Raw genomic sequence first — 119,288 nt, 5'->3', positions numbered from 1 at the left:
ATAAACTGCAGGTCAACAGGTAAACCACAGCAAAAATATAAAAACTAATATGTTAAGTATTACATGTATCTCAAATTATTGAGTTTGACTCACTGCAGAAGAAACATTTCTTGAAACGGCAGTGAAGTATTAATATTGATCATTAGAAATACTGTGGATGTTTAGAATATTAACACGTCTGTGAAAACTGCAGTAAACTCTTATCAATGGATGACATGTTTGTTTTATTTGGTTTGTAAGATTCAAAATGACGTTTTGCAGTGTGTTTTTTCTGTTCTGATGTTGCTCTGATGAGAAGAGTGAAATTAACCTAAAAGAGCAAGAAGTTGAGACAGTTCAGAGAACAAGAAGCGACAGAAATGATCCAGAGTTGAGCTGACACACACATGTCGCGTTCACCTGCAGCGTGACGACTTTAGCAGGATTTGTTGTTAGGACTCTTCCTCTTTACGTGCATGTTGGAAAAAAGAAGCCGGTGCCAAAACCTTATTCTGGAATTCTTCAGAAGAACCAACGTCTGTCCGGGTTCACTTTCTAGGAACTGAGCAACAAACAAGAGGTTAAATAAGACGAAATGTCAGCTCGGTTCAGACTCAGCTAAGAGGCTTGGACTCACGGACCCTGTGAATGAACTCGCTCCACAAATCAACAGTTGTAGGATTATGAGTCTGAGGAGCAGGTGGAGGCGGAGGAGCAGCTAGAAGGTAGAGACACCTCCACACTCACATGACCCACCGCTAGGGTTAAGGGTGAGAGGAGGATGTTAGCCAAGCTGACATCGATCATGAACAACCCCTCTCACCCCCTGCAGGAGACGGTGGGGGCTTAAGCAGCTTGTTGTGTGTAAGAAGAAACACATCATCCAACAGCTGTCAGACTGTTTAACTCGAGCATCATTTAACGTAACACTGTGTTGATGCTGTTTCACAACATCCCAAATCGACTGTTTGCACTAATCATATGTCAATATACTGTGCAATAAGCCAAAGACACCGTATTCCTGGCAATAATTTTATACTCTTTGTATATAATGTACGTGTAGTTGATTTTTATTTTGTATCTTTTTTATTGTCTATTTGTTCTGTTTTCTACCTTTAATTTTTATTCTGCTGTTGTAACAGGAGAATTTCCCCAGCGTGGGATCAATAAAGTCTTATCTTATCTTAGACACACTGTCATTTATTATTTTAAGTCTTCCTCTGTGGAAGAAAGCTACAGCCACTTCATGTCAAATTGGAATAAAAAGGTGTACATGTGAACATATAAAGACTGACATGTGAAACCAGGCTGTCACAGATGAAGAAGCATCAAGCGTTTTCTTCACTGTCACATTTTCATGAGTCAGATTTCAAAATATTACGAATGTAAGAGGTTTTCTGCATGTTTGTGACTTGGCTCAGCCCAAACTGAAATATTTCCACAACTACTGGAAGGATTGCCATGAAACTGTGCAGATATTCATGGACCTCAGAGGATGAATCCTACTGAGTTTTCATCAAACGCCACCACGAGGTTGATGTTTGTGGTTTTAGATGAATTATTGGATGATTTGCTTTACACTAATTGTCCCGGAGCACCATCATTATTTTAATTTGTCCAATACTATTTAAAATTTGGGTAAAAAGCACAGGAAAAACAAATGATTTAATTTTTTGCAATTTTGCACTCGAATATTTGCCATCCTCCAGAGCAGAGAGTTAAATTTTACATCCCTACACCCAACCACAGCTTCACATCACATCCTGAATCTCACTCCAACACGAGCGGGAGTAAACCAGTGAGTCGCTGTGGTAAACACGTGTTGCTCTGAGCGGTCCGGGCGGCCGGGCCCGGCATTCCTGGGGGCCCCTTTCACTCTCAGATAATTGCTGCTGCCTTGTGGGAGAGGAGGAAGAGAACAAACAAAAGCAAATAAGCGGATGCAAATTGCCGCTTGAGTGAAAGCGTTCAATCTATGGCTTCAACAGGCTTGCGCAATAATAGTTGGCTGAAATCCAAGTTTGTTTAGAAAAAAAAGGACAAAAAAAATGACCCACTCATTAATCATTAGGACTCTTTTTGAGAAAAACCATGCAGTAACAGTTTTTAAACCTGTTTTTAAGATGTAGGTATAAAAAGCTCACTGTTGCCCATACTTCACGTGCAGCTGCAAACAATAAGAGTCATCCTTCCCATACAAACACAATGCACGCATTCATGGCTGTGGCATGACTGAGTGCACAACCTGCCCATACTCTGAGGAAGTAGACTGTGGACAGACTATTAAAAGAGTCCAGAAAGATTTAATCTGTGCCACATTCTTTAACTCACATAGTAATGGCTGAGCTTTGGTGAAAATAGAGAGAAGCCGAAAGAGTGAAAAGTATTAAGTATTTCCCAAGAAATAAAGCAGAAATTGGAGAAAAACCAGAAAAATTAACAATACATCATTCTTTTTTATCCCTTTGATCCATAGCAGATTTTCATTTTGGGGTTCTGAAGGGTTTTTAATATTCAGATATTAACATATAAATAAAACTTGCGTGCATCCAGCATTGAAACATGTTTTGAATGACAGTAAAAGCTGTAGGAATATAAAATATGTCTTTATGTGAGATTATAATTGGTGATTATTACTCTGCTTACATTTAACACAACTTAAACCATCCTCACACTTGTGTACAACTCCATTGTAGTGAGTTACAAATGATCTATTCAATTTTTTTATGCTCTTTTTAAATGCTAAATATGGGTGGTAGATTAAAGTGCTAACCTTTTCTTTGAGATCTTTTATTCTTGCACCTTCGTGTGAAATGCAAACATTTTGTGCAGGAATCTCCTTTGCTTCAAAATATCAGATTTACAAAATTGTCATGGCCCTTTTTTCGGTAAACCCACCGACATGCAGGTGCACACATCCTTGTGTGACTGCCCTTGTTAGCCATTGTTCATTTTTCCCACTCTGAGGGACATCTGCTATGCTTTTATCATCTCAGCATCCTTGCATTCACCGTAAAACTGCCGCATCCTGCAGAGTCTCACCTGAGCCCGCAGCCTGTGTCCTGACATCCCGTCTCTGAGGCCCGAGACCAAGACAGATCCAAACAGGGAGACAGCCGTCAGTCATACAGCAGGATGAAGGGGTTGGTGTGATGGCAGTGACGTCTCTCCGACCCCGGTGCCATTCCTCCGGATGCTCACGACCACACACATCTCCTGAGGGATGAAGCAGGGAAACCAGAGAGCACTGATGTGCTTTTCAGTCCTGCTCAGTGCTGAAGGCGCGAGAACGTTTCTCTCTCCTTTAATCTGATTATTGGGAAGTGGATTGAAAAAGCTCCAACACACGAAAGGCCTGGAAAGTGCGGAGACACAGTGAATCTGTTGCAGTGGTTGAAGGGCTATTTGTATTCAACTACAAGTAAACCTCTTATAATAGACAAGAATAGAACAAGGAGGAGCACAGAGTGATTTAGTTAAAAGTCCACATAATCCAGTTATTGTCTTTTTTCAACATCTCTCAGACAACAACATAGTAGATAAATCAATTGAATCTAATTGAACCTACTCATTGACGTGTGATCAAGTCAAAAAATAAACGTCATTCACTTGACTGACAATGGATGAATAATATGTCTGTAGTTTAGACCAGATATTAATGCACCTTCATTCCAGGAAATACCTCATGTTCGACCGTCCTTGGTGGATTTTTAAGTATTTGGTGAATTTTCTCCAAAACACGTTGTGTAAGGCTGCAGTTAAAATAAAGTCGTCGTTGGGGAAACCTGCCAAAAATATTCCTGGACTTCTGGGGAAAACAAACACAAGGCTGGATTACCAATCTGGCAAAGCAGAGTCCCAGAGGCAAAGGTTCACTGTGCGTCGATTGGTTTATGGTAAAGTGCCAATTTGTTTGCAGCACTGCATTATTACCTATTCTTGTGGGACTGTAGAGAGACGGCGTGTCTGAATTTATTGACTTTATTTTATTAATTCAGTTTTATTTTGCTCATGCTGTGCAGATTCCTGAATAAAGTTGTTTAATCAAATTACCTGGAGCTGCTGTGTATCTGTATTTAGTGGGACTTTGAGGTTGCCAGGATACAAATACACTGCAATAAAGCTAAATCCTGCTCCAGGACCCTCTAACAGGTTAATCAAAGGGTTGATCATAGAGAGACATCTAATATGTTTTCACTCATTATCACTGTGGATGCCTCATTTCATCATGATACACTGCAGGTTCACTTATATTGTAACTCTACAAGTCCAAACTTCACACGTGAATGTACAGTATGTGGATCTGATACATATGATGTGCCCACTTCAGCCCACTTTTTGGATTTTTATGATGTGCTTGTTGCTCACGTCAACACAAACTGCAGCAGCTGTTTCACAAAAAAAAGCAAAAGTCAATCAATAAATGACTTAATGATATAATTTAAGTTAGTTTTTGTTTTGTTTTGTTTTAGGTGGGACTAATTTAAACTACTTCATATACAGAAGGGTGTCTTAATCTGCAATAATTCATCATAATTAATTTTTTTATTTCTATTTTGCATTAGTAATCTGATTACTTAGAGTATATAGTAACAAATGGTATACAGTAAATGTCGGAAAAATAAATGCAGGAAAAAGTAAAGCAGAAAAAGTACAATACTTCTACTCCAACTGTAGTGGGGTAGAAGTAGCTACAAAGTAGGCTGGCATAAAATTGTGTTTCTAGGTGCTTTGGTAAACTGCTTGTGGTTCTCGAAGACGTTCTGCCTCTCATCCAAAAGGCCGCTTCAGCTCGAGCCGACTGGTGGGAGTCTCAGGTATTTATCCTCTTGCAGGATTGTAGACCCGCCTTGCTATCATGTGAGCCGTTAGGGTCACATGAGCTGTGATGTTCATGGGTCAGTGGGTGTCAATGGGTGAGTCCTGGTGTGAATCAGTGGGTCGATTACATACCCGACCATCACATGAGTCATCAGGGTCCCGAGTCCTGGAGTGAGTGGCTGTTAAGGTGTTTGGGGAGGGATCTGAGGACAGCACTGTAAGTGTCTGAAAAGTGGTGTAGACCACCTCCTCTGTTCAGTGATGGTCTTTCCAGACATGGATGGCTTCTTTCGCTCCACTTTTTAAACCATCAGTCTTCTCTGGCCTAAATATGTACATTATTGTCCTCAAATGAGTGTCTCTTGACCTTCAGATGTAGATGGACTGCTGAGACTGTATTGTGCCGTGTGCCTGTGAAGCAGTTGTTGTGTTTCCCCAATGAACAAGTCTGTGCACTCCTCGTTGCATTGCACTGCAGACACCACACTGCTCTGTTTGTGGCTGGGTGTTTTGTCCTCATGGTGGACAAGTATCTGCCTCGGGGTGTTACATCGCTTGAAGTGCACAGGGACGTGGTGTTTGTTGAAAATCCTCCAGAGGTTTTCAGATACTCCTGCAATGTAAGGTTTGAAGATATTGTTCCCACTGATTCACACCAGGACTCACCCATTGACACACTGAACTGAAGAAACCTCTTGGATTAGAGGTAAAACATCTTCTTCTTCTTGCACTTAGAAGTACCATAACTTGGATTAATGGGGGTCTTCACAAATAGCATAAAATAGAAATATTCAAGTAAAAGTACCTCAAAATTGTATTTATATACAGTAATTGAGACAAAATATTTAGTGACATTTTAACAGCATTACAGATTTATACATTATCATGATCTAAATAGCCTCAGATATTTTATAAATCTACGGATTTCTTCTTTAAATTGTCATTCCCTTCCGGTACTACCCCGTTTTCCCTCCGACGCTTGGAGGAACCTTCCTCTTTGTTCCGGCCTCACTGGAGCAATCATGGCGGCAGAGGGAGACGTCGATTTGGATCTGGAAGCCGAGGAAAACTGCACTGGGAAACCGGCAGAAAAGCCTCGGAAACATGACAGTGGAGCCGCTGATTTGGAGAGAGTCACGGACTACGCGGAGGAGAAGGAAATCTCCAGCTCCGATTTAGAAACGGTGAGAGCTCCCGGCTAACGTTAGCCAGGAAACATGCGGCTTCCGCTGGCTGCACTGCCGAACATCATCACTCATACCAAACCATGTGATTAGTGAGGAAGATTTGTACCGTGTTTCATTTAAGTTGTTGTCTAGCTAGATATTTATAGATAATCATAAGGGAATGTCATCGCTAGATGTTAAAAAACAGTTATTTACTTGGTTATTATCCAGCGAACGATTAACTCGGTGGCTAACAACCTTATAGCAAGTTAGCTAAAGCTGTTCCTCAGTTTGCTTCAGTGAACCAACATGTTAACAAGTCGCAATGTCAGTGAATGTCTTCAGAACAAAGACAGATATATGCAGATATACAAGAACAAGTGACTGTACAAAGATACCAATAATTAGCAGAAATTACCACGTTAATTATAGCTTAAAAGAAAAACGGACTGCAGCTTTTAAAGAATATCATATGGGTTCTTACAGAAAGTTATATAAGGGTCCTCAGCATCACTGTTCTCCAAAACAATCATCATAATAATCATCATTTCCGAGCAGTTTTTCTCTAAAAGAACAGTTGATGTTTGTTTGATCGCAAAACGGCCAAGAACGACAGTCTGATAGGTCTTAGAAATGAGTCAGTTTGAGTTTCAGTCATATTTTTTAAATGCTCCTGCTAATCTTTAGAAGGATTGGGTCATGAAATATGTCTTTTTCAGGTTTTTGGAGCAACTGGGTCAGAGATCAAAGATTGATTTTCTATTATTAGGATGAGTAACATTAGTGTTGCAACTAAAACTTATTTATCATTGATTAATCTGTGGACTATTTGTGATTTACGTATTCATCATTTAGTCTGTGAAGTGTTTAAGTTCTGTGAATCCAGGGTGACTTCTTGTTTTATCTTAACAACAGTCCCAAACCCAAAGATATTCAGTGTAAAATGATCTGTCAGAGACAAGCAGCAGCTCTTTACATATGAGAAACTGGAACCAAGGAATTTTTGCCAGGTTTGCTCATCTGTACAATAAATGGGTCATCAATTATCAGAATTGTTGCCAGTTGATCATCCAGGAGTATTTAAGATGAATAAAAAAATACTTTGTGCAAAAATGTACATGAAAAAATTATGTATCATAATTTGCACTAAAATAACATTACTTGTTTCATGTATTCTGTTAAATTCTCCAGAAAATTATGGAAAGTTGTTCATTAGTAGTGAAATGTATGTATGTATGTATGTGAATGCGCTGACATTATTAGACATTATTTATTGTAACAAATTTGAGTTTTATTTTTTATGACGTAGTGATGATGGCCAAGTGTCACATATATAAGTGCACCTTTCTATTTGTGCTTTATTTTATATTTCAAATTCTTGAAATGAAGAGAAAAAGACCTGAACACTGGTAAAATGTACAATACAAACAAATCCCTTGTTTTATTGTAGTTAAATACACATGTAGGACTTTCCCTGTGTTGGGTTAGGGTTACAGTTGGCTTTCATATTTGAAACTGGGTGATCACATTAATACTAATATTAATACGAACAATGTCTGTTGTTTCAGGCCATGTCAGTGATTGGAGACAGAAGGTCGCGAGAACAGAAAGCTAAACAAGAGAGGTGAGTTCAGTGTTGAGCCTTCCGGCCTTTACATGTGGACAGATGATGTGTAAGAGCAGCATCATTTCTTTCCTGTGGATCGTACGTGGATCCTGTAGTTACCGAGCAATCGCCTGCCACAGAAAGCGAACCCAGATCTGACTAAGAGAAGCAAAGTATTCGTTGTTATCAGCAGGTGGAGTATTTTCTTCAGGTCTTTAATCCCAAACCGTCCAGACATCCAGCCTGAGCTTCTACACAGAACCTGTCGATTGTTCTCACTGTGTGTCGTTTTGCTTTCAGAGAAAAAGAGCTGGCCAAAGTCACCATCAAGAAAGAGGACGTAGAACTAATTGTAAGTTCTTTACTGTTTTTTGCCCATTAATCTGTTAAAGTGATGTTAAAGCTGCGTGTTTGGTTTTGGTACACTACACGGCCAAAAGTATGTGGACACCAGAACGGTACACCCATATGCCATTCCAAAACATGAAGCATCACGTAGCATATCTAATTATTCTCAACAACATGTGATTCTTGTTTTCAACGTTTAAACTTAACCTCTTAATTTTTAACCTTTTTGTTCGCTGTGCTGGATCACCAAGTCAAAGACCTGTGAGAGAGTCTGATGAGCATGAATCTGCTGTTACAGCCTTCACTCATCTAGGGAGGTTTCCCACCAAATTTTATAACCTGGTTTCAAGGATTTGCTCCCATTCAGTCACAAGAGCAGTAATGAGGTGTAACACTGGTGGCGAGTCATCAGGTCTGGCTGGAAGTTGGCGTTCCAGAGCTCCGGCCTGTGCAGGCCAGTCTGGGTCTCCCACACCAAACTGGAAAAACCATTTCTTTATGGACCAGGCTTTGTACGCAGGAGTGTTGACTTGACCACTAAAAACACTGTCTAAATTATTGTATGCTGAAGCTTTAACATTTCCTGTCTCGGGAATCAAGGCCCTCAAACCGTGAACAGCCTCAAAGTACAAACGTATGTGGGTGGGGTGTCCATATATTTTGACTTTAGTCAAGTTACTTAAACTTGTGCATTTTTATAATCAGCTTGTCAGTGTTCCTTTAGTTTGTTAAACGGAACATTTTTGTGTTGCTGTGCAGATGTCGGAGATGGAGATTTCGAGGGCCGTGGCAGAGCGCAGTCTGAGGGAACACATGGGGAACGTGGTGGAGGCTCTGGTGGCTCTGACCAACTGAACAAACAGGATTTTCACACACTGGACTGCTTCACTTTGTGTTTTTTACCAGAGCTCACCAAGACAACAGGGCTGAACTGAAGTCAGCGGTTAAAGTCTTGTGACGTAATCAACCCCCCCCCCCCCTTTTTCTTTTATAAAATAAAAGTTGACCTGCCTCCTTTTGTGCCTGTGATTAAATTCATTTAAATCCTTGTTTTGCTTTCTGTGGAAAAGTTTTAAAAAGAATGAAAATACAAGTTTTATTCACAAACAAACCAAGTTACAATTTCTGTACTTTCACAAATAAGGGAAAAAAAGGTAATGCAGGAAATCAGTACCTGCAAACTTAATGTTGTTAGAAGCTGACTTGTACAAAATTACATCCCAACCCACTGCTTTAAAGCTGAAGGTTATCTGGGTGTGATGACAAATCTTTTGACATTACATCATTAATATTTTCCCTGCAGCTCCTCAAAATGCAGCGATCCTCGAATACAGAAGGAAATGAGCTAAAAAAACATCTGCATTTTTAAGTCGAGTTCGAGGAGCCAACATTAAATTACGTCTTTTAAATGATGGTGCACCTTCCTGGTAGATGAACAGTGGAATCAGTCTGTTTTCCTTCCACAACATGAGGTCCAGGAAAGAGTCCTTGGACTCAGCAGGATGCAGCTCAGTCTCTGGACAGTCTCTAAAGCTGCAGGACATCCTCACACATCTTAAGTCTTCCTCTTCTTCACTGTGGGCCGCTCAAACACGTCCCTCACGCCTGCCGCCTTCTGCTTGAAGAACTTGCTGTTCTGAGCGCTCTCCTGGGCCCAGGCTGAGTCGAACGACGTGGTGTCCTGGTCCACCAGGTGGGTGTACTTGGTACGTCCAGACCGACCAAAGTTTTTGACCTTGTGAGGGGAAATAAATCAGAGGAGGTCAAATCAGAGAGCTGAATGACTTCATTCAAAGGAAAACGGCAAATCCAGCTGGTGAATTTCCGCTGAACACCACTACAATATGAATAACAATTTGCACTCATTTTCTTGGGTTAAAATATTTTACTTATAGAAATAACTAATATAAATAAATTAGTATTAATGAAACAAGCACATACAAAATATCATCCTGGAATCTGATGTGGTTTTCTTTTTTCTGAATTTAAACCAATTTAAAGTGGAAAAATTACATTTAAGAGGTTAATGGCAGGAAAAAATACAATGTTAAGACAGATGTACACACATTTGGTACATGATTCAATGGACTAACATCAATATTTTAGAGGCAAGAAGTCGCCAAATTCATTTCATCTTCTCGTGGAAACTGTTTTGTCCCACGTGTCTCATCATCACATAAACAACATATATATTTTAATTAATTAAAGATTTTAGGACTTACAAGAGATTAGTTGATCACAGGGGAATTATTCTGCTATAACATCCAGTTGACCAGTGCACATGAGTAAACAAGTAAAAGCAGCTGACCTGCATGACTTTGGGCAAGATGGTCTTGTTGAAGTGATCCTCCAGAGTCGGTGCGCTGAAATCTCTCTTGTACACATCGTCCTCCCCATCCTGTAACAGAAATCATGTTTACAGATTCAGACCACGGAGCAACCTGCAGCTGCCTCTGTGGTGTCAGCAGCTGAGGATTTACTGTCTGTAACACTGAATCAAACCAAACTTCATGAGCTCTTTTAGTCATTAAAACACACTGATCGACATTTTACCATTAAACTTGTCCTAACCTGCACAGATACATCTTAGATTTTATGAAAAAATTCTGATCAATCAAGAAGTTCTTCACCTTATTAGAAGCTTAATTCAACTAGAAAACTGCATCACTGCAGCTAAAAATCTATTTTAGATGTGTATCCTGACCAACGGGCATGCTAGAACATACAGGTTGCATGTATCACATACTTATAATGAAATAGAGTAATGAAGGGTTAACAATACAGCTGAGATCAGATCGGAAATGTTGCATTGATAAAATAAAGACCAATCGATTTACCCTGTTATTACACACAAATGGTAGAAATTTAAAGTTCATACACCAGAAACGCAGCCCTGCAGGTGTCGTTGATGTCTCCACTGTCTTTGAAAGAACTAGTACAGATCACTTCAGTCTCCACAGTGAGTTCCTCATGTACCTGAGACAGCTCAGGTAGATGATGTGAGACTGAGCTGCAGTCACAGTCAGAATTCCTCTCTGCAGTGACTTACCATGAAGAAGGCTCCTCTGTGGTAGTACTTCTGGAGGAACTTGTATTTGCCTTTGGTGGCTTTGTTGGTGATGACTTTGCCGCTGTTGCGGAGCTCAGCCCTGCGCTCCTCTTCTGTCAAGTTGTGGAATCTCTCAATTTCAGACTTCTCCCTCTCCATGCTGAGGAAGAACACCATCATTAACATCCCAACAACACCACAGGGCTACTGGAAGCTAATAAATATCTCAAGTTCAGTCATTTCAGGGAGTCAAATCTGTTTACTCACAGTTCTCTGGCCTCTCTGTCCCTCTTGATGCGTTTCAGCTCTCTGACTTTCCAGGCTTCGTATTCTTCCTCCTCGTTCTCTCCGTCAGTGTCCAAAGCCTCCAGAGCAGCCAGTGTGCGCCGGTTCTCCTCAAACTCTTTCTTAGCCTCCTCTTCCACAATCTTGAGGGTGTAGCGCCGTCGCTCCTCTGCCTGCTTCTTGGCCTCGGCCTCCAGCTCTCTTTGCCTCTGCTCCTCCGCTTCACGCTCCGCCACCGTGACTCTGTCCTTTCTGTGGTGCAAACAGACAGAGGAGATACACACTAAGCCTATGAAATGAAAATTAAGTGTTGTTACACCATTAAGCAGCATGCTGGTTATAGCTCGCTCTCTGTCACTCGCTACAGTAGATTCAAGAACAGATGAGGAAAGAGAGACCGGAGATGATGCATGTAGCAAGCCATTACTTCCACATGACCCCAACAAAGAACATTTAAGGGTTAATGTACATTTGTTTTTAGAAACATCTCTGCAGATGTTTCAGTTCATACTTGCGAATGAAGACAGGTTTGAGCCGTGGCTCTGCTTCATCCTCGCTGTCTGTGTATTCTTCATATTCAGACTCTGACTCTGACTCCTCCCCGGACTTCCCTTCCTCCTCCACCTCCATGACCTCCATCTCCTCATTCTTTCGTTCAACGGCTCGCTGCCTCATCATTGCTCGTCTCCTCTCAATTTCCTGCGCAGAAAGTCCACATTAATACCTTTTCTTGATGACAAACACCGACAGGTATTCTGACTACAAGAAGCAAGCTCAAGACATTTAGTTAAAATTAAACAGCACAGATGGCAACCTCATCATCCACTTCTTCTTCCTCCTCCTCTTCTTCTTCACTACTCTCCTCCCGCTCTGGGTGCCAGGTGCCTTCATCAGAGTCCTCGCTGCTCTCAGCCACCACTTCAGGCTCTGCAATCTGTCTGTGTCTCGCAAGCCTGAGGATAAAGAAACAGGAAGCAATGTGGATCAAAGTAGCCTTTCTGCTTTACAAAATGTAATGATCACATAAGTAAACTCAATAAAATCTTCACAGCTGTTTGATACCTCTCCTCCACATCCTCAGAGACACGGTTGAGCAGACGTTTGAGACGTGGGTCAGAGACCTCCTCTTCCTCCAGCTCCACCTCTGGCTCCATTTCCTTTCCCTTCTTCACAAACTGGAAGTCCTCTTCTTCCTCATCTGATGACTCCATTGGTGCATAGTCAGGACGTTTACCTGACACGTACCTCTTCACCTTCACCTTCTCCATGGAGAGCTCGCCTGGGATAAGCAGAGACAATAATGAGCGTTCAGACCCCTGGTGCTGAGTCAGAAATGTGATGATTCATTATTATTAATTTCATCTTGCTTTTTTGGATGTACTATTAAGGTTTATGACGCTGACAGAAAAACCCAATACAGCTGAATCTATATAACTATAATCATCAGAAAATGTTCTAACAATTTTGATCGTAAATTAATCGGTTGTCACACATAATGTCTGTAAGAATTGCTGCTTCAAGGCAGGCTGCAAACTGACAGTTATTTTGACCGTTGACTAATCTGTTGTTTAACTTCATAACTAATTAATTGTTTGTTTGGGCAATAAAATATCAGAAACGAGAGAGAGTGGATTGAACCCCATGGTCTCTTTTGATGCTGTAGTCAGTGCGGTTATACTGGATCCTATGGGGTTTATCGAAGCACTATTCTTATAGTGTGGCTCTTCCACCCACACTATAAGGCCATAAGTATGTGGACACCAAAACATTTCGTTCTTGATGCATGAGCTTGAACATGCTCCTGCAGCCTGAAAAAAAATTGCTGCCACTAATGTGCGTGGATAAGTTTTAATAAATCCGGAAAAATTAGTAACTGGACCCTACTCGTCATTTCAGACAGTTATTTGTGTTAAAACGCTGAGGTTATGCTATGCTAGCTGGCTAGCTTAGCACGCCGCTAGCTGCCTGCTAGCTACCCGCTATGTCTCACCTTTTTCATTCCGGACCGGCACGGCTCCGGCCGTGGACTGGATCGGAGGGAGCTTCATGTTGAGAGCCTCGCGACTAGACATGACTGCCTGGTCGATGGTCTTAACGGAATTAAAGTACAAATTAGTATTTTACTTGAGCAAAATGAGCTCGTCTTCCTTTCAATCAAACGGAAGTTTGAGCTACTGAAGAGCGAGCGGACCGGAAGTTGATTTGTTCCGTGAGATAATTTCGCCCTTCAAGAAACACACACTGCTCAACCTTAAATCTTTTTTGACCACCGATGAACTGCAGTTTACTGGTTACTATGAGTGAATTCTATTTCAGAAATAAACATCCGATAGATAGATAGATCGTGCAAATAGGCAAAAAAAAAAAAAAAAGAAATTTTAAAAATGAAAAAACAATAAGGTATCCTATGTACAGTGAATGCAAGAAAAATACCTTCTAATGCAAGAAGAAACCATTGATGTTTACAATCACAGAGGAGGTGGATGTGGTTGATAAAGTGACATTGATTCCAAATATAAGCAGATATGTTATTGCACATAATAACTATACGATAGATAGATAGATAGATAGATAGATAGATAGATTCTGCACATATATTAAGTATTAATATCATGCGCTGTATCACATACCGTTAAATCCTGCTGATTACAGTGAAAGAGTGACTGACCCAGCATGTGTGTCCTTACAAGTTACAGGTAGCAAACCTAGAAGTATCACATCCACTAGCTGATAACTAATACAACAGTAATACTCATTCAAATGCTAATAAAGACACTACATTTCACTACACCAAACTCTCAGCATAACCTGAATTTAACTGTACAACCAAATATGAACAAAGAAATTAGGGACCACACATGTATAAGAAATATGATTTATTTGTATAATTTAGAAATGAAAACGTATTTGATTTGTCATTTGGATATTCTATTCTCCACCGTGTTGCGGCTGTGTTGTCAGAGCTGGACTCCTCTCTGTCTGAACAGCTCCTCCAGCTTCTCCTCCAGAGCTGAACTGGTCCCTCTCAGGCCTTTCACCACCTCACAGGCCCACACAAAATACTCCTGGACCCGCTCGGCTGTCCAACCTGCCAAACACACACACATTAATAAAAAATAAACAAAAAAATGAAAGCATGAATAAAACTGCTCTGAAGTAAAATGATGAGAAAACAAAATCTAGGAAATCAAGGGAAAAGAAAAGATGAGCAAAAATCTCTCTATTATGCTACCAAATGTAGCAGCTCAATGCTGAATGATCTAATTATTTAGTTTGGGTTATTTACTGTGTCTTCTTATCTCTAGTTTCAATAAAAATTGCAGGGGTGTTGTATTGCTTTTCGCTCGTTATAGACAATACACATGCTGAATTCACAATAGAGACACGGTGTACCAACACTGTAAAACGTATCTTTTTCTCTCTAACTTTTCCATTCCTTATCACATTCTGCTCTAGCCATATAATTCTTAAAAGTTTCAAATTGAAATGTGTATTCACTGCACATCAAACTATACAATTTACATAAATGTTTAAGACTATTTGTTTTAAACACAATAAAGGATAAAAACATAGATAACTGGAATGAAAAAAAACCCTCCTCAGTTACAGTAAACAAGCAGCGACAGTGAGAGAAAGGTGCTGACCGACAGGTGTGCAGCGGTTCAGGTCCCTCAGATTGTAGAGTTTATCAGCCAGTTTGACCAGTTTGGCTTGGTGGCTGCAATGCGGCGCATGTTCCACCTGCTGACGCTTCCTCTCCTGTTTGGGCAGGCTTTTATCATCCGTCACCTCCTGAACGATACGAGCAACGATCGGTCCAAACTTTGCTTCAAGCTCTGCGGGAGAGGTGTCCGTGTCCTCCACCGTGTCATGAAGCAGAGCGGCCTGCAGCACAAACACCACACACAGCCTGGGTAACACGACAAACGCCGGACTTCACAGTGTTGCTTGACAGTACATAACTGATAACATACTTGCAAAACCGCGATGTCTGCGACGCCTCCTTCATGGCTGAGGATTCTCGCTACTCCTGAGAAGTACACACACAGAGCTGTGAGTATCAGAGAGGAAAATCAACAAGAGGTCTCACTGTTTTCAGCTGCTGCCACAAATATCAGGATTATATACTGAGTGGACATGAACCATTCAACCAAGCCATGAACACAATGAGGGAAGTCCCATAAGACACTCAGATATAATAAACTCAGCTGTCTACTCTATTATGTTGTAAGCGCAATTTTTTTTTAGTAAATTTGAAATGCTTTGCAATATTGCTAACTAATATATAAATATGATTTTTAAAGCCCAACCAGTAATGCATTTATGAAGGCAGTACATTAATATTTCAGAGTTTTAAAAATTTCAAATCTTGATACGGAGGTTTGAGATTTTTATTATATTTTTAAAGAGTTCTGACCAAATTACACACTGAGCAACATTTTACAGCTGAAAGTTAAACTTATCAAGGCTCTCTGGTGGATAAACTATATAAAGGGAGTTTCTAAACGAAATCGAACCTAGTTTGGCAATTATGTACTGCAATTTCTTTATGCTCTTAATTTCTTTGCCATTTCTATACACCAATATATCTGCAATAATATCAGCCGATATATCGGCCTGGCCAGTTTATCAGTCTAGTTCTACTAATCACTATTAAATTAACTAATATCCAAAATGGATTTTATTCTCTTTAATTCCAACGTCACATCTCTTGATATCAAAAGTTAAGCATTAAAATAGTCTTTTTTGCTTATTTTATTGCCATTTTGCCGTTTGAAATGACCCGGAAGTGGCAGCCAAGCTACATGCTCAGGAAAGGTGCTTCAGTGCTTCCTTTCCTCTCTCCTTTAGCATAGGGAACACTGTGCCTTCCCTTGTGAAAGGAAAGGAGATAATGCTGTCCCAACTGTGGGACGCACCATTCGGCCTTTCACGAAAACAAACGTCACACACCCACAGCCGGTACCAGAGTACAAAACGTCAAGGTGTTGTGTTAATGTTAATCAGATCATGATCAGCATATTAACCATAACACGGTCTGTCTTTAAAGAAGAAGGGGATATGAGAGGTTGTCAGCCAGATGCTGTTTTCAAATCAACTTGGTTTAAACGTCGTGACTTAGTGATATGTCCAGCAGTAGATTTGTAAGCCTATCTTGCATTTATTTAACAAACAGCTTTCATTCTAATTTGAGACGGTTTTTAAACTACAACAGACAGCAAACTTTAACGCCAACAACCTGTTACTTATCTCGGACTTCTCAAGTGTTAGAAGATTTACGAGCAGCACATGAACGCATCACAACAAAGTAAAAAGGCTCCTACCTACCAATGGGGTGATTAATGTACGGAGTTTGTTCTGTATCTTTACGTCGTTGGTTGCGATGTTTCTCTGCGGCAAAATTAACAGTCTCTAGCAACAAAACTGCGTCTGAATTCATGGTGTAAAGCAATGTGTAGTGAGAGAAAAACTGCGTCAGATGATTTAGACTCCAACGTCGCTGCCCATGAAGTGTTTCATTCCGCTCTTTATGGTGTCCGGGTGGAAACAGCTGACGAGGAGATGATTTACATTTATTTAGCTACGGAAGCAGGCAGTTTCAAATGTCGCGTAAACGCATTTTTGCTCATGTTTTGACAGATCGTCACTGATTAATTTTTCCTCTGGAATATTTTTGTGAAATTATTTTTATTTCAGTGTCAACATTTTAAGGCTAATCGCAGTCTTAAAATCGTGTCATGTGAAGGGTGTGTTTTTAGCCAACAAGCTAACCTAGCCAGCAGAACACAGCAGAGATTCTTGCCTCTCCTGTGTGTCTGTTGGTTGAAGCCTCTCTGGCGTTACACAGTCTGTTCCTGGCGTAGTGACATTATATGAGGGTTTTTTTTTATTTGGTTTTTGAGTGATTATTGTCTTGTCGCCGTTGTGGCCCAGTATGGCTCACAGTGCCAGGAGAGATTCTCCGGAGCTCCCTGACTTCTCTCTGCTCAAGAGGCTGGCCAGAGATCAGCTCATCTACCTGCTGGAACAGGTAAGATCAAGCCACAGTGTGTACTTAATTTGCTTGGCTGGCTGCCACCCGGCTCCTACTGCAAACATGCCACCAGTAATATGACTGGCAGGTATAAATGGCTGATGTTAGTGTTTTTATTGTAGGGGATCAACTGAGCACACAACTGACAGTGAGCCTTACCAAAGCAGAGAACTGAAGGATGCTTTTACTCTAAATGTGTTTGAGGGGACTGTGTGCAATTACCAAACAGCTGTTACACTTTTGACCACACCCCATCTGTGATGTCACAGCAGGTGTAGGTCAGAGGTCAAATGATTTGCTTTATCATTTTCAAAAATGTAAAGTTTAAGTCTCGATATTCTCTATTTATTTATTATCAACAACTCACAAAAATATGTGATATCCTTATATTCTATGTATACAGGATATGTATTGCCTGTTAAATGTCACATCACTTGATACCAAAAGTAAAGCATGAGAAACTATTTAAAATCCCACATCTGCTCAGTCCAGAGGCGCTGTGGTTGAATAGTCTTTTGATCTGAGAAAGAGTGAAATGACCTGCTGTTATCTGGCAGCCATGATAAGAGCTGTTTGAATTCTCTAAATGCAAAGGACAGGTGCTTTCATGCCTCCTTTCTTAGCTCTCGCACAGGATACACAGGACCAACCTGTACAAAAGGAAAGGAGATAACGCTGTCCCACAATCCCTTGCAGCAGCAACATTTACCTCACTACCTAATGATGTTTTCCATCAAGGTCAAGGAAAGGTTTTTAGGAAAAGAACACAGGATGTAATTTGACTGTTTGACAGAAGCCTTAGTCTTTGTTGACAGGAAGGAAAATGTAACATTGACAAAACAACAACATGTACACAAGTATTAAATGATTCTAGCGCAGAATTAGTAAAAAAAATTAATTTGTGCTTTTCCCCAGCACTTGGTTGGAAATAAATGTTTTTTCTCTGCAATGTTACCAAATAGGTCATTTTAATGAGCAGAAATCCTGTTGTGTGTGTTTGTTGGTGATAGATTGTCCTGCATTCTGCCTTCACTCTTCTACCTTCTTCTCTTTGTTGCACAGCTCCCGGGGAAGAAGGACCTCTTCATCGAGGCGGACTTGATGAGCCCGTTAGATCGTATTGCTAATGTGTCAACACTGAAGGTGAACCTCATCAGCTGTTACTCTTCTGACTCTTGAGACTGAGAAAAACATCAGTTCCAGTTTCATTTTCAAATATTTTGCATGTTTTTTTTACAGCAACATGAAGTCGACAAACTCTACAAAGTGGAATACAAACCTATTATCAGCACCTCAGATCAGTGAGCCCTGCACCCTCCACACACACACACACACACACACACACACACACACACACACGTACAGACACACCTGATGTGTGTGTGCCTGACAATGTGGCGTTACTCTCTTATAGGCTCTGTTTTCTGATCCGGCCAAGAATACAAACTGTGAAATGGATATGTGGTAAGTAGAGTTCGACATTTTTTCTTTTTTTTTGGTGAAGGCTCTTTGATAGTTTAACATTATCAGTAATAATCTTTTCATAATCTTTAAGTGAAATTAAATGAAACTGAAACAATATGTATAGAGAGTATAGATTAGACACAGTTCATCAGATGATACCAGCTGAAAAGTCTCAGCTGCACTGAGTTATGAACTGACACTGAATGTGTCGGATTCCCTCGTATTGTCTTCCCATCTACTATATAATATGCAAACACTTGAAAATGGGTCAAAATTGACCCGAAGACAATAGGAGGGTTAATGATATTTGCTTATTCTTTGATCACACTGTTTTTGATTTAAATCAAAATGATGCAGTTTTATTTGGGAAAAATAATATTATTAGTATATTTCTCAAATGAAGGCATATATTGTTTTGGTATTAAACTCTGGTATCTTATTGGCATTAAGAATTTCCCAATACAGGCAGCCAGACATACATGCAGTGACTTAGTTATAAGATCCTGCATTCCTTGAATCCTGCACAATGAGTCTATTAAATCATTTCATTTCATGCGATGCTCCTTCTGGTTCCAGATGTGGCCAATGCAGACAAGGCAGCAGGAAGATTTAGAAGATACAAGATCATCTTTACCCCTCAGAAGGTATTTCCACCCTGCTGTTGTTTGCTTTGGTTCGTTTTGGGTGAAGTTCTGGATGTTTACCTGCTGACCCTCTTGTGTCCTCCAGTTCTACGCGTGTGAGGCGGTGCTGGAGGAGCAGGGGATCTTTGGTGGTGCGTGAGCATCCTTTCTTTCTTCACTCTGTGGTTTAGTAGCGGCGATCAGTGCTGGTAATAGAAAGTGCTGACCTTTGCCTTCTCACAGACGTGACCACGGACGAGTGGGCTTTCTACCTTCTCCCACTTGACGATGACATCATCAGTCTGGAGCTGCCAGAATTCTTCAGAGACAACTTCCTGGTGAATAACGTGCACTGCAGCTGCAATAGAGCTGAAATGATCAGTTGACAAATTATGTAGTTTATTAATATAATAATAATAATATTTCTGATCACACTTGGTGATTAATTAGGTTAAGTTCCATAAAATGAATTGGCTTCAACTTCTATCTTAGTCTTCTAGTTCAGTGAACTGAAAAGCTTGAGTTTTGGACTGTTGGTCAGATAAACAAGCAGTTTAAATATGTTTGGGCTCTGAGAATTTGAAGTCTGTTCTCAAACATCGTTGCTGCTGCACGCTTCACACTCTGACTGTGAATGCCCCCCTGTAATAAGAATCCTGCTGCACATTGTGATGCAAATTAGGGCTGCGACTAACGATTATCATCACCTTGAAGATTGTCTAAAATATGAGAAACTGATTAATCTTTGCAGAGCTAATGGCAGTTTGAATCAGCGTATAAGCAGGTAGAATGTAATTGTCGCACCAAAGTACCAGCACAGGTGCATCAGGTTGTGTTCTGTCTCACAGGCGGGGGACCAGCGGTGGGTGAGGACAGCCGGCAACGCTCTGCGCCTCCTTCACTCCCTCTACGGCCCCTTCTCAAAGGTCTACGGGATTGGACGATGTTCCAAGGTGCAGTAAAAGCTGTCGTGTCATCTAGTTTGACTTTCAGAGCAACTGTCATGTGTTTTGGGTGGTTTGGGGTTGAGATGCTCATGATGGCGGACTGACTGTTCGGTAATTGTGTCTGGCACCAGATGGCGTACGAGTCGTGGAGGGAGCAGGTCGAAGAGGGAGAGCAAAGAGCTCGTCAGGCTGAAATAGGAAAGGTTTTTCTCATCGACAGAGGTAAGAAGCTGCGTATCCTTCTGTGAGTGGATGACATGCTGAGCTGTGCTGTCTTTCCTCGCTAACGTTGTGTTTGTCTTTGCAGATGTGGACTTTGTCACTCCTCTGTGCTCACAAGTTGTCTATGAAGGACTCGTAGATGATATATTTCGAATCAAATGTGGTGAGTATCAAAGCAGCCTGTGGAGACTCAACTGTGGACGGACAGACACGGTCACGATTTTCTGATCGCAGGCGTTTGCTAATTTTATAGATTCTGTGGTGTTAATATACTAAAATCTGTATATTTGTCTGGATTTTTGTGAGATGAAGAGGTTTTAAGACATTACTGGGGACCATGATGGTTGTGATTTTGACATTGTGAAGCATCACATGGAATCAGTGAATGAAGTGCTAATACTCACATCTCCAGCTCAGACTGCGCTGTTTGTCAAGATGCTCTGGTTGCAGATTTTTCTGTACCTGCTTGTGTCGATGTGTCGTCTCATCACAGCATCTCTTGTGCAGGATGTGTGGAGTTTGGACCAGATGTGACCTCCTCGGACAAAAGTGTCAAAGTCATGCTGAACTCACAGGATAAGGTGGGTCAGTGGCGGCGTCACAGGGGAACCGTCTGCTGCAGATCTCTCGTCGTCATGGTTTGAAGTTAAACTCTCGCATGTCTCACAGGTGTTCAATGAAATCAGAAACGAGCATTTCTCCAACGTCTTTGGTTTTCTCAGTCAGAAAGCCAGGAATCTCCAGACTGCATATGATGTGAGTAAATGTTAATAACCCTCATCAGTCACTGTAACCACGTAGCTGACGTAGCTGATGCTGTTTCCTTTACTGATCCTGCAGAAGCGTCGCGGGATGGACATAAAGCAGATGAAGACGTTCGTATCAGAGGAACTGAAAGGGTTAAAACAGGAACATCGGCTTCTCAGCCTGCGTGAGTGCTGCAGCTGTTCACCGTGTGTCACATTGAATTTCACATCATTTTAGCAAAGCTGCGTTGCTGAGGAGCACCGTCTCTTTCAGACATCGGTGCCAGTGAATCGATAATGAAGAAGAAAACAAAGCAGGATTTTCAGGAGCTGCTGAAGACTGAACACTGTAAGAATACTCTGCTCTGTCCTTGTGCTCCGTCATCTCCAGGTTTCAGCTCAGCGAACTGATTTAAATCTGTTTTCTGTTCCAGCTTTACTTGAAGGATTTGAAATCCGTGAATGCATTTCGTTCATAGAAGAGCACATCAACAGACAGGTGAATAAACACAGTCTGATGGAAGGTCAGGTGGAATAATAGATATAATAACGCTGGAAACGTTTTTCTTTCTTTTTTTCATAGGTCTCCATGATAGAAAGTCTGAGGCTGCTTTGTCTTCTGTCTATCACAGAAAATGGTGGGTTGTCTTCATATAATTTCTTCATAAAAAATGTCTAAAATGCTGTTTTAAAAACAGTTTTTGGTGTTTCTTTCACAGGACTTCTGCCTAAGGATTACCGGTCATTAAAAGCACAGTATCTACAGGTGAGGGTTAACATGTGTCTGAGAAGGAGATTGTCTCATTTCACTTAGAGTATGTTTTTACTCTTTTGTAACGTGTTCATGTTGAAGTATGAGGCGCTCGCACTAAAGGCGGGATCATAAGAGCAGAGAGTGACTTGTGCGATGAAAACACTCACTTCCTGCATGTTTCTAGCACCGTTGTAGGACCGTTGACCTCCACTCAGACGTCCTTGCTTGCAGTTGCATATTGCCTTTGTGAATGAGACAACAGGAGAAGCTCTCAGTGTCTCGGCTCTCACACTTTGGAAAAAAATTTAAAGATAATGACTGCTGTTTCTTTTTTAGCCTTTTTAGTGGTGCACATACTATCTTCCTCTTTTTGTGTGTATTGCAATGCTCCTGAGCAAGCATGGTAGCAAATGAATTCAGGTGACTACTGTACTGTAAATACTCGCTTGATGACGAAATGTAAATTAATTTGGAGTTGAAAATAGTTCCTAGTAAATACTCAGTACCCAGCTGTTCAGGGACATTAGAGACCTGTTTTCAAAGGTTTTTCGTCTTCAGTAGGATTAAATGGGCTTGAGGTTGAGTGCTGCAGACAGGCCTGTGAAGTCAGGGAGTCCTGAAAAGTTCAACAAACTCGCCTTGGTTTTGGTCTTTTTGTGGTATTTGTTGATAATGAGAAGAACGTAGAATATCTCGCCCTTTAAACCCGGAGGTCTAATGTGTGACATTTTCTCTGTTTGACGGCATCAGAGCTACGGAGTGGACCACCTGCTCACGTTTGCCAACCTGAGGCAGCTGGGGCTGCTGGTGGAGCAGCAGCCGGGGGAAACACTGACGGTTATGGAGAGCAAAGTAGGCAAACTGGTCAACGACAGAACTGCAGGTGAAACAGGCTTCGTTTTGCATCTCTGTGTCCCTCCATACATGCAAACCTGACGAATACAGATTCCACTGTCATCGTCATCCTTATTGCTTTTTTTATTCTTTGTGTTTTTTTCCAGGAAAGCTGACTGATGCCTTCTCTTCTCTTGCAAAGAAGAGCAATTTCAGAGCCCTGAGCAGAAAACTCAGCCTGGTAAATTATGATCATCTTTTCTATTTTGCTCCAAAATAAATTCCCATTATCGTCACAGAAAACCATTCAGCATGTTTTTTTTGGCCTAACCACTCTGAAAATGCTGTATCATCATATTTTGTGTAAAGGTGCCAAAGTCGGGTGAAGAATACGACCTGCGTGTCCCACGAGACATGGCTTACATCTTCAGCGGTGCCTACGTCCCTCTGAGCTGCAAACTCATCGAGCAGGTGAGCATTCATTATTCCACAGGATCTGACTCTGCCCTGTTCTCTGTGTGTCAAATCAACGCGAGGCCGTTGTTGTCGTGGTGAAACTGTCTTTTACATTTCTCCTCGTTTGCTCATCTGTAGGTGCTTGAGCGAGACAGCTGGGCGGGGCTTGAAGAAGTCACCAGGCTGCTGAATGGGCATGAATTTGCTGTTACAGGTTAGATCACCTGGATGTGTTAATGTAAAGTTGTTTTTAATGGGCTGTTGAGTTCAGTGAATGTTTACATGCACTAAACCGGGTTATTTTTGGCTTCATGCACTTGTCTGATTTCTTACATGAACCTGATTTTTGTGGATTAGAGAAGACGAGAGAAACCTGATCTCCTCAGACAGATTTCCATTCAGATGATCACGTAAAAGCATAACTGTGTTTCTAATAGGCTTCTTCTACGGGGAAACGCTGAGTCAGCAGATCGGCGGGATGAAAGGAAAGATCCTTACATACTCAAAATAATTTAATTCAAAGTCTGACTAAATTCTGAAACTAACACAAAATCACATCTAGAAGTCTGAGTTAGCTGGTTTCCAGCACTTTTAGTCAAAGTCAGCTAAATTTGGGTTGTAAACTTCTTTTGCTCCAAATGCTCTGATGAAGAAAAGCACTCAGGAAGTCATAGCTTGCATCAGTACGAAACAGTTAAAATAAGTAAGATGTGGTCCCAAAGTAAGGTTGGGTTAAGGGAGGAATCTGATGACTGACCTACTACATGTATAAAGGATTTACAGTAACCAGGTTGCTATAGAGCAAGTGAATGTGTTGTCTGATTTGCTGGCAGGTGTAACCTGATTTCTGAGAGTAACCTTGTTTCTTTAGTGGGGGGAAACATACCGACTGTTTGAACAGAACAAGTCGAGCCACTCTGAATGTTTTGAACTGATGAATGCTGAAGGGCTTTTTTTCTCTCACCAGGCAGCAACGGAGGTGATTTAAGAGCGAAGAACGATGCTCAGCGCATCATTCTCGTCATGTTCCTCGGCGGCTGCACCTTTTCTGAGATTTCGGCCCTACGTTTCCTCGGCAGGGAGAGAGGTAATCAAGGCCTGAATGCTGATGTTGCAGGAGGGTGCTTGTGGGTTTTTCAAGTGTGTGCAATCATCTAGCTCCTCTATGGCCTTCATTATTCCTGTTAGTGTTGCTGCTGTTTGGAGTTTAGTGGCACTTCTGATGCCCTGACTGTTAATCTAGCAGACAGAAGCCTCATTGTATTCTGAACTGCTCCTGATTAAGACACAAATTTGGAAGATATTCATATGGAGGAGTAGTCTTTTGGTGCCATCCTGGCAATCACCTGACATCCACAGAAGAAACTGGATTTTCTTCCAGAAATGAATCCCTCAGGAACATGTTCATATTCAGCAGTATTAGTTAATTGAAAACTAGATTTTTTTGTTTCTTTTTTTATTATATAAAGATAAATAAACCTACTTAGATTATTTTAGCTGCCAGACATGAGCATTAATGCTTTATAGTATTAGTCTGTGATTTCCCAATAAAAGCAAATGTAAGCTATATTTCAAATAAATATGAATTCACTATTATACTTTTCTGTGGATAAATGTCACATTTTTGCATGTTCAGCTGATTTGCTGTTCCTCCTACAGCAGGTGACACTAACATTTAACTGGATTTTATTAACTGGAGATGTACCAAATCCATTATATCCTTTCCATGAAAGTAATTGAAAATTATTTGAAAATTACAGACCCGTTAAAGAAAGCCTTGTGGAGAACTTTACTGAAAGAGGGTTGAAATGACATGATAAACATTACTGCTTTCTGTTTCCAGGTTATAAATTCATTGTGGTAGCAACTGCGATAACAAACAGCTCAAGGCTGATCGAGGCGTTGCTGGACAACCATGTATGAAGCCTGCAGACATGACGGACGGAAACTGAGACATTCCTGCAGCCGCTGTCATGCTTTCCCTCCAGCACTGCCGTTACAGATGAACATATGTACAAATGGTCTGTGTCTTACAAGGAAAGAACTGCAAAGATGTATAAAATGAATAAATGTTTTAATACCTTTGTTGCTTGTTTTATTTCACTTTATTTGAGGGCTGCGCTGTTGTCAGTTTTTCAGTCTAAAATTAACAACAGCCTCATTGTTGCATGAAGTGTCAAACTGCTGCTAAGCTACATCACCACACCCTCCATGACACCGGTGTGTTTGTTTTTGTTCATGAGTTGTTCGGCGATGGGCGGGTCTCCCTGTAGGACGACAGGCGGGGCTGAACGCTCAAGTCCACGAAGTCCAGCGGCCGACGCTGATTTGACACAGCACGCGCAACTGCAGAATGAGCCAATCAGAGAGCAGAACGCCGGTATGAGCGTATTTTGAACTGTGTACAAACGGACTGAACTGAGAGCTGCCAGAGAGGCGACGCTCCGCTTGTCTAACAAGTTTTGATCGTTTATACTTTTATACCAACACACGCAACAGAGTCTGGACATCAACGATGAGAAGGAGGTAAGGTCAAAACATTTTCCACCAGGGAGTCGGGTTGTAAAACGCAAAATAATGTTTGTTAATGATGTAAAATAGATGCGATAGCAAGTGGCTGATCCACTTAGCGTTAACTAACTAACTAACATTAGCTAAACTAACGCTAACGTCTGTTAGCTAGATCAGACGAGTGAGTTCTCTGTGTGTTTTCTTTGGTTTACATGTTTTCAGTGACTTTGTTGTTTGATTAATGAGTTGACCGTGTCTCTCGCTGGCTGTCCGTCTTCGCAGCGAGGTGCTCGCAGCCGAGTCGGTGTCGTGCCTGAATAAAGCGCTGTGCCATCTGAAGGACATTTGGGAGGAAATCGGAATCCCAGAGGACCAGAGACTACAGCGAACTAATGTTGTCAAGGACCACATCAAGGTGAGACCGGGTGTACCACACGGACATGATGATGGCTGTAAACATGTGATGAATCCTGCGGTAAACCTGCTGTTTCCTCGGTTCAGATAATGCCTCTTGGCCTGTGAACAGGTTTCAGCAGAGGACGGGGGTGGTGAGGGGGGGCTTTCACAGCAACACAACAATCGTGAGTGAAACCACACTGAGCTGCAGACGCCTGCTCATTGGCCAACAAAGCGGAAGTTTTAGTTTTGGGTTGCAGCTATTGACATTCACTAGATCCTGACTGATACTTTAAGGGTCATATTGACATTCAAGAGTCTAAAACATCTGCTAATTAACAATTAGGAACAAGATGTACTGATTAGGGCATTTTCACAGTGGGAAAAATATACTTGTAATGCTTTTCCAGATGACCATAATATGTATTCACCACATCTGCACTGTGATTTCCTACTTATCATCTGTCACATATGCTGGATGGACTGATTTTACCATTGATCTATCTCAGGAATGTTGACAGAGATAAATGTTCATCCCGAGTGACAGAGCTGAAAAATGTTGACAGTTTTGTTGAGTTGTGGTGCTCCATATATCCCCCAGCACCCCCTGTCATTTATCTCATTCATTTGATCTGGACTGATATCAAAGTAATGGCTCATTCATCACAGACGTGCCATGTGGGTGATTCATTCATTTAACTACAATTGCAGCAGGCGATTGATATTTGCATTGTTGCTGTTGCATTTACACACCAATGCTAGAGGAGGAACACTGATATTTAACTTTCTGTGCTTTTTAAAAACCCTTTGTGGTGAATAAAGGCAACAGATTTCCCTTTTTAAAATGTACAAAAACTTGTTTTCCCCTGAAACAACAGTGTCTTACACTGAGCCTTCTAGTATATAAATTGACAAAGGAAAAACATCTGAAAAAAAATCTACTTAAACTAATTAAGTAATTAAAACTAAGACAGATAGTGAGTATTACTAAGCTAGAACAGGTACCAATGAAGGATTGCTTTCTCTATATTTGCACCAGTATTACTGTATAAGAGGTCAGCTTGAAACTGGATTTATGGTGGGATTGAAATGAATAAAAAATATGTGCATCTGTTATATTAGCCGAAATGCCCATTCGAAGTATTGGTTACTGGACAGTGGCAAAAACTTTAATGTTTGCACAAATCCATCTGCATAATGTTGATTTTATTTTGTTGTATTTATCCACCAGAGCTTACTAGATATGATGATCAAAGAAGAGGAATCCCTGAGAAAGAGGCTCATAAACAGCATTCAAACATGCAGGACAGAAATGGAGAAACTCTACCTGGAACTTCAGCTGCCTGTGTTTGAGGTAACGACAACTGGAACATATTCAGTGTTAAAAACACAACATATCTTCTTAACACCACCAGCAGAATAAAGTTGCTGAGTCTAGATTTCATCCAGATATTTCTATTTTTTTTTCTGTTAATTCATAACATTAATCTGCTCACTCAGTATGTTTTTGTTTCGTTTAAAAAAGATTTTTAACCCAAGTTGATACAAAATTGCCTCTGAGCAGTTGTAGTTATTAGTTTGTGTGATAGTTGGCTCGAGAAGCATCTTGTGTTAATGACTTTGTCGTTATCTCCTCTGTGTGCTCAGGAGGAGAACGGTATCAGCATGCTCCAGCAAGAGAAGAACATCCGCACTCAGCTGGAGGCTCTGATGAAGGAGAAGACTCGGCGGATGCAGCAGCTGAAGGCTCTGGTGGACCAGGACCAGGACCTGTGCGACATCCTGTGCTCCATGCCTTACGGCATCTCTCCAGACTCCGTGCCCTCACTGGAGCAGCTGGAGAACTTCTGCCAGCACATCGCTAACCAGAACGCAGAGAAGGTGGGGGCTCGCTTTGTTACATCTGCACCTCAGCTGTTCAGTTATTTTGACTGGTTTGTGATACCCCAACACTCAGCCAGTGAACCCAGCAATGCAGGAATTCTGGCCGGGCCTGTTTTAGATTCAAAAATAGATGTCAAATATTGTCTTGGGTACATTTTTACTGTCATGTAGTAAGAATATGGCTGTTTATTCATGTGTACAGCTATAGTTGGTATTAATAAAGTAGACCTTCTTTATTAATAAAAACCCCTGTTGACACTGTGGATTGGTGAAGTTTCAGCTCAATAATGCATGTATTTTCATGTTATCATCACAATCTTTTGGCCTAACAGAGGAGCGAGCGTTGAAATGTTTCAAAGACAGACTAGGTTGATGAAATTCAAACCCTCTTATGTGGATGAACACTTTTCAAAAGCAGTGACATACGATCAAAATCCATGGTTGGAAATACTGAGACGAGGCTGATTATCTCAGTTGAATGACAGCTGGTATCACTGAGGTATCATTTTTTCACCTGACAAGTGATACTTTAATTGAAAGTCTCATCAAATGGCTTTAAGATCATAGTTGTGTCTTTCTTTCACGGGACATGAGAATTAATGTTAAAGGAAAAATGTTTGTCACTTATCCTGGAGCTGCCACATCCTCTTCTAAATGATAACGTTGAACTGTACTGTACTGTAATCACATTACTCAAGGTAATCTGTTGAGTGTTTATTTGCAACCTGATGCGTCACAATTTGCTGCTACTGAGTGCCGACAGGCTGCAGGATAAAACGTGCAGGCTGGATTCGCCAAAAAAAGCGTCCCTCACACTGGGTTAAAATGTTCTAATGCGCTCCTGAATGCGAGATGCCTCTGAAATTTAAATTTTTAAGAGTTTTAATGCTTTAAACTTTTGTCATAAACACGATTTAATCTGCATTGTCCTGCTCTTTTGTTTTCAGGCCAAGCGGTATGCTGAGTTCATGGACCTCAAGCGGCAGATCATCTTGTACATGGAAGAGCTGGACCACGCCCCCGAGACCAGCTTCGAGAAGGACGTCGTCTGTGAGGACGAGGACTCTTTTTGCCTCTCCAGAGACAATATTACATCACTCAAACTGCTCGTTTGTCAGGTAAGGTTTATTTATGTATTAATTTATGTATTAATTCATTTATTCATTCAAGTCATTTCCCACAAATTCCAAACAGGTCTTGAGAGTTTGCGGCGCCGTTATCGCCTGAATTTAAATCTGTTGGACGGACGTGTTGAAGAGTCACAGTTCCACCAGCCGAGTTGGTAACTGATGCAACTTTGTGTCCTGTTGATCCTGCAGCTGGAGGAACGCAAGGCGGAGAATGAGGCGATATGTGAGAGTCACAGAGAGAAGATCCAGCAGCTGTGGAACAGACTGCAGGTGCCCCAGCAGGAGAGAGAGGCCTTCAACGACCACATGGTCACATCCAAGAAGAGGAACCTGGAAGCGGTGAGAAGATTCCACTTCCTCCTTCATCCATCTTTCTTTTTTCTGTTCATGGTCAGTTAAGACTGTCAGCGCTGTAGCAGTTGTTTTGCTTTTCAGCTGACTCTTTCTTTTTCTTCCACAGCTACAAGCTGAAGTTCAGCGTCTGGAGGAGCTTAAACTGCTAAACATCTGCAACGTCACCGACGCCATCCGCTCTGAGATTGCTGTGTTTTGGGAAAAGTGCTTCTTCAGCACTGACCAGCGGCAGGCGTTCACACCATATTTTAGCGGTGGGTTCTCTTTGTTTGACATTTTAGTCTTAATCAGAAGAAAATTGGAGTTCAGAGAGGTGCTAAGACTCTGATTGTTTTTAGTGGATTTTACTGAAGAGCTGCTGAGTCTGCACGATGCTGAGATCCAGCGCTTGAAGCAGCATTATGAGGATCACAAGGAGCTTTTCGATGGAGTTCACCAATGGGAAGAAAGCTGGAGCCTCTTCCTGGAGCTGGAGGTGAGTCTGAAGGGAAGGAAATGAAGAAGTAGCAACAAAACCTCCCAGCCCAATAATCCGTCTGAAGCTGGTAGAGAAGCTAAACCAGAGCCCATTAGAGCTAACAGATGACCAGCTACAATTTAAAGAAAAAGTATTTTGAAATTGCAAATGAAATTGTCATTCCCAGAAAAAAGCCACAGATCCGACAAGATTCACTAACAGAGGAGGGAATCTTCTGAAAGAGGAGAAACAGAGGTCTGAGCTGCATAAAAGTCTGCCCAAGGTAACACACGGCCACCTATCATCTACTGACCTGAAAATGTCCTTTCGTTCAGCAACTCATCATCATGTGTCTGTTTGTTTTTCCAGCTTGAAAAGCAATTAAAAGCCCAGATTGATGTGTGGGAAGGTGAACAGGGTCGTGAGTTTCTTGTCAACAACCAGAGGTTTCTGCAGTATGTGGAGGAACGATGGGAGCTGCACCGAATAGAGAAAGAGAAGGAGAAGCAAGAAAGGGTAAACAAAGAAACCTGTCGTATTATCGGCCGAGCCTGTTTGATCTCTGGCACATGTGTTGACTTTTCTCTCGACAAACTCCGAACAGCATCTCAAGAAGAGCAAACAGACGGAGGAGGACATGCTGTACGGGACAGCAGTGCGGACGCCCACCAAACGCAGATTCCTCGGCAGCGCTACGCCAAATAAATCCAGAAAGGTGGCAAAAACAGTTTGTGGCTCACGTTTGTGGTCGTGGTGTGAATTCTTAAACTCGGCCTCGTCAGTCTCCTGGCTGTCAGCACTAACCCTCTGCCTCTGTGTCTCATCAGTTTAACGCGACCTCCAGCATTTTTAGCGCCACCTCTAACAGCACCATGCGCTCTGTCTATGGTGGAACTATCTGTCGCTCACCTGTGCCCCGCCCACCTCTCTCAGCGAACAAGGTTGGTGCAATCAAGATGGAAGAAGTGGAAGTTATACGCACATCACAGCAGGTCACGGGGGAATCATCTGAACACTCCCGGCAAGCTTTGTAAAAGACATTTTAACGAGATCTTCATCAGAGACGCCATACGCGTGAATGAAATGTGGACTGATTGTTTCTTTAATTAGTTTATGTAGGTGTCCTCCACCACGTGCTGCTCAGACCATATGGAGAACAACAGCACAGATGGTCACATGACAAATCATGATATACCGTTTCACATTTACAAAAGGAACATTTCAAAGCATGGCACACTCTGACATCAGAATCACAGCCAGGCCAATAAACTTACAGTAATACTGACTTTTTGTGCTCTGTGCTCTTCTTTACACTGAACCGTGTTGAATCACACTGTACCTGAACCACACTGGGACACATACAGGTGCTTTGGGGAATGCATGACCTGTGTTTTCCTTCTCACTCATACAGAGACTTTTCCTTAACGTCTGCTGAATGTGAGCTAGTAAATATGTTATTTCCTGTGCTGTTCTCACTCTCCTGGTGATTGGGGTCATAGGGAGGGGTGCATCGTTCTGCCTTCCTCTATTTATTTCTCTGTCCATTTAACTGATCGCTGTATTGTTCTGTTAAGCAGGATAGCTGACACTTGTCTCCTGCTGTGTGTCCTCCAGACTCCAGCAGCACGGACGCCAGGCAGCGGGAAGCCCCCCCACCCACGGCTGCAGGGCTGTAACAAAGAGAATGAGGCTCAGCTGAAGGGGACTCCCCTGAGTGGTGCGTTGCTGACCCCTGCTAGTCCACAGCGTAACTTCAGCATGGCCTCTGTTGCCAGCACATATTCAGAGTTTGTGGTAATTTACACTTTTGTCTCTAATCTGTTCTCTCTCTTTGTGTCTTTTTCCTCATTTCTGTGCAACAACACATTGACGTGTATTGTAGAGGATGATTGAATGCTAATGATGTAAATTTATATTGTAGAGGGACTTGGTCAACACTGAATCTGTTCAGTCAAGGTGTGTTTGGAATCCTAACAGCTTGTGTAACTTCTGACTAATCCTGTTAACGTTCAGCGATTGCATGGCTCTAATCAAAGAGAGTTACCCTGAAAGAGCAACTCATCATGCTGGTTTAGGTTCAATGTGCACAGCTAGCAGGTATTCAGGCCAAAGTCAGCCCTGCGTGAAAAAACATGGAGGAGGCGTGCTTCTTCAGGTACCGGTGAGACATCCAATACGCTGCAGGAAATCCAGTTTGAGCAACAGAGCTGTGAATTTGTGGGCGCCGCAGACACCATAAAGCTGAGATGTGATTTTACAGCTTTGGAAGCTTTGTGTGTTTGTAGGTTAGTTAGCCTGACATATTTGTGCGTTTGTTCTTTATGGTTTCCATCTTCTGTCTGACTTCTATCCACCTGAATCTAATGTTATTTTCAATCGACACTGGTGCGTCGCCATGCCGACATACTGGTTTTGCTGAGGTGTTATTTAGCAGCGTCTGTCTTGTCTGTAGCAGTCTCCACTGTTTTTACTGCGTCAGTCTCACCCGTGGCACTGATTAGTCCCCCAGCAGCTTTCTCAACCGAGACACCGCTACTTCATGTCCTGATGCCAGACAAATCAGTCAGTTCACTGGACTGAGTGGATTCAAATGTCTGGACCCAGACCCAAGTGTTTTTTCACGCAGGGCTCAGGATGGTCTGAATGTGGCCTCACACCACAACCTCTGACACCCTTCAACGCTCTGACACATCATTACTCCTGCATCTCTCTGTCTTCCTAAACCCTTTTTACACCTGCCACTGTGTTTTCAGTCATTGGTCTCACAGCTTTGTTTTTATTTAATGGAGAAAACGTGCATTTAGTTTTTGTTGTTGCATTTACTTAAACAGCAATTTCAGTCAAACAGTGGTTTGGACTAAGTTAGCGCCTGTTTGCTTCTGAGCATCGTCTCTACCTCATATTGTCACATTACACACGAGGAATCAACCATAACAGTTTCTTCTGTTTCCACAGCGAGACCTGTCCAAGACCTCTAACTCCAAGATCCAGCACGGCATCCTGAACTCCACCACCACCAACCTGTGACCTCTGCACCCTGATGGTAAATGCATCAGCTGTCATACCGAAGTCCTTCCAACAAAGTCCTGATCTCACTACCTTTCTCTGCTCTCTCCTTTTATATGTAAATGAAGGTAATAATATATTAAGTGTTACGTCGGCGATAAACAAGGAATCTGTTGTCAGTTGCTGAGTCTGTCGTCTTCAGCGTTGCTGGAAAAATCTGTAAGAAGAAAAAAAAAGTTTGTACCCTGAGTTAGACTGACACTACGTTGGCTCTACATTTTTGCCAGTTATTGAGATGTAATAAATGTGTGCTGCATCTTGTGCTGCACATTTTTTAAAAGAGAAATAAAAGAAAGTTTAGTTTTCTAAAGTTATGCAATCTGGGGTTACAGGCCAAATGTATTATATGAGTACTTTGCACTTTTTTTTTTTTTTTTTTTTTTTTTTAGAAAATACATAGCAGCACATTGTGTATTTTTACACACACACACATACACTGTTCCATCCAAATCTATTTTTACACATGCGTTATGTATTTGTGTATATATTTCTCTCTCCACTGTTCTCTTCATAGACGGGTCACTGTTTGACAAAGATGCTAGTTGTTTAAACAGGCCGTTTAGACTGTTAGTTAAAGAATGTCATGGACTGGTGCTGCACAGCAGTTTATATATAGCTAAATCACATGAATTTAGCATGCTAGCATGGCTGATTTGGAAAAGCTTGTCAGAATATAATAAATACATTTTCACTTAAAAAAAACCAAGACTGATTGTATTTTTTTAGGATTCACAGTTTTTTTTGTATTTTAGCGTCGAGCTAAATAGTTTAGCTGAATAGTTTGCAAATTTACCACAAACATTTAGCAAATACAGCTGGAATCTATTAGCACATAGCACCGTATCTATAAAGGCATTTTGACCAATTCAGCCTCATGAAGTTTGTCAGGTGTGAGTAAATCCGATTTAACTGTTGACACAACGTTGTAGATTTCACAATCAAACGTTCATTTTACACACAGACTTTTGGCTCCGCTGCAGCCAAGAAGAATCTAATCAATACAAAGTGTGACAATAGCTTGGATTTCAAACTCTTCAGTAGATCAACCTCTGACCGCAGTGTCAGCAGATTCTTGTTTGAAGGTCTTTTGGACTGTGATAAGTCTTGTATACAAGCTGAAGTTGAACGATTAACATCTCAAAATTAAAGCTAAATGCTAACTACAACCCTGATTCCAAGTCTGGACTCTGTGAAATGTAAATAAAAACAGAATTCTATCACTTGCAACCAAACTATTTTTTCTGAACTGTCTCTGAGTCCATGTATTAATCTCGTTTATCCAATTATGTGTTGACAAAGTGTTGAACCTCGCTCCATCCTCACTGTGAAGGACTGAGCCTTTCCAGGATGATTCATACCAAATCATGATACTGTCACCTGTTACCAATCAACCTGTTTACCTGTGGAATGATCCAAACAGGTGTTTTTGGAGCGTTCCACATCTTTCCCAGTCTTTAGCTGCTCCTGTCCCAACTTGTTTGAAACGTGTTGCTGCATCAGATTCAGAATAAGCAGAAATTTACATTACAGCATTACAAGCATTACAAAAACATTAAATATATTTGTTCTGTTTTCAGTTGAGTTTATGTCAAAAAAGGATTTTTTTTTTTTTAATCAGGATTTTAATCGGTGATGGGCTTCAGTGTAATAATGCGAATGAAACTTTGCCACAATCTGAAGTGACAGATAGCTCAAGACCGGTCTGCTGTTCGCTTTTAGTACGCAGGACAGACTAATGATAACATTTAGGTAAACTGTTAATGGAGGCTGCTGAATTGAATTAGTGTTGATTAAACATGAGCAGCTGTTATCTGATTAAGTCTCAGTGGGCTTTGAAACTATGATAGACAAGCAGACTTCTGGCTGCTTTCTTTGTCTTGTTACTTGTCCAACGGGCTACCAGATTAGCTTGTGTTAGCCTTCCATCCACACTGCATTTTTGCATACCTGGCCTTCAGTCATTGGTCTGTCTGAAAAAGCTGGAAGGTTTTCAGTTATCTGGTAGAGTTCCTCATTAATTGAACTGTCACAGCCTCGCTGCTAGACTGGGACAAAAATGGAAGACACATGGGTAAACTAAAAGCAATTTTCTTTCTAACAAAATAATAATAATAATATTGAAAACAAATATATGGGTGTAATCCGCCAACACTGAATCATTTCAAAGTATAACAATCGTCCGTCTGTCCCAGTCCTGCTGGGATATCTCAGGAACACCTTAAGGGAATTTCCTCAAATTGATAAACTGAACTGATGTGGCATTATGTTTTTGGGTTGTCTGTCCATCCACAAGCTGAGTCTCATGAGGTAAATTAGCGATGCTTTATTGCTCAAAGTGGGGTAAGAACATAGGTATAATAGGTTTAAAGCTACATTGAATGATTTTTGAAGAAATAGAAACCACCCTGATATGCAGCACTGTTGCCTCAAAAGGTGTGTATAGTTCACTTGTTAGTAAATTTACTGCCAACTTACACACTGAGCATCAGATCAGTGCAATCTTTGCATTAGAGTTTCTGGCCACCCAATAAATTCCAGTCCAATATTTAGTCTTTTTAACTCTGGTTTGGTCTCTCCACCAACTCTTATCAAACATATCTGGGCCCATGGCTGCTAGCTGCTCAACTTCCTTCAGATTTCTGTAGATCTTTGACAGGGAACTGATCATTCTGTCTAAATCCAATCAGAAGCTCACTTTTTTCTTTAGTAATTGACATTTAAATAATCAACAATTTGTTCTTGATCCTGGACTCTGAGACAGAATCCCATAAAGTCCAAAGAATCTAATCCAGTATACAACTTTCAGAAGCACACAAAAAAACCCCACTTTTTTTTATTTTGATTTTTGTAATGGTAATTGGTTTGTACTCAGGTCCTTCTATTTTTGGTTTATGTCTTCTCTATGTCTTATTTCCATCCACTCTTTTCTTCCTTATGTAGACGCACCTTGTAGGCTAATGTGGTTTGAAAATAAAGATACAGATCTGGTACACAGCACGATGTTTGCTTTGTTGTTTTTTAACATTGGCCATACAAATAATATTCAATAAAACAAATAAATAGAACATGTAACAAATTGATCAATTGAAATATATATTAAAATATTGCCCTAAAAATATCACAAGGAATCCATGGCAAGACAAGTCAGCTTTATTTATTTCTGGCATTTCAGGCACAGCAGCTTTACATGAGCAAAGAAAAGCATTGAAATGAGATTGAACATTAAGAAACAGAATAAAATAGACAAAATTCGATTTAAAAAAAATTAGATGAAATAAAGCAAAATGAAATACACGTGGAATAGACCAGAAATACAATTCGAGTGCAGTGCAGCAATAATAAATAATAAATTGCGCTCAACAACAGATTTTATTTTGAAGGATTTACACCGGAAGTCGTGTTACCGGAACCACCTGCCTGAGGAGGAACTTCACCTATAGAAGAGCACATGCTAACCGGCTAACGGGTCAGACATCAGTGTGGGGGTGAGATACACCGGTCACGGTAACGTAGTATAGCCGATAGAAACTGTTCGACTGTGGGAGCTCAGTTGTTTTTTTTTTTTACATTATTTTCTGAAACTAGCTTAGTCATGTCCGGAGCGTTAGCAAGGCTGCTTTTCTACCCGACGTTAGCCTACAATGTTGTCATGGAGAAGGTGTCGTCGAGACGGTGGTTTGACCGAGTGGACGAGACTGTCATCCTCGGAGCGCTGCCGTTCAGATCCATGACCACGCAGGTCAGACCGCCTCACATTAGCCTCAGGAGCTAACACTGAGCAGCAGGCTCTCTGTCTCTTCTCTCTCCTTCCACCGCCGAGCTCAACTTTACCAGGAGGTTAAAAGTTTTTAGACCGGCTGTGGTGGCCTGCACTGGGGGCGGTGGTGACCTGCCAGCCCTGCTCTCCTGGTGTTGGTTACTTATCAGCCATCAGGGAGACTGAACCGTAAGAGAAACAGGTGTTATCATGGAAGCTCATTTTGATGTGGAAAGCAAACGAAAAACAGTCAGGACTAATACAAACCTTAGAATATAAATTATTTTAAAAGACAATTTATGTTAAAGTCATTTGCCAAGCTCAGATATGAAGATCTGATGCTTTTGATGCTAAATAAAGTGAGTTGAATTCATCTCTCTGGACTTCAAGTTGTGACATAAAGATTGACAGAGAAAATAATGAGATTATTCAGTTATTGTGCAGCTAGTTATCAGCTGCAATTCTAATATTATTATCTCATAAAGACTTTCACTCTTTATTTCACTCTTCAGAATTTTCACCCACCATGAGTATTTGTGTTCTTGTCATTAATGCACTTTTTTTCTTCACCTCGGGGAAGTGGGCGTCTTCATTTCATAAGTAGGTCAGACACAAAATTCTGTTTTTCAGCAACTGTTGTGTCTTTTACAGTATTTGTTCTCTGTCTACAGTTTGTCTAAGCTTCTTTTAGGCTTCAATGTGAGTGAAGACTTAGTTATGAATCCTGTTTTGATTCCCTGAAGTACTGAAATAACAGCTTCAGGCCCAATTCTCTGTAACATATATACATACATGCATGTAACATACATACAAGTTAGGGCCGGTCAATTCAAAAGTAGTTGCTGCTGTTGGCATCTGCTCAGATATTTAAAGTAAATTGGCCATTGTAATAAAAAATGAAATCTTTTGGTCTTAGTTTAGGGTCATCAACTGTGAGAACTGATGTTTGCCGTTTGTTGTGTTGCAGCTGGTAGAAACAGAAAACGTTCGAGGGGTCATCACCATGAACGAGATGTATGAGACCAAATATTTCTGCAACTCCGCTGAAGTGAGTTCACTTCGTCTGTGTTTCCAGCCTGAAACTGAAGATTCAGCTCTGTGTGTGTGTGTGTGTGTGTGTGTGTGTGTGTGTGTGTGTGTGTGTGATCCAGCAGCACTGCAGGAACTACAGTAATTGTGTGCATGTGAACGACTGTGTGAGCTAAATTAGCCATTTCCTCACTTCTTTTGAAATACAACAACATTGACAAAGTAAACGAGAAGGAATAAGTTTTAAAGTGTTTTTATTTTATCAGCCGACATGTCTGCTGTGATTCTCCTCAAGAGAAACAAATTAACGTCCTGTGTTTGAACTATTGGTGACTGGATTATAGCTGAAATGAATAATCAATTAATTGATTAGTCAGTCAACAGAAAATGAATCAACAACCATTTTAATAATCGATTAATTGTTTCAGATATGTTTTCAAGCAGAAAAAAACAAATCTATGCTAGTTCCAGCTTCTTGCATGTGAGGATGAAGCAGCTATAATATGTAACCAGATCGTCACCAGATCTGGAAACCAGACTGTTGAGCACCTCAGGCTGATTTCTAACAGTGTCAGCAGAACCGAGGTTGATTCCTTCCTTTACATATTCATTAGTCGTTAACGACTGATTGATGCATTTGATGCTGGCGGCAGGAGTGGCGGACGGCGGGGGTGGAGCAGCTGAGGCTGAGCACCGTTGACCTCACCGGCGTTCCCAGCCTGGAGAACCTGCACCGAGGCGTGGAGTTCGCCCTGCAGCACCGAGAGCAGGGAACCAGCGTGTACGTCCACTGCAAGGCCGGGCGCTCGCGCAGCGCCACGCTGGCTGCTGCGTACCTCATTCGGGTCAGTGTGTGACTGTGGGAGGTCGCAGCGTCGGCTCTGCGCTCCATCAGCAGTTTTAAGTAGAAGGATAGCACAGAAAAAAAAGAATATTTGATTTAACTAACTCTGATTGTGACTTTCCTGCTGACAGTTACACTGCTGGACTCCAGAGGAGGCCTGCCAGAAGCTGGCGTCCGTTCGGCCGCACGTCCTGGTGCGCTCGGCTCAGCTGGAGATGCTGAGGAAATACCACCAGCAGGTGTGTGGACAGTCCGGCTGAGAGCAGGGCGGGGGCTCACATCTCGTCTTGTTCCCAAAGCAGCTGGAAGTCTCGACTCAGAGCTTTGTGTAAAGCCACGGTGACGCACAGCGGTTTGTTTCAGCCAGTCCTCCATATCATAACATATACCCACAGAAGAAAGAGCCACTGGTTTTTAAATCAAATTCTTATGAGTTTTACTCAGAAATGTTAAGTCTTAGTCGTTCATTGACAACATATCAGTCAGCTCCTGGTGTCCTGCTTGTGGCTGAGACATTTTCATTTTATATCAGGACTTTCTGAAGTTCAGAATTATGTTTAATGAAATTAAAACACTTTTAAATTATCTGAACAGTTTTTTCCTGCATCATCCTGTTTCAGTCAAAAATGCTTTCAGATTCTATAAGCAAGTCGACTGTTTGTGACTGTAATAATAAAAATACTCCACTTAATCGAGCTGTCATGTGCTTGTTTGGACTGCAGTGGCACAACAAGACGAGGACACGTTACTGCATAATGCAGCAATCAAATTATTATTGTGTGTAAAGACTTTATTTCAGTTTATCTTTGTTTGCTATGGTGCCTCATAACTTTGAAATATTGTAATAAAAATATCTGTGTGACAAATGCAGTCTCTTGTTTGCGTTATTTTCAGTATCTAGATGTTACTTGCAAATACATATACTGTGTATGTGTCTGTGTGTGTGCGCACGTGCATGAAAGCAGTTCTAGTGAGTAAAGTCAGTATATACGGGGAATCGTCATCCCGTTTGTTCAGATTTCAGATGGGAATGTTGTTCTACTTACCTATGTTTTGTTTTTTTGGCTACAGCCAACATGATATAAAATCTGATCTTATAAAAATATGGTATATTAGATTTCTCCACCATGGATATATGATCATGTTAAATGCTATCAGTGGTAGAATATAACTAAATTTACTCAAGTATTGTACTTTGGTCAAGTATTTTCACTTTCTGCTGCTTTATAATTTTACTCTAGTGAATTTCAGAGGCAAATATTGTACTTTGTACTCACTACATTTGTTTGACAGCTTTAGTTATTAATATTCAGATCAAAATTTTAAAAACAAAACATGATCAGTATTTAAAAATACTGCTGCATTTGACATTTTAACTTCCCCAAAGTATATAAAACATTTAAACGTGCGTATTATATATACATATTAGCTGTAAAAAAGAAGGTTCATAAGCCTGCACTACTGCCACAGAGACATATTTCCCTGTAGTAATCGAAGTTTAGGATTTAAAGTAATTCTGATTTTGTTGGTAAGGCTGTCAATTAATGTACTCACTGCATTTCACGGACGGCATTTCTCCTCCGGCCCAGCAGGAGGCGACAGACCGCCAACAGTCGTGTGTCTGCCCGAAGAAGAGCGGAACAAACATGGCGGCGTCGTTGGTTCGGTTTGTCCGCGGAGGTCTTGGAAGGAGTTTTAACGGTAAGATGACTAAATACTCGTTTGAGTTTGTAAACGATGGTTGCTGCAGTGATTTGTTGGACTCTGCGTGCCTTTGCTTGCCACTGAAAATTTTCAGCCGTCAAATGTCTCAGGTTTGACCTTCGAGCTAGCTAAGGCTAACTTAGCGTTAGCCTCCACGGATCTGAATAACAGATTGTTTATGTGATGATATTTAGGCAACATAAACAGTTGGACATACTTGTTCTGGGTGCGTTTTTGACAAGTCTTTGCTATATTCTTGCCATGTTGCTCACATTATATCTAAAATCCTGTGCAGACTCAGTTGTTAGCAGCGTGTTTATTCTCCTCTTTGACTCCATCCTCATGCTTTTTTCCAGCTGCGAGGACTTCGTGTCTCCTCCAGCAGCAGACCAGGCTGCAGAGCTCTACCACCGAGACCAGCCGTGAGTACACACTACTGATGCTGGCACTATAAGACTGTTTCCCAGCACTCATAGAGGGTGGCTGGCCCACTGATCTCTCTCTCTTAACACACACAAGCTTGTGCAAGCGCCCTCGAGCCCGAGAGCTACACGACCCCCTAAACTCAAAGGTTACTATGAGTCTGCTGATTTATTCCAATTCATCTAAAATTAATGAGCCATCAAAGCAAACTTTCAGCTACAGGATAAGGTCCTCAAGATGGGTTGTATGTGAGGAAATGGGTGTAAACAGAAGGACTCCCTTATATATGACCTAAAAATTACAACAGTGTTTTTTTTTTTAATTTGTTTTGATTTTATGGGGACAATATAATATTATCACAGTATTACAAAAGTAACAGGATTCTACCTCTTTTCACTCTATTGGAAGTGTAAGGTAACATAAAAACATAAACATAAAAAACAAAACAAAAAAGAACAAAAAAACAAATGTGTAAATTGGGCCCAAAAATGAGATTAAGTGTTTTAGAAGGAGTTACCTGCTGCACAATATAGGTTGATTAGTAAATGTAATGTGATTCATTGTCATAGTTAAACAAAGGGTAGAATTAGGCATCTAAACAGCATTTACTTGGCAGAAAAAAAGTGCAATAGTCAGTGTACCACAGAGCAGTTTCACACATCCAAACTACTACTCCCTGACTGTCCTGCAATATTAAATACGGCAACACTGCTCCAGTCGTTGGGTCTACAATAGATGCTACTAGCCACATTAGCCACATTAGCTGCAGAATGTCCCAATGCAAAATTCAACAGGCTAACCAGTTTTTTTAGTTGTTGTTGTTCTGGGGACATTTCCATCATTTAATCCACTGGGTCTCCACTTCCTCAGATGGTGGGAGTCAATGAAGACTTTTGTTTTGCTTCTTGCAGCCAACAACAGTGAAACTGGTGTGTGTTGCTCCCAATGTTTCCGTCACATCTTTGTTCTTCAGTCGTTGTTATAGCGAGGGAAATGCTCGTCACTGGATGTGACTCCAGTTCTATTCGTATGTGCATAGCCCTCTACCTGTATATTAAGCCACCACAGTAAAGCACATTATTTGCAAACGCTAAAACATTTTTCACAGTAATGACAGTGTTGCAAAATCCATATAGTGGCAGATACTGGTATGCAGCCCACCCCAAGTCCCCCCATAGCAGGTGGATCTGTCTATAACGATCATTACACTCAAGTCACAGAGCTAATCGTCCCTGATGTTCTTAAAAACTCCACAAGGTCTTTTAACTGCACTTGGATAAAAACATATCTATTCTGTCCGCTGCATAACTCATTTCAACATATTTGCTAAATTTATATGACTTTAAGCAAAAGTGGAAAAAGTTGTATCATCAGTTTTTTATTTGTTATGTCCCAATATTTTCTGTTATCGTGCACACCTGCATGTTATTTGTCTTGGGTTGTACAAAACGAGTAATGAGATGTCATGTCTGCCGTCTTTGTCTGTAACAGGAAATGAAGTCACAATTTGGGAAACAGACTAAAATCTGTATTGTGCAGCAGAGACAGTATTTTGATCCCTTTGGAAGAGTCTTTTGAAGAAACATTCAGAACATCAGTCAGTGTTGTTAAGCAACCCAAAGATTTATCCCTCAGAATAATGAAGAGTGGATATTAACTGACATGTCAAAATGTCTGCTAGGAGAGCGCTTGCTGTGTCCTTCCGTCGTTTTAAACTTCTTGTCTCCTCTGTCCTTCATGCAGCCACCGTCAGGCCCAAAGATGCCGTCACTCACAATCAGCTGGCTGCGTTTGGGGAGTACGTGTCTGAGATGATGCCCAAATATGTCCAGCAGGTCCAGGTCAGTTCTCAGCTCCTCCTCCTCTTGTGCTGCTTCCTGCTTGAATGACCAAAGGGACTTTAGTGTGTAGTTTGTGTTAGTGCATTGAAGTTAGCCTAATGTTGGAATCAGCCAAAGTTGTCACATGTATCTACATGTTGTTAGTAAATCAGAGCTGATGCATGAGATGAAGACAGGCAGATTGCAGCCTGATTCACAGTTGATGGGTGCAGTAAAATATCTTGCAGGTGTGGATGGTTGTGACACATAAAGAAACAGGAACATTTGAGTGTGATCTGCAAAACAACAGGCCTGAGTGGACCCTAACCCATGACTGAGGACAGAAAAAGTTTCAGTTTGTCTCTGTAGCCTTTTCAGCTGGTCTTAAATGTTTCTCGTGTGTGTGTGTCTGTGTGTGTGTGTGTGTTTGTCTGTCTGTCTGTCTGTGTGTGTGTGTGTGTGTCTGTGTGTCTTTGTGTGTGTAGGTTACCTGTTACAATGAGCTGGAGGTGATGATCCATCCTGACGGAGTTATCCCTGTGCTGACCTTCCTGAGGGACCACACCAACAGCCAGTTCAGGAACATGATTGACCTGACTGCTGTCGACATCCCAACAAGGCAGAACCGCTTTGAGGTAGCTCACACACACACACACACGCATAAAAATTGTATTTGTGATTTTTTTTTTTTTACATCATTTCCATTCCACATGTCCTCACATCAACTCTGTCTCCATCTAAAGTAAATGCAACAGTCTAACCACTTCAGGTTATGATGAAAGCCCAACTCTGCCTAATAAAACATGACACGTCTGTGTAGTGTAGCAGCAGTGTTGTTCCAGACAGAAGCTGTAATTTTACACCGACCTATAAATCCATCGCTATGTTGATTGTTTGCACGTTGTCCTCACAGCAGCACTTCAACAGAAAGGCATCATTTGTCAACCTTCATGCTCCTCTAGAACTAAATGTTTAATGTTTGGAGTTTAAACGTGGATGCAAAGAGGCCGCCCTGGTAATCTAATACGCGTATCATCTAAACGAGCTGTCTGCATGTATTTATCGTGATAACGTTTGTGCTGCGTTACAGATTGTTTACAGTCTCCTGTCGCTACGCTTCAACTCTCGCATTCGCGTCAAGACGTACGCAGATGAGTTAACACCAGTGGACTCTGCAGTCCCGGTCCACAAGGCTGCCAACTGGTACGAGAGGGAGGTGAGTGCAGCCCCCAGCCAGAGTCATTACAGCGTTTATTCAGTTCCACTTTCTTCACAGTAACACTGGTCAGTGATGCCGCAATCTGGCAATGACACAAACAGCCTGAGAGTTAAAGTGTGTGTGTGTGTGTGATTGTACAGGTGTGGGACATGTATGGTGTATTCTTCGCCAACCACCCGGACCTGAGGCGTATTCTGACAGACTACGGCTTCGAGGGTCACCCCTTCAGGAAGGACTTCCCTCTCTCAGGATACGTGGAGGTGAGTGCTGCCAGAGACACGCGCGCTCAGTGCAGCCGTCAGCTTTATTTGTGTGACTCATTGGCATCCTCCAAATATAAACGAAGTCGTATTGGCAGGGTGTCACTGAGACAGGCAGGATGAAAGCTGTGCCCAGACACTCAAACTCTCCTGTGATTTTTATTTATTCAGCTCGTGATGATAAATTCAGGGTTCCCACAAGCCTTGGAAATCCTTGATAGTTTGTGCAGAGAGAATAATTTATGGTCTAGATCCTCCCTGAGACTGAACTTCCTTGAAAGAATAAATTATTAATATCAAGACAGTACACAAATTCATTTATTTTACTTCCCTCTGTCCGACGATGATCACTTCACACTCCGGGGAAAAGAGATGATACGATCATGATGTCATCACAGGATAAACTTCTCATGTAGTTTAGCTTTTTGTTTTTATATTTTCCAGTTTTCAGTCCTTGAAATGTATCAACACTCATCATAAAAACACTGAAAAAACTCAGAGCATTGAGAACATTAAACCTCCCTGTGCAGGTGCGTTATGATGACGAGGTGAAGCGTGTGGTGGCTGAGCCCGTCGAGCTGTCGCAGGAGTTCAGGAAGTTTGACTTGAACACGCCCTGGGAGGTGTTCCCCGCCCACCGAGAGCCCAAAGAGGCTGCACCCAAACTGGAGGCTGGTGAGGCCCCTGAGAAGAAATGAAGTCCCACTGTGTCATCACCATGTTCTGTCTGTTAGTGTCATTTTGGGATTCCCAGCCGCCCTCAACAAACACACCTGAAATATTTATGTAAATAAAATACTAATAGAACAAACCTGAAGAGACTTTGTGTGGAGCTGTGGTTTTTGCAGAAATACTCTTTATAGCCAAACATGCGTGATACTGAATGTGATCGTTTAACATCTCATTCCGAACTCGTAATCATTAATCTGCTGGTGTCAGCCTTCCCGTCAGATTTTGGGATACAGGGTTTTGCCCCCATTAAGCCACAAGAGCAGAAAATCCAAGTAATGTCCCCTTAATTAGATCTAAGAGGTCCAGAACAAAACAGGAAAATAATCCCAAACCAGTGGTGTCCACATACTTTTGGCCACAATGAGTACCTGTTGATATATTTTATGCTAATTTCAGTGTTTGAACTGACAATTATCACCACACTAATTAATACAATCGTCAACCTGGTTTCTTAAAATTTCTCCACAACATTGCAAATTCATGACTAGATAAAGAAAAAAACACCTTTAGGTATCATTAAATTTATGTTTACCACTCAAAAACTCCAGTCTGCCAATCTTCTTCATCATGACTGTGTCAGTGGGTGTGGTTTGGTTAGATTTGATTGACAGTCACATGGAAACAGCTACAGTTAAACAAAATGCAAATATGCTACATCCTGATTGGTGTCCTCTGATTTAAGAGCCCGTTACCATAGAAGCAATCTGAAGTAGAAAATAGTTTTTCAGGGCCTTTCAATAAATTAGAGCCAAATCTGTTGCTTTAGTTGTAAAAATCTGATCTGTAATAATGCTGATGTGTTGGGTCTCCTCTCTGCCTACATGGCTAACGTCTAAATCCGCCATAATGGAATCGCCCAGCAGGTGGTGCTGCAGCACAGAACATAACACCAAGAATGAAGACGTGCAGCCGTGGAGTCGTCTGAACGCTGTCGCTTTCATCCGAGCTCACCTCATGGATGCAGTCACAGTTCAGGCCATACATTTCTCATGTTTTATTTTGTCAAACATTTTCATTGAAGCATTCATTTTACATGTTAGAAATACTCAAAACATTTCAAAGAGTCAGCCTGAGCCAGACATCTGAAAACGAGACAAGGGTCAGAATGTTTAATCTGCTTTTAGTTATTTTTCCATCATGGTTAATTTGTCCGTTTGGGATGCAACATTTTACCAACTGAACTGAGCAACAAGCAGGAAGTACTGTTAACCACATTTTGACCCATGTCTGCTTGACATAGTTTTTAATACACAATGGTCAGTCTTTCATCAGGATTATCAGAAAGCAAGAAGCACAGACAAGAAACATCCAACATGTTGTCAGTTACTGTACAGATAATTCACTTCATAAAAATCTTTTAATTTCTTTGTGTTTTCAGTTACATGCATGCATCACACAAGTGCTTCTGAGTGCGTCAGATGAGTTACGCTCCAGTCCCTCACACCGTGAGTCCGGTGCAGCAGCCTTCACTCATTTGTCGACAGGTATCGCCTTCGCAGCCTGGTTTCCTGAACTGTGTCAGGTCTGTTTCAAAGAGGCAACCGTCAGTCCACCAACGGTGAGACCGTGGCAGAGCACAGAGGAGAAAATAATTAGCCTGTCATTGTCCAAACTGTCGTCACTTTCTCGTCCGCACAGGACAGGAAATGGTCGAGTGGTGCAGAGAGGCCTGGTGAGAGCGTGAAACCTGAGAGTCGCTGTCCGTTATTAGTTTTCAGAGAAGGCGAGAGACCATTTCCCCGGTGACAAAGAAGTGAACGCTGTTATTACTTGGAAGAAAATTCAGCTTTCCACCGCTCGGACTGCACAGATTTATCTCCATGGTATTTCATTTGACCTTTTTCTTTAGGTTTTTATATTTCATATCATAAGAAATCTAATTCTAATGTTGTGCTTCGCTATAGTGCATCAGGCCGAATGCAGCTCTTTAGATGAAAAAGAATAAACGTCAGTCCACAAGCTTTAATTTTAATGGAAGCAATTTAGCAGGCTTGAGCCCATGTTTCCAAAGTCTGGTCCAGGATCTGCAGGAGTCCTTAGGGAAGTGGTCTCCAACCTTTTTTGGCTTGTGACCATTTGAAATGTCTACTTGTGACCCTTCTCCACAGGTCATGGCCTCGGTGGATGTAAGTGATTATTTCTCTTTTGAAGGATGCAAATCAGAAAAAAAACATAATTTGGTTAAACTGATTGCTTGTTTGTATATGAATCATCCTGTGACCCCTCAGATCTATCACAGGGGGTCCTGGACCCCAGCTCCCTTAGCAATGCCAGGCTGACAGGCTGCACACTGTATATCCATGAGACAACAAACATCCCTTTCTATTGGTTTTGGTTCTATCTTGGTGATCTTGTAGTGACCTGCTGCACTAGGTTTAGCAGCTAGCGGCTAACTGTCTGTCAGGTGGTGACGGCAGGTAACGTAAAGTGGGGTTGACAGAGCTTTGTTTTGTTTTCATTGGAAACGGAGTTGGCGAGAGCAGTCAGAGCGAACCAAATCAGCCAGAATCTGGGCTGTAAATCCAAAACATTGAGCTAAAAGATGCTAAAACGCTCTACAGAGCTGGAAACTGCAGAGTCAGTGACGATTCTTAACACAGAATATTGATTGGTGGAACTCATTTCACTTGTGTTGTATAGACGTGGCAGCAGAAATCAGGTGACGAGGAGGCCCAAAACAAGCCTTTAATACTGTAGTCCAATATATTCTGGTTTGATTTCATGAAAGTGAAAACTGTGCTCTCTGTCTCTGTCTCTCTCTCGCTGAGTCATTTTTTAAAATCAGTTTTTAAAAAGGAAATTGGGCTGCTTGCTGTACACTGCTGTGTTTATATCTCATAAATTCACATCCAGTTAGCTCTAATAAAAAAAATGTTAATGTTCAATCACAGTGAAGTATCACTTCACTCTCCACCAGAGAAGGTGATTTCATAAAGTCAAGGTTCATCACAACTTGAACAGCATCATCTTCCTCCCGGCGGTGTGAAATTAAACAGACATGCATATTACAGCGGCCCGGGAGAAGCAATTCAATTTTCCCCACAGTGGTTTCCCTCTGAAGAAATGAATTAAACGCTGCTAGAATTAGAAATCGCATTATGGTCCAGAGCCCCGCAGGCCCAGAGGTGGCATGTGGTCAACAGTCGGTATTGGATGGATTTGCAGTCTGCACCTCCCCAACACTACGTCAGTTTTGTCCCGTTGTCCTCTGCTCCCACTGTGCCGAGTATCAGGGCGAGAAACACCCCGGAATGATGAAAAGAGAGACTCATTTTGACACAAAACACACTGTTCATATTGTTTTCACATGCCTCTAAAGACAAAAAAGAAAGTGACTTTTTACACACGAGCAGAAACACCAAGTCTTTGACGAGGAGAACGAACGCACTAACAGAAATATTTCACTCCTCCGCCTCACCTTCATGTCAGGCGAAAGCAACGTGCAGGATTACCAATTCCTCCACTTCTGCAGGTAATGCACCTGGCTGCTTCAAAACACAGCAGTAAGTATTTAGTTTGAATTGCACCAGAAGATGTGTGTCAACCTTTTGCACCCACAAGCATTTAAGTATAAAGTACATTAAATCATGTGGATGCTGAGTCGTTTTTCTGAGCTGAGACGTACAGAAGCTAACTCCGTGTGCCTTCTGGCGGTCGCACTAACTTAAAGGAGAGTTCGTCTGACACAGAGGTGAGCAGGTGATGACTGAGTTTTCATTACAGAGTGAAATATTTAATTACAGTTCACATTACTGTCATTCAAGGTTGCACATTAGAGCGCGATGGAGTCACATCCTGGGAGGCCATTAGCTGGAAATTGAAGGGATTTTCATTTAAGCTCCGCCCTCAGTCCTCAGTCCCTGTGATTTTGTGAAGGAATTCATATGAAGAGGAATCTTCAACGACGCCCACGAAGCAACGCTCATCACGAGTATTCTCCACCCAACTCAGACACTGCCCAGCGTCTTTTCTGGACTCTTCCACTTTGCATGAATTCCTCCCACAATGTTCAGTCCCTAGCCTATGTGCTGCAGCTAGGGTTTCTTGTTTACATCTGATTGGCTGGTGGTTTTAGTGGTGGTGGTGGTGGCGGGGAAGTCCGGATAAACCAGGAAGCCGGTGAATGTGATGTACTTGGCGTGGTTGCTGTAAGCCCCAAAGCCGTCTCTCTGGTGGGAGTAGAGCCAGACGGTGTCTCCTGGTTTCAGCGACAGCATCAGGCTCTGACTCTGCAGAGCTTTCTCGCCCTGGCTGTCGTCGTAGATCATCGCCTGCACCTCTAGACGGTTCTTCATCAGCTTGACGGACAGCGTCTTCTGCGGCAGCTTGCCCACGTTGAAGGAGAAGTAGTAGGCCCCGGGGACGCGGCAGGTGAACACCCCCTCCGTCACGTTGAAGTCTTCTCCGATGTTGACGAACGCTGTGTCGAAGCTGACCGGCTGGTGCTGCGGCATGCCCACTTGGTCTACTCCCACGATGCTCTGGGTGCGCCCCACTGAGAAGGCAGATCTCTGGTCATCCTCTTCATCCTCCTCATCCTCCTCCTCCTCTTCCTCCCTACGTTGCAGCTCCTTCTCCTCCTCCGTGTCTCTTGATGCAGACCTGCCATGCTCTGTGGCCTGGTTGCTGTCTAACAGGGGCGTGTTGTCCTGCTGGGGCTGCTGGGAGGCAGGGTGATGCTGGTGGTGGTGTGTCTGGTAGCCGTAGGTATCGGGGTAGACGAGGTAGCCGTTGAAGGTGGTGTAGTGTCCGGTGTTGCTGTAGAGCGCGTAGCGAGGGTCACCATGGAGACGGAGCCAGACGGTGTCACCGAACTCCAGCTGCAGCATGACGCTCTGGCTCTGCACCTGAGGGGTGAAGCAGACTTTATTATCCCGGCCGCCGAGTCACATCCAGCTCTGTTTTACATGACGGCACAGACGCCGAACATAATCCGATCATCTACCTCACGCGGCTCTTCATTCAGGGGAATCTGCTGTGTAATCCCTTCTGTTCTGCTTTCATTCGCCACCCCAACACAAACACACCCTCTGTGATAAGAGCCATATCGCACTGTAAGACACCTGGAGCGCTTTGACATGATAGAAGACCTTTGTAAACATTTTCTTGGAGGGGGAAAAAAATCCTTCCTGGAACAGATTTCAGCCATTATTTGAACCAGAGGCTGACCTGACTGCTCAGAGGAATCCTGCACTTTCACTTTTTTTGGGAAATAAGCGTACGTATAGGCGTAAATACTGACTCTTGCCAGTGAAACAGCAGTGGAGGTGGAGGCAGTTAGCTTAGCTTAGCACAAAGACTGGAAGCAGGGGGAAATAGCTAGCCTGGCTGTCCACAGTTCACCTCTAAAGATAAAGAAAACAGCCTTTTTCTAAAAATGCTGAACTATTTCTTTAGCTTAAGAAATTCTTATACTTCTTTCGTTTAAGGATCATTAGCCTGATATTCAGACTGAATGGCCATTTCTATTTTGCCATTCAGTCTAAAATTACCTTCTTATTCATTTACCATCTAATGACGTCATCATCGTCAATATGTGCTCTCTATATCATTATACAACTACTAAACTAACCCCCAAACCAACAATATGTCAGTCTGACATCCTGACCCTGCTCTTTGCAAATCTTAAAAACAGGTCACAAATATATACCTTTTTCTTCACTAAAAGGCTAAATCATTTCCTAGAACAGCTGCTCACTGTAGATTTTACCAAACATTACTGAAACAGGAGCAAATAGAGCATTTGTTGGGGACTATTTTCGGTGGTGGATTGATCTGCAGTTGGTGGTTTAATGAGTATTTGTGGCAGCAGGATGGTGTCTGTGGGATTGAGTCAAAATACACTACAGTGTGTGTGTTCATGGTAATGAAGGAAGAACAGTGTGGCTCACTGATGAGTTTTTAATCGTTTTTGGACAACGATAGAGCTCAATGGCCCAGAAGAAGAAGCTCTATCAGACTGTGATACACACACAACACTTGTTAGGAGATACATTCATTGTTGGTTTTGGTTTTTATGGGATTTGTTGAACAAAGAATATCAGCAGTGCCAGTCTGATAACTTCGGTTCCACCCACAAATGCTCTGATTGGCTTGGCTGGAGCTCCAAACAGGAAGCCGCCACTCATAAGAACATCACCTGATTCAGAGGCCCGAAACCTACCTTCCTCTCCTCTCCGGCGTTTTCCTCGTACACGATGGCCTGCACCTCGTTCCTGTTCTTCATCAGCATCACAGACAGGTCTTTGTGTGGAAACTTGCCCACTGTGAAGGAGAAGTAGTAGGCCCCGGGGATACGGCAGCGCAGCATGCCAGCCTTGGGATCAAAATCCCCTCCGATGTTGACGTAAACAGTGTCGAAGGTCACAGTCATCTTGGGCCCGCCCTCCATGCTGTTGGTGCGTGCCACAGAGAAAGCCGAGCGCAGCTCCACGTCATCCAGCAGACGGGCAAAACCCCACGCACCCCCCACATGGCTCAGGCACAGCAGGCCAATCAGCAGGCTCGCTGGGAGCAGCATTGTATCTGCGGAAACATTCAAAAAGCAGACTGTCATAATTTTTAGCCACGTGGAAAACCCTCAGATCTTTAAATGGGGCAGGCGAGGCATGGCTGCAGTGTTTAATGTGATATGAAGAAAGCTCAGATCACCTGGCGAAGGTAACTAATGAGCGGTGAGGACGCTGGGAAAACGATGTGCATTGATTTTTCTGTTGAGGTAAGTTGCAGCTCACCTCTCTTCACGCCTCTCGTGATGCCGCAACTTCATGTAACACAACTCTAACAGATCTAACAGACTCGCAGCTCATTGATTGTATCTTTTGTAATCATATCTGTAATAAGTCTCATATTTTCATTCATTTCCAGAATAAATCACATCATTTAAATCAGGAACGATCTGATCAAAGAATCCCTGACCACACGCTGAACACCAGCTTTTTGTTCTCTCCGGTTTTTGATGCTTGGCGCTACAGGCGCATTTTAGACAGTGCCAAAAAAAGCACAGAGGTTCGAAACACAGCCTTAAACACAACACATCACTACTAGAAAAACGCCTCATCTGAGAGAAATGTGGGCATCAGCAAGAGAAAAAAAAAAAACACCTCTTGACTGAAACGAGCTCACAAGCATCAGTGAGGTCTGGAGGTAAAAGACTAAAACCTGACACACAGACAGACAGACAGACAGACAACACTCACACAGAGGAGCCAGCATGCATCTACACATCACAAAACAGGCTTTAATAAATGTGCCTAAAAGACAAAACACGCACACACAAAATCCCTGTGCTGCGTTTGAGGAACTCAAGCAGATCGCTCTCTGTAGAGGAGGTATTAATGCGTCTTTTATTAGCGGAGACAAGTGCTCTCATTGTCTCATGGTCCTCCACTAATGAACCGGCAGGACGCAGACACACTCAGGTGGAGCTGTCAGCGCTCCCAAAGCACCCCGACAACAAAGAGACACGGCGAATCGTGTAGAGAGCAACAGACCCAGAGGAGCTGCCCCACGGTCAGTTTATCAGCCGACATGAGGATAATATGACTGGTTTGAAATGTATGACACAGCATTTACAGATGTTCATCTCCTTAATGACGAAGGCAAGACGTAGGTTGTGTAAAGCAACTAGATTAGCTGTTGTAGTCTTCTCTAATGATGTAAGAGGCTTCAGCGGTTTTATTCACTATGGCAGGAAGTCCAGGTATTGACTGCAAACCTCTTTGCTTGCTCTCATTCCAGTTTATTATGCTTCCTCCCGTCATCACTCGTGCAGCCTGCAGCCTGTGACCCAGAAACTGACTGAGTTCCACCATCATCGAGGATGTTCCAATCACTTAAATGCATCTCAGAGGAGAGAGGAGGCTTTTAAAGGAGCTTAGAGCGATAAACTGCAGGTATGTCCTGTGCAGAGGATTTTACCAGATGGCAAAACCCCTAATCTAATATTAAGATTCATGGTGCACTGATGACATCCAGAACATCCTTTTTTTCATTTGGTTTGTGTTGAGATCAGTTTGGAGACCTGAGTGGAAATGAGATCCTGATGTTGCCTTTAGGAACATTTCTGGCATCAGAAAGCATGCGTGTGTGTCAGACTGTGCTATCTTGTGAGGAGCGATCATGTTATTTGCTGTTACTGGTGTGAATCACTGCTTATCATAAGCTGTTTGCCTCTGGCGGCCTCCTCCTCACCACTGAATGACTGCATCAGCACTGAACGATGACACATCTCAGCCAGTGTCATGATATTTATCGTGAACAAAATCTATTTTCAAAGTCGCAGCGCTTCACTGCGAAGGCCTCGAAGTTATTTACTGTTGAAACTAAACGTTCTTCTTGTATGTTTATACTAAATCGACCTCTTTAAATGGAAACTAATTATAGCAGTTAATTGTACTTAAGGCACCGAGGCACAACTGATCGTTTTTGTCTGATTACTTGTCCCATTGCAGCAGGCGGAGAAATCCATTCTGCAAAAGCAAAAGATGCTGCAGCACCAGCGTGCTGCATTTATTCTAACTTTCCTTTATGAATCCAAGCACACAGTGTTTTTAATAGGAGCCTAAAGTCATAAAAACACACAAAACTGACAATGCAGCAGTCAGCTTGTTCGTGTAATGGCAGCTTGCACTAAGAAATAGTGTTTGTTAGTCTGTGTAATGGCAGCAGTTTTAACCAGTCGTGTCAACAGACTGCACTCCTTAGAGAGTGTGATGCTTCAGGTTCAAACAGCAATGAAAGAATAGATCAAACAAACCTCTTCCGTAATGAGCGCCCATGGGAGTTAAGCACAGAGAGGAGCAACGGAACGGAGCTGAAGAGAATAGACTCCAGCAGAATTAGTCTATGCAAATACCAAAAAGTGCAGCGCCATGCACTTTTTCAAATCGCTTTCTTTTGTCTTACTTCCGTCAATGCACCATTTTAAAGGAGTGTTAGGCCGTTTTAAACATATCTCAATGTATTTGTGTATGCACCATATGACTGACATGTTTGTTATGATATGTTTGATTGGGGTTACAGTTTTACACACACTATTTGTTGGAATAACTGAAAGGCAAAAAGTCATTTTTTATTGTGCAAAACACTGAGTTGATGGTGAGTTGCTACAGTCTAAACTATAGTTGCAAAACTCTGTAGTTCTTCCTCTCAACCCTTTACTGAGAAACAAAAGCATGCCAACATGCTCACAGTGACAATGCTAACACGGTCATGGTCAGCAGATGTGATGTTTATGTGTGTGTTAGCATGCTAACATTGGCTCTTTAGCACCATAAACCGTATAAAACATGGACAAAGTCTCTGTAGCGTCACCCACATTTTTCTGAAGAGCCGTTGTGAAGCCCAGTGACAGTGGCTCATCCAGAAATGAGAGGTGGAGCGTGGGTGGAGCTGAGGTGGGCTGAATGAAGCCCGGTTGCTGAGCCCTGACCTCGTGCTCCGTCAGTCCCTCAGCAGCAGGAGCTGATGGAGGTTGTTGAATGAATGTCCCTGACACTGTGTTTCTGGACGATAACTGCATTATGTTTAAGTATTTAGAGAACACATTCATGTGAGCCTCACCGTGCGACACGGCTTCACTGGAACCTGCACGTGTTAATTATCTCGATGAAAGCTGCTGATGATACTTGTCTCAAGACGACAGTTAATTGTATCTTAATTTTTTCGCTCACAATGGTGATACTTCCTGCTCGTCTGTTTGTGAACCAGCAACCTTCCAGCAAATTATGGTTGATGCAAACTTAATGTGACCACCGGCACTTAATTACGATGGCCAGCTGCCGGCGTAGAGACTAAAGGAAATCATCTGTTCATTTTCAGTAGATAAATACAGTGAGCAGATTATGTTATGAATTTGATTAATGCCATGAATTATGTTATTAATTTCATTTTTTTCTTGATAATTACTGTGCTAATCTCCATCCATCCATCCATCCATCCATCCATCCATCCTTCCATCCAGTTTCTCACCACTGATCTGGGTCTGAGCTAAAATCCCCACAGGATGAGCCTCGCAGCCCAGACAGCCCAGCAGCTCCCTGCAGGTTGTCCTGGGGGATTTGCAGAGACTCGAGCAGACTTAGAGAGCTCTCCCCCAGTGAGTCCTGGATCTGCTCTGGGCTCTCCTCACAGTTCTACTGTAACTGTTACTCAGTGGTCAGACTGTTTAAACTTTAGCAACCTCTGGTAAGGTGGTTGACTTCAATGTGCTGCAGTAAATAAATCCCTTTGTCATCCTCGTTCCACTTACATGTTTGTCTTCAGAGACTGTTTTCTTTCTTACTTTCTTTTTTTTAACAGTTTCAGGGTAATTACACTTCTCCTCAGAATTTGGGCAGAGCTGTGCTAATCTGCAGGAATAATCACACTTTGTCTGCACCCCAGGACAGGCACAATAACAGCCAAAATAAGCAAAGCCACCTGCGTGACTGTACGTGACCTTTAGCGGGATTTGGATGTGTAAACAATATTTTAAAGATGCATTTGTTTTCCACCTGACGCTTCCTTTTTTTTTCGCGGCATTCGTTGTTTACTCATTTTCCTTCCAAAAGAGTTGCAAAATAAATCTGTTCTATGATGTGATGACACTATTACTACTGTTCAGGTGTGATTTGACATGGGTAGAGAGTCAGGGGAAGGGAAATGTTGTGGGTTTGGTTAGAATTCAGTGAGGTTAGAGGACCTTTGGCAATTTAGCTATAATAATAACCACGTGGTCATGCTGATGGAAACAGGAAATGAACAGCAGCCTTCCCCTCGCCTCATCTTCTCACAGACTTTGGCTCTATAGTAACGTCACTCGACATCCTCCTTTGCTCCAGATGGACAAGAGTCATAATGTGGCCAGTCTCGGTTCCACCCACCCTTCAAGGTTTAATTTTACTCAATGTATGCTCAAGTTTTCGCACTATTGCGCCAGCAGCCTGGTTCTTGTACCATCACGGCTGTCCGACAGAAGTGCTGGTTTCCAGCGAGCAAGTAAACAAGCACATGGATGGTGGATTGCAAAACAAATATTAGGGAGTTTGCTGTGAGACACTACTTGATCCAGCAGGTCTGTGATACTGCGTCAGTGTACATTTGCATAAAACCCCTCATGTCACCATCGTGTGGGCTGCAGTGAGGATTGCTTGAACAAAGCTGCTTCAGCGACCAGATGATCGAACCACCCGACTCTCGTCAATTCGAGGCAGCAGCATGCGGACATGGAAACGGACCAACCGAGCAGGAACACACTGGTTCGGTTGCTCGTATCGTGTCTTCTTTCTGCTGCTTGCAGGGACGGAATGGAGATTTGTCTTTGAATCCAGAGCTTTGCTTTTTGGCTCTCGTCTTTTATCTTGAGCAAAGTGTTGTGAAATGTCTGAAATCCTGTAGCTTTTACAGCGACAGTTGATCTGACGGTCCCTTTCGTCACTGTGTGAAATGACTTGAAATGAAACAAATATTTTTAATAGTCATTCCATCTATGAGTTTCATTACAGTCCAACAACAGCATCAATACTGGCTACTGGCAGAAAACCAGGAGGAGTCATTACTCCTTTAACAGAACCACAAACAACACCTCCTGAGGAACCATTAAGAGATATTTGTGCTCTGAAAACCGTGTGGATCCTTGCTCTTCTGTGCCATTATGTGGTTTCAAACATTTTTTTTCTGCCAGTTTAATTTAATTCAGAGGCATTATCCTGAAAGATGAAGTGTTGCACGCCTCAGTGACCCTGGCAGCAGGACTCTGTGGGGGGGGGGGGGGGGGGGGGGGGGGGGGGTCACTCGAGGCAAGTTGGACTCAGGCGAGCAGTCACTGTCTGCATGGACGGGTGACTCCCCGCAGCTGAGTGATGCCTGGAGCAGCAGAATAGGGCCGCTGGTGTGTGTGTTCACCACACATGATGGGAGGAGGGCGGGTCTGGTGCAATGCCTGATGGGCAAAACACAAGGCAGCCCAGTGTCCCGAGGACAACTCTGCACCATGAGATTTACGTCCAGTATCAATAGAGGAAGCAGTGTGTCCTTTATGGAGTGAGGTGGGAAGTGAGGGTGTGGAGTTGGTGGAGTAGCATGTCTGACTTGTTGCAAACCAGAGTTCACACGCTGTCACAAACCTGCAAGTAATGTTTGCATTCTTTCACAAGCTTGCCTCAATCTTAAAGGAATTTTTCATTTTTCAACCTGGTGAATTTCCCATAAATGTTGGCATTGCTAACTTTGCCCCGTAGATCTGTATGCAGGCAGGCACAATGGGCATTTTACTTTCAGTCAGGCTAAGAGACAAGTGTGCACCCCGCCCTGGCTGTGCTGACTGCAAAGTCAGCATGAGCTGTGCCTCAGGAGGAAGAGTGGGTCATCCATTAATCCCAGGGTTGGTGGTTCAATCCTGTCCGTGTGTTTAAGTGTCCTTGAGGAAGATGCTGATCCCCGAGTTGCTCCCGATGGGCAGGCCACCGTCTTGCATGACAGCTCTGCCACCATTGGTGTGTGAGCGTGTGGATGAGTGAGGCAAACTTGTAGTATAAAGAAAGAAAAACTGCGATATAAATGCAGTGGAGCCGCAATGGCCATATTTATGAGAGATACACCAGGCTGAAAAAAGCTAAATTTCCATTAACTGCATCGTTGTTGCTTTGCATAATCATTGCAGAGATTTTAAAAACGCTGGCACTGAATGTAATCTGGGGTTTCGCAGGATCCTCTAATATCGATGTCATAATCCTTCAGTCAGGTATTATATTCTACTCTTTCCCTCATTCGACAGTCACCTCTCCCTCCACAGCTGCATAATTACTTCAGCCAGCAAACGCTGTCACCTGATCCCTCGTATCTACAAAATCTCTGAGACTGTAACAGTGTTTGACATTCAGGGTGAATCATCTTCATGTGTCCTTCTAAGAAAAAGACAGACGGTGCAAGTGAGAGACAGGAGGACCATGTCTCCACACAACAGCAGCTATTTGTGTGTTTTCAAGCCAGCAGACACCTGTCAGCTGAACTCCCTTTGTCTCCAAAAGGTCAACTTATGAAGGATTTCAAAAGCAGCCTTATTTTTAGATTGACCTTCATGCATTTTTGAAATTGAACTGTGGATTGTGTCTCACAGACAATGACCATCGTTTGCAACTCCTGGATCTCTTTTGAATTTAACTCAAAAGGCAAAACTATGTAAAGCGACTGTACATGTGCATATCAGTGTGGTCGACATCGGAGTGAGCGAAACATCCAGCTGAACATCAGCCGGTTCATTACTTTACAGGCTCCCTCTTTATTCAGCTCTTGTATCGCCTCGCCATCATATTAACCACCACCTCACCATCAGCTGCATCTGAGCTTCTACTCCTTCTCTCTGAGGCTGTGGCTCTCCCTGAGATCTTCCCCATGTCTAAAAATAGAGGAAGGAGAAAGGCTGATTTCTCCTCCCTGGAGACAGATCAATAACTGATGATTGAGACGGGGATGAAACGGAGGACAGGAGGAGGGAGAGGAAATGAAAGGCGAAGACGGAGAAGGAGGAGATGATGAGAAGGAGGGCTGAACAAATGTGACAAAATCGCTTGTGTGCGTGGTTTCAGAATAAAATGTGAAGATGTGGGAAGTTGTTCGGTTGTGTGACTGTTATTTGTGTATTTACTGGATGTACAGTAAATGTGTGTGTGGTCAGTATAACTTTGTCGTGGGGGTGGTGATGTGTGTGTTTGTGTAGTCCGAGCTGTGTAGGTTGCTGTTGCTGTACAAATGTGTGACTGTGTGTGTGCTGATTAAAGGCGTGTTTTTGTGCAAATGTGCGTTGTGTGTGCATGTGCCCTGTTTTAATATTGTGAAAAAATGTGTGTGTGTGGTTGTGGGTGCAACAGTGTGTGTTTGTGTGTAGTTTATCCTTTGCTCTTCTGCGTGCACGGTATGTGCGTGCATGCGTGTGTGTGTTCAGCCTTGTGTCGGGTGTGTGCATGCATGATATGCATGTGAGACAGTGCTCTTGTGGTTGTGCATTGAGTGTGTGTTTGTGTGTGTGTGAGTGAATCCTCCTCCATGCTGGGCCATCTGCTCAAGGTGATAACAAACACATAAACCCTCAGACTGAAGCAAAACAACCGTCCTCCGACTCTCACCGGCTGGCTCAGGATTACTAGTTTATATTACCTTTAAGTCTGCTCTGAGAACCTGTTAATATGTTTTCATATTTCCTCGTGCTGCAGAGCACACGCAGCGGCAGCAGCATCTATATGTCTCGGGAGGCCATTTAACCTCAGCTGGGGGCTCCTGAATTTGTCTCAGAACTACTAAGACTGGAGTTAGTTGACGATTCTGCAGTGACTTCAGTTCTTTGCTTATAGCCACATTTATATTTCCTCAGAATCAGCTGACTTCTTGAATAGCGCCGAGGGCTTGCTTGTAGGGTCAAATCCATACAGATTTTTCACTGCAGCTTAATGGAGCTTTTTAGCCTCTTTTAGCTCATTGTTTTGGTTTTATGGCCTGTTTATTGTGTGTTTCACACTCAGTGATCTAATCAGCCTAATTTGAAACAGCTGTTTTTAGCAAACAAGCTCACATCAACCACAGACTGTGTAAAACGAAGCTGTAGCCTCTCTGACGTCGGTCACGGGTTTCTGAAGAGCCATTGTGAAACTCATGTCAGTGACTCCAGTTGTTGCATCTTGCCAATAATTAGGCATAACTTTAAGCCTTAATATAACTTAAACAAGTTATATAAACGTTATAAAAATATAATGGAAATTAGCTATACAGACCAAAACCATTTTTTTTGTACGAGTCTGTAAACATATTTATTTCTGCTGTAAAGTTGCTCATTTTAATATGGGAGTCTATGGGGATTGACTCACTTTTGGAGCCAGCCTCAAGTGGCCATTCGAGGAACTGCAGTTTTTGGCGCTCCCATGTTGGCTGCATTCTTGCTGTTTGCTGCTAACCAAGCTAGCAACTATGCTAGCTATCCGAGGCCAGTGTGTTGCTAATATGACATTCTAAGTCACTGTTTATTACTGTTTGGTGAACTGTTATGTATTTTAGTGTTTTTACTTTTACTCATGTGGACTGTGTTTACTGAATCTATTATTGTTGTACTGTGTTGCTTTATTTTCTAGCATGGGGGACAATGTAATTATTTTGACATCTAGTCCATACTTTTGTGAGTCCTTGTGACTGCACTGTAATTCATTTTCTTTTTCTGATTGGTAATAATACTCTTTGAATTCGTCCACTACTATCTTCACAATTGTTTCTGGGAAAATCCTCAAAAGCCACCCGCAGTCGAGCCAAAGCGAAATCAGGTCTTGGAGTAGCGGTTTCATTATCAGCGTGATCCAAGGCTGAATCCATCTCTCTTCGCTGCCTCCCTGAACATCCACCCTCTCTCTCTGTGCTGCTCGCTCATATCCCCCACCCCTCTCTCATTAGATCAAAGCCACACAGAGACAACTATTGTTCCGCTGTGTAGTCGAGCACGTCTGCACCGAAGCCAAAATAACAAAGAAACACTCATCGCACAGATGCATGGGTGGGCACGCACACACTAGTTATTGTTTCATGCTCCTTCATTAACGTACAAGGAAATTTTATCTTAAAGAAACAGTTCAACATTTTGGGATTGTTGCTTATTTGCTTTCTTTCCAGTAGTTAGATCAGAAGGTTGGTACCAATATCTGTCGGCTAAGCATGGAGCTAGAAGCAGGAGACAATTAGCATAGCCTAGCATCAATATTATAGGCAAGAGGAAACAGCTATGGGGAGTTAAGCACTGTAGTGAGCCGGACAGCCAGACACACTGGCTTCACTCATTCACTGCTCCCTATGGACACTCCGTGGTTTGATCCATAATGAGCAGTAAATTATTTTAGACACTTAGGGATCATCGTCATTTTGCATCATCACCGACGAGTGTCGAGCGGTGTAATCGTATCGCATCTATAAATGGGCCGCTTTGCACTGTGGGATTGTTCTGTCCCTCGTTCACTCATTCACTGCTCCTGATATAACAGGTACTCAGTAGTTTGCTCATCATGATTTGTAAAATGCGGTGCAATGCATTGTGGGATTGTTTTGTATAAAGTAGTAGTAGTAGTGGACAGTAATTTTTTCGTTCCACTGTTGGGAACATTTGTAGAGCGCTATATGCTGCAGACTCAGATACAGTTGACAGTCAACACACAATAGTGCACCGTGTACTGAGGCGAGCTATTTACCCCTGCCTCCAGTCTCTATGCTAAGCTAAGCTAGCCATCCCCTGTCTCCTGAGCTGGAGTCAAATTAGCACAAAGACAGTGGTAAAGCTATATCTTTCTTTTTATCTGTATATGAATAAGAATGTAAAAGTTATGTGATTTTTACTGTATCTGGCAACCTCTGCTACAGCTGGAGGTGCTGCACGTAGGCGAAAGGAGAAATTAGCTCCAACATATGTTGGACAACTGTCCCTGAACCCACAAATTGCTGCTTTAACATTTTTGTTCATGTTTGTTCATTGAACAAACATGATAGATTGTGAAAATGATGCTAAGCTAAGGCTAAACAGCTCTATACTTGTCAATCCTCTCATCTCTGGGTAAGGAAGTAATTTTTGCCTTTTCAAGTTCTGTGCATTTTTCATCAGCAGTAAATTCACGAGTACAAATGTGAAATATGCTTAATTTCACAAGAGTTTTAGTTATAAATCCGACTTTGTGGAGGTCTCACGTTCACAGAATATTCTTCAAACAACCTGCATCGTGTATTGAAGGCGTACGTCCTCGTTTATGCCAATGTTTGCCCACACACGGGATGAAACATCTTTTGCTTCATGATTTCAGACAAACATCCTTTGTGAAGCTCCAGCTCAAGGCCGCCCCCCCTTCATCTCCTCACAACAAAAGGGTGGAGCGGTGGAGGCTGCTGCCTGCTCCTCTCCCACTGCCATGTGAGTAAAAGTGCCTTTGAAAATGACTCACTGCCTTTGACACTTTGTCTTAGCGCGGATGCTCATCGAACCATGTGAACAAGCAGCAACATGACATGCCGAAGGCCACGGAAACTGATTTCCTTATTCATGATAATGGTTTTCCGTCTCTGCTTAATGTCCCCAACAGGGATATTAATGCAGATTTAAGCAAAACTCGTCCTCTTTCGCTGTCACGCAGGACCTCACATTGTGTTGTGAGGTTGAAACACTGACTTTCAGCTCGTGTTCACGTCCACATCGGCAGAGCAGCGTGGCACTTTTTACTTTAAAGCGGCAGCAGTCGATATCTTTACATGAACAAAGCATTAAATGTTAAAGGGGTCGTTAGTATTGACGAACCTTCAGAGAACGATCGCCTGAATCTGCAGCTCCTCACAGCTTCACGGAGCTTTATAGTGAAATTAGCTTGTTGATTAGCTACAGCTTGACTGTTCTGGCTCGCTCTCGTCACTCTGTAAAAACCCACTGTACACAACCTGCTCGGCAGCAAACACCAGACAGACACTTAGAGACCAGCTGGTGAGCAGAGTGGAGCATTCAGCAGCTAAAGAGCCAGATATGTCCTTCAGAAGCTGGTGGAGACCAAAAACAGAGCTAAAAGAGAGAGAATATCAGACTTAAATTCGTCATGACTTCACATGATGATGTTGCCAGATGTGCAAATAGTGACCTGTTTGCTAACGAGTTTCCATATCGACTTAAAAGATGATGATACGTCAGTGCTGTGTCAACAGCTTTTTAATAGTACCCACCAAGAAATCGGCTGTTGCAGGTTTTCAGACGGTTTTAAAAAAGGGCTTCAGTTTCTACATGGTTCATCAGATTCAGCACTTCAACTGCATGACCATTGTTTCATTTCAAATCCAAAGTACTGGAGTACAGAACCAAATGAACCTCTGTACCCTGCACTTTCCCTCAAGCTTCATCCTCCCCTCAGGCTCTTGTGACTATGTACTTTTCCCAAAATGCATTTCAGCAATTTCTTGTCTGACCTTGATCCATATTATACAGTTAAACTGAAACTATTTCAATAGCAGTAAGAGCGAAAGGGATAGAGAAGTTATATCCACACATTGCTGGCACAATGGAGCTGATGATGTTTTAAGCTTCAAACACATGAAATGTGTCCACACATGTGACTTATTTCGTTTTTTCTCTAAAGTTAGAAAATGTAGCAAACTGTTCGGAGAAATATGACGAATCGTGTGAAGTTATTTGAGAAAATGAATGTGAGCTGTAACATTGTTTCCCAAAGTGTTTGTTGTAGACATCCATCACAGGCTACAGACAGACTTTTACTTTAACATCAGATTATTTGTTTATTAAACTCTAGCAGCATGGCTCTAGTGATGGCTGTCTGTCCGTCTGTCCACCACTTTGGTGCAAACTGAAATATCTCAACCATCGTACGGATTGCGTGAAACTTGGTGCAGACGTTAAAGGACATAGGAAGATGAAGCCGGTCGACTTTGGTGACTTTTCCTCGAGTGCCACCAGCAGTTTTTACTCAGCCAGTGATGTATGTCTACATTTACAACATGAGTTTGGCACAAATTTTGTTACAGCAGACATTCACAAGGCATCAGAGGATGGTTGCAAACAGCCAATGGTTTAGCCAGTTGTTGCGCACTGAAAGCACTTCATTTTGAGCACAGCTGAAATAATCCTGCATCACACAGGAGAACTAAGCACAGCAGATCACCAGTTGAACCAGGGAGTCGGTCCCATAAACTGTGATGGATGTTTATAATGGACAGTCTGGGAAATAACACACACCTCACCTTATTGTCTCTTCCAAATAAGCTTGGCCAGCCTGGGAGTTTCTTTAAAACCTGCTCATGTCTTTTACTCCGTCAAGACAGTTAACTCGGTGAGAGCAATGTTAGTGGAAGGACCGAAACAAGACCCGAGGTGCGATGAACCAGAATTATCCTCCAACATGCATCGAAATGTTGGCTGTCATCATTATTCTATCATGACCAATTCTATTCTATCAGACCAAACAGCTACCAGACTGTACCGGAGCACACTTAAACCATCATCATCTACCACAGGCTGGATTTATAAGTCCTATATATAGTTCAGTACACTGTGGGAGACACATAGTAAGAGCACAACCCCCCTGGCAGGTTTCAGTAACCTTTCAAATCTATTGAATGTCGCCAGTTTAAAAAAGAATAAAAATCAATATGTGTTTTACCTGCTTCTTCCAGTGAGCTGAATGACTGATTCCAACCCAAAAAACACCCAGATCTTATCAGCAAGAGCACAAAACCATCTCTGTCCTCCACGTCCTCTCATCACTTTCATGCGAAAACACAAGGAAATGAATATTGATCCCATCTGCATGCACAGAGAAATCCCGGCACATTAAGGTTTCCATGATGATCAATACTGCAGCTCAGTTTTCCATGAAGGCTGGAGGGCTTGACTGATGTTCTGAAGCCGCCTCAGTCAGACTCCTACCTGCTGGGAGGGCCAAATCAAAGCAAAGGCCTCTGAGGGAGGGTGGATATAAAAGTTCACACCTCGGACTAGAAGTCAATATCAAAATGTGCACTTTGACCGTGGATGGACATCAAAGTGATCAGTGTATTGCTCTGCCTATGTCCATTATCGGGAAGGATGTGTAATCTTAAAAGGGGAAATAAAGGTGTGGATGCCCGAAATCACAGGATGGTCCTGAGTGATTATGCTCTCAGGTGTTGTACAGGATCGTCTTTAGAGTAAAGCCCACAGACTTTTCTGTTGCTCAGTTCATATAAACAGGCCTGAGTGCAGACGAAAGCCCAGCGAGAACTGACCACGAGCACCTGGACTCTGAACTAAAATACCTTTAGCGTCCCTCAAACTTTGGATTTATAAATATTTGATGCTTTTTCTTCTCGCTGCCTTTCTTTTTGAAGCTGGTTTTGAAGTGAACTTTCTGATAAAGGCAGCGGCCGTGAGGCTTTATCTGGGACAAATCCGGCTCTGCGTTTCCTGTGCTGACTGAAACTGAAACCCTTAAATAGATTTCGAGGGAGATGACTGGGATTTCAGTCAGGGACCTGGCTTTTCATGAAATCAATGGAGGCTCCATTTTCTGTCCACACATCGCACAGCTGGAGACAATACATGTACACACACCATCACCTCCACCAGCTCATACAATCAGCCCTCCAGCTGTAGGAAGTGTCTGCTCCTCTGTAAACTGTGAGTTCTCCTCGTCTTTAAAAACTGCTTGAACACAACTGAAATAATGTGGATGCACATTTAAAGGCACAAGTTCATTTAAGATGTTGTCTAATCGCAGTGCACAGCGACCCAAATTCTACCAACGTCCAACATGACTTGAGCTAATTCTGCTGTTTGCAGGATAAATGTGTGGCGGTAAGTGAGAGGTAATGAAGGTGCTGGGATCAGATGCATATGTGCTGCATTTATCTGAAGCACTTCAGGATCTGCCTCTCACAGCCGCTCTCACAGTCCCACAGACACCGATGTCAGCGGAGCCAGCATCGGGATCAGTTTGAGGTTCGGTGTCCTGCTCGGACCACCTGCCTGCCTGCTGAGCCACAACCACCACAGCTGCTGGAGTAATGAGGACAATGGAGGAGCATATCTGCGGGTTTTGTTTCAGACAAAAGCGCCTGATCACAGTTTCTGCAGAGCTGACTCCCACATTGACCACCCATTTTACCTCCCCCCAAAAAACAACTTGCGCTGGTATCTTTTCACTTGCTTTACATCCAGCTCACCCCCTGACCTCTGAGGCTCGTGTGCTGATTCAAAGCACCAGACCTGAAAACCACGCAGCTGTTTGAATCCCAGAGCTTTAAGTGACAGAATTGGAAAGATTTGCACCCTGCTGTGCAGCGCCTACAAATAAACAAGAGGCTTCATGGATATTATTACTTACTGCATATTTTTGGGTTAGGATGTCAGGAAGCATCTTCAGCTCCGCAGCAGAACGACAATGTTTATTCATGGCGAGGGGATATATCGGCATACATTAGGTAATGTTACATTAAAATGTAATGTGAAATACATAAAACAATATACTGCAGGATGTGCCAGCATAATTTATATGTTGCACAACAAGAGAATTAATGCTGCTTTTCACGTGTTCAAATGATTCCCTCATATAATCCACATATTTAACGTATATATCTGAATGTAGGACATCAGTCGTGTGGATTAAAGAAAAATCCATATATTCGAATGTGTATTAGATGTATTGAATCATTGTTGCTTTCTGTTTTTTCCACATCATATCTGGTCCAGTCTCTCCCCGTCGCCTCCTCCTGCAGCTCCTCATGTTCAACATGCTGCAGCTGCAGACAAACACAGAGTGTGGAGGATGTTTTCGGGTGGAGAACCTTAATCCTCTAGAATAAACAATCCCGCCCTCCCATCCGTCCTCGTTATTGGATCGTCTCCCGATTCTGCTTTTGGCGAACTCTCCTCTGCTTCTCCTCCTCCTCCCTCTACAAGTGCACAGAGGACAAAAGAAAAAAAAAAGCACGAGTGGCTAATAAGCACTCCTGCCCCCACCTCAGTGGTACGAGCTGCAGATGGAGCGACCTGGTCACTTGGGACAGATATCAAAGCGAGTCGGGGGGCTGTTATCTGGAGGTGCAGTGACAGAGCCCCGCTGTGGCTGCCCCTCTCATTAGTCCATCTTCCTCCCTCCCTCCCTCCACTGCTTCTCATCCTCAACACTTGTCACCATGCTGTCAGCTGCCTGCTCAGCTGTAGACTCAGGACCAGCCTGGGGACGGCGTGGATGGAGAGAAAGACAGAAAAGAAGGAACGCGACAGAAAGGAAGATTTTGAGGCGTAGGCCAGACTTGTCAGCTGAAGCAAACAACAGAGAAGATCCATTTCTACGAGCTCTGATCCATCCTGTGAACGTCTCCTTCCTCCTGCCACAGTCTCAGTACAAAGAAAACCTGGAGCAGAAAGACTCGGTGCTGTCAATTCACCCGACGCGACTGCAGAGACAGAGAGAGGAGAGGCAAAACTACGGCGGCAGCCTGGTGTCGTGCCAGGAAACGCGGCAGGGTTCGATCAAGCGGCGACAGACACGAGCGAGGCAGCAGCCGGCTGCTGCTCGCCATGTGTGTGTGCTAATGACGACCAAACACACAAGTGTCAGTCATGCACGGATCTGCTTTGGGATTACAATGTGAGTGCAGGGTTGTCTGAAAAAAACACTTAAACACCAACAAACATCTATTAGTGAACCGTCTCGCTTTGATTCTGTGTTTTTCTTCTCCTGCTGGGCAACAAGCCAGAATAAATAAATGAAGGAAGACAGAAAACATGTGAATTGTTTCGACGGCGATAACAGGCCTGTTTGTGTGATCTAGAACATCACGCCAGGTTTTGGTGTCAGTTTCTTAGAGTCAAAAAGCTTCTTTTTAGAGCCGCCATTTTACTTTTTCACTGATATTCAGTGATCTTACACCAGAGGAGGAGCAGAGACAGGTTTATCCACCTCGTCATGGTTAATCCACTGAGTGATTTCATCTGTCTTCCTCATATAACTCTCATCTGCACTGTCTCAGTTTCTGGACGTTCAGCTCACGAACAAACACATTTTAAACCCTGAGCGTATCGAACCGCTGGTGTCACTGACTGAATGCATAGCTTTTGCATTAGCATTGAGCTAAATGCTAACGTCAGCATGCTAGCATGCTCACAGTGACAGCTGTAACATGCTGATGTTTAGCAGGTATAATGCTCAACACCTGTGTTAACAGTTTGCAGAATTGGTCAGAAATCAGCAATAAGTGTTGGTGTTTCATCCTCTGGGCACCATGAACGTCTGCACAACACAATCCACTAAGTCGATGGTTTCAACTCAAGGTGGCACTAGAGGAACAGCCAGAATCATCCGCCAGGAACGATAAATGTCTGTTTGATGCCCCCAGTTTACGAGAGAGGGGAAAAACCCTCAAAAACCGTCATCAATCAACACAAGTTCATACTCATTATTTTCTTTGTTTAAAGGTTAAACTCAGGCGCTCTGGTTGCTCACCTGGTAGGGCAGGTACCATCAATCAAGGCTGATCCCTGACCACAGCATCCCGGGTTCAGTTGACCTTAATGCCCTCCCTGTCTCTATCGAGCTGGCATTATCCAAATAAAGCAGAAAGCGAAGCACACACACCTTCCAGAAACCGGAACAACGGAGGCTGAAGATGTGGACTGATAAGATGCAGGTCCAAGGTGAGCACTGAGACGTCGTGTTACTCAAACTTCATGTCGCGTGTTTTATTGATGTTGATTATTTCAGAGTTTTTCTGGGATGAGAAAACAGAGTTTGTAGGACCTCCACGCCGCTCGCTGAGGGTCGCTGGCTTCACGCTTCACATTTCCACTGTTTCTTTAAAATTAGTCCCATTTTCTGTCTGAGCACATCTTTAGAAACAGCATCTAAGAGGGGAAATTCTGGGTCATGCTATCTGTTACAAAGGCCGGTATTATTTGGACTATTCCGCCCCACCCCTCTCAGAGTGGTATGTTCCATCTCCTCACTACAACACATGAAGATGCTTCTCATGAGAGCCCGGCAGCTACTTCCAGCAGCTAGTAGAGTTAAACCAGGGCTGCCCTGCCTTTGTCTGTGCTTTGTGTGCGTCCAGTGAACTGTAAGTACTTTATGTCACAGATTAATAGAGTCTCAGGTATCTTCCGTCTTTTAGTGACGTGACTTGCTCCTTTCTTATTCGCTGCTGCTAGTTCTGCTAATCGGGGCCAGCTCAGTGTTTATGATGTTGGCTTTCACCTGTGCAGAGCTTGTGCTCATGTGTGCTACAGTCATTGTGCCCTTTTCAACCATTTCATACATGAAAGATTGTTGTATTAGTAAATTCACATTTAATCTCAGCACATAGCATGTTGTTTGCATTAGCTACATTTCTAGTTTACCCAAACATTTAATGTTGTGTGTGAGGGTACATCGATGGGATTTATGGTTGAATGCAGCCTAATTTGGTAAATAAGCAGTTGTTTTTATTGTGTTTCCTAATTCCACTTGAAACATTTACAGCCAACTGTTGCATATTTGTTGAAGTTGCATTTATTTCTCCTTCTTACAGAAATCACACACACACACACACACACACACAAACCCTGTAAAGACTGTCCAGGAGTAAAGTTTGGTTGTGATTTCGTCACTTCAGTGTTGTGCTGTGATTTCCTGGAACAGCAGCAGATGAGAGAGGCCGCCGTCGGCACTTTAACTTTCTTTTACTAACTTTTCATTCGCCACCGTTGTAGATATTGTGCATCTTATATCGAGGCAAACAAAACCATCCCGAACCTCTCCGACTTGAATTTGCTGATATTTCAGACACTCGTCTCCTGCGTCTGACCAACAGTAAACACAGACATGAAGCACCTGGACGGCACCTCAGGGACAACTTACTGAAGAACCAAACTAACCAAGATTCTAGCCAGTTCCACCAAGTCACTATGACTTCTTCCACCTTCTACACTTTTATTATTGAGCACTGCAGCAAATTCACACCCTCGACGTTCTCATACTGCTGCATTCTGGGAAAATGTAGATAATAGAAGTACGCAAACTCATCGTCATTAACCGTCTTCAGGACGACACAGAGGAACTTGGACTCGCGGAATCCACTGAAGGATTGTTTCTAATTGGGATTGGATGGAGGTTCAGGTCACATGAAGGCTAACCTTTGGTTCACAGAGTAAAGTGTGTGTGTGTGTGTGTGTGTGTGTGTGTGTGTGTGTGTGTGCTCAGTATATTGCAGGAGACAGATAAGTGCAGCGACAGAGGGATTATCAGATGATGACTCCCTGTTCTTCCTCTGCTGCAGCGCTGTCATGTCTCCCTGCTCAGGGCTTATTTTATGACTTGTTTATAACAGACACTCACAATAATCCAAACCTGGAGGTGCGAAGTCAGTGCTTAAAATAGTCCGCCTGCATCTCTGCTGCTCTTGTAGTTCTCACTTCGTTTTCACACTGCTGTGCTCGCTGCTCCACCACACACTCACCTGCAGTTGGTCAATACTGGCATGTGGCTGGTTGCATTCTGTTTCTGTGTCCTGTGTGGGTGCGTATTGTGGTTTCAAGACTGGCAAGCTCAGAACAAACAGAGCTCCATCTGCTCGGAGTATTCTGGTCGTTGCTTGCAGGGGTGTATTCGGCTAACCTGCCTTTGCAAATGGCCCGCATTCAGTTTTATTAGGAATGTGCAGCCTGGTTCAGATCAATCAACGTCCGACGGTGGCTCATCACGACGTATATGATATGTCTTATCTTTACTCTTCAGGCAGGATATTACATCTGGCTAAGAAACTTCTCCAAAGATAAATTTTATATTTTGCAAAACTCTTCATAACCCTCTCTGCAGCTTAGTAGCATCTCAAAGATCAAACCACTGCTTTCCTCCGCTGACTTATAGAAGGTTGCTCGTGTAATTAGCTGCTCCGGCTTCACTCAGGAGTCTTATTCAGAACACCAGCGAGGCTTCAGCCTGGTGCAAAATGTTGAAATGATCAGTGTAACCGTCCCTGCACTGCATCACTGTTAGAGCTTGAATCCGTTTCAAGGTCTGGTGAGTGAATTTCCCTCAGAAACAAAGTGGAGATGCTATCTTGTGCTGTAATTACGACCTCCCTGTCTCTCATGTACGAGATAAACCACAGAATTACAATATTTTTCTCGTCATTATGAGATATGGATCTCACAATTACGTTGTCATAATTATTAGATACTGCTGTCATGATTATTTATTTTTTCTTTGCTGAATGCTTTAGTGAAACCTTAAAATGGTTTAACCCTGTAGGGCTGCTCCGGTGGCAGCTGCACTGCGCTAAATCATTTCCAGGACCTCCTCAGGAGCTGAGATCTCTGCAGTCTGCAGTCTTTTTGAAAAGAATCACACTGAGGATCATCACTCAGTAATGGCCAAACGCGTTGTTGCACCGAGGCATCAGTAATTCAGAGCATTGCATGAGGCAGGGGGAGACTTTGTGTGTGGTACGTTACTGTGTAGGAGAAGAACGGGCCTTTTATTTCTGCATCCATACTGTTCATGTGTTAGGAGATCTAGAAATGATTGCAGCATGAAACAGAAGAAGTCTGAGGCGTGTTAGTCGCTAAAAAACTTGAATCAACTTGAACTCGGTTCAGCCCTGGAAATCCGCATCAGAAGAGGCACCTCTGGGAAAACACCTGTAACAGTTGCATCAGTGAACAGATCCTCCTCCAAATGACGGCTACTGAAAACCTTCAGCATGTCTTCTTGGCAGGATGTGGGCATGGTGGCCAGAGCGTTTGCTTTTTCTTCTTCTCACATTCTGTCGCCACCACTTTTAAGAAGACTCCAGCAGAAGCGTGCACCGAGTATCAAACACTAACCGCTCACAGAAGTTTGTAGTTTTAAGCTGTTGTTCTTTGTTGTGTGCAGCAGGTTTGCTTGTTTCTTCCCCTGCTTAAATTTCAGCATAAATCAGCAGGACAGACTGTTTCTGATTAAAGTTTTGGTAAAGGAACTCTTCAGGCGTTGCATGATTCTAATCATAGTCTACCTACAAGTTGTCCACTGTGTTTTCCTCTGTATTTACCAGCCGTTGATATGTTCTGATTTCAGACTGTCAAGGCTCAAAACATCTGCATATATTAGTAGAAACAGTCTTTTTATGGGGTGTCATGAACAACAAAAACTGCACAAGTGGCAAATGGAAGCTGAGTATTTAGCTGTACTTGAACATAGACAGCAAAGAAGTTGAGAAGTTTCCATGAATGATTTTCTTTTTTTTTTTCAGTGACTTGTCCATCAAGCTGCTGTAAATCCAGCCTGACCTCAGCTGAAATCCTCCTCCAAGCAGCAAGCTCAAAACGCTACAGGAGGTTAGTTTCAGTGGAGTTCCTTCCCTTGCGATGAAGATGAGGGCCAAAGTAATTCTCTTCTAACTGTTGGTGTCTTTGTTTGCTGTCTCCACATCAGGAGCTGTGATCGGTCGTCAGTAAAAGAGGGCAGATGCGGCTGCAGCGTGCAGGCGCGCAAACACACGCAGATGCTGTAAATAACATGAGCATATGCCGCTTACAATGTGTCATGTGCGCGCACACACTGAGTCAGAGGATGGATCCGTAGCCCGCAGCAGCCGTGCGTTACACTGATGTGGATTCAGATACTGTATCTGCAGACAAAAGGAGTCAACCTCCTCAGATAAGAGAGATCTCATCACCTCAGCCTCATTCACCGCCTCCTGCCGCCACGGGGCTCTCCACCACAGATAATGACAGATAAATAAACCATAGGATATCCATGCACACTGCAGCCTACTGAGGCAAGATGTCACAAACAAGACAAAGCAAGTGTGGCACAGCTGAGCATATAAAAGATGCAGGTTGCTGCTCTCCCCTCACTCAGTACGCTGTTGCGGCGCAGCTTTCACATATGATATTAACGCTGTATACATTCCTCCCACTGCTACTGTTGAGGTATCGCTGTTTCTGGAGATCAGTGCAGATAAATAATGCATGCTGCTCAGACGCGGCACGACTGCTGAAGGCACACACACACACACACAAACACACACACACACACACACACACACACACACACACACACACACACACACACAGAGTACAGCGCTTTTCCAGCGGCGCCCGCACAGCATGCAACACTTAAGGAAAGCATCCATTAATATTACAGCAACACTTACACCCCCGTTTGTGTTGGGAGTTCATCTGGACACTCGCAGCACATTCTGCACTCTTGTTGACATTCATCCCTCAGGACCCCCCCCCAAGCGACGCACCGGCGTTTACGCAGCGCAACGCAGCACTCAAGTTCACTGCTTTCACGCTGCGCTCACCTTCGCAGCTGAGTGCCGGCATCCTATTACAGCACGCGGAAAGGTTTAAAAACCAGCACACGGAGGTGAAGAAGAAGAAGAAGAGGAAGAGGAAGAAGAGGAGGAAGAGGAGTTGTCTCACCTGAGTGTGTGTGCGCGCGGTCGTCTGTCCTGGCTGTGTGTGAAGCGCAGAGCTGAAACTTCTGTATCACCAGCGCTGTTCGATAAACCTTCCCTCCCTCCCTCTCCTCTCTCTCTCTCTCTCTCTCTCCTCTCCCCCTCCCCTCTCTCCTTCAGGCGGCTCTCCCCCGCCCTCCTCGCTCGCCCTCCTTGCCCCCCCCCCCATCACTCGCTGCTTTTTCTCCATCTGCCTCTTTCCCCCTCCTTCAGTGTCTTCCCTCAACCTGCTGCTGTCTTTGAAGCTGCATTAGGCAAAGCCCAAACCATCACCACACACACACGCGCGCGCGCGCACACACACACACACACACACACACACACACACACACACACACATACAGTATATATATGCTGAGGGAGGTTGTGGTGTGATGAGGGGGTTTTGGAGGTGCACTGCGTATCACTGCAGTGGAGCTGCTGGTGAGATGCACTCAGATACGATGCACCGTTAGCCTAAATGTGAGCATGTGTGTGTGCGTGTGTGTGTGTGTGTGTGTGTACACATGTTTGCTGGTGCGTGTGCATGTGTTTGTGTGTTCACAGATAAATAGGAGGGGAGGAGCAGCCGTGCCATAATAACCGTTGGGCTTCACTATGTGGCGACAGCGCTGCCAACTTCCTCCCTCCTGCTCGTTGTAGGGAGTCATTATCTCACCTCTGGGAGGGAGGGGGGAGGGAGGTGGGTGAGGCAGGGGGAGAATACATGTAATGCTCTCAAATTGAAATTCATCCTAGCCCGTCTCCCTTTATAATCTCATTCAAATTCCACAGTCTGTTCCTCGCTCATATTTAAATGAGCACTTGACTAAATCCCTCCTGGTCTTTTGCTTTTCTTGGCCGCCGCTTGGCAGGCCGCCGCGCTCTGTTGCATCAGAGCATCCTGGACGCTTCTCGGCAAACTGGCGCGCTCTTTGTGTTTGGCCAACACGCAGAAATAGACTTAAAAGAGTGGGAAGCAGGGCCGCGTGATGAGGGTAAACAGGTCTAATGGCAGGCTGGCTGCATGCGTCTGCTCTGATGGGGGAAGGTAACGGAGTGCGAAGCCCCCGCAGCTCAGGACATGTCCACACTGACAGAAGCTTCTGTTTACTCTCCTCACTCGTTCTGGTGAAAGTTTGCTGCACGCAGAACCACAAAAACACCAGACAGTTCGTGACGATTGCAAACCATCAGATTGAAAATCAGCGCAGAAATGTTTGTGCTTATCAGGAACCGGTGTCATCGACATTTTCTCATTTGGTTCGCAGGGATTGTTTTCTTAATGTTCCAACATTATGTCAGACATCATCATCACCATGAGAAAACCAGCAGCCTCTGTTGTTTAATGAAAGCAACATGCAGCCGGCAGCCAAAGCCGTTAAGACTCCGTCGTTCTGGAGCAAAGGAAGAAGTTTGGTGACATTATAGAAACATGGAGTCTGACTACACTACAACTGCTCCCAAACCTTAACCAAGTAGTTATTATAGTAACCATGACGACATGGGTCACCCACCGTACCCTTAAGGAGGTACTTTTATTTTCCCTCACCCTCCCCTCGTCATGTTGGAGGACATCACAGCTCAGATTCATGTTTGCAGCAGTGATTCTCGACAGCAGATCAGAAGATGCTTAAACGCATCTTCCTGAAGTCCATTTCCAAACAGCACAGTTTCATCTGAAGGATTTTTTTAGACACGCCTGGTTTTGAACGTGTCCTTTTCCAGTTGCTGCTTGCATGTGCATTTAACCTACAGCCGTTTTTGATGTGTTGGTTTTTATTAGACCTTCTTTCGTGAATGCATTTAGTTTGCACGCTTTTTTAAATTTTCTTTTATTGACCCAAAGAACCAGAAAAGCTCAAACTGATCTGTGCAGACAAGAAAGCTCCCAAAAAGTCTCAACTCCTCACTGCTTTTGTGTCAGAGACATGTTCACATTGACTACAATAATATAGATAATGTTGAGTGATCAGTCGGTGTGAATGTTCGTTATCACGATTCTGTTGATCATTCTGATCCATCCGATGTTCTCGTCTGAACTCTTGTTATTTTCTGCGTGAGAGCTGGTGCAGCATAGAAAGCCTTAAAATCCAGAGAGCTCTTTGTCTTTGAGGAACTGTGTCACTGCTTTCTGCAGCTCGCTGAGATAAAGATGCTTTAAGAGAAGGAACATGCTCATTGTTTCAGTCTGGCTTCAACCTTTATGTTAAAAACAACACATTCGTATTGTCCTTCTGTCAGGTTTTGTATGTTTCGACTAGAAGCCTCCATTCTGTGTGCCGTGCCGTTAACCTTGAAGCTTTGCTTCCTTTTAAGATATTAAAACAGCCTAATATTTGCGTCACCACCACACGTGTGAGTTTGTCAGTCTAAATGTTCCATAGCTGAGAGGTTTTGTCTTCCTTCCTGCTGTGAGGTTGACAAACTTTATATTTCAGCCTTTTAAATGAATAATTAGAAAATAAGGCAGCAGCAATCATCTGCCGTTCCCCCTCACAGGCGTCTATTTCTGGGCTCTTCAGGCTGCCATCTGCCGTCTTCAGCAGGTGTTCCTCATCCTGCACCCTGAGACGAGCATACAGGACAGACTGAGCTAATGACCTGCCCCAGCTATTGGTTAATGATGGGAGAAGACGGCAAATTGGTCCCGATGTCCCCCTAATTTTCTCTTTTCCCACTTGCCATTTTCTCTGCATCTCTACCCTCACTGTCAGTCTGTTACTCGCTCTCTCCTTGCCTCTGCACGGCCATCAATCCCTCTATCCATTTGAGACTAGCCAATTAACCTATAGCCGGTGTAAATGTGCCAAGCAGAAAGATGAATACGGGAAGGGGAGAGCTTGTGTTTCTGTTGATTTTGGTGAGTGAATGTCAGAGTTGTCTTTGCTGGCATTAATTAACAACTGCTCGTCCAAAAGCCTCTTAAAATACAGATTTTAAGAGTAGAGGATGTGGAAAAACAACAAGAGGCAGATATGGGAAGATTTAGTCATAAACACAAACAGCAGAGTTGGATTTTTTATTTTCCCCAGTGCTAAAATTAAGACTTGTCTTCAAATAGAAGGTGACGCGGTGTGTAGGCAGCTCCAGGCAACCTTGTTAATAACAAAGCACATGGATCTCTGCCATGGAAATGGAGATGCGGCGATAAGCCTGCGACATGACATCTTCATCCTCCCTGACATTATGGTTTATTACTGCTCCATGCCACCCAGAGAGACAGATGGATGGAGGGAGAGAAAGGCGGATGCACGGTGATGAGAATGGATAGACAGATATGCAGAAACACTGAGAGTGTGAGGAAGATGGATGAAGGACAATCCTTGTAGGAATTTTGCAGGGAGAGCTGAGGCCAGACATATTTTTAACAACCTCTGTAATCTAGGTCGAACACCGAGCTGGTGCTTGATCAAACTGTGTACGTGGCTGTGAATTATGGGCTCTTTTTTTGATTAACTGCAGTGATTTTTGTTTTTGTAAATCCTCTGACCTCGAAGTCAATAAATTAAACTTGAACTGCATTTGAATTGAGGCCTAAACTATGATGAAGTGCAGCTGTGGTGCATAATTTCAAAGAGGATAAACTGCTTTTCAACATTTGGAAACAGTGTCTCCAGTTGCGTCGTGGAAGAGGTTCTAATGAAGCTAGCTTCTCATTTTTAATGTTAATTTTACACATTTTATTAAATCAAACTGGAATACAAAACGTGTGTTTATGTATTATGGGGATTTGCATTTTGTCCCCTTAAGGAAGGAAAGTGTCCACAATGTGACTGTAAACAGATTCCTGTCCTCACAACACACACACGCACACACACACACACACACACACACACACACACACACACACACACACATTCTCTCCCAAACAGAATACTAAAACTGAGCAGACAAACACACTTTCAAGCACCAAAATTATTGCCATTTCAATTATTTAAACAGAGTACTATGTTTGTTCAATTTTAAATAATAATATAAAATTAATGCTTTTTCAACTTTTATTTATTAGTATTTCTAAAAAATGAAACACATGATCAGTGGTGCCTTGGTGTATTATTCCTGACACTAAAGTGTGGTTCATTAGGATTTTATGAAATCTGAAGCTGGCCAAATTTCTTCATTGGTAATTTCAATTTGGACCAAATAAGTACAAAACAAACAGCGATGACAGCAAAGAATGAAATTTAATTTCAGATTCTTGCTCGTCTTCCTGTGGTCCTCATCGACACAACAAAAAATGCACATTAAAATCAATTTGACAGAAGCGTAAAGATCAGAAACCATGAAATACCTCCACACATCGCAATAACCCATAATACAAACAAAAATCCAGTTTAAATGGCTCGCTGCATCGACCCACCAGCCGGCTCCACCAAATAAGGTCAGAGGTCAAAATAACGACCAAAGGGGTCATTAACAAAAGCAATATCTCGATTTTATTGATATTCCTCAATCAGGCTTTTTGTGCAATTCAGGGAATTTATCAGTTTGGTTCATTCTTTATCTGTTTTTGGAAACAAACTCTTATATAAACTGATTTCTGAGAGGAAATGAATTAAACAGCCTCTCAGCGTGCTGCTGCGGCGATGCCGTGTAGCAGGTGTGTGTGTGTGTGTGTGTGTGTGTGTGTGTGTGTTTGTTGTTTGTCTCTGTGGAAACATGAGTAAATGTGAATAGAAGTCGGTGAGTAAATGAGTATTCCTCCGCGGCAGTGATGTAACTGGCAGGCTTCGTTAAAGGGATCCCCGTTTCCCTCTGGTTAATTATTCATCACAGCGAGCCATGAGCGCTCACTGCCTCGAGACGCCAGCTCAGCCTCCGTGGAGGGAAGTCGTGCCTCCACTTTCCTGAATTTTTTAAATATTTAAATGTGTTGAAGTTGGACTGAGTTGCTTTTGGTTTGTTGGGGGTGATTTGTTGCATTTAATTTTTGATGACTATCTCTCTATCTGGAAGATTTTTAATATTCAAATTGAATTAGTTTATTTTATCTTGGATCCACATCTCGTACTTTATTCCTTGATTTTTAAAACGCAGATGGCAGCCGGGCGTGTCTCGTAGCCCGAGCAGCCGAGGCTCTGTGGCGCTGCGTTTGCCTTCCTGTGGCCATAAATCATCATTCTGTCTCATGTTTCCTCAGATTCGGTTAAGATGAGATCAAGTCTTCATTAATTAGCATTCTGCTTACCAACACACTGTAGAATAATGATTCAGGCGCTTCGTTGACCTTCCGCAGCAGAATTTTTTTTGAAAATTAATTTTGCAGGTTCTTGGGGTTGTTATTAATAACATCAAGGGCTTCAGAGAGTTGCTTCAGGTTGCAGGAGGCTCTGTCACTGTGGGCTGCCCTAGTTTCATCATTAGGTCTGTTTTTGTGGAACAGGCTGGCAAACTAAATATAGCCACGCAGTGGGCTCAGTCGCACGGCGGCGAGAACAAAACCGCCGCTTGATGTTGTTGATGATGATAAACGTCGATAACGCCGTGATGTAAATGCTGCTTTCCTCAACTCCAAGTTACTTCGTCTCAGATGTATTGTTGAGGTCACTCTGCAGGCTGGGACTGCTGTTATGCAACCAATAGGAGTGAGTTCATCGACTTAAGCGGTGGACGGCGCCAATTCTCTCCAGGTCATTTCTGTTGGTGTCATGTCTTAATGTGAGGGAGGTCACACCAGATGTTTGTTCTTCTTCTCTCAGAGCAGAAACAGCTGATCAGTCATGTGAGTTAAATGTCCGCTGTGTTAGAACGTATTCAAAAATCTCTCTTTTTTGCCGTTTCCATCAACTGAATTAAAAACAATTATTACATTGTTACCCGTATCATTGTAGTTATTGCCTCTGTTGCTATGGTAACTAAGCTTGAAACAAGCGATCTTCAGCGTTCGTCTTGAGGAGGAAGTCATCACCGTTCACCTCCTCTTTTGTGTGTGAATGATGGCTGCGACACAACATTTTTCCTTTTCAAATTTTCTGCTGATGAGATCACTGAGATCACTGATCCACTGAGATCTGTAAAGCTTTCCTTTTGTCTGATCAGCGACCAAAATCCAAATATATTCAGTCTGCTGTCAGAGAAGATGAAAGAAAACCCCACAATCATTCGAACTGGAGAAGCTGGAACAAGATCATTTTTGGCATTTCTACTTTTAAAAGAATGACTTGAAAAAAAATGTAAAAAAAAAAAAAAAGAATTGTTGCATATTAATTTTCTGTTGATCAGCTGATCAGTTCTGTGACTAATTGTTCTGACTGTGGAACGAACACAGTGGAAGCTCAGGATCATAACACACAGGCCGTTTATTCAGCAGTCAAGACCGGTTTCCATGTCTTTCCTTGAAACCGGCAGCGTGTCTTAATCACTTCTCATCACTCAGAGCTGTACTGTATACGTTGTGTTTAGTGATTTGATGTTATTTGGAGAAATTTACAGTTCTTTAATAAATTCCTTCGACATGTTCATGCCAATACTATGGAAACAGTTTTTTATGATTTTACTACTGTGCAAAACCTATTTATCTATCTATCTGTGGCCGCAGTAAGAGATCTGAAGTCCTGCAACATCTCCGGGTTGAACTCTGTGTGCTACCATCCGAACTGAGGCAAGTGGCTCGGAGGATAGAGTGAAAGGAGGGTCTTCAGTTCCCAGGAGACCTTCATCGCCGGATGGACAGCTGTGTTACCGTTGTCACAGAGACCTGGCTGGACGACAACATCCCGGACGCAGCGGTGGAGATAGCGGGGCGCTCTCTGTTCCGGGCGGACAGGACTGCAGCTTCAGGTAAGAGCAGAGGCGGAGGCTTGGCGCTGTATGTTCACAATGCCTGGTGTACAGCCACACGCACCGTCAGCACGTTCTGCTCTCCTGATTTGGAATACCTGGCGGTGAAATGCCGACCGTTCAAGCTGGTTAGAGAACTCTCGTCTATTGTTATTGTGGCCGCTTACATCCCACCGCGGGCTAATGCTAAGTTAGCATTAGAGGAGCTGTACTGCCTGATCAGCGGGCAGATGAACGACAACCCGGAGGCGGCCGTGATTGTGGCGGGGGACTTTAATCATGTTGAACTGAAGGCGGTGTTTCCCAAATTTCATAAGTACATAAAGTTTCCTACCAGAGACAGTAACATTTTGGATCAAGTTTACTGCAACATCCCTGCTGCTTACAAGGCTGTAGCAGCTCCACACCTGGGCATGTCAGACCACATCTCCGTGAAACTCATTCCTGCCTACAAGCCTCTGGCCTGCAGAACAAAGCCGACCACCAGGACAGTACAGATATGGACTGAGGAGGCCTCCTCTGCACTTCAGGACTGCTTCGAACTGACAGACTGGACTGTGTTCAGAGAAGAGGCAGACCTTGAGGAGTACACATCATCTGTATTGTCTTATGTTCAGTTCTGCACTGATGCTGTCCTCCCTGTTAAGACCATCACAGTGTTTCCCAACCAGAAACCATGGCTGGACAGCACAGTGCGGTCCCTGCTGAAAGCCCGGGATACTGCCTACAGATCTGGAGACAGGCTGGCTTATAGCAGGGCTCGAGCAGAGCTGAAGAAAGGAATCAAGCAGGCCAAGCTCCAGTACAAAAACAAAATTGAAGATCACTTCAAGAACAACAACCCACAGAGCATGTGGAGAGGCATCAGAACCATAACGGACTACAAGCCGAACACTCAGCTCACCAGCCACGACCTCGCCCTGCCTGACACCTTGAACAGCTTCTTTGCCCGCTTCGACACATCAGGCAGCAGAGAAGTCACACACCTACCCCGGCTGGAGGAGCAGCACCAGCCCCTCGTCCTGCAGCAGCACCAGGTGTCATCCACCCTGAGGAGGATCAACACCCGCAGAGCTGCAGGACCGGATAAGGTGTCAGGCAAGACTTTGAGGACATGCGCTGACCAGCTAGCAGGAGTGTTCCTGGACATTTTCAACCTGTCCCTGCAGCTGTCCACGGTTCCTGAGTGCCTCAAGTCCTCCACCATCATTCCGGTACCGAAGAAGACATCCATCACCTGCCTGAATGACTACCGGCCTGTTGCACTGACCCCGGTAATCATGAAGTGCTTTGAGCGGATTATTCTCAGGTACATCAGAGACTTCATCCCCTTGGACCTAGACAGCCTTCAGTTTGCTTACAGAGGGAATCGGTCCACAGAGGATGCTGTCTCCATCACCCTGCACACAGCCCTGACCCACCTGCAGCAGCCCAACACCTACGTCAGGATGCTATTTGTAGACTTTAGCTCAGCTTTTAACACCGTCATCCCAGACAAGCTGGCGCTGAAGCTACACACGGTGGGTCTGCCTGCGTCTCTGTGCCACTGGATCAGAGACTTTCTCACCAACAGGCCTCAGGTGGTGAGAATAGGGAACATCACATCATCCCCTCTGGTCCTCAGCACGGGCACGCCACAGGGTTGTGTGCTCAGCCCAGCCCTCTTCACCATGTTTACTCACGACTGTGCTGCCATCCACCCCACCAACACAGTCGTGAAGTTTGCGGACGACACTACAGTAGTGGGTCTCATCTCAGATAACAACGAGACCCACTACAGAGAGGAGATACACCAGCTCACCCAGTGGTGTTCAGCCAACAACCTGGTGCTGAACACAGGGAAAACCAAGGAGGTCATTGTGGACTTCAGGAGGTCCAGGAAGACGGATCACGCCCCCCTCCTCATGGACGGAGAAGTGGTGGAGCGTGTGGACAACATCAGGTTCCTGGGCCTCCACATCACATCTGACCTCTCCTGGTCCATGAACACCTCCCGCCTGGTGAAGAAGGCACAACAAAGGCTCTTCTTCCTCAGGAAGCTGAAACGGGCTGGACTCTCCTCTCGGTTGCTCGTCAACTTCTACAGGGCCACAATTGAAAGCATCCTCTGCCTCAGTGTGACAGTGTGGTATGGCAGCTGCACGGCACAGGAGAGGAAACAACTGGCACGGGTGGTTAAAACTGCACAGGGCATCGTGGGCTGCCCCCTCCCTGTCCTAGACTCTATATATGAAGGTCGGGTCAGAAAGAGGGCGAGATCCATCGCCACGGACCCCAGCCACCCGGGCCACAGACTGTTTGTACCGCTTCCATCAGGAAAGCGGTACAGGAACATCCGCACCACCACTAACAGACTGAGGGACAGCTTCTTCCCCAGAGCTGTCAGAGCTATCACCCCCAGCAGCCCCTCACTGCAGTGAGAGACTGTGTGAACTGTGAACACTGCACACCGCACTTTACACCTACACCTCTACCTCCACCTGCACCTTCTGTGTACTTGACTTTTATGTACACACATATACTATAATTATATACATTTTAGTATATCAGCACATTTCAGTTTCATTGGCATATTTTATTCTGTCGGTACATTTCACTGTGTATATTTTATATTTTATTCTGCTTGTATATTTTATTCTGTTTGCACATTTCACTTCCATATTTTATTGTTTATTGTTTAGTATATTTTATTGCCTAAGTATATTTTCATTCTGTTATATTTTTAATTGCTTCACGAATATTTTTTTTTATTGCATGTTGGTTTATTTTATTTTATTGTAGTTATCTTAATTTTATTCACTCTTTCTAGTCTTATCTTTCTTACCATCTAACATGGGGGTTGCAACGAAAATTTCATTGACATGTGCAATGACAATAAAGACTCTTGAATCTTGAATCTTGAATCACGGCCTACATTTTGACTCTTCAGAGGAGGAGTCAGGCCTCACAACCTGGATGCTGCAACTGGCTCAACTAAATGTTGCTCAGATTGTTTGTATGACAAGCCAAGAGGCATGCTGTCAAAATGTCTGTGATACTTTGGTAAAGCAGTCGACACTCTAACAGCAGCTTCATATGAACCACCACCATGTTGCCCAGCTTCTTGCTCGTATCCTCGTGCACCACACTGGGTGGATTTTTAATGTGCAGACAACGTGGTTTGACAGGATGATCGGAGCCGGCGATCTCTTCCCAGATCACCTTTCTCACAGTGCTGATGATGGTTTTCATGGCATCACCAGACGGATCAGGCGACCGATTCTTCTGAATCTGGTTAATCAAATCTGAAGCCACGTTCTGCAGCTTCGGCAGCTCAATCGCTGGCAGCTGGATCTTCAGTGACAGCAGCTGGTGCTGCTTCAAACCGTTCGACGGGTGTCACAGCGTCGGGGTCTGTCACCGAAGGGCCCCCCATAAGTGCTGGCAGACTTACAATTACTCCCTGAATCTGCCTCAGAGAAACACTCACGAGGCCAAGCGAAGCCACTTCCACGTCAGTTTCATAAAATAGTCGACTTCTGTCTGAATCTGGACCAGAAGGTGCAGCCTTCATCCTTTGCCATGTTCATCAGTCAGCTGCTCGCTGATGATGTCTCTGGTTGAGGCAGATCTCATCCGTGTCCTCTCACGTCTCCTGGTCTTCTTCGGGATCATGTTCTCCAGGTTTTGAAGACCCTCAATGAGAAGCTTCAGGGATGCTGTGTCTGTAGTAGCTGAGAAACAGTTCAGTTTCGCCACAAATCTGAGGACCGACTCTTTTGATTTGTGGGCAAAAAGACCAGAATTTTGCTTCCCACCGTTTCCAGGTGTGCCATTGTAACAGGTACCGTAGCAACGGCACCGTGGTTGACAGATAATCTCCTGTAACACTGGGATGCAGGAGAGAAATAAGGAGACGGCTAGTTATGTCCAAGGATCTTGCAGCAATTTATTAAAGTTTCTTTATGACATGTTCAACTTGTTCAGTGTTCAATGTCCTTTAAACATTTCAATAAATTTCAGTGTCCATGTCAATATCCTTCAGTACAAATCCCATAACAAAATAAATCTCTTTATCAAATACATGTTCACTTACTGTTCGGCTTAGTAGTGTTTTTAACTATTTATCACAAATGAAATACATGGACAATGGTAATATTTACCAGCTTAATGTGAAAGTTATTTTTTAACTCCTTATGAAAGTATTTAACTTCGTTTTAAATCAAGACAGTACTGCATATCACCTCCAGAACTGTTAAGTGCTTAAAATAAACCAAATTTCATTTTTAAACAGTCACCTTTTTTCTTCCTGAACTCACTGAGCAATAAAACATTTTAAAACTAATGGTGGGGACCTTACAGACAGCAAAATAAACAGTACACATCAAAATTGTAAGTTTCAAAAGTACTACTGAAGTGTATGTTCATGTGGGAGAAGTGTGTGTGTGTGTGTTAAACTGGCTGATTCCTACTGCCATGCACGCCATGCGTGATCACTGTACTGTTGCTTGGCTAGGTTTTGCCTCTGTGTTTCAAACGTTGTTAAACACTATTATAAAACGTCTCATTCAAAGACTACTTAACTGAAACAGTTCAGTACCATCCCAAATACATTTCAGCATGGCTAGTTTTCATATTTAGAGTGCTTTTGTACATTTACCAACCTGGGATGCAGGAGAGAAATAAGGAGACGGCTAGTTATGTCCAAGGATCTTGCAGCAATGAAGCAAGACGCATAGAAGACGCTAAACCCATCACCCGCCCTCGCCCCCTGCTGGTATGGAGTAAACATTACAGCATACACACAAAATAGAAAACTCAAACCAGTGCACAAGTAAATGTAAAACTCTTGGGGTACTTATTCAAAAATAAAATACAACAATTTGGATCCAAAATAAAAGACAATAATTTATTCTCTTATTCTTGTTTACACAACACAAATGTGACACTTTTGTGGTCGTCACACACTCTCCGACAAAAAGAAATGGGTCCCACCATTTTCTACTCAGCTCTTCTTAACTCAAGTTCTCTTTTTCTCCCTAACAGGTGACAGGAACAGGTAAGATGTATGGGTGTGATGGTAAGGGGTAAGGCATGTATGTAAAGGGAGAATAGGGAGTGGAATAGGGGTTGAAGGGGTATGTTGGTGTTGCATAGGGAATGAGTGGGTGTAGAGGCTGTGTAGTATGAGGTGCAGTGTAAGCAGGTGAGTGTAAGTTTGTGTTTGCCATGTTAACTCTAGCTTGTGTTGTCAGTGTGGGCTGACCAAGTCTCTCATATGTAAAGATCTGTCTAGGTTGTCGGTCCCGGCTTGACCTTCTGACCTCTGTCTGGTGGTCTGGCATGGCATTAACCAGAGGCTGTTCTCCCTGCACATCAGCATATCCATCTTGCTCCTCAGGTTCCATTTCAACAGACTGGACTTCATCCCGTTCAGATTCTACTGTCTCTGCTTCTCTTACAGGTACAGGATCCACTTCAGGTAAGTAGTCTACATTAACTCTCACCTCTTTACGTACAGGTACCGGAACTGGGTGAGTCACGGTGATGGCTGGTTGTTGTTGTGGGGCTACCGTAGGTATCCTCTCAGCTGGTATCCTCAGCCAGTAACAAGGACCATTGGAGTCGGAATCTGAGTCAGAGTCTGAATCTGCTTCTTGCAGTGGGTCTGCACACTCTGGGGTGGTACGTCGAGTTTGATATTTCCTTTTCTGGGTTGTCTTCTCATGGGCGGCCTGGCGTGGAGTCTCTTCGACTGGAAGGTCATTTACGAGTAAAAGCAGATTGCGATGTAGTGTTCTTGTCTTTTTCTGGTCCCCGGACTCGGGATACACTACGTACACTGGGTTATCAGCAAACTGTTCTTTCACGACATAGATGGCCTTCTCCCAGTAGGATCGTAGCTTTCCTGGTCCACCACGCTGGCTCAGGTTCCTGACTAAGACCCGATCGCCAGGCTGTAGCACCACTCCTCTTGCTCGCCTGTCATAGAGCACTTTGCCTTTGGCGCTGGCCTGCTTGCTGTTCTCATTGGCAATCCGATAGGCCTCAGACATCTGCTTTGCCCACTTCTTTGCATATCCCTTTGGCGAGTCAGGCTCTGTGTCTTCAAGCAACCCAAATAGAAGATCAATGGGGAGACGAGGATGACGGCCATAAAGGAGAAAGAAGGGCGAGAAGCCTGTCGACTCGTGTCGAGTACAATTGTACGCATGGACAACTCTCGGGATCTGGTCTTTCCATCGTTCTTTCTCTTTGTCGGTCAACGTTCTCAACATCTGTAGGATCGTCCGATTGAACCGCTCTGCAGGGTTCCCCTGAGGATGATATGGCGATGTTCTTGAATGACGAATGCCTGACAGCTGCTGGAGAGTACGGAACAGTTCATTCTCAAATTCACGGCCTTGATCGTGGTGTAACTTTGAGGGATATCCAAAGCGGAGGACGAAGTCATTAAAGATGCGCTCAGCCGCTGTCTTTCCACTCTTATTCTTCGTCGGGTAGGCCTGAGCGAATCTTGTAAAATGATCAACGACCACTAGAATATACTCATAGCCACCACGGCTGGTCTCCAGATGTAAGTAGTCGATACACACCAACTCTAATGGTGAGCTTGATGTGATACTACCCATTGGGGCGCGAACATGAGTAACTGGCTTCTTTGACTTTATGCATGGACATTTCTTAGTGATGTGGTCCTCAATTTCTCTTGCCATGAATGGCCAATAGAATCTCTCTCTAGCGAGGTTTAGGACCCTTTCTGTGCCAACGTGAGCCATGTCATTGTGAAGTTTCTTCAAGACAAGGTCTTTGTACTTGGTGGGGAGTACCAACTGCTTTCTGCCATTGGCATGCCTGTACAGGAGACCATTTTCCAAGACTAGCTTTCCCCATTCATGGAACAGCCTTTTTGTAGCTCCACTCGCAGCTTTCCGTATCTCATCAGTCAAGGGTGTACCTGCCTCTTTCAACTTGATTATTTCACTGATGGCTTCATCCGCACGTTGCGCTCCTGCAAGCTCATCATGGCTGATTGAATTCAAGTGATCGAGGGGAAGAGACTGGTCGGCTTGGGAGGAGATGTTCAGAGCCGCCACCCAGGCTACGTCTTTCTGTTTGGCTACTTTACTCCCATCCCAGACAGCACGAACCACGTCTTCAGAACAGTCTTTGGTACAAGACTCAGCATATGCTTCAATGTCTAAAGGGAGACGTGACAGGGTGTCAGCATCTATGTTAGACTTGCCTGGTCTGTACTTTATGTCGAATCTGAAATCTGAGAGTTCCCCAACCCACCGATGGCCTACAGCGTTTAGCTTTGCTGTGGTCATTACATAAGTAAGTGGATTGTTGTCTGTATATATTGTGAAGTGAGGTGCATAAAATAGATAATCTCGGAATTTTTCACACACAGCCCACTTCAGGGCAAGGAACTCTAGCTTTCCACTGTGCAGATGGTAGTTTCGTTCAGCTGCAGTTAAAGTCCTGGACCCGTACCCGATAACTCTCAACTTGCCATCCTGGTGTTGGTAAAGGATTGCGCCCAGTCCCTGGTCTGAAGCATCTGTGTGTAATACAAAAGGTGCATTGAAGTTGGGGTACGCCAACACAGGGGGGCTAACAAGGAGAGAAACAAGTCGGTCAAGGGCTTGCTGGTGTTCAGCGCTCCACTCCACGGGTGTTCTGGACGGTAGTTGTGGACCTTTGCCTCTACCACGCTCTACAGTTGCTTGTCCTGGCTTGACTTGTAGTAGCTCATAGATGGGCTTTGCTATCCTTGAAAAGTCCTGGATGTAAGAGCGGTAATAACCCAGGAAGCCAGTGAGCTTTCTCACATCTCCAACTGTCTGTGGCGTCCTGCTGGCTAATGATCGCACTGCATCCAGGTCTTTGGGATCGATTCTCACTCCCTGAGCTGATACAAGGCGACCCACATACCTTACTTCTCGTCGAAACAGCTCACACTTTTCAGGTCTTAGCTTCACCCCGTGTCTCTTCAAGGCTCGAAGTACTTTGCGGACCCCTTCCACATGCTCATCAAAGCTTTTCGCGTAGCAAAGCACATCATCAAGATACGGGAGACAGCAATCATCTCTCAAGGGACCTAGCATCTCTTCCATACTCCGCTGGAAAGCTGCAGGGGCGTTCGAGAGGCCAAACGGGATACGGACCCATTCATACAGCCCCCAGGGTGTAATGAAAGCGGTGAGGTGCTGAGAGTCTTTGGCAACGAAACCTTGATGGTAGGCTTTTCCTTGGTCGAGGATGCTGAACCAGGAATAGCCACCAAGGGTGTCAGTCAAGTCTTGTATCCTAGGTAAAGGATGTCGATCAGGGATTGTTTTCTGATTCAAGAGACGATAATCTATGCAGAGGCGGAGCGTACCATCTTTTTTACGGACACAGACCACTGGTGCAGCATAAGAGGACTTTGACTTGACAACCCAGCCTTTCATCAGCAAGTCTTGTACGTACTCTTTCACCTCTTTAAACAGTGGCTTGGGGACAGAGGAATATGCCCTCTGCACTGGAATCTCGTCCTTGAGGTTGATCGACATCTGCAAACTGGGAATACAGCCAATATCATGACTGTCTCGAGCAAAAGCAGCTGATTCTTCCCACAACATTTTCTTTACTTTGTCTTGTTCTTCTTCACTAAGGTGGCTGAGATCCACGGGAGGTTGCCACAAAGCTGGAGCAGGTTGAGCAGGTGGTGTCGTTGCTGCATTAGCTACTACTCTGGGCATGTACATCTCCTGTGGGTTAGTCTCAATCACCCTAGCAACAGTCTGGACGCTGCCCAGGACGGTCTTCCTCGGTATGATGACAGGATGCTTTGTACTATTTCTTACTGGTATTGTGACATAAGGTCGCTTCGCCGGTTGCATTTCAAGCAGGCCCTCCCCAATCTCCAATTCTGTGAGATGTGCGTTGTTTTCTTCAGGTTCAAACAAGAGAAGGGGGTCCGACTGATCTACAGCCGGCGGGATCTGACACTTGACCCAGGCAACTTGTCCAGCTGGAACTGCAGTGTCATAATTGCCAGTTCTTAGCAGTCCTGGACACATGGATGGTTTGTCTGTCTGAATGAAGTTCACCAACAGCTCCACCTGATCCACAGAGGCAGATATGGAATCAGAGAGGAGTGTGGTGAGGGCTGGAAGAAACTCGGTTGGTCTATCCTGAACTACTTCCTCTAGCACATTGAACCCAAGGATTGGCTGTTCAAGCGTAATGCTACTGATGAGGAAAGGCACCATTATAGACTGGCTAAGAGCAGAATTTCCAGCAAAGCTGACTGCGATGAGGACCCAGCCATCAAAAGGAAGGACTCCTCCGTTCACAGCTTGTATTTCCAGCTCTTCATCATCAAAGATTTCACTGAGGGGCCTCACCGGTGCATCTGGTAGGTACTTATTTTTCCAGTTTCTATCAATCATGCTCACCTGAGCTCCGGTGTCTAATAATGCATCGACTGTCAAGCCATTCAGGTCACATCGTGCAAGGGCCTTGGCGCCTATAAACTTGGCTAGACGCCTGCTTGTCTGAGTGGGTAGGGAAAGGGGAGACTGGGGGTTGTTTTCACTGTTCACTTTCGGTCTTTTATTCACTAAACTCTCCCTTGCAGGACTCTCAGAGCTGAATACATTGCACTTAACACTGTGGGACTGAACTTGAGGCCCGGTCACTGCTTGTCCCGTTGCAGCGACCGGCTCCAGTTTTCCTGACGCTTCGGCTTCTTCAGGCAACCTACTGCTCTGTGACCGTCTTCACCACAGTGAAAACAGTGGGTGCAACCTGGGAGACTCTGTGCGAGGCAATTGGCACAGCTATACGACTTTGGTTTCCTTTGCTCCACTTGAGTTTTGCAGTGATGGCAAGGTTCAGAATTTTTAATCTGCTGTGGCCGCTGCAGTAGCTCAACTTTAGTAATTAACTCTGCTACTTTTTCAGTTAACTGCTGGAGTGCATTAGCCTTTGGCTGTTTATCTGGAGCATCTTTCTTTGCACCACTGCCTTGTGCAGCTGCGACTTCAACCTCCACGAGCTCGGTGCTACGCACACTTACTTGTTTCTGTTTCACGTCTGGCCCCAAACGTCTCTGTCGCTCATTCTCTGTGTTTGTTATCTTCATCATTTGTTTCAGAATTATCTCGTCAGACACACTGCTATCAGAAAGCAACGTTTTAAGTTCCCTGCGTATGTCATTATGTCTATGGCTAAGGCCTTGATATATGGTGTGTAGGAAAATGTCTTGAACTGTGTTCGCATTGTACTTCACTTCTGTGTCGGCGTGTTTTGAAGCAAAAAGGATCTTTTGTTTCAGACCTATGACACGGTACAAGAACTGTTGGGGAGATTCACTGTCATTTTGTCTCGTGCACATCAGCTCTTGGAAGAGCTCTGTGTTGCTTCGCCCACCTAAGTGGGACTGCAGGAAGCCCTTCAGCTCATCTATAGTCAAGTCGTCTTTGTGCATTAGCATGTCTTTAAAGTGGCCTGGTTTGATAATCCTGAGAATGCCTCTCAGTATTTCAGTCTCACTAAACTGGTCTTTTACTCCGTCATCAATTTGTCTGCATATGTTGTTGTAGCTGAGGTCTGAGCTCTGATCACCGATCTGTCCACCTTGAACCTTGAACTCACGTCGCAGCATTGAGAGATCTCGAAAGGGGACGAGTCGGTCATGTCTGTCATGTGCATGTTCAGGTGTGTGTTTGGTGTCAGATAGTGGTGTAGGATGTATTAGTGTAGGTGTTAGAGTGGGTGGTGATGTGGGGTTGTTAATGTACTGTAGAAAACTAGCAAGCATTTTCTGTAACTCGACTGTGTCTGTGTTCTGTGTGGTGACAGTGTGTGTGAGTGGTGGAATGGTGGTTGGTGAGGGAGTAGCTGGGCTAACCTCAGCCGTGTGGGGTGTGTTAGTATTGGAAATCCTAGCTGTGGCATCATCAGTTGTCACATCATCACTAACTACACCTGACTGACCTGTTGTCACATTCTCACTCACTGACATTACATTGTGCGTATCAACATCCTCTACTATCTTAGACTGAGCATTACGAACCTGAATGACATTATTCACAGTATCATTTAACTCCAACAACACTGCCATACCTGAATCCTCAGACTGCATAAGAGTGTCACTTTTCATGAAGGCTAGGATGTGCTCGAAGCAACTTTCTTCCTCACCAACCTGAAGCGTAGATGGATCCTTCCCCAGCACAGGACCAACACTCTGAGCCAGTTGGAAAAGTTCATCGGCCTTCAGAGTGAGCAGACTCTTCTTGATGTCCCACACCAAGCCTTTTCTCCCACCGTCCGCCATGACTGCTTTTCCGTCTTCCTCTCCGTTGGTCTCCCTTCCAGGCAGCTGATTCACATGTGGCTCCAGGTCTGGTCCAGTTGCTTGGCACTGTTGTAGCTTCACAGGCACTAGTGGTGGATGCACAGCCTGTGCATCTGGGATGATGGATTGTTGAGGTAGGTTGTGTCTTCACACACCGCAGGGCAGAGGAGGCGCTGACATTGGATGTAGAACCCTATCTTCCTCCAGGTACATGGGCTGAAGAGTCGTCGGGTCCCGGAACACTTCACACGGTTGATTCTGGTTGTGCTTGTAGCCTGCGCATCTAACGCCGCTCCCCGTACGGGCCACCAAAAATCTGTAACAGGTACCGTAGCAACGGCACCGTGGTTGACAGATAATCTCCTGTAACACTGGGATGCAGGAGAGAAATAAGGAGACGGCTAGTTATGTCCAAGGATCTTGCAGCAATTTATTAAAGTTTCTTTATGACATGTTCAACTTGTTCAGTGTTCAATGTCCTTTAAACATTTCAATAAATTTCAGTGTCCATGTCAATATCCTTCAGTACAAATCCCATAACAAAATAAATCTCTTTATCAAATACATGTTCACTTACTGTTCGGCTTAGTAGTGTTTTTAACTATTTATCACAAATGAAATACATGGACAATGGTAATATTTACCAGCTTAATGTGAAAGTTATTTTTTAACTCCTTATGAAAGTATTTAACTTCGTTTTAAATCAAGACAGTACTGCATATCACCTCCAGAACTGTTAAGTGCTTAAAATAAACCAAATTTCATTTTTAAACAGTCACCTTTTTTCTTCCTGAACTCACTGAGCAATAAAACATTTTAAAACTAATGGTGGGGACCTTACAGACAGCAAAATAAACAGTACACATCAAAATTGTAAGTTTCAAAAGTACTACTGAAGTGTATGTTCATGTGGGAGAAGTGTGTGTGTGTGTGTTAAACTGGCTGATTCCTACTGCCATGCACGCCATGCGTGATCACTGTACTGTTGCTTGGCTAGGTTTTGCCTCTGTGTTTCAAACGTTGTTAAACACTATTATAAAACGTCTCATTCAAAGACTACTTAACTGAAACAGTTCAGTACCATCCCAAATACATTTCAGCATGGCTAGTTTTCATATTTAGAGTGCTTTTGTACATTTACCAACCTGGGATGCAGGAGAGAAATAAGGAGACGGCTAGTTATGTCCAAGGATCTTGCAGCAATGAAGCAAGACGCATAGAAGACGCTAAACCCATCACCCGCCCTCGCCCCCTGCTGGTATGGAGTAAACATTACAGCATACACACAAAATAGAAAACTCAAACCAGTGCACAAGTAAATGTAAAACTCTTGGGGTACTTATTCAAAAATAAAATACAACAATTTGGATCCAAAATAAAAGACAATAATTTATTCTCTTATTCTTGTTTACACAACACAAATGTGACACTTTTGTGGTCGTCACACCATCAATGCCGTCCGATTTACGTTTTTCCACTATCAGCTGTGCAACCTCATCATCATTTATACGTTCATACATTCATGTTTCACCTCATCAGGTTCATCGATTTTTGTTAATTTATACTGATCTTAAGTCTGTGGGCGGTAGCCACATTCAGACTCACCTTCTTGGTTAAAGAAAGGGAGCAGGAGCCTTTCAGAGAGCCTCTAAAGGGTCCAACCACTTTATTCTTCATCTTTAATCAGTTTGTTTCTTTTGTGATTTGATGTAAACACCCACCAGCTGTTTTACATTACACATACACACTTTAATCCAGGTGTTCGCTCTTACTCCCTCTTATTCTTCCTGATCAAACCTTTTCTCAGGACTGTGCGTCTATGGACAGATCGTGTTTGATCGACATCCTTTCTAACTTTAGCTTGGATGCACCTGTTAGAGCACCTGTTAGAGGAACAGGTGGGTGGAGTGGATGGAGTTTGGTGGCTGCAGTCATCCTTCATCCACCTTGAGCAGCGGTCTAATTGGCCAGAATAATTGAAATCTGCTGCGGCTGTGTGCAGGATCTTTCTAGGCTGATGTCATCAGGAAATACTGGAAATATGTTTTGAAAAACCTGATTTCAGTTCAGGTTCAGTTTCCAGTCTGGTCAGATCTGTTGTTCCTCTACCGTCCAAGTCCTGCACACACAAAACTCTTCTCTGGCTTTTTTCTCTTGGTTTCTTTCCATCTACTTTAGCTTTTCTTGCCAATCTTCTGTCAACATTTATGGGCTAAGACACGTATTCAGATCACGTAGGCCTCCCCCCTCCTCACACGCAGTTTCTGATGGACGACAGAGGTGAGACAGGGCGTAGCTGAGGGTGAGGGTCCCAAGTTCTTCAATGTGACTTTGACTTTTTTTCCTTCGTGACAGATTCAGAGCCGTGAGTCCTCACACAGACTCGTGTGGGCTCTATTTTTCCACTCACAGCCATAATCCTGTTAGTACATGTTGATGGCATTTCAGTGGAAAACCCTGTGTGTGTGTGTGTGTGTGTGTGTGTGTGTGTGTGTGTGTGTGTGTGTCACAGTATGAAATAAAATCTCCTTGTGCAAGACTTGAAGATGGTGACGGCAGGCAATCATCACATCATGCACACACACACACATACACACACACACACGCACACGCACGCGCACACACACACGCGCACACACACACACAGGTGGCAGTAATCTCTCGCCACTGACACGACCGTCTCAATCTGTCTTTCTGCCCTGAGGCCTCCATTGCAGAGCTGATTCAATTTGCCTCCATCAAAATGCAATTTCTCTGCTTCACCATCACCGCTCACCTCTCCTCCTCCTCCTCCTCCTCCTCCTCGTCTTCTCCCCGCCGCCCTTCCCTTTCCTCCTTGAACCTCCTTTTTGTCCTCTTATCTGACACCTCTGTCAGGCTGTTCTCTCCCTTTACTTGTCATCTCATCTTTCTCCCCCTCTCTGACGTTTCTTCCTCTCAGGCTGGATCCTGATATTTCCCGGGGGTTCCTTGCCATCTTGTCTCGTGTTGTTTCTCCCTGGATGATCAGGCTGCGATGGGGGAGACGGGAGGCGGTGGCAACTTTATCCCCCCACAGGCTGATAGATGCTCTCACATCACACAGGTTATGGATGTCGGGGTATAAGAAGATTCTGCTGGTAAACGGCTGGAAGCAGCTCCGCACCGACCTGCTGATGGTTTCATAAAAGATGATGATATGCATGTAAAATGGTTAAAAATGGGGCACTTTAAAGGCAGACTACACCACGTTTGTAGATGTTAAATCTCCTGCCACGAGAGATAGAAAGGAATGGGTCTGAATCCCTTGTGAAAAGACAAGAAGTGAATAAAGTATAGTGCGGGAAAATGCCGTCAGCTCTTTATTCAGGACTGTACGGATGTGGTTTACCTTGAGGTGTCAGGCACAGCATGCAGGACAGATACCGTTGTCTTTTCTTAACTGAGCCATGTTTTAACAGCCGTCTTTCTTATCACTTAAGCTGAGAAGACGAATCTGCTGTATTTCATCCTGGTGTATCTTCCATTTACGGCCATCGTGCCTCTAAGGGTCGTGCTACCTTTGCACTTGACGCCTCTGTTGTAGAGATTTGGATACAGCTCATAGTGGGGTGAGCTGAGGCTGGGAACACCCCCTGGCTCTACCATTGGATTTTCAAAGAATACACTGTCCATAGAAAGACAGAGAGCATTTCATACTTTATGGAAACATTTCGTAAACTTAAGAAGGCTTGTACGATGGATTTACGATCATCTTACCCTTTGGCCCTGATCAGTAAGCCAGTTTGACCTTAACAAGGCCCTGGCACTGGAGCATCTAAATGGAACGCAGCCATCATGTTATTAACTACACCTGTTTCACAATCAAATATGCCTGCTGAGAGACAGATCTATGGGTTTGCATTTCTTTGATTTCCATTTCATTTTAGAGACGCTGACACGACTCATGAATAATTCTTGATACATTAATTCGCTGGTGTGATGCAGTGTGACTGTAGCTGTGCCGCTACCTCTAAAAAAATCGTGTTTTCAGATGTAAAATCTTTCTCTTCGACCTGATCCCAAACGTGTGATGCCGTTTGCTTTTTAGCACGCTAATTACTGCTTGCAAATTTGTTAATTGCTTTTGGTAATGGAGGGCAGTCGCTACATTTAGCATGACACCTTCTGCAGCAGCCTGCTCCTTCTGGGGGGAGAAACAGCTGAGGTGTGACAGAAGGGAATTAAGAGCTTTTAATACCTGTTGTTAGCAATGAGCCACCTTGGTGCACCATTTTAACACTCACGGCTGGACTTCGTCAAAACACGCGTATATTTACGGAAACCGCATCTGCAGTAGAAACTTTCTTGCTGTCGAATTCAGCTGTAATGGAACAAAATGTAAGCAAAATTATTTTTTTGTGGCTTGCTTGAAAGCATCACTACGCTCAGTAGCATTGATGCTTTCAAGCAGCTAAAGTCGCTGATTGGAAGAGTGCTGTATATTTCCGAATGGAAGCGACTGAACAACATCAGTTCGACAAAAAGCATTTTATAATAGGTGGTGTGTGCACAAGAGACGTCAAATCCCTCCGCGAGGCTCCTTTAAATCCACATACAGTCATCGGAAACAGATACAGTGAGACTAAACAGAACAGTGTTGATGATTTGTCCCTTGTGAGACAATATGCCCCAACACAGTTAACAGTCAGGCGTCTCTAAGGACTGTGTGAACGATTACCGCTGGCTGCAAGCGATGATGAACACCGCTCATCTCTCTGTGCTAAGAACTGAACGCCGTCGGCGGATGTGACTGTGCACTTCATCACATTTGTTTAAGTCTGAGGACAATGACTGTAGAATCAGTAAGTAGACTGTTGAGTATTGTTCCGAGCTAATGAGATGGATTTCCAATGCGTCAGCTGGCCCCTTTCTAAGGCACACCACCTCCCCCTTAATCTTTAGTCTCAGCCTTCGTCCTTTTGGCTTTCCAAGCACTTTACACAGTTCACATCACGTAGGCAAATTCATCCTTGGTTTTACTCAGGTAGAGAAAAGCAGCTCCTAAACTTTCCTTGGGGATCATAGATGTTGCCAAGGTGAATACTGTCGCAGGCAGGTTTTGTCAGCTGCACCCTCGTAGCTTCTCATACTAACGTAAGCTCTGTGAGATTGTTGGAAAACCTCTAAAGTGTGTTGAATATTAATTTGATGCACTTAGACGACGTGGAAATAAAGGAGCAGCATTGTTCTTGTATTGCAGTACATAGAAGCATAGTTGTGCTTCACAACTCACAGTTCAGTGAACTACATTCATTTTTTCCTTCTTTCTTCCTTTTTTTTCCCAAATGAGCTGCAAAGGCTGCAGATTTCCTGCAACAGAGTCGAGTCATTTATAAAACGCTGTGAGTTTGACTTGGTTGGAGGAACTTTGCGGCTGTTGGCTCGTGGTCTTACCCTTCGTTGAACATTTCTCGTGATCATCGTTCACTTCAGATATTATTCCACACTGGTCAGATGCTTCAACTCGAAGCTGAAGCTCGATTGTTTCAAATTAGCTGCCGAGTGGCTGATGTTCAGCCTGTTTTTTCAGGCCCGACGGGCACTTTTGCTTAAAAATGTGGGACTTTTACTTTTGCATTTGCAGCGATTTGTTCAGAAAACTCCTTAAAATATTCATAGCTGCGTCTGCATCAGTTATCCATGCCAGCATGCTGCGGCGCTGTAAAACACAGCGCGTGAGCGTCGACTCTCCCGGGAGTTAACAACACTCACGTTCATGTTCATTACTTGCACGCGGATACATTCAGCTCGCAGTCACTTCCAAAAACATGAGCATGTTCAATGCATGAATAGCCCTGGATTGTTAGCCTTGGTATTACAGTGCACTATTATAAGAAAACATATGATCAAGCATATTTTCCTTTTTAATGTAACGTTCAGATTTTATTATAGAAATATATAATAAGCCAACATTTACATTTATGCTTTATCGCTCATATTTTCAAAGAATACGTTAAGCTTTGAGGATGGAGACAAACCAATAAATGCTGAGAGAAACTCAGGTAAGTCACCTCTAGCCCCACAAAATACTATGATTAGCTGATGATTTGCTGATTCTTTGGCTCTGAATAAGGCAACACTTTTAAATCAGTTCCTGTTTCCGGTTTTGGAAAGGTGAAACAAGAATCACAAGACCTTTAAAACTCTATTTGGGTGGAGCTCTTCGTCGCTCTTTATCACTCTATATACTGCTTAAGCATGTTGAGAGATCCAGTCCTAAACCAACCGGCCATGCCTGGTGACAGTTGCTAAGCTTAGATTGGACAATGGCTGTTTGGGGGAGGGATTTAGTGACTGGTCAATTCACTGCTGACAAAAATATCCACTTCACTTTCCCATTTTTTGTCATTTTTAGTGATGTTCAAAATAGGCTCCCATGGAGAGGATGTCAGGAGCCTGAGGCTGTTTTAAATGGAAGGAAATCAGTGGAAAATGAAGTCTCCGGGACGTCTTTTGCTCTGCACGAAAGTGTCTCTGCGTGAGAATCACATGGATTCGAGAAGAAAAAGGAGGAGAAAAAATACACACATTTTCTCAAGGTCAGTGGAGTGTGCAGTCCCTGCTGTTATTGAGTAAAGACAGAGCTCCCACGCTGCTCTCCAGAGGCTCTGTGATAGGCTGGCTCACTGCCACCATGTTACCATGTGAATTAATGGTAACAAAGACAGATCGCCTCAAACGCCGCACAACACACGAGTGCTGCTTTACTTTGCCAGACTAGTACAAGAGGAGCACTGCAGATTATATAAACACTGCTAAATACTGCTGTTGGTTTGTTGGCAGCGATGGAAAGAGTCCACTCCAAAATCCATGTTGACCGACTGCGATTATTTTGTCTAATTTTGCAGCAAATATATGCTTTATAGAATAAATTCCCCTAAGTTAAGGTCAATACTTCAACAAACAATTTGGGGAAACTTATATGTTTTCTCATTAGGAGTTTGGTTGAAAGATCAGTTTCATCTCTCTGGAGTCAACACAGAAGAAGCTCGGAATATTTAATGCAGCACAAAGACTGGAAGCTGGGCTACAAACGGCTAAACCCTCACTCCATCAAAGGCCTCATCATGCAAATCATGAGGTGTCTTGTGTTTGAGCTTAATATGCATGAACAAATATTGTCCCTGAACAAGCAGGTAGCATGAATCTAAAGGTGTGTTCAGACCAACAGGACGCAGCCTCATTCAATTCAGTGAGACCACTGCACTGTGCACAGCGGGGGTGCTAACAACAGAGGGGCTGCAGCAAAAGAACAAACTGAACCAGGCTGAACTTTAGCACCAGCACAACCTCATTCAGCAACACACAGCGCTGGCTAATCAAGTCCATGCAATTAAATTTTTTTGAACGATAGTTGCATTGATAACTTTGCAGGGTTGTAACATCTTGTCTTCTTTAAACGTAAGCATTTATTTGAACATGTTGTGCAATGTTTACATGCAGGAATTCACAACAAATGCATGTTTTACACACTCAAAACAGTAGTTGCACGTGATGAAAAATGATCAAGAACAACGATCAAATATAGTTTTTAAAATATCTTCAAAAGAAATCGCTGATTTTAATTTAAAAACCTTGGAAGTTGTCAAATTTGTGAGAAGTAAGAGAGTTTGCAATGTGCAGCAATGTACACGAAAGCCCATCATGTCTCAGTAACAGAAGACGACTTCAGAGCAGTAAAGAAGGTGCTGGATTCCAACACAGGAGGAGTTAACAAAGCGGTTTCAGGTGCAGCTACACCTCAGGTGCCGGGGAAATGAGGACAACCGGCAGCTCAAACCTGCATCATTCATCATCAGAAGAGACGAAAACAGGCTTAAGCAAACTGCTGCTGCAGCGTTTTGGGCTTTGATGCGTCTTAAAACATTGTGGATGTTTTCCTCAAACTGGACTTCCCAGACCATTTCATGTTCTCACCTGTACCTGAAGCAGCATGCAAGTCCCTCCACTTTAAGACACAGAAGTGACAACTCCACTTACTCTGACACCACCCTCTGCTCACTTTCTACTTCTGCTTCACAATGACAACTCATCTGAAGCAAATGTGTGATTTTGGGCAACATACACAACATTTAGTGGCCTGCTCAGGAGGCAGAGCTGCTAACATGGCTGCAGAGTCTTGTTTAAATTTATCACATAACACGATCATGTAGTTTTTTCCGTCCATGGCAGAGCACAACATCAGCTGACATTATCTGAAGATCACACAAACTGAAGGAGACCAGCGATATATGTTGGAGTTGGAGACTTAGCAGAGGCAGATATTGGTTTTCCTGATACTGCAGTAACCCTTGTGGCACATTGCTGTCCTGTTCGCCGGTGTTCTGCTCCATCACCCTGATCAGAGCTGACAGGAGCCTCTAAAGCTGCTGAGCCTCGGCTCCTGGACCGGCAACTATCGACTGGCCGGTCATCAAGACTCTCAGGCATCTAAATTGATCTTCACGCACAAACGCACAAACACAAAACCCACAATTCTTGCAGCGGAATCCTCATTAAAGAGTAAATCAACTCAAAATCAGGCAGTGGAATCGTTGTTGCGCGACACTGCAGGAATATCAAGGTAGGTGTTTTCAATTAGCTGTCAAAAGCAGAGCACCTGCTGTGAAATGAGAGAAAGCTTCATGTCAGGTAACTTTGACAAGGCCTCTTATTAATACCAGCAGTTAAGTCAAGTATTTACAGTTTTTTTATTTTATTCAATTTCCCTCAACCTGCATCGTCTGTATCTGCACCATTTAGTGTGACAGATTGAATAAGGTGCATTTTCATTTATCTGTTGTATTTCTTTCATACCGACTGAGTGTAAGAGTAAATACGAGGCATATTTTATAGTTGAATTTGTGTTGAATTTGGGACGGCCAGCCATAGCTATTTTATTTCGTTAGTATGAAGTTTGTGCATTTTATTGTGAAATCCCAGAGGAAGTAGTCGCTGTATTATAACAGGTGCATTGTGGGTGATCCGTAATAAAATGGTGATCCCAGGATGCGGGTAAGTCACGTGGAGTTGGTCTCTGGTTCGTTCCTGTAGAAATTTAAAATTAAAAGTAATTTATGTTTCACGTGATGCATTACAAAAGCCGGGAATTCACTGTTTATGTTTTATAGCAAGGCTACTAGAATTTGTACATCGCTATTGTACGCTAAAAGCGGCCGTTAAATTAGCGTGTGGAAACGAGATTGGTCTTGGCTAGTTGCTAGGCTACCAGAAGCATCCGAGACTGCTTAAGTACTAACATTGAACTTTGCTTTCTAGTGGATCAAAGTGAACCAGGCCAGCTGCCAGGACTGAATCTTTGTGCTTTGTCCCATTATTTCAGGTATGTTTATGTGTTAAGTTTTATAAGTTGTTTAATTTGTGGTGTGACCTGTTGTTAAAATAGATAAGGTTGTCAACATAGCCCTGTTATTCCCTGTTTCCGCCACAGGGTGGCAGTAAAAGTTGTTATGGATGTATATGGTGAAAATGGAGCTGTAGTTATCTAGGAGACTGGTGTGATATAATTAGTTAATGGAAATGTGATGTGAAAGGTTTGAAATTGTTATTGTTACATCGCTCTAGAATATGTCTATTATTCATTTATATATTTTGTTGCACTTTTTTTGATCGATAATAAAATGGAGATCCCACGATGTGGTGGATCAAAGTGAACCAGGCCGACTGCCAGGACTGAATGCTTGTGCTTTGTCCCCTTATTTCAGTGCGTCTGTTGTGGACCGTTTACATCAGCAGGATCCCTCATTGGTTGTTGGTCTTTCCATCGAGGTGGAGAGAGTGAAAATAGGTTTGAGTTGACAAAATGTGAAGCTGGAAAGAGACTTTTGTCCATATGCTTCTTGTTTGATGTCACTGGGTTCATGCTTTTTGTTGACACTAGAAAACTTCTCACATTCATCACCTCAAGGAAAGTTTTACTGCAAATTCACAAGTGTGAAACTGGAAGTCCGAAGCGTACATACACTGATAATGGAGTAGCAGGCGAAATCTTGTTCAGTAGTTAAACTTCTGAAACAAAGAATACTTCAGTTTCTATGTCATAACATGTGTCTGAAGGGCGTCTTAAAGACAGCAGCAAACAGGAAAAAATGGCCACTTGTAGGCAGCTGAAAACACAACGTTGACACCTGTCAGGTGTGTTTTACACATCAAACATAGAGGAATTAGCAGCAGCATTTACTTTGACTTGTGTTTCTGGCCACTAAATGAACTGAAGTCCGTCATTATTTGAACTTGTAGAAATGTCAGTTTACATCTAGCATCACATGATCAGAGTACGTTTAATGTCAGAAGCTTCGAACAAATTTAGTGCAGGAAAAATACAAAACTATAAAAATACTAAAGTGTAGTTTCCTCTGGAGAAATACTGGTTGGTGATGCCAGGCCAGTTATTGAGGAGTAACAACCTATTCTGTAATAATTCGTTCATATAACGAGCAATGCTTTTATTCTATAAAGTTATTGAACTTTAATAACTTTTTAATATTTGTATGTGTTTGTATACGCTTCAGGGATCATTATGAGTATCTACACTGTATGTCTGTATCACAGTTTGGTCCCATGGTGAGCCTTTTGTCTGTCACCCCCGCCCCTCCAGGTTTTAAAGGGCGCCGTAGAGGAGAAGCTGCTCACATTACCCCCATCTGAGACTCTGCTAGTGACGGCTTCACGGCCAACCACGTAATGAGCTCAAATGAATTGTGCTCTCCTCCATGGCAACAGTCTGCATACCATAACGAAGCATGACTACTGAATACACACACCTCCACCTGCTATTCACACTGAAGCACAATAACGAGCGAAACGGCCACGTGAGTCGAGTTTTAAGCGAAAGGCCGGATGTGATGGAGAGCGAGCTGCTCGGTCTTTAAACACCTGGTGTGTTTGGTTTGTGCCGTGAGCTGCAGCTCTCGATGCGTGAATCCACTCAAACATTAGCATCACGTCATTAGACAGGGACACAGAGTCGAATTTGTTCATAATGCATCAGGTGTGTCGAATGGAACAGAATTGCTAATTAATGTTGGCTTTAGAAATCCAATGCAGATCTGTTAACTTGCAGAATTAAATATTTATGATTGAAATGTTGATTAAGCATCAGATTTGGGACTTTGAGATGCTTTTAAACTCTTTAGGCTCTTTGGTTTAGATTCAAGATTTTACCATATCATCTAATCGAGGAGTTAAATATGTTTTCACATTAACTTTACAAGTGACCCACTATACTGTATGTTTATAGGAGCTAATGCTAATAGAATGAGGGAAACGTTTTCAAAAACAGGAAAACCAAAAGAGAAAAAACAATCACAAATACAATAAATTAAAACAGATTTAAGATAAAAAAAAATCAAAGAGACTTATAAAAGTTATAAAATGTGACCTGATACTGACGGTTGTTGCTTTATGTTGGAGGTAAAATAGTAAAACCACAGTTTGATTTTCTTTTGGTCACTAAAGGTTTTGGTGCAGAATATGATGTTAAAGCCCTTGAAATATCCAGAAGAAGCAGCCAAACTGTATAGAGCTTAAAAAAATAATTCAAACAATCTCATAGAGATGATGTCAGTTCTTAAACTGAAGCCAAAGAACATGATGATATTTAATATTATAAAGTGCCCTGAGATGAAATCTGTTATGATTTGGCGCGATATAAATAAAACTGACTTGGCTTGATTGTTTTCTAGTTCCACAGTCGATTTTAATCATCCAGTTCGATCTGTTGTCGTTCATGAATTGAAATGCTTTAGCTGTTTGGTTTTGTCCAGCCCATCAGCAGCATTGGCACTCCTGAGACTCCGCACGGCTCCTTTTACGGGTGTTTCCCGAACGCTCCCGAGCATTATGCTGCAGTTTTGATTTCGAGCAGATGATCAAGGGAAATCAATGGCCTCTAATAAATGAGCTGTTGTAAATGAAGCCTTGTGAGTGTGTGTCCCTGTGACTGTCCCTGTGTGTAATGCCCCAGAGGAGTGATCTATTGTCCGATATAAAAATGTGTCTGGGAGATAAAACACCCCAGGCCCGAGGCTGATTTGTGTCAAGACATCCCGGGTTGCCTCTGACATGACAGTCGGCCCCGATGCTCTGCTCGCGCTCAGCCAGGACCGTCTTTCTGCTCTCCCCTTTCTTGCTTTGCCGGCGTACTAAACGCAGGCCTACAACAGGGCCAGATATGAGATAGGAACGTTAGCATAGCAATATATGCCATATATCAGCATAATCCAAAGCCTGCGGGCGGATCTCCTCGCTCCTCCGAGTCCAATTATAGAGTGTGTGCTGTGAGAGCCGACAGGCTGTGTTGCATATCAAGCCCCAGATCCAGCCAGCAGCAGCCACCTCCCCTCATACTCGCTCTGACACCCACACACACTCATATACCTGGCAATAGAAACGCATGGCCCCACACACACACACACACACACACACACACACAGGCTAGATGCTTAGTTCAGTTTTAATGAGGCATGCTGTGTCGCCTGCATTGTTGTTTACTGTCACGTTTCCCTCACGTGTGGTTAACAAGGCAGAATTTATCTAATGGTGCGAGCAAACGGAGGAAAAGCACCGCCTCATGCTTCCTTTCTTTCACTTACACATCTGTGCTGCCTCTGCAAAATCGACTTATGAACCGCTAATTTGACTTGCCAGTTGTTGCCTGGATCCCATTCAGTGTGACAGCCAATAAATCAATAAATCCTGCAGTTAAACGGCCTCCCAGAGCGACCCGTATATAAACGCTTTCTGATCTAACGGCCCTGTGGGCAGCACGGGGTCATTTGTTGGTGCCTTTCCGGATCACTGTTAACAAAAATAAATGTTTCTGATCAGCCAATGCTGAGATTCACACGAATTAACAGAAAACAATGTTTCTCTCATGTTTAAGTCCAGTATTTTCAAAAGCTTTCTTGACCTCCTTCTACTGTGGACAGCTGTGGCATAGAAACTACTTTCTGCTAACAATCCCACAATGCAATGCTTCACATTCTTTAGATGTGAAAATGAGCGCCGTGTGGCTCTGCACAGTAGTGACTCAGTGCTGTGAACAAGGGAACAGCCATAACTCCTACAGCCAGAGGTTTCTGTCTAAAGCCAGAGGTTTCTGTCTCATAAAGTGTTGTTTTGGAGCACTGGCTGAAAGGGTGCTGTAATTTTCCTCCAGAGGTATCGAAACGTGCACAGTAGCCCCAAATCCCCATAATCGGAACACGCTAAACACGCTTAGCTAAGGTGTGTTAGCCTTTAGCCCAAAGCGCCGCTCATTTGACGTCTCATTTTGGAAATTGAACCATGAATTACCTTAAAAACACTCCAGCTGTCTGCCTTTGAAATCAAGCATGTCTTTTAGCAGCCAGTTTCTGTGACCTCATTATCAGCAGACAAAAAAAGATGAAGAGGCGAAGGCTGGAAGTTGCAGGCTGGGAAAGAGAACAAAAGTGATGCGCTTTAGTACTTGTGTGATCGTGGCGCGATCGTGGCCGGCTTGGCAGCGTGTGGCCCTGTGGAGTCCGAACAGCCGCTGATCAGAGGCTCCCCGCCTGTAATGACACCCAGTGGGAGAAGGATATTGCTCAGTGCCAGGGAACCTCTTCCTCTCTGAACACATCTGTCTCTCCCTCCCTCCTCAGCCTCCCACCTCGCTTTGATATATCTTTTACATAAACTGACACTCCGTCCTTTACCCTCCATCTCTCACCATCCCGTCCTCGCTAACCTCAGACATCAATTTTCTTCCTGTGAATTAAAAAAGATTTCACAACACAGCGGGTCTCCCAGCAGCTTTAGAAAAACCTGCACATCCAGTGTTTCTCATGCAGGCGTAGAGACGCTCACAGTGCCACACTGTTCTTAAGACACTTATTAAATCAGTACACTTCTCTTTAAAGAAACACACATTGAAATGCAGGTTATTTGTAGAAGGTGTCGATTTGCCTCACATGAAGTGCTTGTTGAATTGTCAAATCGCGCCTGAATCCCTTCAAATTGTTCAGGGTTTGATTTGATGTCTCCAGAGCTGCTGTGACGTAGTGAGCATGGAGTCTGTGGAGAGTGACACTACGCCTCTGTTCAGTTGTAGAGGACTGTTTGCATCCACCTGCACCTCCCTCGCATACACTACTCCAACTTATGAGCTGCAGAGGTATGATCATACCATCACACCATACGTGATGGTAAATGTTAATGCCGAACCTCCAAAACACATTTTATTGGATAAATTATGGAATATTTAGAAAATAGAGGGATTTTGATAAGCCTGCAGCTGCACTTTCTGCAGCTTCGCGATGTTGTACTTAGGCACATTGGTCCTTTGAGCTGAATGCTAACATTAGCATGCTAAACCATCAGGTATGATGTTTACCTATCTTCACCAGTGTAGTTCAGTGTATTAGCATGCTAATATTTACTAAGTAGCACTAAACTCAATGTACAGCCGGGGCTGGTGGAAATGTCATTAGCTTTTCAGGTTTTAGGTCATGCTGTAAAGCATCATACATTTAAGGATTCACCACCCCCTGCATGACACAGTGGGGGCTCTTAGCAGCTCTTTAGTAACAGACTGTTGCATCCACCCTGCAAGAAGGAACGCTACCGCAGGTCCTTCATTCCATCAGCTGTCAGATTATTCAACTCCAGCACCACCTAACATAAGACTGTTTGATGTTGTTTGACAAATTACGCTCATATCCATACATTTTGTGCAATATTACATATTTCCTTTTACATTTTGTGCAATATTACATAGCATTTACTGTTTTGTATATTTTATTCTTCTGTGCAATAGTAGTAACACTATTATTATTTTTAATCTGAGGGCAGCTTACATTGTTCTTTTTTCCCCACAGCTTTTGGGGCAATACACACTTTTTACATATTCTTTATATATACTTTTTCTACATATTTTATTTTTCTTTTATATAGTCAAATTTCATTTTGCTTGTATAATATGTACATATATAGTCTACTTTTTATTTTGTATTTTGTTTTTTTTTTCGAATGTTCTCTACCTCTGCTGATATTTTTCTTCCCGCTGCTACACATGCTGCTGTAATGCCCCAAAATTTCCCCGGCTGAGGATAAATAAGGTTTTATCTTATCTTATCTTATCCTTTCTTATCTTATGAGGAAAAAAGGAATTTTTGTTCTAAGCCATCCAGTAGTTCTTGAGATATTTCAGTCAAAACTGCAAATGTCAGCCTCACACAGCTTGGAACTATAAAGGAAAAGTGAGATCAGATCAGATCAGTCAGTAGGATTCATCCTCCTGGTACCACGAACATCTGAACTAAATTTAATGGCAAGCCATCCAATAGGTGATGAGATATTTCCCCCTGGACCAAAGTGGTGGACTGACCAGCCATCACACCAACAAACCATCTATAAAGTCTGGGATGGAGTAAAAAGGCTGGTTAGCGGATGGATAAACAGGCACTCCCCCCACATCATGAGATGGTTTAACACGGTAAATCTGAAGTATACGTGCACTGTGAAAACAGTTGTGTTGTATTAGTGGCTCTGGAGGATCTTTGTCAAGTCTGAAAATCTGGTCATGAAATTAAAAAACTTCAAATTTGCATTAAAAAGCGTGTGTTACAAACCAGGAACAAGACGTGGATGTTTACCAGGCAGGTTTGTCGTGTTGCATTATGGGAGGTTGAGGGGTCCTTGATCTTGGTCTTGATCAAAACTCTGGTCAAAAACCTCTTCTCTCTCGCTACCTTCACCCCCCCCTCCATCCATCACGTACCCTCTTGACGTCGTCTCTCTCCCGTCCGTCCCAGCACCCCCTCGCCGCCCATGCGTCCAGGCATGCTCGCATCTTTTTCCGGTCCCTCGTGAAGCCAATCCCATTCACACCCCGGAAGAGAGAAACACCTCTGAGAAGTGTGTGCATGAGGGTGTGAGATGGAGAAAGTGAGACAGACGGGGGGGAGAGAGGTGAGGAGGCATCATCAAAGCAAGAAGGTCCAGATTTGGATTTGAGGAGACACAAGAAAAGATGAGGACAACCGGGAAGCAGTTTTTTTTTCTTCCCACTGCTATCACATGCTGCTGTAATGCCCAAATTTCCCCGGCTGGGGATGAATAAAGTTTAATCTTATCTTATCTGGTGTGATGATGGGATATTAACTGATGTTGGCCAGACAGTGTCGTCCCCCGCTGACAGGAAAACAGCCTGCAGGACTTTCTCTGCAAAGCTCAGTGGAAATGAACTCTGTATTTAAAGGGACGCTTGGATATACACATATTTTCTTTCTTGGCAAGTTAGGTGAGAGCTAGCAGGTGATTAGCTTAGCTTAGCACAAAGACTAGACCTCCTTTGTTTAATTCATACAAAAACTGAAATGTAAATGTATTACATGTATTACCCGAATTCAAATACAGCTTTATTGTCTAAACAGGAGTACAGAGTTCCCCTCACTCATTTCAGACACAGCTGCACCACTTTCTATGACTTGCATGACTGTATTGAATATTTATGATGATGCTCCTGCGGTGCAGCAATGATGGAGCTTTACAGTTGCCATGAAACTGAAATTTTCTTTTAATGTCAGCTGCATGACTCATTTTCGGTGGCGACCCAGACTTTGGAGTCAGCGGTTACAAGCATTGTTTGCGTCCCGTCATGATCAACACGCATGTTTCCATCCAAATGTAGTGCAAAATAAAATGAATGCATGTTTCCAAACTGTGTTACTAACATGTGCTACAGACAGCTGGTGATCTGATTAGAAGAGTGCCAGTCAAACTTCACATGATGTAGAACGATGTAGAAAACATGATGTTTGTTTCATGTAATGATTAGAGAAGCATTACAGTCTCCTCATGATTTATTTGCTGCACTTTTTCTTTATATCGACAAACCAACTTTTCCACATCAACCAAGCGGGAAAAAGTTTTTGTGCAATATTTGGAATTTCTTTCACATTTCCTGCAGTTTTGTTTTGTGCAAATTGAAAATGAGCATAAAAACAAGCAGATTGAAAAGCACGTAGTGTTTTAAATTTATTTATTATTTATTATGGCATGAGATATGAGATATTTTAAACGTTGGGAGCTTTTGATCAAAGAAATATCAGTATCAGCTTTGGAAATGGTGTTGAAGTCCTGGAAACCAACTCCCTGTGAGTCGGACGACAACATCATGCAGCTCGAACAGAAAAGCTTTTGTCTGCTGTTCCGGGGCTCCAGCAACAAACCACCCCATTAGTGGTGAGTCCTGACATGAATGAGTGTGTGTGTGTGTGTGTGTGTGTGTATAGACTCTCAGTGGTTTGGTATACCATCCACCTTCACCGACGCATTCTCCCCTCTCCTCCGTTAACGTGCTGTTGCTAAGATACCAGCCGCTCATCTTTACTCCTCCACACACAGCCAGTCCGTGTGTGTGTGTGTGTGTGTGTGTGTGTGTGTGTGTGTGTGTGTGTGTGAAAGAGAGATCTTTCTCCCTACCTCCTGACTATCCTTGACACACACACACACACACACACCTCTGTATAAATCATACCTCCACACCCATTCGTCACCTCAAAGGTCACTGTTTGACAAGAGAGAAAGGTGTTTTTTTCTTCTGCCTCCCACCTGCCTGCAGACACGTTCCCGCCTCCTGAAACCCGGAGACAAATTAAACTAGAGCGTTTGACTGACCTGAGAGCATCTGAGATGCTTCAAACAACAACATTTACATTCCACAACTCTTTAAACAAAATGCCATCGTGTCCCGGCTTTCCATTACAAATATATTTCTGTGTGTGTGTGTGTGTGTGTGTGTGTGTGTGTCTGTCTCCTGCATACTTCGACATATGGCTGCCAGTAGAAATCCAGTATGTGGAGAGAGAGCAAGGACTCATGGGATGCAGTATGTTGCTCTTGAATGCTAAAAAATAATCCAGTGATGAGGAGTTCTTACTGTCTGGTTCAGTAGCAGATATACATTCATCCACTGTACAAACAATACAGAGATAACTGCAGCTCATTATACAGCAACCTTCAAGATAAAGTAATCCTTTAAATCAATGCTTTATGTGACTCACAGCAGCCACATGATACACCTTTAACAGAGGAGAATATCACCAGCTTAATCCTTAATTTCTTTAAGATTATGGACAATAGTTTAGTTAAAATCCATCCTTCACGCTGATTAAATCAAGAAGTAATCAACCTTAAAATAACTGATGGATGCCATCGTATCTGTCGGCAAGCACGATCTGTTCTTCTTCACATTAAAGCTGTGCTGATGTATCGTCCCAATCTTCCTGCTTGAATAATCACTGGGTTATTCATGTTGCTTATGAGCAAACATGGCCCAGAAAACCATTGATCACATGGGCTGAGCAGTCATGTAATATTAACCAGGAGACTAAAGGCTGTAGAATCCTCCACCTCTTACACACACACACACACACACACACACACACACAGAGGCAGACACTGCAGGGATAGCTGGTGTTTGTCTGTACACATTCGTACCCATATGTGAGCGTGTGAATGCCTGCAGCACGTTCGATGAGAGGGACACCTCTCAAAATAAAGCTTTCTGTGGAGAGTCACTTTCTGCCGGCGCTAAAATTCCGCCTAATTTTAGTTTTTGCCAGGGAAACAATGAGCGAGGAGTCCCAGCGCCGCCGAGTGATGACTCACTTCAGTCAAATAAACAGCAGGGGGATGGAGATGGAGACAGATCTGCATCCACTCCGTCAGCCACCAGTTGGATGATGAAGTTTGAGGATATTTGGCTCCATAAGCACCTAAAATATGTCACCACGAGAGAAACATCGAGCTGTCGGTTAATAAATGACATTCTGAGCGTGGTTGCATTTCTCTCTCAGTGTCGCCTAACTTGTTTTAATTGCACCTCTTCAGCCACTTCTCACCTCCCCCGGTGCCGCCGTGCCGTCCTGAGGAACACGCCCCTCACAGCGTCCTGCCTCACCTGTTCACATTCTGCAGTCAGGCCCCTCTGCTGACACACCTGCCTCTCATCATCCCGTCAGTCCTTCGGTGCGTATAGAGAGCGCACAGAGGTTTGCTGTGTTTGTGCGTGTGTTGTTCAGCCGGCTGTCCTGTTTTCTGCCTGATCTCTGCTACCTGATCTCTGCTTCATGTGCCTAATGCTGGTTTAGTAAAGTCCTTTTTCTTTGGCCTGGTCTGCCTCAGTGTCTCCATTTGCCCAATCCCATTGCCTCATAAACACATCTGTGGCTCTTTCGTCATCTTTTCCACTTTCTTCATCATCTTTTTGTTTTATTTAGTTGAGTAAACGTCAGACTAAAGTAAAGGGTGACACAATAAGAAGTTCTCCATTAAAGCCTTTCTGTAAAGAAGAAAAACATTTCTGATACTCGCTAACAAGCAAGTTGTGTGCAAAGGCAATGAACAAAATGCGGAATGCATCCGATAAATAGTGCTGGAGGTGGTTCATGAGGCTGTCAGTATGAGTTTGAGGCTGCAGTCATGAAGTGGGAGGTGATGAACCACCGTGAGGCCCTGTAACCAACAACTGCAAACAAACTTGTGCTTCTTCTCATACTTTTTGTGCATCTGGAGTGTTTAAGGTTTCCCAGCTGCTCCTGAAGGCATCTGTGCACACAGATCATCTTCCAAAATCAGGATAAAGAAAAAATCTACAGCTTGAACGTTTCCATCGATTTATTTTCAGAAGAATTACCCGACAGATTCCTTATTAAGGCTTTACAAGGTAGTCAGTCTCCTCAGTGTGGAACTATGGTGGACAAATAGCAACAAAAATCCACAACTAAACCACAGCAGGGCTGCACTAATGATTATTTTCATGGACAATTAAGTTGTCAGTTATTTTCTCGATTAATCAATTAGTTGTTCTGTCTATAAAATGTAAAAAAAAAAAAAAAAATGGTGAAAAACGTCGATCAATGTTTCTCAAAGCCCAAGCGGACATCCGATGACCCAAAGATTTTCAGTTTACAGTCCCAGAGGAGTGAAGAGCCGGAGTGCATTGACATTTAAGAAGCTGGAATCAGAGAGTTTTGGAGAATGAATCGTTGCAGCTGTAAAGAGACAGCGCAGCTTATAAAAACAGCATCTCTCAGATCGAGGGCGTCCGTAAATAGACGGGCTGACAGAGCGTGTCCTCGTGGCTGCTCGCGGCTCGTCACGGCCCTGTCTATAACCTGCAGGTGTGAGTGTGAGTCAGTGTGATGCCTGGAATGAAACTGACTGAGCAAGCAAGAGACATTTTTGGAAATGTGACAGAAAGCAGCGAAAAGCATTTACTGAGTTTACGATTTTGAGTCACTTGTGCTGAACTTGACTGTTGCTTTGTGCTTCTGCTGGTTACTTCTCAGATTAACATTTCTACATAAAAATAAAACACAATCTTAGAAAACATTGGATTTTTTTTTTAAATTAAACCAGCTGTTCTTCATCTTGGATTGTTCCACAGTGCAAAACAAAGTGTTTAGTTTGAGCACCTCATCATCCATGAGTGGTTGTGACAGTTTGCCTGTAAACTGCTCGGTTGCTTTCATTTAAATAACTCTAAAATAATGATAAGATAATATATTTGGTAGTATTTCCCTTCTTTTGAATTGATCATCTTATAACCCACCAGATCTTATGACTGACAGTAAATCCAGGATTTAATCTCTAAACATGTTGGCAACAACTGGACAAAACAAGCTAAATATAAAGTACTTTGAAGTAGCTTCACCTCGAGCAGCTGTGATATTAAACTGCTGGCTACACATCGATGCTTCAGTATTGATTTAATAATATATATCAGTCATGGGGGGCTTGACTCTGTATCCATAGTTAGAGACACAGAGCATGCATGACACCGCCCCTGTGATCAGTTTTACTGGACAGGACATGTCTGGTGAGGTGATGGAGGAGTACTGCCTCCTTCTGGTGGAAATACAAAATCACACCTCTTTTGTTGCTTGTTTTATTGAGGAAAGTTATTGAACACTTCATTATACAAACCGATACACAATCACTGACTATAAATCAGAAAAAGACAAATATCCAGAAAAAAGAAAGAAGCCCCCAAAATCAGAAACAAACAATGAGAAGACATTTTCGCTCAATTTGTCCTGATAATATTAATTATTTTTGCGAGGCAGTTGAGAATTGCTTCTTCCAACATCTTCCTGCTGATGTTTGCACACAATTATCATAGTTGGTAGTGGTGAAAAGTAACAAAGTACTTTTGTACAATTATAAGGTATTTGTACTTGAGTAGATCTTTTTGATGCTACTTTAAAAAACAGCCACGCAGATCAGTTCAGATTAGAAATTTCATCCAAAACATAATTTTGTAAAATGTCCTGTTGCACATTCAGGGGACGTTCTGGGAAATACGCACTTTCACTTTGGTGTTAAGTCCGTTTTTTTTAAAGAATGTTTTGTACTTTTACTTCACTTAATTTTGTTGCAACTTTTAAGTAAAAGATTAAAATGTTTCTTCATCATATCACATTTAGCCTTTTGATTTAACCGCTTCATCTTTTTTTCAATGCTAATTTCATTATTTTAATTTCAGAGCGTCTGTCAACATAATTCGCAATAGAAAAGTAAGAAAAGGCTTTAAATCAAATAGTTAAACACCAATGTCTGACTTCAAAGAGGTGAAACCATCGACCTTGACACAAAGAGCCAAAGCTGCAGCCCCTTTAAAGCGAGCCTCTGTTCCAGTCAGCCTGCACAACAACACATTTCTCAACGTTTCCTCTGCTGAGCCGCACACATTAAACCTGAATATCTGAGCAATAGAAAAACCTGGACTGGAGCCGCAGGTACTAAATGCTAGCAAAATAAGCATCCTGGAAAATTACATTTTGAGACTGTTTTCACTGATTTAAATTTTACCGCCAAAGTGGACACTTAGTAAGACTGAATGCAAACAGAAGCTAAGCTAAAGTGTGGCAGGACTTCAGATCTCCGTGCCAAATATGTACAAGTAAGCAGCACAAGTTTCTGTTGCTTTGAAGTAACAACAGATCTTTGGTGTAATCACGACAAGCATCAGGAGGTCGAGCCGTTTCCTTCCATCATCAACATCCTGGTGGGGGGAAAAAAGCAATTAGATTCTGATTTATAGAAAACAATCTCAGATATACAAGATTTCAACACTATTTGTTCCTTTCGTATGGTCCATTATTCACTCACAGCATTTGTACAGCCTGTTGACACGGTTGATGTCATTGACGCTCATGTATCGAGCGTTTCCGAAGTTAAGGTTTGGGTTGCTCTTAGCGACGATGGTTGGTTGGCCGTTTTTGGAGAAGGCGTATCTTGAGGAGGACACAAACAAACATTATTTTTGGTATACAGAGCTGTACACAACACACACACAAGCACACACACACAACACGGGCTTCTTTTGATTTAGCAATGCAGTTTCATCTGAAGTTGTCGTAGTTTTATTCATTATTTTGCATTTTCTTTGACTAAAAGTCGAACAATATGATGATGGTGATGATACAAAAACACACATTCACACGAACACTTACTTGCTGTAGTGCATGACAGAGTTGAAGTCGTAGGGAGTACCCAAGTTGTTAGTTGCCACCTTCATAAAGTTTGACTCCAATCCTGCACAGAAGGAGAGAACAGACCAACAGATTAACACTTTCATCTGTTTTGTCCTTCAGCAACACTGGATTGAAATTATTTGTTTGTGGTTGCTCTTTTCAGCACAACCTGGTGCATTCAATCAGGAGTTCACATTAATATCTGGGCTCCCCAGATGCCCAACCTCAAAACCCACCTTCCTGTCTCAGTTCCATGTCGCTATAAATCTGGACACTGTCTAGTTATTGGTCTGGGCCTCTTTGAGCTGTGAACCTCCGTTGTTTTCATCATCATATTAAGACATAAACTTGTCGTTGTGGGTAAACTGACCAGGCCGGATGTTCTGGAAGAGGATGGAGACGTATGAGTCTCTGTCGGAGCGGACCTGCTCGTGGTGGAAGCCCAGAGCGTGGAGAACCTCGTGCTGCACGATGCTCGTGTACAAACAGCCTCGTCTCTTCAGGGAGACCAGCTGTCCACGACTCTGACGGCCCAGGTAGGACCAACACCTGACACACACACGATCACAGTGAAATCACAGGAAATAAACAAACAGGTGTTGTTGATGCAATGTGAGTGTCAGAACAGTGTTGGGGGTAATGTGTAATGCAGAACTAAGTAATATTAATGCATTGCTAGCAAGATTTTGGTAGTATTACCACAATTTACATACAATTGAACGTATTACCATCAGCTATTACGTGCTCAGCAGCTGCCAATGATGTCACGCTTTAACAATATTTGACATGAACTCAACAATCCCGTTACAGCTGTGCTCGAGGACAGTAACAGCAACCTCACTAACAGCTAAAACTATACACCAGCATGAAAATGCCAACATAAACCAGCATGTTCTGAACACACACAACAAACACGAATGTTGCAGTACGAAACATTTGCATTTTGGAATATGAAACAGCAAATTCAGCAAACTCCAGCTTTCAGAAGAGGTGTGTGTGTGTGTGTGTGTGTGTGTGTGTGTGTGTGTGTGTGTGTGTGTGTTTTCCTACCCAGATCCATCAAAGAAGTGGAGGTATTGCCATTGCCAACTCCTCCAGACAAAGCGAATGCAGGTGTGTCGGTGGAAGGTCAACAGAGCTCTGATGATAAAGTTACGCTCGTGACTGGCTGCAGAGACAAAGAACAAGTTGCTGAGACGTCTCCTCCGTAGACGGGCCTGACCCTTCCTTCCAGCATAGCAGTATGGTTAAAGGTGAAGTTGCTGTAACTTACTGTATCTCCTGGAGATGATAACAGGCACGTAGACGTAGCCATTTCTACTTTTAGGCCACATGCAGCCTTTGGCGGTGCAGGGGACTGCATTCCTGCCAGTGCTCTCCCTAATGTCACCATACTTCAGTTTTGTTGCTGCAGAACAACAAATAAACAGACTTCAATATGAACCTTAAAACCAGGAATTAAGAATTTGTTAATTAATAATTTATTTTTTATTATAATTAACATGTTCGATGGACATGAGCCACGAGCTACGGCTTAGCTAACAATTTTTTCATTGCTGATTATTTTATTAGATCATTTATTGTTATTTTTTAAATAAAAAATAAAAAATCCAAAGATATTGGATGTACAGTTGAAGAATATTTTAAATAGATTATATAAAACTGTCTTACATATCCCTTCATTAGTTTTTGCGATGATTTCAGAGACGTCTGAAGAGCTGTCTGTCAAACAGAGAAAACAGAGGATCTCAGAAACAAAGAGCAGCAGTTTAAAATGATGTCAGATATGCACCGAGAAGAACTGAAAAGATTCGGAGAATTCTGTTCAACTCACTCGTATGAACTACCTCATCCGTGGCAGCCTGTAAAACAAAGTCAAGATTGCACATTTGTAGTTATTCTGCTGTTATTCTCAGAGATGCATCGTCATAATCCCAGTGTTCAAACGCTCAGACTTACCGGAGGAACAGCCATCAGCGAGAGGAAGAGGAGGAGGAGGACAGCTGGAGTCATCATGATGGTGCTGCTCTCCTGTTGAACTTCAAATCTGAAAATCCTGTCAAAATCTGGTCATTAATGAACACGTTCGGTGTAACAAGTGCTAAAGTAGAGAGGCAAGAACAGAAAGCTCTGTTGAGTTTACCTGTTGTACCTGGAAGGTGATGGTTGATTCAGCAGGTGCTCAGTTCCTCACTCTTTATAGGCAGCCCACAATGGGTGTGTCTGAGGATCCACCAATATCTGATGAGCTCAGCTGTCAGTCATATATATATTTTTTATAAGAAGCTACTCAGGCAGAATAGCTGGAAATGATTTTCCCAGAAGGAAATCACATCACAATGAAGACATTCATTAGCAGGAAGTATTCAGAGTATTATTATGTAATTCTAAGTAGCAATACAACACAAAAGCAGAAATACTCATTATGCAGAAAAATGGCCTCTGTGAATGTTTTAGTTTCTAGATGAAGCAAAATTTAACAACTTTTTTTCTGTTGTGTAGTATAATCAATAAGAGAACGTCATATTTATAAGCTTGCATGTAAAATTCCATTTAACATTAAATGAAAATACTAAAATATAAGTAACTCAGTATTGTACTTAAGAACATTACTAGAGTAAATGTACTCACAGTAGCTGCATTTCAGATATGTACAACACTCACTCCCAACTCGTCACTCGTGATGCTCGGCCTGGACCCCTTGGGTTAAGGGCTGGGTAATTTTCAACGTGCCAGGTATTTTAAATTTGATAGACAACCCGTTCTCGCTCTCAACGCATCAAATGAGCGAGAAAAGTCCACCTATGGAGGATGTAGGGGTGGTTGGATGGGTCAAGCGCAGGACTTTCACCCAGAAACTGGGGGTCTGTGTCCCAGGTGAAGCTGCAGTGCTCTGTGAGCTAGCTACCCCCGCAGGCGCTAATGGAGCTCCTCAACTCCAAAAACATTGTAGCACTTTTTAGATTTTGTCATCAATTTTCAATAAAACCGTCAATATTCAAAATCTACACCACCACAAATCTTACCACAAACTCATGATGAGACATTTAAAGAAAGAAACTCAAAATTTTAGCTTAGCTTCCTCAAAGTGGCTGCTAGTCTACAAATTAAAATCACACTGTAAAAAAAATGATCAAAAACGAATAAAAAACAAACAAAAAGGTACAAAAACAGCTACAGTCGTAAAAACGTGCCTGAACAGGTTTCTCTCATAGTTAAATATGTGCATAGAGACGAGAGACGACACATGTGCTTCGTTCATTCACACACACATGCATGTATCTCTATTAATATTAATCATTTAATGATGAGAGTAAGCTTGATGACAAGACCCCCCCAGGCCCTCTTCAGCAGCTCCAACATGATTGTGAATTGATGAACTGAGCAACAGGAAATGACACGTTTCTTCTTCAAAAGGTTTTTACATAAGAAGAGTTTTATAATTGTTTGTCTTACTGAAAGCATTGCATTTAAAACATTATATATTTCTTTTTTTTCTGTAAATTTCAGTGCTTCATGGTCGTTTCCATGTTTGTCATCTTTATCAAATGTGCAAGCAGAGTTTGTGGCAAAGCAAAGGGTCAGCACGTCAATACTTTTCTAGATTTTGGGGTTTCAGTAAGGTCAGAAGAAAACAAATAAAGAGCTCTAACGGGTGAAAATGTTGATTTGTGACTTCTCAGTCATCCAAAGACGGCTGAATCATGGTTGAAGAAACTTGAAAACATTTCACCTCTCATCCAGTTGATTTCTTGATTTGCGATGTTCTCTGCAGAACAATGAGGCAGTCAAGCCAGTGTCAACAGAAGATAAGGGCTAAAAGTCAAGAGCGCTCAGCTTCATCAACCCAAACCCCTCCAATCTTGTTCACCAGGAAATACAGTCGTGCATCTCTTGCACAAGTTCCGACAACGCGGACATTCAGGTTAGTTCCTCTGACACAACCATGCAGGCAGCGTGAATTTCTGTCACTTCAGGACACTCATGGTGGTTTGGTTATTGCAGCGAACAGCCTGTGCTGGAAACAGGCCAGGATGTAAACAGACCTTACAGGAAGCTTCAGAGCTGCACCGAAGAGATGCAGTGATTCAGCAGGAATGTGGCCCAGCCTCCACATATGACTTTCAATGCTACAGCACACACACAAAATAAATGAGAAGATAACAGATCAGAGCAGCTTTATTTAATGGTCCATTTTTTTTGTTTAACTTTCTGCGTCCTTGTACAGACAACTCTGTTATACGGCACAAATTATAGGGAGAAGTGATCAGCTACATCAGTTCAGATGCATCTCACATCTTAATTTTGGAAGATAGAAAATAAAGTGTAGAGAACTGGTGAAGAGAATATATAACCAGAAATATAATCAATGAAATGATTGACCTGTTGTTTGAAACCTGGAACATGACCCCCTCATCCTGGAATCAAAGAAATTATACAAAACTTTAAACAGAAATATTGGAAAATTACACTTTTCATTTGCAGTTCTTTAATTCTATGAGCAGAACAATCAAAACATGAAAATGAATCCCGTTATTTTTTCTCTTGTGTGGGTGAATGGAAGATTTGTTGTTTTTCCAAAAATGAAATGAAATAAAGGAACAAAGGAATAAGTCACCAAGGATACCACTGCAGTTATTAGCAAAAGTGCCTTTTAATTTTCCAATAATGTAAGGATGTAAAAATAGTTGGAAAATGTTCAATATGTTCATCTGACTCTGTGGAAAGTATAAATGAGGTGGAAAATACTTTAACATTAATTAACATTAGTGTAACTGGAGTTTAATGTTCAACAGACCATTAACAAATGGATCTTAATCTGTGTTTGGTCAATTATTTCCAATTGTCTAAATCTTTCAGGAAGTTTCAGAATAAAATACAACATCAACATCAACAATACAACTCCACCCCCTCCTCAATTCTTTACTCAAGTCCTGCATCACTTCCTGGTTTGTTGTTTCAAAGAAACATAACGTGACAGCTCCAACTAACAGAAAGAGGAAAAACAAGATGAACAGTGCCCCACCTTGTCACTGTGTTTGCATCAGGAAGCATACCAAGCTAAATGACTGAGAGGAGATCTTCAAGGTCCTGCGAGGATAACATCTACAGCCGATCAACTGTTGTCACGTTTAGCCCACTTTCAACTGTTTACAGAGCTGTCATTCATTTGTGAAAAATATTTCTTCTGCTTAAGTGCCAGAGCTAGTGGGAGCCAAACCAGGAAGAAGACGGATGTTGTGGCACCAGTTTCTTCTCAGCTGCGGCTTCTTTAATGTTACGACACAATCACAAATCCATTCAGTCCAAGTTTTATGAACTCCTTAATGACAATATATGTATTGAGAAAAAAGCTTTTTTGAACTGACCCTTTAACCTGAGAAACAAGTCACATTTTCCAGCTGCATAACTAATCTGGCCAACTGCTTGTCACTCATCATCACTCATCCGTCCACTCCGGACACTTTCAGGGCCATCCCGGTTACTAATACAACTGCTGGGATCAATAACAACATCAGACAGGAAAGAAGAGAACATAGGAAGGCCGAGCGTAGGTGGGAAAATCCTAATGTGAAGTTTATCACCTCCACAGGAAGGAACTATTGCTTAAACTGAATCAGATGGTTAAAGATACGTCTCGCTTAATTAATAGTGATAAACACAACCAAAGGTTCCCATTCATCCCCCTCCTCCTGTCATTCCCGCCTCATCTTCTTATCCTTTTTTGTGGGAAAGATTGATGGTCTGAGGTCCAATTTTCCACTGTCTGTTTTACCATCCGCACCATTCAGCC

The 119,288-nt window shown here is 43.1% G+C and overlaps 9 protein-coding genes across 16 annotated transcripts; 5 read left to right on the top strand and 4 right to left on the bottom strand.

Moving 5' to 3' along the window:
• Window positions 1-5,804: 5,804 nt before the first annotated feature.
• On the top strand, window positions 5,805-8,934 carry hypk (huntingtin interacting protein K). The gene is made up of 4 exons (XM_041956359.1): window positions 5,805-5,984; window positions 7,535-7,590; window positions 7,873-7,924; window positions 8,680-8,934. Exons 1-4 carry the CDS (start codon window positions 5,823-5,825, stop codon window positions 8,773-8,775), a joined length of 366 nt encoding a protein of 121 aa, XP_041812293.1. The 5' UTR covers window positions 5,805-5,822; the 3' UTR covers window positions 8,776-8,934.
• Window positions 8,915-13,431, bottom strand: mfap1 (microfibril associated protein 1). Its single transcript, XM_041956132.1, has 8 exons — window positions 13,245-13,431; window positions 12,317-12,533; window positions 12,069-12,207; window positions 11,766-11,953; window positions 11,237-11,506; window positions 10,970-11,129; window positions 10,229-10,318; window positions 8,915-9,655 (listed from the first exon to the last, which is right to left on the bottom strand). Exons 1-8 carry the CDS (start codon window positions 13,324-13,326, stop codon window positions 9,476-9,478), a joined length of 1,326 nt encoding a protein of 441 aa, XP_041812066.1. The 5' UTR covers window positions 13,327-13,431; the 3' UTR covers window positions 8,915-9,475.
• Window positions 13,432-14,124: 693 nt separating this feature from the next.
• hddc3 (HD domain containing 3) lies at window positions 14,125-16,789 on the bottom strand. The gene is made up of 4 exons (XM_041956236.1): window positions 16,583-16,789; window positions 15,229-15,284; window positions 14,899-15,139; window positions 14,125-14,342 (listed from the first exon to the last, which is right to left on the bottom strand). Exons 1-4 carry the CDS (start codon window positions 16,692-16,694, stop codon window positions 14,212-14,214), a joined length of 540 nt encoding a protein of 179 aa, XP_041812170.1. The 5' UTR covers window positions 16,695-16,789; the 3' UTR covers window positions 14,125-14,211.
• Window positions 14,918-25,418, top strand: vps33b (VPS33B late endosome and lysosome associated). Of its 3 annotated transcripts, none has more exons than XM_041956018.1 (24): window positions 14,918-15,307; window positions 17,189-17,285; window positions 18,351-18,431; window positions 18,528-18,589; window positions 18,703-18,752; window positions 19,329-19,396; window positions 19,482-19,527; window positions 19,619-19,713; window positions 20,224-20,328; window positions 20,454-20,544; window positions 20,630-20,707; window positions 21,052-21,125; window positions 21,214-21,300; window positions 21,385-21,475; window positions 21,565-21,639; window positions 21,725-21,789; window positions 21,874-21,928; window positions 22,010-22,056; window positions 22,795-22,927; window positions 23,046-23,119; window positions 23,248-23,349; window positions 23,473-23,548; window positions 24,302-24,421; window positions 25,178-25,418. In XM_041956018.1, the coding sequence occupies exons 2-24, from the start codon at window positions 17,190-17,192 to the stop codon at window positions 25,255-25,257; spliced, it is 1,851 nt and encodes a 616-aa protein (XP_041811952.1). In that variant the 5' UTR covers window positions 14,918-15,307; window position 17,189; the 3' UTR covers window positions 25,258-25,418. The 3 variants fall into 3 exon arrangements, with proteins under 3 accessions (XP_041811952.1, XP_041811884.1, XP_041811827.1); XM_041955950.1 differs by lacking the exon at window positions 14,918-15,307 and adding an exon at window positions 16,220-16,239; XM_041955893.1 differs by lacking the exon at window positions 14,918-15,307 and adding an exon at window positions 16,288-16,398.
• Window positions 25,419-25,739: 321 nt separating this feature from the next.
• On the top strand, window positions 25,740-33,487 carry prc1b (protein regulator of cytokinesis 1b). Of its 5 annotated transcripts, none has more exons than XM_041936531.1 (15): window positions 25,740-25,860; window positions 26,128-26,260; window positions 27,473-27,595; window positions 27,889-28,122; window positions 29,073-29,243; window positions 29,445-29,594; window positions 29,716-29,863; window positions 29,948-30,084; window positions 30,254-30,349; window positions 30,436-30,582; window positions 30,671-30,781; window positions 30,894-31,007; window positions 31,681-31,783; window positions 31,988-32,022; window positions 33,022-33,487. In XM_041936531.1, exons 1-14 carry the CDS (start codon window positions 25,850-25,852, stop codon window positions 32,005-32,007), a joined length of 1,698 nt encoding a protein of 565 aa, XP_041792465.1. In that variant the 5' UTR covers window positions 25,740-25,849; the 3' UTR covers window positions 32,008-32,022; window positions 33,022-33,487. The 5 variants fall into 5 exon arrangements, with proteins under 5 accessions (XP_041792465.1, XP_041792431.1, XP_041792446.1 ...); XM_041936497.1 differs by having other exon boundaries at window positions 31,681-31,860; XM_041936512.1 differs by lacking the exon at window positions 30,894-31,007 and having other exon boundaries at window positions 31,681-31,860.
• A 3,221-nt stretch (window positions 33,488-36,708) lies between these two features.
• ptpmt1 (protein tyrosine phosphatase mitochondrial 1) lies at window positions 36,709-39,619 on the top strand. Its single transcript, XM_041935033.1, has 4 exons — window positions 36,709-36,871; window positions 37,857-37,937; window positions 38,572-38,763; window positions 38,894-39,619. The coding sequence occupies exons 1-4, from the start codon at window positions 36,725-36,727 to the stop codon at window positions 39,020-39,022; spliced, it is 549 nt and encodes a 182-aa protein (XP_041790967.1). The 5' UTR covers window positions 36,709-36,724; the 3' UTR covers window positions 39,023-39,619.
• Window positions 39,620-40,375: 756 nt separating this feature from the next.
• Window positions 40,376-44,999, top strand: ndufs3 (NADH:ubiquinone oxidoreductase core subunit S3). Its single transcript, XM_041935021.1, has 7 exons — window positions 40,376-40,463; window positions 40,823-40,888; window positions 42,633-42,730; window positions 43,195-43,344; window positions 43,800-43,925; window positions 44,069-44,188; window positions 44,719-44,999. Exons 1-7 carry the CDS (start codon window positions 40,409-40,411, stop codon window positions 44,884-44,886), a joined length of 783 nt encoding a protein of 260 aa, XP_041790955.1. The 5' UTR covers window positions 40,376-40,408; the 3' UTR covers window positions 44,887-44,999.
• Window positions 45,000-48,954: 3,955 nt separating this feature from the next.
• Window positions 48,955-72,862, bottom strand: c1qtnf4 (C1q and TNF related 4). The gene is made up of 3 exons (XM_041942375.1): window positions 72,843-72,862; window positions 51,084-51,445; window positions 48,955-49,767 (listed from the first exon to the last, which is right to left on the bottom strand). The coding sequence occupies exons 2-3, from the start codon at window positions 51,438-51,440 to the stop codon at window positions 48,955-48,957; spliced, it is 1,170 nt and encodes a 389-aa protein (XP_041798309.1). The 5' UTR covers window positions 51,441-51,445; window positions 72,843-72,862.
• A 39,030-nt stretch (window positions 72,863-111,892) lies between these two features.
• Window positions 111,893-115,675, bottom strand: LOC121607778 (high choriolytic enzyme 1-like). Of its 2 annotated transcripts, XM_041938738.1 has the most exons (10): window positions 115,638-115,675; window positions 115,454-115,550; window positions 115,329-115,356; window positions 115,166-115,216; window positions 114,768-114,902; window positions 114,545-114,662; window positions 113,865-114,043; window positions 113,474-113,555; window positions 113,130-113,254; window positions 111,893-113,022 (listed from the first exon to the last, which is right to left on the bottom strand). In XM_041938738.1, coding segments are annotated over exons 2-10 (777 nt in total). In that variant the 5' UTR covers window positions 115,511-115,550; window positions 115,638-115,675; the 3' UTR covers window positions 111,893-113,020. The 2 variants fall into 2 exon arrangements, with proteins under 2 accessions (XP_041794672.1, XP_041794663.1); XM_041938729.1 differs by lacking the exon at window positions 111,893-113,022 and having other exon boundaries at window positions 113,122-113,254.
• Between the last annotated feature and the right edge of the window lie 3,613 nt (window positions 115,676-119,288).

The sequence above is a fragment of the Chelmon rostratus genome, chromosome 1 (genome assembly GCF_017976325.1).
Source record: "Chelmon rostratus isolate fCheRos1 chromosome 1, fCheRos1.pri, whole genome shotgun sequence".
Classification (NCBI taxonomy): Eukaryota; Metazoa; Chordata; class Actinopteri; order Chaetodontiformes; family Chaetodontidae; genus Chelmon; species Chelmon rostratus.
Note: the sequence above shows the minus strand (reverse complement) of the source record. Positions and strands in the feature narration are given on the sequence as shown.

Excerpts from the sequence above, each read along its gene's own strand:
- prc1b (XM_041936497.1), top strand. Across the intron at positions 26,261-27,472 it reads TTGTCAAGGACCACATCAAG|AGCTTACTAGATATGATGAT; the intron begins GTGAGACCGGGT and ends TTTATCCACCAG. Across the intron at positions 29,244-29,444 it reads TCAAACTGCTCGTTTGTCAG|CTGGAGGAACGCAAGGCGGA; the intron begins GTAAGGTTTATT and ends TTGATCCTGCAG.
- ptpmt1 (XM_041935033.1), top strand. The coding sequence starts at position 36,725 with ATGTCCGGAGCGTTAGCAAGGCTGCTTTTCTACCCGACGTTAGCCTAC. Across the intron at positions 36,872-37,856 it reads TCAGATCCATGACCACGCAG|CTGGTAGAAACAGAAAACGT; the intron begins GTCAGACCGCCT and ends GTTGTGTTGCAG. Across the intron at positions 37,938-38,571 it reads ATTTCTGCAACTCCGCTGAA|GAGTGGCGGACGGCGGGGGT; the intron begins GTGAGTTCACTT and ends TGCTGGCGGCAG.
- c1qtnf4 (XM_041942375.1), bottom strand. The coding sequence starts at position 51,440 with ATGCTGCTCCCAGCGAGCCTGCTGATTGGCCTGCTGTGCCTGAGCCAT. Across the intron at positions 49,768-51,083 it reads ACGCCGGAGAGGAGAGGAAG|GTGCAGAGCCAGAGCGTCAT; the intron begins GTAGGTTTCGGG and ends TTCACCCCTCAG.
- hypk (XM_041956359.1), top strand. The coding sequence starts at position 5,823 with ATGGCGGCAGAGGGAGACGTCGATTTGGATCTGGAAGCCGAGGAAAAC. Across the intron at positions 7,591-7,872 it reads CAGAAAGCTAAACAAGAGAG|AGAAAAAGAGCTGGCCAAAG; the intron begins GTGAGTTCAGTG and ends TTTTGCTTTCAG. Across the intron at positions 7,925-8,679 it reads AAGAGGACGTAGAACTAATT|ATGTCGGAGATGGAGATTTC; the intron begins GTAAGTTCTTTA and ends GTTGCTGTGCAG.
- vps33b (XM_041955893.1), top strand. The coding sequence starts at position 16,316 with ATGAGAGGTTGTCAGCCAGATGCTGTTTTCAAATCAACTTGGTTTAAA. Across the intron at positions 20,708-21,051 it reads TATATTTCGAATCAAATGTG|GATGTGTGGAGTTTGGACCA; the intron begins GTGAGTATCAAA and ends TCTCTTGTGCAG. Across the intron at positions 21,790-21,873 it reads AAGAGCACATCAACAGACAG|GTCTCCATGATAGAAAGTCT; the intron begins GTGAATAAACAC and ends TTTTTTTCATAG.
- ndufs3 (XM_041935021.1), top strand. The coding sequence starts at position 40,409 with ATGGCGGCGTCGTTGGTTCGGTTTGTCCGCGGAGGTCTTGGAAGGAGT. Across the intron at positions 40,464-40,822 it reads TCTTGGAAGGAGTTTTAACG|CTGCGAGGACTTCGTGTCTC; the intron begins GTAAGATGACTA and ends GCTTTTTTCCAG. Across the intron at positions 42,731-43,194 it reads AATATGTCCAGCAGGTCCAG|GTTACCTGTTACAATGAGCT; the intron begins GTCAGTTCTCAG and ends TTGTGTGTGTAG.
- mfap1 (XM_041956132.1), bottom strand. The coding sequence starts at position 13,326 with ATGTCTAGTCGCGAGGCTCTCAACATGAAGCTCCCTCCGATCCAGTCC. Across the intron at positions 12,534-13,244 it reads GCCGGTCCGGAATGAAAAAG|GCGAGCTCTCCATGGAGAAG; the intron begins GTGAGACATAGC and ends TGCTTATCCCAG. Across the intron at positions 9,656-10,228 it reads TCTTGCCCAAAGTCATGCAG|GTCAAAAACTTTGGTCGGTC; the intron begins GTCAGCTGCTTT and ends TCCCCTCACAAG.
- hddc3 (XM_041956236.1), bottom strand. The coding sequence starts at position 16,694 with ATGAATTCAGACGCAGTTTTGTTGCTAGAGACTGTTAATTTTGCCGCA. Across the intron at positions 15,285-16,582 it reads GTACATTAATCACCCCATTG|GAGTAGCGAGAATCCTCAGC; the intron begins GTAGGTAGGAGC and ends TGTACTTCTCAG. Across the intron at positions 14,343-14,898 it reads GAACCGCTGCACACCTGTCG|GTTGGACAGCCGAGCGGGTC; the intron begins GTCAGCACCTTT and ends TGTGTTTGGCAG.
- LOC121607778 (XM_041938729.1), bottom strand. The coding sequence starts at position 115,510 with ATGATGACTCCAGCTGTCCTCCTCCTCCTCTTCCTCTCGCTGATGGCT. Across the intron at positions 115,217-115,328 it reads GGATGAGGTAGTTCATACGA|ACAGCTCTTCAGACGTCTCT; the intron begins GTGAGTTGAACA and ends TCTGTTTGACAG. Across the intron at positions 113,556-113,864 it reads CTTCCAGAACATCCGGCCTG|GATTGGAGTCAAACTTTATG; the intron begins GTCAGTTTACCC and ends CCTTCTGTGCAG.